General features: G+C 45.2%; 2 protein-coding genes and 3 long non-coding RNA genes across 12 annotated transcripts; 3 read left to right on the top strand and 2 right to left on the bottom strand.

The window, feature by feature from the left end:
* Nucleotides 1–6,860: 6,860 nt before the first annotated feature.
* On the top strand, nt 6,861–11,955 carry LOC123593693. Its single transcript, XR_006710467.1, has 3 exons — nt 6,861–8,943; nt 11,298–11,300; nt 11,387–11,955. It is a non-coding gene; the product is annotated as an uncharacterized LOC123593693 (long non-coding RNA).
* An 11,842-nt stretch (nt 11,956–23,797) lies between these two features.
* LOC123593692 lies at nt 23,798–25,715 on the bottom strand. The gene is made up of 2 exons (XR_006710466.1): nt 24,315–25,715; nt 23,798–24,031 (listed from the first exon to the last, which is right to left on the bottom strand). It is a non-coding gene; the product is annotated as an uncharacterized LOC123593692 (long non-coding RNA).
* A 2,792-nt stretch (nt 25,716–28,507) lies between these two features.
* Nucleotides 28,508–31,614, top strand: LOC123593691. The gene is made up of 3 exons (XR_006710465.1): nt 28,508–29,451; nt 30,036–30,168; nt 31,056–31,614. It is a non-coding gene; the product is annotated as an uncharacterized LOC123593691 (long non-coding RNA).
* Nucleotides 31,615–31,853: 239 nt separating this feature from the next.
* On the bottom strand, nt 31,854–63,772 carry LOC123593690 (serine/arginine repetitive matrix protein 3-like). 8 transcript variants are annotated; one of them, XR_006710463.1, is made up of 6 exons: nt 62,721–62,873; nt 42,008–42,121; nt 36,871–37,203; nt 35,267–35,545; nt 32,325–32,426; nt 31,854–32,055 (listed from the first exon to the last, which is right to left on the bottom strand). XR_006710463.1 is itself a non-coding variant. In XM_045469988.1 (2 exons), the coding sequence occupies exon 1, from the start codon at nt 63,770–63,772 to the stop codon at nt 63,410–63,412; it is 363 nt and encodes a 120-aa protein (XP_045325944.1). In that variant the 3' UTR covers nt 42,051–42,121; nt 62,721–63,409. The 8 variants fall into 8 exon arrangements, 2 of the variants coding, with proteins under 2 accessions (XP_045325944.1, XP_045325945.1); XR_006710459.1 differs by lacking the exon at nt 32,325–32,426; XR_006710461.1 differs by lacking the exons at nt 31,854–32,055; nt 32,325–32,426 and adding an exon at nt 33,021–33,570.
* On the top strand, nt 63,771–88,691 carry KLF9 (Kruppel like factor 9). The gene is made up of 2 exons (XM_045469987.1): nt 63,771–64,275; nt 85,175–88,691. The coding sequence occupies exons 1-2, from the start codon at nt 63,771–63,773 to the stop codon at nt 85,402–85,404; spliced, it is 735 nt and encodes a 244-aa protein (XP_045325943.1). The 3' UTR covers nt 85,405–88,691.
* The last annotated feature ends 26,696 nt before the right edge of the window (nt 88,692–115,387 follow it).

The following is a 115,387-nucleotide window of genomic DNA, read 5'->3' as shown; positions in this document are numbered from 1 at the left end:
CTAGAACCTCTTTTTCCTGTTTGCCTGCTCTCATTTCTTTTTCTACTCATCCTATATTCCCTGTGCCCTGAGCTCCCGTTTGGAGCCATCCTTTTGAAACCCCAAAACTTAAGCTTTTGAACGTCAAACGCTTTTCTTTTTCTTTTCTTCCCCCCCCCCCCCACCCTCGAATTACCATCTCTGCCAGGAGTTTCAAAAGTCTGTTTAGACTCTTAGCTTTCCCTCTGCATTTTTGCTGAGTCATTCGCTCACTAAGAGAATAAAAGCAGTCTTTAGCCTGAATTCAGGGAAGGGCTAGGGGGACAGGAGAATGAGGAAAAAATCTTTGGTGAAATCTCAAAATGTACTTACCCCACAACAGTGAGGCCCCTCCCCCCTTGCCACTTGTGGGTCCACTTTCGTGGTTTCTTATATCCAGTCCTGACAAGGTTTAAATTTTCATTCAGCAGCAGAACTGTGTGTAGGGTTACAAATAGGTTTCATCTCCTTTGCCAAGTTCAATTGATTGGTAACGGCGGCCCGAATCATGTTCAGAGATGTTCTAAAGCCTCATCTGGGCTTGCTAGGCAAAAGTGGGTTAGTTGCATCTGCCTTGGGTGAGGGAGGAAAAATGGGAGAGCAGGAATGCCAAGAACTAGCCATCACTTCTTGTCATCTGCAAACTTGGAGATTCCTCTGGAACCTTCCTCTTCCAGATCGGATAAGCAAATGTTATCAGAAGGCCTGACGGAAAGCCTAGGATAAGAAGGAACCCCAAGTATAAAGGATGTTTGGCGAAGAGGCAGGATCATCCCAGGACCAACGTTCCAAGGGGCATTGCCAGGGCCCAGGACTCAGAGACAGGCAGGTTATAGGACCCCAGCACAGTGATCCTCACTGCTCCCCCAGCTCCCAGGCCTGCCCTCGGGGAGAGTGGCAGACCTTCTGGATCTGCGCCCTCTGGAGTAAGCACACAAAGTCTGATGGCACAAATTGGTTATTTGTTCCATGGTCAGTGGGAGCTACTGATGGTGTTTGAGCGGAGAATGACAACATAGGAGAGGGCCTTTAACAAGACGAATCCGGCAGCCACAGACGGAGACGTCTTTCCAGGGTTGCTGCGGCAGTCCGTGTGAGAAGCCTGCACGAGTGGGCATGAATGCAGGCGTGATACTGAGACAACAGAAGAGAGCCGAAGGCCACCCTCCCCTGACTGCTCGCCACGCCACGGGCCTCGCAGAAGCCCGACTAGGACAAACTTTCTTGATAACTCTCCGTGCCTATAGCCTCTGCCTTCGCTTTGAAGGAAGCAAGAATTTGCAAAAGTCAAGGTGCCTCAAAACAGAGTACCGCCAGTGGGGCCTAGGCTAGGGAAGGCCTGGCTGGGGACCCTAAGAGGAAGAGAGGAATAGCCAGTGGGTCTAGAGCAGCGGGCACTGGGCATATGCCCACTTCCCGGCGCCCGCAAGGCAGAGGGAACCTTGTGGTATCTGGGTGGCTCGAGGCCATCCTGACAAAGGTCAGGCTGCACTGAGGATGCAGCCTGGCTCCATCCCTCTGGGCTTTCCTCCAGGTCTCGGAATCATTCCTCCAAGGCACAAGTCAGCTTCCCCCACTGAAATGAGCTAAACCAGAAACACAAAAACAAAGCTGGGCACAGCACAGAGAGGAGGTTTGCCAAGGAGGCACACGCTCCAGGCTGGGGCTGCTCTTGACTGTTCAGGCAGGTGACTTGAGGATAATGGACCGATGATACATCCTGGGGGGAGGGAACGGGAGGGGGAAGAGTGGGGAGAAGCATAAAAGCAGTAGGAGCCACCGAGCAGGGCTTCCTCGCTCTGGCAAGATCAGAAAGATCCCGCTTCTTCCCGCCAAGGTTTGGGGGTCCTAAATCGATTCCCCTCCCCTCTCCCCCTCCTCCCCAACATTGACTTGCCCTTTCTCTCTGTTTCTGCCTCATCGTCCCTCCCCAATTTGCCTTTCTTGCTGCCTCTCTGCTCTCCCTTTTTCTCATCCCTCCACCTAAACCTGGCCACAACGGCATGTACTTCTGGCTCAACCCGCAAGTACCCCAAGCAGAACATGTATGGCCATCGCCTCCCGATGCCCAGTCCCAGCGTGACCCGGGCAGGTGTCCCTGGAAGATGGCAAAGCTATCCAGAGCCACCTTTCTCACGCATTCCTAACCTCCCACTAGCCAGCCTGGAAAAGGATTGGGTCCCGTGGCCTTGGCCAACCCCCTCCTGTCTGGCTCTGCTAGTTTTCCTTATTGAAGACACATGGGGTGAGGGGATGGGTGCTGCCTGCAATCAGGTGGTCATTCAACTCACCCCGCCCCCAGCACAGAAGGAGACGTAAACGCATAGGAGGTCACTAGCCACACAAGGCAGCAGCACACTCGCCCAGCAGGTGCTGAGCTGCTGAGCAGGTGACGGGAGTTCGGAGAGAAGAGACTGGAGGCCCAGGAGGACCACAAGGAGGCGGTGGCAAAGAGCCTCCCATCCAGGAAGAGAGACAGCACATTCCAGGTGGGACCGGCAGAGTAAAGGGCCCCACCCCAAACCGAGCATGGCCATCCTGGGGGGAGGGGGGGGGCAGTGAGTTGAGCAGGCCAGCCTGAAAGGAACAGAGAGTTTGTGCGGGGCACAGTGAGCAAAAAAGCTACGTTGGAGCTAGTTCGGAGTGGGTTTTGAACGCAAAGTCGAGAGTTTGGAATTTATCCATTCGTGAGCCAGAGACGTGGCAAGTTGCTGGGTGGGGAAGGAACATTATCAAAACGGTGTCTCAGAAGACGTCAAATAGGACCTTTCTTGTGGCAGGTTGGCAGTGGGGCCCGCAGCTGAAAACAACACCAGCTAAATAACACGCATGGTAAAGAATACGGGGGGAAAACGGGACCAGATGCCACACTCCCCCAGGGCTTATTAACTGCGGTTCCACTGCAGTCAGCCCACTTCAAGCCATGTAAGCATTTCTGCCAGGGAGGCGGTGGGAATCAGGAGAGCTGGCCAGGGAAGACAGTGGCTTTTTCTCTGTGCATCAGGGATGCTCCTTCTTCTCCAGCCCACCCCAACCTCGGGGTGGGGGTGGGGGGATTCCCATAGTGATGCACCCACAGAGGCTGAGGAAAGGTGGGCGATCCGTTCCCTGCTTAGACAGCAGGGTGCTTCTCCCTCTCTGAGCCAGGAAGAAGGAAATTGGCCTGACAGCAGGTGGAGAGAGAAGGCATCTGTGGAGCACCTGTTTGGCCAGCGTTTTGTACGACAGTGAGTGAGCCTCCCGTGGGCCACAAGGACACTTCAGACAGTAGATGTGCTCAAAGACCTATATCATATGGTTCCATTTATAGGTAATATCCAGAAGAGGCAGTTTGATAGACTAGTGGTTGCCAGGACCTGAAGAGGGGGGTAGAAATGGGGAGTAACTGCTTACTGGGTCTGGGGTTTCTTTTGGGGGTGATAGGAAATGTTCTGGAACTAGGCAGTGGTGACGGTTGCATGACACTGTGAATGTAATAAGTACCACTAAATTGTACACTTTAAAAGGATTAAATTGGTAAATTTCGTGTTAAGTGCATCTGACCGTAATAATCTTCTTTAAAAAAAAAAAAAATGGCATCTGAGCTTCAAACATCTTGTCAGTTATCATCACACCCAGGGACTCCCTGTGAGGAGTAGGACCCAGAAGCAATGTGCCACGGAGTAGGCTTTCAGTGATAAGAGACAGTGGTGGGGAGTGGGGGAGGAGGGGTGGCGCAGGGCAGGGGGCAGTGGGAGCATCAGTGATTTTCAGGCTGGAGTCTGCTCTCTCCGTCCAAAGAGTAAGGTCATGTGGAATCTTCTGAAGAACTCACACACATGTGCCCTGTCCTGTTCCCAAATATTTCAGGCCATTCCCTCTGGGCACATGGAAAGATTGTACTTCCTGGCCCCTTTCCAACTGAGTGGAGCCAGGTGACTAGTTCTGGCCAATGAAATGCATGCAAGGGTAAGTCTTTCCTGGCTACGACATTTCAGTCCTGATGCGAAATCTTCTGTGAGTGCTCGTCCTCCCAGTAGAGTAGCAATGATGGAGACCGGGGCTGTCCCATCAGCCTGAGTCCCTGACTGACCTGGTGAGCAGAGCTTCTGCTGACCTGCAGTGGATATGTAGCCTAAAGAAAAGTAAGGCTTTGCTGATCCGAGTTATTCAAATCCAGAGGTGGTTTGTTACCGCAGCAGAACCTTGTCCATCCTGGCAGAATTGCCACTGGGACCCCTGCCCCATCACCAGGCCCTCGGTGTCAGCCAGAGACATTTGTGGACAAGAAATACGATACTGTCTCAGTAGCTGGATGGGAAAAGAGACATTTGTCCCTTTCCCTCTTCCCCCAACACACACGAGTTGCCTGATAGAAGGACGAGATGTGAAAGACTAGACCATGCCTTCCTCCTCACATCCCTATCCTTGAGGGGAGAAGAAGAAATGAGAACTCAATCAGGAGATGAAATTTCGAGCCAGGCTGGACTAAGCTGTGATAAACCGGAACGACCAGAACACAGGGCGAGCGCCCTATGGGACAAGAAAGGGAGAATCTACAGAACTTGACTGAAGGCAGTGATTGGGCTCCCAGGACCCGCCAGTCAGGGTCCCAGCAGGAAGCAGAAGGCACCCTCAAATGGAGGTCATCTAGGACAGTTTAATGGGACAGGACTATGTACAAAGTGGTGGACAGGTTAAGGCTAGCAGCCTAGGGAGATGCTATCCTCCCTAAGCCCTAAAGGGAGGATGTATCTGGAACTTAGTGAGGGTCATGTGACAGCAGCTATGGTTTATGTGAGAGATACACAGCCACTGCCAACCCTCTACACATCTGGGAGGCAGTCCGGGAGATAAATACCCCAACCTCGTCTTCCTCCTGCCCTCTGGTCTCCTGCCAGGGCTTTCTAACTGGCTGAACCCAACAGGACACTAGCGGTCAAGGGACCCCTTTGACATATCCGTGACAGATTGTCTCCAGACTCAAAGCAGGAGGGAGCAGGGCGGGGGATTAATCAAAAGGGGAAAACAGAGGCTATCAAGAAGTTCCATATCCTGAGTGAAAGTGCTCGCTAAATTCGTTCTAGGTGTTTGGGAGAGATTTTTTTTTTTTTTTTTTAATATAGCTGTATGTTGGGACGCCTGGGTGGCTCAGTCGGTTAAGCATCCAACTCTTGATTTTGGCTCGGGTCATGATCTCACTGTTAATGAGTTCAAGTCCCACATCAGGCTCTGCACTGACAGCATGGAGCCTGCTTGGGATTCTCCCCCTCTCCCTCTCTCTCTCCCTGTCTCTCTGCTCCTCCCTTGCTTGTACACATGTGCTTGCTCTCTCTCTATCTCAAAATAAATAGACATATATATATGTACATATATATATGTATACATATATGTGTGTGTGTGTGTGTGTGTGTGTGTGTAGTTGTATGTTACTAATGTAACACAATGTTACATTAGTTTCGGGTGTAAGCCAGTGCTGTATATCCAGGTGTCATGCTATGCTCACCACAAGTGTAGCTACGGTCTGTCACCACACAATGGGATCACAATACCATTGTCTGTACTTCCTAAGCTGTACCTTTCACCCCCATGAGTTATTCGCATCATAACTGGAGGCCGGTATCTAGGGAGATTATTTTTTATCACCGATGTTCCAGATGGGGCAGGATGGAATGGACATAAGAGGACCACTTAAGAAACAACTATGATGGTTCTTGTCAGACAGCGAATGGAAAGGTAGAAGGAAAGGAGGGTGGAATAGCATCCAGGAGACCAAAGAAGAGGATCAAGAAGAAGAATTAACCCAAGTACAGGTGGCTGAAGAGAAGGGCTGGGAGTTTTCTTGGTGTCCCTGGTGACCATCCAGGGAGATACCCCAGAAGAGTGGCAAGGATGAAGTCTGAATTGGTTAGCATCCCCGCAGGAAATGGATGGACACTCAAAGGGTTGAATTGTAAAGAATTTATTTTTTTTAATGTTTGTTTTTGAAGGAAAGAGAGCGAGTGCAAGCAGAGGAGAGGCAGAGAACGTTTTGAGGGGGGGGGGGGGTAGGGGGTGGGGAGGAGCCCAGGAGGAGCCCAACATGGGGCTCAAACTCATGAACCATGAGATCATGACTGGAGCCAAAGTCGGACTGACTGAGCCACCCAAGCACCCCTGCACTGTAAAGAATTTAATGAAGGGTGGGAATGCAAGCTGGTGCAGCCACTCTGGAAAACAGTTTGGAGGTTCCTCAAAAAACTAAAAATAGAACTACCCTACGACCCAGCAATTGCACTACTAGGCATTTACTCACAGGATACAGGTGTGCTGTTTCGAAGGGACACATGCACCCCCATGTTTATAGCAGCACTATCAACAATAGCCAAAGTATGGAAAGGGCCCACATGTCCATCGATGGATGAACGGATAAAGAAAATGTGGTATATACATATACAATGGAGTATTACTCGGCAATCAAAAAGAATGAAATCTTGCCATTTGCAACTACATGGATGGAACTGGAGGGTATTATGCTAAGTGAAATTAGTCAGAGAAAGGCAAAAATCATATGACTTCACTCATAAGCGGACTTTAAGAGACAAAACAGATGAACATAAGGGAATGGAAACAAAAATAAAATAAAAACAGGGAGGGGGACAAAACAGAAGAGACTTGTAAATATGGAGAACAAACTGAGGGTTACTGGAGGGGTTGTGGGAGGGCAGATGGGCTAATTGGGTAAGGGGCACTAAGGAATCTACTCCTGAAATCATTGTTGCACTATATGCTAACTAATTTGGATGTAAATTTTTAAAAATAAAAAATAAAATTAAAAAAATAAAGGTACAGTTTTCAAAAAAAAGAATTTAATGAAGGGACTCTGTAAGGTGTAGGCAGGATGAAAGGAGCCAGAAACGCCTGGAGTTAATAAGGCGCCTGGAGACTCACGATTGCTGGAAGCTGTTTGCATCCCTGTGCCTCAAGGGACAGGAGAGCCTGATGCTTCAATGGAGAGGCGGGGCCAGCCAACACCTCATGACACGTCCCTCACACCTTCTAGTCTCCTGCTGTGCCTCCCACTGGGTGAACCAACTAGAAACCTGGGGGTAAAGAGCTCAGCAGGGGCAGGAAAGGGCAGAGAATGCATGTATGGGGAGAGGAGAACAAACAGAAAAGCCGCCATCTTGGAGGAAGGAGGAAGCAAAACAGGGAGGCAGTGAGGAAACTGTAGCTAAGGCGGCAGACTTTTCTCTGGGTCCCAGGAGAGGGATGAGGGAAGAACAGTGGTGTCGATCAAGGGAGCGTTCTAGACAAAAGAGACCTGGGCATGCTTTACGCTGAGACTCAGTTCACCTACACCACACCACTGGTGTCATGGCGATGGGTTAATCCTGGCTCACAACACGTTGAAAAGTCTCTGCCATTTCAGGTGCCCCAGAAGATACCAAGGATGCGGTGAATGGGGCAACACATTCACAACTCAACAACACTGCGAGTTCCTGTTGGCTCCAACTATCCATCTGTCACACAAGAGAAGGATAATCTTTTAAGAAGAGGAAGACTTTCAGTCACAGTAACACAAAGGCTACTGTATTGCATCCCTGGCTCCCTGGAGGCTGGCTGGATCCGGTTCAAATAATTTCTTTCCGGAGTTGCTGTTGCCAGGAGGATTCAGAACAGCAAACAGTGGTGGTCAATCTAGGTGAAGCTGCCTGTGTCTTTCAACCTTCCTTCCTGGGCATTTCGGGGAAATCAGCATCTGACTTTCCAGCAACAGCCCGCTGTGGGCCACCAATGTGTTGTGTTCGTTTTAAAGGGTTAGCCACCGTCTGCAACATCACTCATCAGCGTCGCTAAAAAGGAAGGCTTCTCTTCCTTGCAGTTGGAACGGTGTGCAATGAGCCTCTGAAAAGGCCGGCAGAATCTGGATCACCAGTGGGCAGTTAACTAAAAGAGACAGCACAGGCTGCTGCATTCAGCCTGAGTGAAAATGCTCAGAAGAGAGGAAAAAGATAAATGATCTTAGAGGCTTAAATGAACTTTGCCAGGAAAAGGAGGAGTTGGGCTTCCAGAGTTCATCCTGCTCGGTGGTTCATCATCAAAGTCAGGGCCACAAAGTAAAGCCGTGCAGGTTGTGCACTGCACAGAACCCTCCACCCCTGCCTGCTCCCCTTCCTGCCAAGGGGGCAACAACAGCTGAAATCCAGTATGCTTTCCACTTGCCAAGCCATGTTCCCTGGGAACTGCACCACCCAGAGGAGGCAGGACGGGTCTATTTTTGATTCTCACAAAAAAGCCGTGTATGCTTATGGCCACCTTGGCCAAATTCATTCTAGCTGCTACTGATGCATTTACTCCTCAGATCTTGCCTGAAATAGCACTGAATTATAATCAGAGCATGAGTGGGAGAAATTCAGAAAAGACGATAATAGTAATGACAAACAACAACAGTCCCTCATTTGGGTTTAGCCTTTAACACTTTAAAAAGTGCTTTGCCACACAGGATCGCATTCAGTCTTCAGAACGACACTGGAGTCAAGCCACAGGAAGGTGTTCTTCCCCACTGAACATCTGTGGACTGAGATGAGGCTCAGAGATCCAGGACTGAAATCTCACTCCTTTGATTTCACATTCTCTGCTCTTTGCACAATATAACCCCCCCCAAAAACCTACACATTTGGAAAAGCTTCTAGTTATTGAGTTGGACAGACAGCACCAATTTGCCAGTCTCCTGGGTGACAGAACAGTAATTTTCCTCTGAGGATCTGCTGCCATTCTCAGTAGACATTCTTCTTTCTAGGGAGAGACACGCAGCTCAGGCCCCACCCTTCGGGCCATGGCACAGTGATTGGTGCAGGAATGGCCATGTGATCCACCAGAGCCAATGAGAAGCAAGAAAGACCTTTGCCTTGCCTGACACAGGAAGGACACCCACCTGCTTTCCATTGGTCTTGAGCAGGAAAGGTGTGTCTAGAGTTTCTGGCTGTCAACTTAGCCCAGGTGGAATATAAAAATAAAGTGGGTGATAGGACAGCCAAGAGATGACCAGAGGCAGGGTCCTAGTGATGTCACTTGAGCGTATAGATTGAGTCACACACACCGAAGTACTTTTTATTTACTTGAGAATATACATTTCTTTTATTATTTAGGCAGCTTGAATTGCATCATCTATTTCTTACCACTAAAATATGTTGGCTGGTTTAGGTAGTTTCTTCCTCTTCAGTCTCAACAGCCATGTGCAGATACAGGCAACGTCATTCACAGCAGTGGGGACCAGCCAAGGTTCACCTGCTAAAGACAGAGCCACAGAAATTCTTTCAGTTCCATTCTGTGGCTACTCACCAGCTCTACGCAGCAGCCTGGAAAAGTTAAAAGTGTTCCCGTTGCCCAGATACCCACTGGAGCAGCCTAGCCTACTGGGAATTGTGAGGCAATTGCCTGGTATAATGAGAAGTACACTTCACTTAGTAGAGGCTCAGCTGTGCTCTGTGCTTGGACACCTGCATAGGATAGATCCCTAATGGTGAAAAAATGGCTCCCATTGGTAATGGAGGCTACAGGCAGGAAAGGGAGTCTTCTCCCTCCAGCATGGGACATAAGTCCTCTCCTTCAATCTGCCTGGGCCACCTTTGGTCATGTACCCACCACTGCATCAAAGCAATTACCAGGAGAATGCCATGCATTGATTGGCTTAGACTGACCAGGATCTACCCTAGAGCTGGAAATGGTGTTGCACTGGGCATCCTTGAGTCACTCTGGGAGGGATAGATCCCCAAACTGGAATTCTGTTGAAAAGTAGGAAGCACAGACTAGATGTTTGGGTTAGATCAAGAATGTCATTATAGCCACTACTTGACCTTGTGACCCTGGGCATATGCCTCCAATTCTTTGAGCCTCTGTGTGCTTGTCTGCAAACTGAAGGGAACAGAATCAGGACACTGATTACTCCTCGAATTTTTTGATGTTTGCTTGGTATTTGAAGAATTCCAATATGTCCCCACACTTGAGAGAGCATTGCAAGCTGTCTTATAAATGAGTATGGAAGGGAACTAAGGTGACTTTCAAAGAAAGTGTGGGATCCATGTGTCTACTTCCCAAATGCGTTTTTTGGCACTGAGTGTTCTCAGAATTGAGAGATTTGATATACAAATCTTAACGTATGGCTTTAAAAGAAAAAAAAAAGGATCGGCCCCAGCTGAGTCAATGTCTCACCTTGAGATGAGACTCCTGCCTCACTGCAGGCCTCTCACTCCTCGTGGTCCTATGCCCTGTTCATCTCCTCCAGCATTTCCTGGCCTCACCCATCCCCACCCCACCCCCGGCAGGTGTGCAAATCCTGGTTTACTAAGCACTGCCCCACCCCCCCACACACACACGCGTGTCCCGCTACTACCTAATCTCATTTAGGCTTTGGGACATTCAGTCCCGTGGAGCCCGCAAGGTGGAGACTTACTCCTCCCGACTACTAAAAAAAAAAAAAAAAAAAAAAAAAGCAAAAGGTTTTTCCAAACTTCTTTAGTACAAAGTCATATTCTGTGGCATATAACAATAAGTTCTAAGCAACAATAACCTTTATAAACAAAGGCTGGGTTTTGCCTTTTCTTTTTTCTTCTGGGCCCAGTCAAATCATACAACTATAGCACTATTATAAATAGCTGGCATGATTTTTCAATCCTGATGCCAGGTGTACCCCCGACCACATAACTCAGACCCTGGGGGCGGGGGGGGGGGGGGGAGGGCAGTGGGTAGCACAGCACACATCAACAGTTGTTAAAATCCTCAGGTTTCTTCTCTTTTTTAAGATTTTATTTTTAAATAATCTCTACAACCAAGGTGGGGTTTGAACTTAGAACCCTGAGATCAAGAGTCGCATGCTCTACTGATCGAGCTAGCCAGGCGCCCCTAAAATCCCCAGCTTTCTAACGTGCCCTCAAAGCTGAGAACCACTGCCCAGGAGACACTGCCTTAGCGTCTGCCATTGGTCTTAGCAATGGCCACCCAACTTCAGTGAAGGAAGAAAGGTAAGTTATGTACTTCCCAACTCTTGGCTACAGGGAAAAATAAACTTGTTACAGTCTACTGGTTCCTGAGATATTTGGAGAAGGGGAGTGTTGTTGTCTCTCAGAAAGGGTTCTGAGCTTTCTTAGTAGGAACTAGCTCCATTGAAAGTCTGGCTCCCAACAGGTTCTAATTAAATCATGCTCTGTAGGATTGCCCATGACCCACCATCTCCCACGCAGACCAGAGGCCAGTCTTACTTCTGGATGAACCTCTAACAGGAGCTATTTACTGGGCTCCCTGTAAAAGGCTCCCTGTAGAAGGTCACTTTACAAAGGATTTAACTAAAAGGGGCCAGAGAGGGTACCCGGAATGTTCCAAATATTCAAATATTCCAAATATTTGCCAGGCAGAAGCACGGAAGCAAGAGGGACACCTTCAGCTGGAGAAGCTCCAACTCGGGCCCGAGCCAAGGGTGTGTCCGCATGTGGCCTTGGCCGGAGACTAGACGCAGGCACAGGAAGTCCACTTGGGCAGCCTCAGGACTTTGAAGGTAAGGCAGCGATTTAGTTCAAGGCATAACCTATTCTGTTAAAAGCATTTTCAAATGTTCCGCCGCCTCTGACTTTGGGGAGTGACAGTCTTCCAAGAATCCAGAGCGAAACGTTAGAGGAAAGGAAACTACTTCTGATAACGAGCTCAGGAATATTTGGTCATTGCTTGACCCAGGGTTGGAGATGAGTACTGTATTGGGAACCAAGAATTTGTTCTCTTTGCGTTCAGACTTTGTCTCTAACTAACGTCAAGGGTGTAAAGCGTTATTAGTCACCGAAGGTAACTATTAGGCGGGTACTGGCTTAGGGCTGTGGAACACAACTGAAAGGGTTTGACTTTAATTTCTAGTCGGCACTTATTAAATACATGCCAATTGATTGATAAGAACTTACCAGAGAACGGACAAAGCACACCCTCAGTAGCCACCACTCACCCACAGGCATTACTGTGGTGACTACTCTCTTTCTTGCCCTGTTCTCACTACATCACCACCACTTACAGTTTGATAAGCCCACTGTAGACTTATAAGCTCATTCCTCTAATGCTTACTCAACATGAGGACCCCCTCTCATTTTGAGATATGCCTGTCTTATCAAATGATAGAGGATCGTGTAGACCATTTGCAGAGACACAGAACCAACTGTATGCACCTGTGGGCCGACGTGAGGCAGCACAGAAAGCTTCAGGAACACACTGAGCAGTTAAAGCATAGCAGTGCCGGGCAGGGTGCCACGGGAAGGATTTCATTCAGGGGAAAAGGCAGTGCTCCTCCGTGACCAGAGCCATGAGAAATCAATTGACTCGCTTTAATTGGACCAACCTGAGCTGGATTGGGAACCTAGCTAGGCTACTTAGGGCCGGTGAGCAGTTCCAGGCCGGATGCCAGGGGGTGTGCCTTGAGCTGTTATCCGCTTACAGGTAACCACGGAGCATGGATCGCAACGGATGCACCACAATGGTGAGGGCTCGTTTAGTTGCACGTTACGGAATCTTAACAGAAACCGGCCTGAGCAGGAAAGAATGCAATGGCTTTCTGATACGGTAGAGGCTGGATAAGGGTGCTTAAACGGTGTTCTCCAGAATCCCCCAACTCTGATGTCCCCCATGTTGGCTTCCCCTTCAGACAGACCCCCTCAAAGTGGTGGCAGTAATAATTGCCAGTGGCTCCGGGCTCATGTTCCGCCAGCTGAACACCCCTGCTAGTTCTAGCGGGCACCTGGGACTAATTTCCCACCGGCCTAGCCCATCGCACCCCATCTCTGCAACCAGGGGAGTGCAGTTCTCAGTGGCCAGCCCTCTGTCACATGCCCGCTCCTCTTTTTAAGGTGTGGAGTCTGGCCCTGCTCCTGCAACACAGGCTTAGATTTCAGGGGCTGCCCAGAAGAAAATTGGGGTACTTTCCCAGAAGTAAGAAAAAAAAGCAGCAGCTCTGTGCTGCACCGTGCTGGCCCCTGTCTGCGAATCCTCACGTTTTGAGAGCTCCTCTTACCTTCCTTGTCCTAGAATTTCCCGTGTCTGCATAATAGGCAATTCGATCAATAACTTTAAAATTAATGAATAAGTGTATCTGGCTGAAGGCATAAACATGAACCATTTAAATATTCTATAGTATTTGGGGGCGCCTGGGTGGCTCCGTCGGTTAAGTGCCCGATTTCGGCTCGGGTCATGATCTCACGTCCAGTTCTGGGCTGACAGACAGCTCAGAGCCTGGAGCCTGCTCCCAATTCTGTGTGTGTGTGTGTGTGTGTGTGTGTGTGTGTGTGTCTGCCCCACCCCCACTCATGCTCTGTCTCTCAAAAATAAACATTAAACAAATTTTAAAAAATACATAAATATTCTACAGTATTTGGTAATATCCCTCCGTGGATGCTACAAGAGCAGAGATGCAAAGGTAACAGAAGAATCAGGGGAAGGCATTAAAGAAGAGGCAAGGCCCGAACGGAGTCTTAAAGGATGGGTGGGTATAGACAGGGAGAGAGGAAGCAGGGCATTCCAGGCAAGGGCCCAACATGAGCGCAGGCACTGAGATCAGACAAGCCGCGTGCATTCAGGGACAGGGAAAGCCTGCCAGGCTTCATGTGCAGACGTCGTGAGCGAGTGGGCGAGGATTGGGGATGGTCGGGCAGGGCCAGTTACAAGTCTGGAATGGCCGTCTGAGGAGGAGACACTGAGTTGGCGTTGAAGGGAGAGAAGGAGGCTTTCAGTTCGGGACAGGTGCGTAGGCCATGTCAGCAAGAAGCACGAGGTAGGAAAGTGATGAGGACAGAGCTGTTTTGGAGAGATAAGCCTGGTGGAGACGTGCAGGTGGCTGATCATCAGGGCAAAGACAGAGGCAGGGAGGTCAAGGTGATGAGAACCCGGCCTCTCCCCCTCCAGATCGCCTTTTCCAGCCCAGCCTCAAAAGGGCCTTCCTCGACCTACCCCACCCTTTCTCTTTCTCTCCCGCTCCTTCTCTTTCCGCCTGCGCTTCCAGAACACATTTCAGATCCTCGATTATATTCAAGAAACTTGTAAATGCACAGAGTCTCCGTAAGAGAAGGAATAAAGACTGCTGTGAGTCAAGACCAAGTCTTGCTGAGGGACACTTGCTAGGGGACTAATGGGGATGAGGCACAGTAAAGCCAAGAAGCTGCAGCTCACCGTCACTGTCCTGCAAGCCGACTGAGCGTGGATCTGAGTGTCACTGTTCGCGGGCAGTACGATCATGGGCAAATTCTCTCTTAGCCTTATGTTTCCCCTCTGTAACATGGAGGTAATAATTACATTTCCCTCAGAGGCTTATTATGAGAATTGTTAATAATGTACAGAAAGTGCCTGATTCAATGCCTATCATTATTATTTGCATCTGGAAACAATCAGAGCAACTGCGGGTCAAACCTGCCTAGACTTCCTCCCAAAGCTAAAAATTCCTCCAGGAAAGGGGGTGGGGGGCCTTTGGAGATGGAGTGATGCTCTTCTCCGTGGGTCTCCAGCTTGAGCCTCAAGCTCTGATCTCTCCTGAAAGATGTCAACCACTAGAGGGAGAGTAGACTTCCAGAAACCACAGCCCTGAATCCCACTGTCTTTTGTGATGTCAACTCACTGGGACCCAGCAGTCATGGTTTTGTTTTGTTTTGTTTTGTTTTCCTTACAGGAATAGAATAAAATAGAAAATAGCATTAATTGTAGAAGCTACAGGTAGCTATTGTTTCATAAAGCCTTTTGTCTTTATGCATATATATCTATGCATATATAACTTGAATTTCTCACTGTGGATCACGGTCAACCAGCAAAGAGTTTGCGAAATACTGCCTTTGCAAAGAAGTATCCTTATGCAGGAAAAAGCTACCTATTTTCTTTAATTCTCAGACAGGCACCAAACAGATTCTGTGTTAAAGAAGATGAGTCCCGGCCCTGGGTGGCTCAGTCAATTAAGCGTCTGACTTCGGCTCAGGTCATGATTATGGCTCGTGAGTTGGAGCCCCACATTGGACTCTGTGCTGACAGCTCAGAGTCTGAAACCTGCTTCAGATTCTGTGTCTCCTTCTCTCTCTCTGCCCCTCCCCGCTCACGCTCTGTCTCTCTCTCAAGAATAAACACTTAAAGAATTTTAAAAAACAGATGAGTCATTATTCTTTTTTTTTTTTTTTTTTTTGCGTAAACTCTATCCCCAATGTGAGGCTCGAACTCATGAGCCCAAGGTGAAGAGTCATGTGCTTCACTGAGCCAGCCAGGCGCCCCAGTCATTGTTCTCTATTAAAGAAAAATCAGATACAGGAGTGGAGGACTAGATGGTGCCCCATATTGTTAGGAATTTGAATTATTTCTAGAATGCTCTTCCTCTGGTGTTCACTAATATAAGCACCTCTCAAGGTCTAACTCGGCCCCTTTTTCTCACAGGCCTATGAATGCCCTGCGTAGCTCTTTCTAGGTGATAACATCCACTCTCAGGGCGTTTATTGGTTCCTCCGTGTGGCTGATTCTGAATTACTTTTTTAGCTCTTACCTCCATATCTGTATTTCCAAATGATGGTTGGAATTCTCTCCATTCTCTTTCCCTTAAAATTCAGTCTGTTTGAAACTCGGTGCACAATCTTCCCTTTATAAAGAGAAAAGTTAAAATCTCTTCCTGTGTTCCTTCTCTTGGCCTGTCTTCATCTGTGCAGGCCGCTATAATAAAATATCACAGACTGGGGGCGCCCGGGTGGCACAGTCGGTTAAGCATCCGATTTCGGCTCAGGTCATGATCTCACGGTTTGTGGGTTTGAGCCCCACGTCGGACTTTGCACTGATTGTGCAGAGCCTGCTTCAGATTCCGTGTCTCCCTCTCTCTCTGCCCCTCCCCCGCTCACTCTCTCTCTGTCTCTCAAAAAAAATAAGTATTAAATTTTTTTTTTAAATAGCACAGACTGGGTAGCTAATAAACCATAGAAATATATTTCTCACAGCTCTGGGAGCTGGAAGTCCAAGATCATGGTGCCAGCATGGTTGGATGAGGGACCTCTTCCAGGTCTGAGACTTCTTGCTATATCCTTACAGGTGGAAGGGGTTGGGGGGCTCTGTGGAGTGTCTTATATTATTCCTTATAAGGAAATAATTCCATTGTGAAGGCTCCACCCCCTAAAGGCTCCACCCCCTAATGCCATCATTTTTGAGGGTTAGGATTTCTCAGTATATGAATTTGGGAAGGACACATTCAGACCAGAGCAGCCCTTCTTGCCTCTCGGTAAAACCCAGATGAGAAAACTCAGTTAAGTCAAGTGTCCTTACCCTCCTCTACGATCACGTAACCTACCTCCCCAGTGCCCCATCTGTCCAACACATTTGTCCCTCCTACTCACACTGTTCAGGGTGATTTGTGTAGTCATCTTCTCTCTCTGTCCCCAGTCTCCCACCTTTCCCAGCAACCCCTCTCATGGCCAGCAGCGACCTTACAGAAGCACTGGTTGAATCATAGCATTGACTCACATCATTCCATTCTTAAAAACATGCAATAACTCCCTCCAAGAACATGCAAATGACATTTGTAAGCACGAGGGGCGCCTGGGTGGCTCATTTGGTGAAGCGTCTGATTTCGGCTCAGGTCATGATCTCACAGTTCGTGAGTTTGAGCCCCACATCGGGCTCTGCACCGACAGTGTGCAGCCCGCTTTGGATTCTTTGCCTCCCTCTCTCTCTGCCACTTCCTCGTCCTGCTCTCCTCCCTCCCCGCCCCTCTCTCAAAAATAAATAAATAAACATTAAAAAATTGTAAGCGTGAGACTTAAAGCCCAAGCACAGAATGACAAGTGGCTTTTTGTCTTTTTTTAATCTTTTTTTTTTTAGTTGAAGCATAGTTGACATGTAATATTATATTAGTTTCAGGTGTACAACACAGTGATTCAACAGTTACATACATTACATACGATATACTCACCACAATACATGTAATTACCACGTTACCATACACAGTGATTACAATATTATTGACTGTTCTCTATGCTGTACTTTTCATCTCTGTGACTTAATTGTCAATACCTGGAAGTCTATCCCCCCTAATCCTCTTTACCCATTCTGCCTACTCCTTTGCCCACCTCCCCTCTTGCAACCACCAGTTTGTTCTCTGTATTTTTGAGTGTGTTTCTATTTTGTTGCTGTTTGTTTCTTTTGTTTTTTAGAGGCCACACATAAGTGAGACCATAGGGTATTTGTCGTTCTCTGACTGATTTCAGTTAGCATAATACCCTCACGCTCCATCCATGTTGTCATGAACAGGAAAATCTCGCTTTTTTTTTTCTTTATCCATCCATCTACAGATGGACACGTAGGTTGCTGCCATATCATGGCTATTGTAAACAATGCTGCGGTGAGCATAGGAGCGCAGATATCCTTTCGAGTTAGTGTTTGCATTTTCTTTGGGTAAATACCCAGAAGAAGAATTACTGGAGCATATGGCAGTTCTATTTTTAGTTTTTTGGGGGAACCTCCATACTGTTTTCCACAGTGGCTGCACCAATTTACATTCCCACCAACGGTGCACAAGTGTTCTCTTTTCTCCGCATCCTTACCAACATTTGTTATTTTGTTTGTCTTTTTATTTTTAGCCATTCTGCTGGGGTGAGGTGATACTTCACTGTGATTTTGATTTACATTTCCCGCATGATTGCTGGTGCTGGGCATCTTTTCATGTATCTCCTGGCTATCTGCATGTCTTGTTTGGAAAGATGTCTATTCAGGTCCTCTGCCCATTTTCAATCAGATTATTTGGGGGTTTTTTGGTGTTGAGTTGCATGAGGTTTTTTAAATATATATTTTGGATATGAACCCCTTATTGGATATATCATTTGCAAATATCTTCTCCCATTCACTGGCTGTCTTTTCATTTTGTTGATGGTTTCCTTCACTGTTCAAAAGACTTTTTTTTTTTTTTTTAACATTCTTCTTCTTTTTTTTTAAGTTTATTTATTTGGAGAAAGAGTGCACATGGGAACAGCAGAGAGGGAGAGAGAGAGAGAATCCCAAGCAGGCTCTGTACTGTCAGCACTGAGCCCAATGCAGGGCTCAAACTCACAAGCCTCGAGATCATGACCTGAGCCAAAATCAAGAGCAAGACGCTTAACTGACTGAGCCACCCAGGCGCTCCTCAAAAGCCTTTTATTTTCATGTACTCCCAGTTATTAATTTTGGCTTTTGTTTCCCTTTCTGAAGAGACATAGTCAGAAAAATATTGCTAAGGCCAATGTCCATGAGCTTACTCTCTGTGTTTTCTTTTAGGAGGTTTATGGTTTCAGGTCTCACCATTAGGTCTTTAATCCATTTTGAGGATTATATAATCCATTTTGAGGATTATCATTATTATTATTATTATTTGAGGTTATTTTTGTGTCTGGTGTAAGAAAGTGATCCAATGTCATGCTTTTCCATATAACTGTCCAGTTGTCCCAACATCATTTGTTGAAGAGACTGTCTTTTCCCCATTGTGTGTTCTTGCCTCCTTTGTCAGAGATTAATTGACCAGATAAACACGGGTTTGTTTCTGGGCTCTCAGCTCTGTCCCATTGATCTGTGTGTCTTTTTGCACCCGTACCATGCCGTTTTGATTACCATAGCTTTGTAGTGTGGCTTGAAATCTGGAAGCGTGCAGCCTCCAGCTTTGGTTTTCTTTCTCAAGATTGCATCAGCTATCCAAGCTCTTTTGTGGTTCCATAGAGATTTTAGATGTTTTTTTGTTTGTTTGTTTGTTCTGGTGCAAACCCAACCAGGATTGCACTGAATCTGTAGGTTCCTTTGGGTAGTATGGACATTTTAACAATATTAATTCTTTCAATCCATAAGCATGGTGTATCTTTCCATGTATTTGTGTCATATTTAATGTCTTTCATCACTGCCTTATAGTTTTCAGAGTAGAGATCTTTCACCTCTTTGGTTAAATTTATGTCGAGTATTTTATTCTTTTTGATGCTTGTTTTCTCGTTTCCCTTTCTGCTATTTCATTGCTAGTGCATAGAAACACAACAGGTTTCTGTATATTAATTTTATATCCTATAATTTAATGAATTCATTTATTAGTTCTAATACTTTTTGGTGGAGTCTTTAGGGTTTTCCAAGTATATCTAGAACCATTTGTCGTCTGCAAATAGTGTCAGTTTACTTCTTTCTTACCCATCTGGGTAACTTTTATTTCTCTTTGTTTCATTGCTGTGGCTAGGACCTCCGTACTCTGTTAACTAAAAGTAGCGAGAGTGGACATCTAGGTCTTCTTCCCGATCTTAAAAGAAAAGAGTTCAGCTTTTCACCATTGAGTGTGATGCCAGATGTGGGTTTGACATATACGGCCTTTATTATGTTGAGGCGTGTTCCTTCTGTGCCACTTTGTTGAGAGTTTTTATCATGAATAAAAACTCATGGGGGCGCCTGGGTGGCGCAGTCGGTTAAGCGTCCGACTTCAGCCAGGTCACCATCTCGCGGTCCGTGGGTTCGAGCCCCGCATCGGGCTCTGGGCTGATGGCTCAGAGCCTGGAGCCTGTTTCTGATTCTGTGTCTCCCTCTCTCTCTGCCCCTCCCCCGTTCATGCTCTGTGTCTCTCTGTCCCAAAAATAAATAAAAACGTTGAGAAAAAAAAAAAAATTTAAAAAAATAAAAAAAAAAACTCATGGATGTTGAATTTTTTCAAATGCTTTTTCTGCACCTGTTGAGATTATCATATGATTTTTATCCTTCATTTTGTTAATGTGGTGTATCACATTGATTGGTTTGTGGTACGAACCATCCCTGTTATTCCTGGAATAATCCCATTTGATCATGGTGAATAATCTTTTTAATGTACATTCTAATTTGGCTTGCTAATATTTTGTTGAGGATTTTTGTATATATATTCATCAGGGATGTTGGTCTGTGATTTTCTTTTCTTTTTTTTTTTTTTAATTTTGGAGTGCCTTGGATATCAGTATCAGGGTAATGCTGGCCCCATGGAATGACTTCAAAAGCATTCTTCTACTTCTATTTTTGGAATAGTTTGAGAAAGATAGATGCTAACTTTCCTTTAAATGTTTGGTAGAGGGGTGCCTGGGTGGCTCACTTGGTTAAGTGTCCAACTCTTGACTTCGGCTCAGGTCATGATCTCACAGTTTATGAGTTCAAGACCCACATAGGGTTCTGCACCAATGGTGCAGAGCCTACTTGGGATTTTCTCTCTCCCTCTTTCTCCCTTCCCCTCTACTCCCCACCCTCTCTCTCAAAATAAATAATTAAACATTAAAAACAGAATTTACCCGTGAAACCATTTGGTCCTGGATATCTGTTTGTTGGGGGTTTTTTATTTACTGATTCAATTTTGTCTGTTCAGATTTTGTTTCTTCAAAATTCAGTCTTGGAAGATTATATGCTTTTAGAAATGTCTATTTTTTCAAATTGTCCAATTTTGGGGCATATTATTTTCTGTAGTAGTCTCTTATAATCCTTGTATTATATTATGTTATATTATATATTATATATATTATACAATATATTATATTTGTATTTCTTTGGGTCAGTTGTAACTTCTCTTTCATTCGTGATTTTCTTTATTTGAGCCCTCTCTTATTTTTCTTGATGAATATGTCTGAAGGTTTATCAATTTTATTTATCTTTTCCAGGAACCAGCTGGTTTTTACCCTCTATTTGGTTTATTTCCCCTCTCACCTCTACTTTTCCTTCCTTCTACTAACTTTGGGCTTTGTTTATTCTTTTGTTGTTTTGTTGTTTCTTTAGGTATATTATTAGATTATTTATTTGAGACTTTTCTTGTTTCTTGAGGTAGGCTTCTATCACTATAAACTTCCCTCTTAGAACTGCTTTTGCTGCGTCCCAAAGATTTTGAACTGCAGTGTTTGCATTGTGATTTGTCTCCTGGTATTACTTGTTTCCTCTTTGATTTCGCTGTTGACACACTGGTTGTTTAGTAACTGTGTTGTTGAACACCCACGTGTTTGTGCATTTCCAGTTTTTTTCTTGTAACTGATTTCTAGTTTCATACTGCTGCAGTCAGGAAAGATGCTTGACATGATTTCAGTCTTCTTAATTGTATTGAGACTTGTTCTGTGGCCTGACATGTGATCTATCCGGGAGAATGTTCCAGGATGTACTTGAAAGGAATGTGTATTCTGCTTTGGAGAGGCCATCAGACCCCACTGAGGCTGCCCACCAGATATGGCAAGGTGGGAGCTTCTTTGGAGGGGAGCCTGCCAGGGTGGATCTGCCGGGGAACACCAGGGCTGGGGAAACAATGCTAGTGAGGTAGATGGAGAGTGTCAGGACTGGCTCGTGCAAATTTTCAGCTATCTATACTGAAGGAGGGCAAGAAAATGGCTCTCACCAACACTTGTGTTCCTGTAGAAAGCTCTACAGATCCCTGCCCCTCTGGCACACATCCTTAAATTAGTCAACAAACCTGTTTCATGTATAACCCAGGCACTTTTCAAACTGTTGCTTCCGTGCTGCATCCCAGGCTGAGTGATAAAGCCTGCTGGCTCTTTATGGATAGGGACTCAGTTTCCCATAGCCCTCTGTCTTCCCAGAGTTTAGCCCTACTGATTTTCAAAGCCAGATGTTATGGGTTCTCATCTGGGCTCCAGGACCCCAGAGCTGCGGGTGCCCAGTGTGGGGCTTGGTCCCCTCACTCACTCCTCCATGTTTGTGATCTCGCTCCCACTGATAGGTAGTCATGCTGGGTGTTTGGTTTCCAACTGCATCTTTTCCCTACTGACCTTTTCAATGTGACCTTCTCTTTATATGACTTTAGCTGTAGAAGATGTGTTCTTCTCGTCTTCAGGTGGTTTTTAGAATGAGTTCTTTTTTTTTTTTTTTTTTTAACGTTTATTTATTTTTGGGACAGAGAGAGACAGAGCATGAACGGGGGAGGGGCAGAGAGAGAGGGAGACACAGAATCGGAAGCAGGCTCCAGGCTCTGAGCCATCAGCCCAGAGCCTGACTGACACGGGGCTCAAACTCACGGAGTGTGAGATCGTGACCTGAGCTGAAGTCGGACGCTTTACCGACTGAGCCACCCAGGCGCCCCTAGAGTGAGTTCTAATACGTGTAGTTATTGGCTCAGTGTATCTACAAGAGGTCATAAGCTCAGGATCCTCCTACTCCACCATCTTCCCTGACTCTGGCAAATGGTTTTATGTCAAGGGTCAATACCACCTGATCAGTGGTGGCTCCTTAGAGAATTGTGTTGAGCAGGATTCTGAGACTTCATACAAACTCGGGAAGAAAGGTTAGCAATGGGCATAAGAGGGGGAAGTAGACATCTTCAATCTAGGCTCAATGCACTTTTTTTGCTTTTTCCTACATCCTCTAGCATCAACTGCTCAGTCAAAAAAAACTACTCATTGATACTCAAATACACTATCTAATCCTATTAACCACAAAGACCATCTATTTTCATGATTCCTATCTTCCTGTCTAGACTTCACTTGGCTCAACTTCCACTCATTAGAATCTTCACCTTATTCCTGTAATACTCTACCTTCACATTTTATAACTTATCCCTGCATTGAATATGTATCAACCTCATTTGTATTATAGTAACACATAAGTATTATATGTGTGTCTATGTATGTGTGTATGTGTATGCGTGTATTTCTGCCTTTCCCACTGGACGAGAAACTCTTTGAAGACAATGAACATATCTTACTTATCTCCCAACCCCTAGATCCTGTCCACTAACTTAGACATCGCAAATATTCAATAGCATTTTAGGGGATATAAGAACTGATTAAGAATTAATTAACTAATATTCTGATGGCGTAATAGTCAGAAAGTCACATGGAATATCCAGGGAACTGGAATCCTCTCAGAAATAGACACTCTTGTGGGAATCTCCCAGTTTCCATCAGTGATCCAAAAGACAGCAGCCCCCTGGCTCTGAGGTAGGCGGCACAGCTGCAAATTCAAGAGAAGAATCTCTTTCTGTGGGGTAGCGGCATGGCACTCAACACTTACAAAAGACTGCACGTGCCCACAAGACAAGCTTTGTGCCCCTTTCACCATCTGAGTTGTAGAAGATACGACTTACCCAATATCATATGTGCGCTCACAAGTAGGAGACTCACACTTCAAATCCATGACTCACATAAAGTTGTGCTCTTTTGCCTCACCAATGAGTTTGGGGTAAATTTTAGTATAGAGAGAGGAATCCCCTGCTATTAAAAATAACAATATTTTGGGAAGTACTGCTGCCTGTCCTACAGAGGTCTCATGCTCAGATCCTCCAAGTGGACCCCCTAAACCATTTGTCGGTGTGCCCCACAACTGGAGACTCAGCCCTAAAGACCAGGCAAAGATCGTTTTCAAAGAGAAATTTCAAACCACCTTACTTACCAACCACTGGCAGCTTCTTAAGCTGGTGATTTAATGAAGGCCGTCAACCCAAAGCCTTCGCTATCAATTCTCTCAGGCCATACAACACATTAGGGAGCACTATTTGTGATAACATGATAACTGAACAACTGAAAGAGAAGTCACAGGCATCATGGGGGGGGGGGGGGTTAGAGTCTTCCTTTCCCTTACAGGAAAATGGCTTTTGTTGTCCTTGTCCCTTTAATGCCTTAAAGGGAAGAAAGAAAGGGTAGGGGGGAGATGGTGAGAAGGAGGGAGGGTGCAGAGGGGAAGGGAAGAGAGAGAAGGAAGGAAAAAAGGGAGGGATGGAGGAAGGGAAAAAGAAGGAAAAAAGAAAGAAAAACATCAAGGAGAGATAATGACCGACTTGTTAATTTCCACAGTTGAAGCCCAGAGTCCTGACTTAAGACAAAGGACATCACAGGCATTTTGTTCATCCAAGAGCTGCAATGCTTGGGATTTGTCATTTTGCACAGTGCAAAGCCAACGATGCGAGCCAAAACCAGAGAGAACACAAGGATTTCAACAATTTGGGGGTTATCTTCCCTGCCTTTTCCCCTCTGTGTCTGTGTGATTCCTCAGACAAAGTGGGTTGGAGAAGTTCAAGCTCAGTTCACAGAAGAGAACATTCTGTACTCTGCACAACAGGCTGGGCTGCTCTCTGTAAAACAAAATCAACAGCATGATCTCAGCCGCGGCGGCGGCAGGCACCGCGCCGCCAACCCACGGCCCCGGCGTTTGAATAGAGCGGCTGTCAAAGGCGCCCCGCGGACGGTCCCCGGAGGTGCAGCCGCGCGCACATGCGCACCGCAGGCTCCCCCGCGCGCACATTCACACCCGCCCGGAGCCAGAGGCCGCAGAAACGACTTTCTGGCCCATTGTTACTTCTTCTCCCCAGCGGGTCAAGGAAGTCGTTTGGGTCTTTCTTTGGGGAGAGTAATTACCGCTGAAACATTTCCAAGGAAACCAGCCCCTGCGTGTTCGCTTGTGCTCTGGCGTTGACTGGAGCTTTGCTGTCGGTTTTGATGTTACTGTAATCAAACGACAGCAGCATTAACTCTGAATCTGCCCCCGCTTCTTTACTCAGGCAGGGAGAGGCCGGGAAAGAGGAGAGCTGGCTGCTTGCTGGGCCCCCTCACCCACCCTCTAAGCTTTTCCATTTCCTTCTGGATCCCTGTTTTGTTTTGTTTTTTCTTCTTTTGTCTGGAGGTTAGCGTGCAGTTCGGTAAATATTTATGGAGGGTATGTACGGTGTCAGGCACTGTCCGTAGAATACTATTCATGGCAAGATTTTTTTCCAGTGAAGAGAATACCTGGCCATGAGGCCCATCAGAAGAGGGAAGGTGTCAGGGAGAGGGATAGGATGTTTTCTGGGGAAGGTCTGGAGACTGAGGTACCAGAAGGCCTGAAGACAGGTGGGTGTTTTTCAGTACGAAACACAGACGCCTGGAATGAAACTGCTTCCCAGTGTTCTTTCCTGCCGAATCCAAGCCCAGCTGTTGGAGGAAGGAATGACAAGGAGAATGCGTAGCTGCCCACAGCAGGGCAGGAAAGTGTGGCCTCTGTGCCCCTTGAGGTCCCCTTCTCCTGTGCTGTTACAGGATGCAGAGACCAGCAGGGCTGAGCGGCAGGGTGGAGAGATGGCAAGAAGAAAACCCCGGGCTCCGGTGCTTGCCAGAGGCTTTGAATCCTGGGAAACCTGAGGCAAGATCCCCTGACCTTGTGCCCTGCGCCCTCCTCAGCTATTAACTAGAACCAGGACCACCGGCTTTGTAGAACTACTGCCTGCTGTAGAATTTAAGGAAACCATCTATGCCTTTGCATGGCATAGACTAGATAATAGATAGTAATGATTGTGATTCTTAACGCAAGTCCTGTTGAGAGAAAGCTATTAGCTGGTGTCAGCTGAGAACTTCCACCAGTGTGCCCTCTCGGATTTTCTTGCTCACGCGTTTGCACAGTTATTGACTTAGTAATGTCTGTTGAGCACCAACACCTAGCACTATGCTCTGTGCGAGGCACTGCCCCAGACAATGAGGCAACAAGAGCCTTGGAGATACTTGCCCACCTTTCAATGGAGCACAGTTTACACAGGGCTGTGGCAGAGCCCTGGGGCTCAATGAATGCTTCCTCGTAGCCTCCCTTTTTCATGCTCAAGCGCCTTCCTTGGGTTCCACACCATCTCTCTGGCTGTCCCAAGCCACCCCAGAGAGAAAGAAGCTTCTGGGGAGTAGGGATTGGCCGGGAACAGCCCTGATGCAAGACATTTCTCGGGACTGCCCTTCTAGAATGTAAACAGCCTTTCTCACTTCAGGACTGGAGCTCCTGCCAAGACTTTGAAAAACAAGTTACACAAGCACCTTTGGAGAGGTTGGACATGCTGCATCACGGCGGCTGCTATGTGGGGAGGCCGGGGGGGGGGGGGGGCGAGGAGGGGGGGTGTGGTATAGACAGTGTAGACAGAGGTAGCTCCATGGAACTCAGGGGCAATACATAAACCTAAAAACACAAGGCTCGCCAGGCTAGGAGTTCAGGAAAACACAAGCCCTCAGGTACCACACCAAGCCCCAACCTGTGGAAGGAGTCAGCCATTGATAAATTCACAGACATCCCTGCTACCATCACAGATACGATCCCAGAGTTCAGTGGAAGAATCGTCTGCCTTTAGAGCCAGGGCCCAGGCTGAGGTGGGGCTCTCCTGGAGCTGGTCACCGTGACATCCTGCATTCTTTCTCCCCCATGAAGATCACCTCCCTGACTAGACCCACCACACGGAGGGCCCTGTTTAAAATTTCGGCAGCAGGCAACCTGTCGCAAAAGTGCTACCCCCCTGCCTCCATTGGAGTCCTTTGCCAAAAGCAACTGCCAACTCTCGCCAGTTGCAAATGGAATTTCTCAGAATACCAGAGTGTGCATGGGGCAGTAAAAGCAAAACCCTAGGGATCTGAGGTAGACCAAGCTAAATAAATTCGAGGACTAGGCAATTGACCAAGATCTCAGAGGGAGGAAATGAAGGGAAGTTGTTCCCAGAGAATTAGGCAAGATTTCATACAACCCACACACATTTGATGGGAGAAGAGCCTAAGAGAATGACGTTGGTCGCCCATTCATTATGTGCCAGGCACTTGACATACATTCTCTCATTTAATCCCCACAATAATCCTATACAGCAGCTAGTGATGTTATTTCGGACTCACACAGCTTTAGAAATGAGCCCACCGTCATGCAGCCAAGTACCTGGCAGAGTACTTAAACCCAAGCCTCTCCAGCATAGGAGCCCAGGTTCCTATCATTGCGCTATTCTGCCTCCTCGCATGTAAGGATCTTATTAGAATACTGTTGGAATCATGTTGCACATTTATTTAGGATTTACAGAGGGCAAAGTCTCAAGTAGAAGTCTTGACATCAAGCCCCACCCTCCAGTCTCATGTATTCACCTTCTCTCAGTATGTATACTCAATCAGCAATGGTTATTGAGCTTCCAGGGGACATTGTGCTATGTTCTCTGGGGGATAGAAGGGTCAGTTATGCATGGGTGCTGCCTTCAAGGAACTTACAGTCTGTCTGGATAGGGTGGGTTGTGCTACAATAATACTTTATGTTATTAATTATTCAAATCACCTCTAAAGATAATGTTGTGATACAACACAGCAAAGGTCTACTTCTCACTCACGCCGTGTTTCCATTATGAATCTGCTGGACCTTCCTTACTCAAGAACCCAGGCTGATAAACAGTTCACCAGATATTTCTAACACTGCCAGTCACTATGTCAGGAGAAAGACAGAGTGATTGATCACTCACCAGCTCTTAACGCTTCTTCCTCTGAAAGCTTCCTCCACAAAGGGGGCTCATGTCAATTCTGCTTACATTTCACTGGGCAAAGCAAATTAAATACGCTCACATAACCACATAACTTGAAGGGGTTAGATAAGCACACACCTACCCCAAGCCTGGAACTGGGGGCAGGGGAGGAAACCCTTGAAATTTTAGTAAATCTAATCATTCTGGGACCACATTCTGGGAAGAAGAATGATCTCAAAACCTCCCACTTCCAAATTCCACAATAATGTAAGTCTGGATGGTTAAGTGCCATCAGAGTGGATGCATTCAAGGTTTATATCCTGAGGACTCAAGAGAGTGAATTATACCTGGCCGGGAGACCTCAGTGAAATGTCCTGAGGAAGGCTGGGTATTGAGCCTTTAAGAGTAGGAAGGACTTGAATGGGCCTACAAGACTAGACCAACTGCATTCACCTTGGCCTTCAATATGGTGAAGGTACCCCACCACCAACCACTCTCATCAATGACATAGGCTATTCCAGGCCTCGGAGACACAACCCAAATGAACACCTGAAGGCAAGGTTATTGTGTATGCATGGTGGCCTTGAGGAGAGAGGGCCCATCCAGCTGAGCGGAGTTCTAGAGTCAGAGAGAAGTGACAGTTGGCCAGAGCATGAGTTGAGAAAGTAGAAGAAAGTTTGAGCAGAAGAAAGTCATGATCACAATGGGTCTTGAGGGATTTTAATCTGTGGCTATATTCTTTTATTCTTTCATTCACAAATATTTTAAATACTTTACATGGGAGACACAGAAGTGTATAAGGTTCGATTCCTACCATCGAGTTGTGCCAGGTTTTAGCAGAAAGAGAAGAAATATATATATTTTTTTACCTTTGCCTTTTAAGAGAGATCTCAAAGAGCTAGTCTGTTGAGAGGAACTAAAATTTCAAGGATGCAAAGGATTTTGAAGATTTCTCCTTTATGCGGGAGAAAGGGTTATAAGGGCTAAATTGCTAAATGGAATAGAGGTGACGGTGAGGCATCCAGGGTGGAAGGAGGTCAGAAGACAGTGGAGAATGGAGGAGAGAGAGGAGAGAAGGCCACTGGTAATAAGAGGAAAGGCTTTGGAGGCACCTGATGGTTCAGTGGGTTAAGCATCTGATTCTTGACTTTGACTCAGGTCATGATCTCACTGTTTGTGAGATCGAGCCCTGTGTCGGGCTCTATGCTGACAGCACAAAGACTACTTGGGATTCTCTCTCTCCCTCTCTCTCTGCTCCTCCCCAATGCACGTACGCTCACTCTCTCTCTCAAAAATAAGTAAACATTTAAAAAAAAAAAACGAGAAAGGCTTTGGGAGTGGTGGCGATTTTTATGAAGTTTGGCCTCATGCTGTTCAATGTCTCTCCTTTTCTCCCTTTTGAACATTTGAGTAAAATACACATTACTCAAAATGCTCTGGGAAGAGACTTGAGAGGTCACAAGGGGGCAACTGGATGGCAATGAAGTATTGATTATGGCCTCAAAGAGTACAGAGTGTGAGCAGGGACTTCCCAAGAGAGCCCAGACCTGTTTATGTTAAATAGATATGTGCAGTTGCATTTGTATGGGCCCAAAAATGGCAGTTTTAGGAGAAGGACAATTTGTCGAGAAAAGCTTCATAAAGGAAATTACAAGTTTTCCTAGTACCGGGTATTAAAATAACTGAAAGTGCCCCCAGCCCACCTGGATTAATGGAAAGCATTGCAGGCCAAGCACGAAGGAAAGCACGTGTAAAGGCACTGGGGTATAGAGCAGCCTGGTTTATTTGAGCTCCTCTGAGCAAACACTGATGGGCAGGATTATGAGGGATAAAGTCAAAAGGAGCAAGTTCAGTAATCTAATCCAGTAATCAGGGTTTGTGGAAATAAGGACATGTGTTTACCTTCAGAATTATTTACTCAGCATTTACTGACTCTCAAATACCTGCCAGCTTTTACAAAAGTAACTTGTTCTGATTTGGCAAAAACCTGGGAAACTCGTGATTTCTTATTTTATTGCCTATTGATAAGAAACCTGACAGGTCCGGTGGTGAACTTGTCCAAGGATATCCTGCCTTATTTATACTCATCACTCATGTACAGTATGCCAATATTTACCTTTCTGCTGAACACCACCTCTCCACGCGCACTGGAGAGAACGTGTCAAGATCCTTCAGGTCCTGTGTCCCGGGAGGTGAAGGATTGCCTGAGACAGCAGCCCACAGCAGCAGAAAACTGGCAACTATTAAAACACACTTCTTGACTTACAGTCACCTGTCAGGTAGGAAAATCTATCCCCGCTGATCAGAGCAGAAAGTACCCTGAGCGTGGGTATGAGTGTATGTGTGTGCCCAGGTATATTTTAACTATCCACCTGGGACATCTCTAAATCAGCATTCATTTCAATAATCTCATACGTTCATATAGCACCTTTCTCCACAAATGCTTCCAAAGCAGTTTGTAAATTTTATATAGCTGGCGAATCAGCATTGCTGGAATAGAAGGGAAATGGAACCTTATCAGCTTCCTAATGAGGACTTGGGACTAAGTGTACTTTGGAGGAGAAGTACAGGGATCCAAGAATGTGTATTTAATTCACAATGTGTGTGTATTTAAATGGCATTATAGTTCATTAAAATAGTATTCAAATTTCCTCCTAATAATCCATTCAAATTTTACCTAGGCTTTGAGGCTCACCTCTGGATTCAACTCTACAGTTGATGCTAAATTTTGGTCCCCCGGAGCAAAGTAATGTCACCTTGCCCTGGATATTGTGCTTCCCTAAATACCCAGAAGAACAGATGTGGGTGAGAGGTCTTGTATCACCCCTGGGGGTTATACATTATGCATTTCTTGCCCATGCAGAGGCTGAGATGTATCTGGAAGGCCAGTGAGCGCCTGTGAGAAAATTGAAGGAACTTCAAATCATTCGTTCAGAAAAAAATTTATTGAGCAATTACTATGTTCTAGAAACTTGGTTCGAGTGCTGGGAATACAGGTGAGGGCACTAAGAGATGGGGCCCCTGACCTCCTGGGGGCAGCAGAGGAGATGGTCATTGGTGAAATAGTCAAACAAAGTGACCATGGAGATTTGTACTATATAGGATGATTCTGAGAACATTAGCAGAGGACTTCCCATGGCTGGGGAGTCCGGAAAGGCTGCCTGAGATCGTGAAGTTCAGGTTCTCATCTGAAGGATGAGTAGGAGCTAACTAGAGGTGTGTGTGTGTGTGTGTGTGTGTGTGTGTGTGTGTGTGCGTGTGTGCGTGTGTGTGTGTGTGAGAGAGAGAGAGAGAGAGAGAGAGAGACAGAGAGAGAGAGAAGGGGGGGAGAGAGAGAGAGAGAGAGAAAGAGACACTCAGTTTCCTTGTTTGTAAAACAACTGTAGTAACAGTGCTTTATCTAAGTTTGGGGTCCCCAGAAACAGACTCAGGTGGACATGATGTACTAGGAAGGGGCCCAGAAAGCACACCTCCAGAAGCGGAGGAGTGTGGGACGGCGAAGGGAGGGAGGCCCAGCAACACTGAGTCACGCAAAATACCGTGAACTGGGGAGACAAAGCAGGTGACATGGGAATCTGGGGCGCTTGTCCCTGCCCTGTTTGGTTACCTGGAAGTCCCAGGCACTTCTGCTCTCCGGGCTGGGATGCAAAGTGGTTTGCGTGGCTCGAGGACTATTGCCCAACGTGGAGCCACCGCCACACCGGCTGCTGGGGACACACAGCTTGCAGTGATAAGTGTGCAGGGCTATGGAAAAGGGACGGAATGGATGCGGGCAGAGACTAAAGGCGTTTGCTTCGTAGGATATGGTGGGTATAAGGAACGGAGCTAGGTGCATAGTGAGAGCTCAATAAATATTAACTCTCATTATAATTCGTATTTATAGGCTACGCAACTGACATAGCTTAGTCGTGATTCCACTTTACCCGGTAATCTCTGCCTGACTCCAGTCCTGCCACCTGCCACTCCCTGCTGGGTCTCCTGAGGCAAGCACACATAGAAACACAGCAATAGATGTTTATGTTTCCCGGGATTGTCACATTTTGCTGAGCTCATAACGGAACCGAACAAATAGCCCTGCCATCCTCTGTTAATACGTCTTGTCGTTCACCGAGGGCTTCACTCCCCATTCTCCTGGGCTCCTGCCGCTCAGAAATTCGTGTGCCTGGCTGCTTCTCCAACGTGATCTGGACTAACCTGATGCAGTTCCCAGGCCTACCCTTCCTGGGCACGTTGATAGAATTTTTAGACCAGAGGGACTTCCTCGATCTGCTCATCTCACTGAGTGATATGCCGCACGATTGCTTGCTGCTCCAAAAATCGGCATTTTAAATAAAAAAGGAATGAGCTAAGGACATATGAACAAGAGTGAATCTCAAAAGCATTATCCTGGGTGAAATAGCCAGACACAGAAGAACACTATGGTGTGATTCCATTTATTGGAAATTCTGAAACAGGCAACCTGAATCTCTGGTGACAGAAAGTGGGTCAGTGGTTGCCTGGGGTTGGGGCTGGGGTAACTACAAAAAGCCCTAAGGGAGCTTTGGGGGTTGCAAATGATCGTGTCTTGGATGGGTAGGTAGCGGCATCTGTATACACGGTTGTCAGAACTCGTAGAATGGTACGCTTAAAAAGAGTGCATTTTATCGCGTGTAAATCATTCCTGAAGAAACACATTTTAAAATTAAGTAAATAGGCATTTTATTGCCCAACCAAGAGATCAAAAGCAGATCCAAGACTAATCGCAGGCCACTCCGTCCCTCTGGCGAGACGCACAGAATCCTTTGTACCGTTCCGCATCTCACACACCCTATTTTTTTTTTCTTTTGGCAAGAAGTTGGTCTTTATCATTTGCACGAATGGAGGGGAACAATGGTCTGGATGATCTAAAAAGAGAATATGCACAAGTCATTTATATCCGGGGGCTCTGGAACAGGTTTTGGTTGCCTATCTGGTATTTGAAGAGAGATGTGCCTGCTTGACATCCCTAAAATTCACTACAAATGAAATCATGAAGTTCCCTACAAAGACCTGAATTGTTGGAAGCTTGGGAGCACTTCACTTCCCTCCCCACAACCCCACGCCCGCCCCCTCCTGACCCCACCTCTCCCTTCTCCTTCCAAGCAGGAAATGCAATGCTTCCCCTGTCCCAGACCTTCCCTCCAGCGGGCGGTCTTGGTCCCTGCCTCTGCCGCTAGGAGATTTGGTGCCTCCGTGCTAACACGCAGCGTAAACAGAGGGAGTTGAGATACTCAAGCTATTGAAAAAAAGACTCATAAATAGGGAGAACAAACTGAGGGTCAAGGGAGGGATTGTGGCAGGGGGGATGGGCTAAACGGGTAAGGGGCACTAAGGAATCTACTCCTGAAATCATTGTTGCACCACATGCTAACTAATTTGGATGTAAATTTAAAAAAATAGAAGATAAAACAAGTTAATAAAAAAAAGACTTGAAAAAGTGTTCTTGCAAATCAAGCTGAGTCACCTCCTCGCAGATAAATGAGAAAAGGTTCTATGAAAATTAGTTTCTTGGATTTGGGGTGCAGCCTAGCTGGATTTGACCCCAGGAAGCCTGTGCTGACACACCCACACCCCCAAGCCCTGCCCGTCCCGACCCTGGGTCCGCTGTCTCTGCTCTCTGCACCCCGCCTCTCCTCCCGCACCCTGGACTTTATCCTTCGAGGCTCTCACCACGTGGAGAGGGCAAATGCCTGTTTACCAGACTGTGTCCTGGGCCTGACTGAAAGCTCTTTGAAAGCGGTGTCCCCTGAGGTCACCACTGTATACCCAGCTGCTTGAACAGTGCCCAGGCTCCTAGTAGGTGCTTACTTAATAAATAGTTGTTGAGTGGTTATGATTCTGAACACACCACAACAGAGTTTATTTAAGGTTTTGCAAAGCAACTGCACAAACAGGAAAACCCTGGCACTTCCAAAGGGGACTCCACCCAAACAAAGCTCCAGCAGGAAATACCAAAAAGTCAGTATCTAGCACAGAAATCACTGTGTGCGTTTCAGGGCAAACTCTGGTGAGCTGATGTCTGAGAGGCGACGGAACAGTCTGGAAAATCCAAGGCTTTCGGAACTCTCCAAAAGAGTTGTCCTCCAGGGGCGCCTGGTAAGCTCTATCCGCTAAGCCTGCCTCAGTGGCTAAGCGTCCGACTCTTGATTGCAGCTCAGATCATGATCTCAGAGTTCGTGAGATCGAGCCCCACACTGTGCTCCACGCTGACTGCAGAGCCTGCTTTGGATCCTCTCTCTCCCTCCCCTATTCACACACTTGCTCACTGTCTCTCAAAATAGATAAATAAGCTTAAAAAAGAAAAATTGTCCTCCAAAGCAGGTGACAGCCTGCAGGTGGGGGTGGAGGGAAGGGAGGGGAAGTGCTTGAATGAGTAGGAACTGAAAAGCAGAAAATACAAGGGAACAAGGTAAATACTTAAGCAACCCAGATTAAGCATCTTGAGTCAGATCTTTCTAGCACAGAGTTGTAGCGAACACAAAAGCTTCTCTAAATGTGTCCCTACCTAACCACAACCCAAGCACAGGGTTTTATAAATAATATGTGCCAGTACATTCAATAAATATTTATCAGGCCTTCTGTAGGAGAGGCCAGGTGAGAGAACCAAACATGAATCATGGGGGAGCTCTCCGGATGGAATTCATATGGTAAATACTTGACAACTTAAACAGAAAGGCTCAGATGTCATTTTCTGGTTTATCCAGTTCCATAGCATTTGACCTGTCCCACCCTTAGGCAGCAGTTTCTCTGGAGCTCACAGGTGAATTCTCTTGCCAAAGCTGGCAAGCCATGGAGAAGGGTCCGTGGCTGGTGTACCACTGTGTGTGTCCGTCACATCACCCAATGGGCGTGCCAAGCACGGTTACACCTATAGCTACCTTTCTTTTAAAGGGTGCAAAAATCGACTACAGTTACCGCTCTCATTCTTTTATTTGATGAGGTAGGCAATGCATTCAGTTGAAATGTCTGGATCTCTATCCTTTGCCAGTTGCATAGTTTACCACTCTCCAGGGAGTGGGGGCTACCCTATCTCCTGTGTCTTCAAACGTTCCCACCTTCTCCCTCCCATCATATCTCCCTCTGGCTACCTACACATCATAGGCTGTTTGTTCAGAGCACACACCTATGGATGGACTGAGAGAGCCAGTACAGCACAGCCTCTACCCTACTAGCTGCGGTGAAACTCAGGCAGTGAAGCAGGACCACACCGTTCCAGGTCACACGGCCAGTGATGTGGTCAGAAGAAGGACCAGGTCCTAAACTTCTTGCCATCCACATACTGTCTTTCCAAGGAATTTAAATCCCCAGTTGGAAGAGAGGCGTGATTCAAAGAGCTAACCTTGGGACTCCTGGGTAGCTCAGTCGTTTCAGCGTCCAACTCTGGGTTTGGGCTCCGGTCATGATCTCACGGTTCAGTTCATGAGATCGAGCCCCACCTGGGGCACAGGGCTTATAGCACGGAGCCTGCTTGCCAGCTTGGGATTCTCTCTTTCCATCTTTCTCTGCCCTCCCCCACACCCGCATGAGCACACTCTCTCTCTCTCAAAATAAATAAAAATTTTAAAAAAAGAGCTAACGTTGAGTGAGGACAGCAGAAATATGGAAACAGTCCCTTCCTTGTCTTTACCGACTTTGAATTTAAAGGCTACTGGGGAAAATTTCTTCTATTATATGTAGCAAATGTATGTGTATACACAGTTTTCTATGTGCATATATGTATCCCTCTGTAGCATTAAATCCTAAGGCGAGTATGCACAGCATTATTGTATATTATTATATATATTATATATAGCATTGTTGCATTTATTTATTTGGCATAGATATGCATATATGTGTATATATTTTATATACATATGTATATATTATATATAGACATATATGTATTCAGACATGGCCTAGTGCTTTGGCCTTTCAGCCAAATCAGCCCCACTCCCCCTCCCACCGCCCCCCCCCCCCACACACACACCCAAACACTAGACCTCAGCTGTTGATATTTGAGGGTGTCACTTCCTCACCCAAGTTTGGAACCGACTGAAAGAAAGTCACAGGAGTCAGACAGGAGATGAAGGTACCAACCTTATTGCTTCTGTAAACTGAATGCGTTTCCCCCAAATTCACATGTTGAAACTCTAATCCCCGGCGTGATGGTATTTGGAGATGAGACCTTTGGGAGGTGAGGCAGAGCCCTCATGATGGGTTGGTTGGTGCCTTTGTAAGAAGAGACACAAGAGAGCTCTCTGCCCTCCACTGTGTGAGGACACAGCGAGCAGACGGCCAGCTACAAGCCAGGAAGAGGGCCCCCATCAGAAGCCAACCATGCTGGACCCTGATTTTGGGCTTTCCCAGCCTCCAGACCTATAAGAAGTAAATGTTTGTTGTTTAAGCCATCCAGTTTATGATATTTTTGTTATAGAAGACTTCACTAAGACATCACCCAAAAGGTTGGGTGGGAAGATGTGGCTTAGGGATGTAGCAAAAATGAGCTTTCTAATGCCAGATTCCAGAATTAGGCCAACTTACCCACCCAGTGATGGGCAGCACTGAATGATTACAAGGCCCTCGACAGAGGCAAAGTCTGCCCTATATAGAGGATGCCTTGGGAGAGCAGAACGGGAACTCTCTGCTGGCAGGTCAGTCCCGAAAGAGGGAAAAACTGAGCCAGAACTCAATCCCCTCTTTCAAATTCCTCGTTCTATTATGCAACCACTCCTCTCCCGGAGGCACGGAGCTTCACAAATAAGGATCACTGACTGACTGACTGACTGAATGAATGAATGAATGAATTGACTTCTACGTCAGAGTCAGAATGGTCAAACGTGGGTTAAAATTTTTAAAACATGTTCTGAAATCCAAAATAATTAAACTATCAAAAAATAATAATTATTAAAATATCTAGCCACAGAGAAAATGTAAAGAAAATCAGGGTACATTCTTTTAATTGGAAAAATATGAACGCTAAGGAGCACATGGATGAAGAATTTTTGAAAAGATAGAAAATGTACTATTCAGGTTACACACAAAGTACAGAAATTAGCAAAAATCTTCAGATGTTTTTCTTTTTGCTTCATATCACTCCTCTAGATTCCACGCAGCCTATAATGAAACATGATACTTCTATAGTTCAGAAGTTAACTTTTCTTAAAAATTAGGTCATAAATCTAACCAGAAATTCTGGAAATCAAAGCAAAAGACAGAACTGGTTTGCCAACTTCAATATTTGCTTTGAAATAATGACTAGATAGAAGAATAAAAAATACAATGGAGATAATAAATCTCATTAACCTACCTCAAATAAAATTCTGTTTCTAAAGTTGCTTTGTCTATTTATTCAATTCACTTTAACATGATTCATTATATCGTTTAAAAACTGAGACGTGTATTTTATAAATCACAAAGTGGCTCACAGGCCTGATTTTTTCAGTAACGAAGAAAAGTGAATCTTAGAAAGGTTGCTGTGGCAGGCAGCCTCCAAGGTGACCCTCAGCGATCCCCCACACTCGGTATTCACACCCTTGTGTAATTCCCTCCCCTTGAGTGTAGCCTTGATTCAGGGTGACCGGTCACTGTGGTTTGCCCCGGACTGAGGGGATTCCCAAGACGCAGGACTTTCAGCGTTAACGTAGGAAAGTCCCGGGCAAATGAGGATGAATCGCTCCCCCTCGATGGATTTAGTGACTCACTTAAAAAAAAAAATAGAATACAGCAGAAAGGATGAGTGATTGGTTCCAAGATTATGATATACAAAGACTGTGGTTTCCTTGTCACATGCTCTCTCTCATGCTCTCTCGGTTCACTTGCTCTAGGAGAAGCCGGCCGCCATGTCATGGGGCAGCCTTGCAGACAGGCCCACGGGCGTGAATCTGGAAACAGATTTGAAGTGTGCCGACAGCCACGTGAATGCAATCAGAAGCAGATCCTCCCTTTGGCCTTCAGATGACTATAGCCCCAGACAGTGCCTGACTGCAGATTTGACAGAGAGAGAGACTCTGAGCCAGAACCACCTTGCAAAGAAACTGTAAGATAATAAATGTTAATGGTTTGGGGGGAATTTGTTACACAGCACAGATAACTAATACACGTGTGATGGCATCAGAAATCCAGGTTAAGGTATAAGTTATTTTTGAACCTAGGATGTAGTTTCTTTAAAATGAGCTTTATCACCTAAACCATAACTATTCTCCCTACATACATTTATATGAGTGCCCAAAAGCATAGCCCACATCACCCCACCCCATCATGGCCATTCAGACCAGGTCCTGACTTTGTGGAAGCAAAAAACCAACACTTCCAGGACACCTGGGTGGCTCAGTCGGTTTAAGTGTCCAACTTTGACTTAGGTCCTGATCTCATGATACAGTTCGTGAGTTTGAGCCCCACATCCGGCTCTCAGCTGTTAGCACAGAGCTTGCTTCAGACCCTCTGTCCCCGTCTCCCTCTGTCCCTCCTCCACTCGTGCTCTCTCTCTCTCTCTCTCTCTTAAAAATAAACATTAGGGGCGCCTGGGTGGCGCAGTCGGTTAAGCGTCCGACTTCAGCCAGGTCACGATCTCGCGGTTCGTGAGTTCGAGCCCCGCGTCGGGCTCTGGGCTGATGGCTCAGAGCCTGGAGCCTGTTTCCGATTCTGTGTCTCCCTCTCTCTCTGCCCCTCCCCCGTTCATGCTCTGTCTCTCTCTGTCCCAAAAATAAAATAAACGTTGAAAAAAAAAAAATTAAAAAAAAAAATAAATAAATAAATAAACATTAAAAAAAAAATCAACCACGTCCCAGTGGGAAGCAGTCCCTTTCTTTTCTGCCTCCCCCCAACTCCAGTGGGGGACAGCACTGATGATTGCTGTGACTACTATATAAATTGAACAGAGTTTTACAGAATCATATAATCAAAGATTCATAACATTAGGAAGAGCCCATTGAGATTTCTTTGATTATAAATTTCACAAAAGTAAGAATTCCATGCTGGGTTGGAGATGGGATCCTTAATACCTTTTCCCTCCCCTCCTAAGAAAAGCTAGCAGAGATCAGAGCCATTGAGGGCTTTCATTTTTAACTTTGTATCATGGAAATGTTCATCATAGAAAAGTAGAGAAAATAATATGCAAAACCCATAACTCTTGTAAGCATCTCTTATCTTCAACAATTACCAGTTCAAGGCCAGTTTCTTTTTTTTTCAACTCCTGCCCCCCCTCCCTTGCCATACACTTAACCCCCACCCTGACCCTTTGGGTTATTTTGAAACAATTTTCAGACATTATATCATTTCATCTGTAAATACTTCAGTACATAGCTCCAAAAGATAGGAAGATGAGAACTCTTTTTAAAAAAACATAATCACAATGACATAAAAAAAAAAATACACTCTTAATGTCACCAAATATCCAATCAGTATCTTACCCCCCCTCCCCCCCACCATCATCTCAGGTTTTTTTCAATGTTTATTTATTTTTGAGAGAGAAAGCATGTGTGCGTGAGTGGGGGGGCAGGGCAGAGAAGAGGGGACAGAGGATTTGAAGCCAGCTCTGGGCTAAGAGCAGAAAGCCTGATGCACAGCTCAAACTCAGGAACCATGAACCATGAGATCATGACCTGACCTTAAGTCCAACAGATAACCAACTGAGCCACCCAGGCACCCCTCAGGTTTTGTTTGTTTGTTTGTTTTATAGTTACTCTGTGTGTTCAAGTCAGTATCCAAACAAGGTCTGCACGTAGCTTTTGGTTGATCCAGATCTTAAATTGGTTTTAATTTACTGCTTCCCCTTCTGCCACTGGCCCCCACCTCCCATGCCCTACACTAGCAGTACATTTTGAGACCATCCTGCTGCTTCCTGATTTCCAGTAGGGACTCATCTCTCCTGATAAACAAACAGCAGTGTACTGGAGCCCCTCTTTAGCATGTAACTTTCTGAGGCATGCTTAAACTTGGGTCCATATTAATGTCTCGGAATGTATCAAAGAAAGGCACTCTGATTGCACACTGTACTGGAGGAGATAGAAGTCAATTTCACACTACAGTTGGTATAACAACTTTTCAAAAAAAAAGTCGCTATTGGGGGATGTTCCACGAAAGTCAATAAATATTTTGCTCCACTGACACAGCCCTTGGTATCTCTTTTAAATAATAAATATGAAACGAGAAAGTGTTTGGACGGCAACGCTCATCGGCTGCATCATGGCGACAGTGGCTCTTCTTCCTAAACCTCCTTAAGTTTCTTATTTTCTTTCTATGAAGTGGGATAAAACTAATAGCTTCACAGGGCAGTTCTCCCTAAGGCCTTTTCCCCAGTATTTCCCAAGCTGAGGCGCATCTGTGGAGGGCTGGTGTGAAGTGAAAACACAGGGGGTAACTGATATCTGTGAATTTATTTAGGTCATCATGATGTTATTAACCGCAGGGTTTTGACAGGATGGCTGTGAAATCTCCTCCCCAAGCTGGCGTCACTTAGGACCCAGGAGGAAGCACATTCTTGGGGCCTGTTTACTCTTCAGACCCTCCCATCCCACCCCCCCACCCCCACCCCGGGCTTGCACTTCACCTCTGCACTTAACACCTGACCAGACAGAGTTAGGCACTGTAAACTTGGAGGTGTGAACCTCATTACTGCTTTTCCTATGGTGCATGCCTGGGATTTGTCCGGCATTGGAACAGGCAAGAGTTCAAAGCAGATGGCACCTTTTCATGACTTGAGTCAATTAAGGAGGGATTCCAAGCCGGCTTGGACGGCCAGGCTGCCAGAAGGACCCTGGAGCAGCAGCTGGAATAAAACTAATGAAAACAACTACAGAGCAATTTGTGAAAATGTCAAGGCCAGCACAAACACGCTGACCCTTGTAAACCTTGAGGTGAACCTGGAGAGAGGTTGGCCCACCCTGCCTTCGGAATGGCAAAGGAGGGAGGGAGGCTCTTGCCTCCTTGCCAGTTCTCAGGTCTTTCCAGATGTCCCTAGCGCCTTGCCCCATTGCCCACGCCTGTCCTGAAGGGGCTCACCCCAGTGGATCAAACATCTGGGCCATCCGCTCCTTTCTCTAGGTAGACCTTCCTCCCACACAAAACTCCCTCCTGCCGTGAATGGAAGCGTATATACGTATATACCGAGGTGCCTGGAGCGTGCAAACTTAACAGCCTGTGGAAGAAACAGCAGCTCTAGAAAGGGGGTTGGATATAGCTCCCCGAGCCCATAAAAGACACCCAGAACCTAAAATAAGTAAATGTTAAGATTCCAGGCACACAACAACTCATCCTATTTTCTTCTCCTCCCTTCCTTTAAATGGTGCCGGCTGTATTCACCACTGTTTACACAAGAGCAAATGCCTCTGTCAAGACAAATGGACTTTCTGTAAGCTCACAGCTGTATAAGCTACAAAAAGTTACAGAGGTGATTAATGGATGAAGGCGGCAACTTAGCTTATATAGACACGGAGAAAGGGGCAGCCCAGATTGCAGTTTTGTTACTACTGTAGGTATCGAACCACGTGATGATTTCAGGACCCTTAAAGTCAATCAGGTGCAGATAAAGAAAGATTAACTGAAACTGGAAATAGGAAAATGAGGAAGATTGGCAAGACTGTTCTAGAAACAGAGAGCAGGAGGCCACCAGCCCAACTGATACAGACTTGGAGCAGGAGGGAGTGGGGGCAGGGAGGTGGCATCTCTGGAGCCCTGGACCAAGCCAGGAAACCAAGAAGCGTTCTTTGCACCTTTCTTTCACACACTGCTCACACCCAGACACAACAGGACCCAGTGCCCCACTGTCTTTCTCCCAGCTCCCTTCTGAATATGGCCCCTGGCTCCACCTTGCTCTCCACCCATCCGTCCTCCATATTCTTTTCAATATTTTTAAACACCAGTGCAACTATTTAACAAGAGACTCCCTTTGCTAAAGCCCTTACGCAAACACACACACACACACACACACACACATGCACACGCACACACGCACTAAGCCCAACTCTATAGCTCAGTCCAAAGCTGTACCTCCGCATTCTCCTCTCCCCTGTGTGTCACTATCGCCCCCACACCTCCAACCTGCTCTCGCTTCCCAAGGGCACCATGCTTGTCTTTGCTAATTTTGTCTTCTCTGCCTCGCTGGCCTATCTGCCCCCTTCTCCTGGCAAAGTCCTACTCAGATGTCACCTCACCTGCCTTCCTCTCCTGCTGCCCAAGACCCTGTAAGCCCCTCCCCCACGATGCTGTCACCACTAGAATGACATGATATTTGTTCTGAGGGAGAACTACTTCCCCAGATTATAAACCCCTAAAGAAAGGTACTGTGCCTTGCTTGTCTTGGAATTCCTAAAGCCCTGTACAGTTTCTGACACACGGGAGGTACTCAATAAATGTCCCTCCGTTGAATTTCCTTGACTCTAACAAAAGCCCAATAAAACCTACTACTTGGCTCCTCAGCTTTGGCTCTCTCACCAAAACTGTTCTCCTTTGGTTCCTTTCCAGTCGTGGTGAACACTTGATCATTTCTGGCCTGCAAGACGCTGCTGCTTCCACAGCCTTCCTTGCTGAGCTTCTGCAGTTGGCCAGACTTGAGCCTGAGGAGCCAATGCTGGTGCCAGCTACTATAACCGTTACGCGCATCTCCTGCCAACAGCGGCCATGACCCGGGGCAAGGTGAGCATGGTCACTGGAGAACATTCAGTCGTTGCCAGATGATGGAGCCTTCTCTGGTCACCTTCTGAAGCAGCACACAGCAGGTAGAATTACCCTCACCTGCCGCAGAGGTGTCTGCTAGGATACTTACCTCCCTGCAGACCAAATCATATTTTCTTCCATATACCTTTGCAATCTAGATTTCTGTCTCCCTTCTCTAGATATCACCTTCTTGGAGGTCGCTTTTCCAGCCGAAGAGGGCAAAGAAACATCTTGGAATGCTTGAGTCGCACTGTCTCAGGGACCGGGCACGGCATTCATACTGTTCAGGGGAGCCTGTGACTGAAAACAGATTCAGTGGGACAAGCGCTGGGTCCATAAGGCATTCTATTAAAAAATTAAGATAATGGAGAGCTTTTAGAATCATAGGATAGTAGGTTACTGTCAAAAAGGATATCATCAAAAAGGATAGTAGGTTACTGTCAAAGTGTCCTAGGAGCAACTTAGAGATCAATAAGCCCACACTCCCATTTTACAGACAGGAAACCAGGGCCCAGAGATGGGGAGTGGCTTGTCCAAGGTCACACAGCTGCATAATGCCGAGGCTGGCTCCATTCAGGGATTTTACCAGCTTCCATATTTAAGCTCAAGGATTTAGTGGCAAAAGCAGAGTCCAGGGTTCCCCAACACCTCCTCTCATCCAACTCATCTCCCATCCCCTCTTGGTCCCCTTGCTTTTAAGGGGGTTGGATTCTGATCCCGTGGCCTACATATTTAAAGTGCACATCTCACCCCTTACCAGAGCTAAGGAGCATGTGTCCTGCCCCCATGCCCATGGAGTGGTTCCACTTAAGCCATGATTTCTAAACCTGCACCAGAATACCTGGAGTGATTCTTTTTTTTTTAAATGTTTATATTTGAGACAGAGAGAGACAGAATATGAGCAGGGGAGGGGCAGAGAGAGAGGGAGACACAGAATCGGAAGCAGGCTCCAGGCTCTGAGCTGTCAGCACAGAGCCTGATGTGGGGCTCGAACACACGAATCTTGAGATCATGACCTGAGTCTAAGTCGGACGCTCAACCGACTGAGCCACCCAGGCGCCCCTGGAGTGATTTTTTTAAAACACAGAATCCTGGTCCTCATATTGAGGTTTTCCATTTCAGTAGGATGGGCCTTGAGAAACTGTAGTTTTTAAACTCTTTCACTATTTCTCGTAAGGCAAATTTTTAGGACCCCTACGCCAGGTGCCCTTTCTAGGTCCTTTCTAACCTGGAGACTCTCTGCTTATGTATAATATGAAATCCCTCATGTGTGATCCCATCATTCCTAGTTAAAATTAAAAAAAAAAAAAAAAGATACAATCAGAAGTGTGGGTGTGTTATCTAGACTTCCAGCAAGAAAACAAGCATCCAGAGAGAACATGAAAGTCACTCAAGGTCACCAACAGACTGCCTCCATCAGTAGGAGAGCAGGACTTTTAACTTGCTGACCACGAGGTGATGCTGTCCTATAGAATAAGCAGCAAAAAGGAGACCTGTGACCCTGAATGACTCAGCCATTGCCCTGCAAGGTGAAAGTCGATTAATGTCTGTGCATCATCTCTTCGCCCATGACATGAGAGCGATAATGCTTTGCCTCCATTTCAGGTGACAGAGATGCTTATAAAACACTGAAAGTATAAAAGTGTTAAGAGAAGACAGACTGCCTTTTTAAAATAACTCAGACACGATATTCCCCCTTAAGTGGTTGTGTCGAGTAAAATTTCCATCTAGATCCAGCATGGTAATATGAACTATGAGAGCACTGACATCTTAAACCCCTGTTCATATAACTTGGGCTGAATGGGTGGCCTCACTCAGTGTGGCCACTTCAATTTATAATTTATTGAAATCAGCCTAACACCAAGATATGACTTTCTCATGTCAGTTCATTTCTCTCCATCTCCGGTCAAAGCCAAAACTCCATTATAGACCTTCCAATATGGCAGGTGCCTCCGTGGGAAAAGTCACAAACCTTTTCGACTATAAACACCAGATGCAAGAAGCTGGAAACTGAGAGTTGGCTGAAGACAATTGCTTAGTGATGGAAAGAAGGTTCCTGTAATTATTGCAGACCCCTTGCAGAACCACCACATTAGCTTTCTACACCACCTTTGTCCCAAACCCCTGCTCATCTATGAGCTAATGGGAAACACAGGCTTGTTTAGTAGAATGCCTTGCAGTAGAACTGAAAGCTTAAGAAAACCTTGGATAAAACTTAACATAGATGTACAGGATTTCAATGGCTACCATCTCCTGAGACTTAAGATCCAATCATGTTGAAGTTGTTTTTGCAATGTAGTATGTTCTTCCACTTCTATCCACGTAATGCTCACACTCGGAGCTCTCTCCAGTTTTTCCATTGGTCTGGGGGATGAAAAGCTCTCACTGATCTTCACATACATTAGTGTGAAGCCACAGACAGAGCAAGTATGCAGAAATATAGGGGAAAGAAAGAGAGATCAGGAAAAAATGAAGCACTGGGACAGAGCAGAAGGAGCAAAGTGGACACACAGTAAAACAATAAAGTCGTGTATGGAAACCAGAGAAACAAATGCAAAAATAGACAATGGGGATGGGGAAGGGAAGGGGAAAAAGATACCTACATTTCAAAGAATGCATATGCCAGGTAGATGGTAAATGCAAGAAACAGTTCCCCATTCCAGATTGTTTTAAGTTGAGGCAGTAGGAGTAGAGGTGAGGGGTGACACTTTTGCTGACTGGGAGGAAGAGTAAAGTCATGACTGCCATGTGCTAACTGCCCAACACAACCCTGGACTAACAAGGCTGTAGCGCTCTAGGCCCAGGTGAAGTCAGGCCAACCTGACAGACTAGCGTCAACATGGCGGCCCAGCTGCACACAAAGTATCTGACATCCTAGTTTCCAAGTCCATAGGGAATACAGGTGATGGCAGAACCCAGGCCAGTTTGTAGGAGGAGAGAGAATTCCCACTGGGCAAAACAAGTGAGGGTCTTTCCACCGAGTGGACTAGAAACTTGAAGGAGCCACCCTCAAGTTTGCAACCCAGACGAAATGAAGGCCTTCAGGGCTGGTATGCAGGGCAAGGTCCTCAGGGTGGGAAAATTAGACTGTATGCTTGGCTCCCTGCAGAGCCCAAGTGTCCAGCAGAGATAATTTCGTCATTACACATAGCACATACTGAATGATCACGAAGGGGTAGCTAAAATTCTTCCATATTCTGTTTTCTGCCTTGGCTCCTCCTTGGGTTTCTCATCACTTTCTCCATCATTGTATGCTCCTCAGTGTTCTTAGACCTCTGTCATACAACAAGGGTTCCTTCTGACCTTACCAGAGGGCCTTGCTAGGTGTCCATTCGTTCATTCATTCATCCATCCATCCGTTTTTCATTCATCTCTCTTTTATGCATTAGCAACTTTGGACCATTACACCTCTTGAAAGTTATACCACTTTGTGACTTCTTTCTTTATAGATATAAATATAAATATAAATGACAACTCTTAGACTCAAAAATAGACCACAGAGATAATAAACAAGAAGTCGTATTTCATCAGGGTTTCAAACAAAGACCATTCACCAACTTTCTTGACACAGCAGTTTATTGTAGGGAATATTATTTGGAACAAATTTAAATCATAAGCCATGTTTGTGTAAACCCAAAACATTTTGTTTTGTATACATATGCCCCATGAGAGGATTGAAAAACAACAGCATCTGTGACTCTGTGACCTGTTGTGTGCCTGAACTATTTCCAAGCACTCCCATGTTTAAATTTATTTTACCCTAGAAATATTGTTCTGGGCTATGAATTTATTTTTAACCCTGTGTGGATACAGAAGTCATCAAAAGATTAAAATACTAGGCAAGAAGAAAAATGAGTAAGTACAATAAAGTTTTAATACATTACCTTTTCTGTATATACTGTATTGATTTCACTTTGAAATTGTGCTTATTCTTTTTTTTTTTAATTAGGTAATCTCTATGCCCAACATGGGGCTCGAACTCACGACCCCGAGATCAAGAGTCACATGCTCTATGGACTGAGGCAGCCAGGTGCCCCAAATTGTGCTTATTCTTTAACTTCATTTGTTGCCATTATTCAAGTGATACAGTGTTCTATCTGTGAAAATTGTTTGGTATCTTGGGATGGCATACAACATGGTTTTTCCCACTAAAATGAATAGAGGTTTGTTTGGGTTTTTTCCATGTAACAGCTATTCACTTAGTTGCAGAATTTTCAGTACATTTTAAAGTCACTCATTGGGAGACGAGTATACTATGTTCAGGGCATTCTAGAAGGCACTGGAAAGCCAAAGATGAATTGAACCCACATCCTGCCACCAGCTCATAATCTAGTAAGAGATACTGATGGGTAAGCAGGCAACTGAGCAGTAAGAGGAATGTTCTAGCAGAAGTGCAGGATATTTAGTGCAACCAGGAGGAGAGGGGGATCTCTCAGTGGATCTATGATTTCAAGGTGGGAGACAGTTCAGGGCTTTTGCTTAGTCTTCCTTCCTTCAGCAAAACAAAGATTGTTGTGTCTTATCCCCTTAGTACTTTGCAAGTTTGGTTATTAATCTATAATAAAGTAATTCAAGGTAAGGAGCCATCCATCCAACTAACTGTCTGCTAGGCAGCTCCACGGACACCTCAGCTCAGCTCACCCAAAAGCCAATTCTCTGTCCTCGCCTACAGATCTGTCCCACGGTTGTCTGAGCCAGAAACCTAAGAGACCTGCTTAGCCCCTCCCTTGCCCTTCTCCACCCAATCTGATTCCCAAGCCCTGTCAGTTTTTCATCTTAAACTTTTCAGAATCTGCCTACTTCTCTCCATCCTTTTACCACCATCCTATTCCAAGCTACTTTCTTCCCTTCTTCCCCTGGGCTCTTCTCCTCTTCCTCTAAGCATGACTCCCTTCTGTTCATTCTTCAGAAAGCAGACAGAGGGGTATCCTAAAGTATAAATCTCTGTCTCCTTCCAGGCTAAAAATCTGAAGGGCTTGCCACTGCCCTCAGGATCAAGGCCATGTGGATATCCACAGCCCTTTCCGACACGACCTCAGCTCTCCCCCAAGCTGCTCTTCTTTCGGTTTCTTACAGGAGCTTATTCTCGCACCTCTGGACTTGGTACTTGCTATCCCCCCTTCCTGGAACATCCCTCCACCCTTTTCCCCTCCTTGCTTACCTCACTTCTCCTCAGCTTTGTTCTATCTCTCCCTGATGCTCCGACAGGGTGAGGGACCCCTGTTTCATTTGCTTTTGAAGCACCTTTTAATTCTCCTGTCAGAGCTTAGATCACAGGGTGTTGCAACTGATTAGTTTCCTCCCCTTTTAGACCATAGGGCTGGGGAGGCAGGTGTCATGGGTGTCCCACTCATCACTATAACCCTGATGCCAAGTCCAGTGCTAGCGTAGGGTGGAGGCCCAGCCTATTGAAGAATGAATGAGTGAATGAATGACTTCCTTTATGAGTAACTATAGGAAATTACCTACGGGCTTTAACTCAGGAAATGGATCCTTAAGAAGGACATTGTAGACAACAGTGGCAGGCAGGTGGGGAGGTATATCTGAAAGTGCCTCATCCGAAAGTGGGCCCTTCTTGGTCCCTAAAGGGCTGGAGCACAAGTCTGGGCTCCCTCTGAGGTCCCTCTGCTTCCTCTCCACATGGCCTCCCTAACTCCTGCAATGACAGGGCCACATTCTGATCCTGGCTATAATATAACTACCCTCCCCAAATCTGAAGGCCCTTCTCTGAACATCTTCTCCATTCCCTTTGTGTTGCTGGGCTCTTCAGGGCCAATGTGAGGACCGGTGTCTGCTTCCAGGAGCAGATAGATCCAGGAGCCTGACCCACCTAATGCTGAGTAAATTTCCCCTGCACCAGTAAGTTCTAGAAAGAACAATAGAAGATTAATTTAATGATGGATAGGCCAGATGTACAAAAGCAAAGCAATAATATGTCAATTTTATGACAACCAATACACTCACCGGTCAGATCTGTTTCCCCCTTTAGGAGTGAGGTAGGGACATTACAAATCCGAGCTCAGGGGCAGGCGGGGGTGGGGGGTCTCTAATCAGACTCCCTGAGTTGGGAGAGCAGAACACCAATTTGTTGATTTCTCTGCTCTTGCTTTTGGAACCACTGGACTGTTTAGGGGAACTCTTAAGAACTTCCCTATCAGCACCATAACTAATTTGTGGTTTCCCAGGCAACTCCCTCATTGGTAAGTAATTCAAACTGTTGTAAACTTTGTGGTAGAGCATTCTGGCAACATAGCGGCCCTGGCATTTTCCTCTTCGCTCTCAGCTCCATTCTCCTCCCTCCAAGCTCGGCTGGACAGGCCCAACCACATAATTTGCAGGGCCGATGCAAAAATAAAAATGCAAGACCCCTTGCTCGGAAAGTATGAAGAATTTCAAGACAGTGACAGCACGGGGTTTTTCGAGGGATGGAGCTTTGTGCAACCATACAGATCCAGTGTCCCTGATACTGGCCTTGCTTCTCTCAGTTGGAGCTGGATTCTGCAAACGACTTTTCCAGACTTCTTTGGCATCTTAGTTCTGATTAGGTTCAGTCTGGGAGGCATTGGTGGATGGGAGGGGCGACTGGAAGGCAGGAAGGAAGAACGCATTTGTATACTTCTCTTGCTTCCAGCTACATCTGCTGAAGCAGTGGGGCACCCTTTGGTGTCTCCAGAAGTTGCAACAGCAGGGTGACTATGGTTCCACCATTCTGCAGGGACTCTGGCAGTGACATCAGTGGTCTCAAGCGCAAGCACAGTTATCAGCACTGTCAGCAGTGAATGTGTCCTGGGCTCTGGCAACACCACCACCTTCTCCTCTTTGCTCCACAATCCGAAGGTTGGTAGTGGCTTCCTACAGTTACTAATCTAGGGGTTATCTCAACTTCCCCTTTCTGTTCCTTTAGCCCTTCCAACAATAATAATCATTCCCTAAATTAGGTCCCCTGATTGAAACAATTAGCATGGTTTCTATTCTCCTGATGGGATACCAGTTAACAGAGTAGCCAAATTCTAAAAATTATGTCTACCCATTGACCCAGTTATTCAACTCCTAAGGATTTATACTCAGGGTATAACCAAGGAGTTGGAAAAGATCTAGCCAAAATACTGTTTATTACAGTGTTGTCTGTGGTGGCAGGAAGCCGGAAATAACCTAATTCTGAAATAGCCAACAATGCGCCCATTAACAATAATGAGATAAGAAAGACAAATATTAATGGAGCAGAATGTAATATAAAATCCAAAAAAGGACTCAAATATAAACAGAAATTTCGTGTATGGCTAAAGTGGTATCTCAAACCAATACATAGCAAGGACAGTGCAAGAAAGATAGTTACAGACCAAGATCCCTCATGAACATAATGTAAAATGTCTTAACGAATTATTAGCAAATAGAATCAAGAGATATATAAAAACGATAATAAATCACGACCAAGGGTGGTGGACTCCAGAAATGCAAGGTTGATTTCACGTTCAAAAATAAATTAATGTAATTCACTACATTAATAGAATAAAGGCCCTAAAGAAGCATATGACCATCCCCGTAGATATAGAAAAAGCATTTGTCAAAATTTAGGATAAAAAGTCTCACCCCACTAGGAATAGAAGGGTACTTTCCAAATGTGATAATGGGCATCTACAACCTACAGCTAATATCAGACTTAATGGTTATGGTTTCCTAGGCAACTCCATGCACTACAGAGTAGTTCAAATTGGCATCAACTTTGTGGAGAGGAACGTGGCAAGGCACAGCCGGCTGATTGTTTACCCATTTGCTGGTGGGTAAGATTAAGAACAAGGCAAAGAGACGCCCACAGCCCCTACTTTAAATCTTTTTTAATGTTTACTTATTTTGAGAGAGAGACGGAGCACGAGCAGGGGAGGGGCGGAGAGAGAGGGAGACACAGAATCTGTCAGAATCAGGCTCCAGGCGCTGAGCTGTCAGCGCAGAGCCCCATGCGGGCTCAAACTCACAAACCGCGAGATCATGACCTGAGCCAAAGTCAGACACTTAACCAGCTGAGCCACCAGGCACCCCCCATGACCACTCCTACTTTAGACAACATTTTACTAGAACTTTTGCTTAGTACAGTGAGGTAAGAAGAAGAAAGAGAAGGCATAAAGCTCAGAAAAGAAGAAAAAAAAACTGTCATTATTCAGAGATAACATGACTACACATGTAAAAAAATGAGATCAACACCTGGGGTGGGAATAACTGAATATCACTTGAAGAAAAGTTAAATGGGGTACACACTTCACAAATTACACCAGGAAAAAATTTTAAATAGATCAATAAAATCATAAAGGGCTCTAGAGAAAGCCGTGAGATAATTAATAATAAGAATATGGAAGGCCTTTCTAATTATGAAAATGACATCTAGAAGTATAGAAAACTGAAAAATACAACAACCGCAAAAAAAAATTTCTGCATAGCACAAACAATAAGCAAAGTTAAAAAACAGATGATGGGTTGGGGAAAATATTTGGATCCTTACTCACAGATAAAAGGCTAATGTCCTAATATAGAAAGACTCTATAGGGGAAAAGCTTACAGTCTGAATGAAAAAGGGTAATGGCTATGGATTAAAAATAGAAATAGCAAAAGCTATCAAACATATGAAAAGATATTCAACCTTGCCTATAATGAGAGAGGTTGAAAATTAAAAGCACCCTGAAAGGGACTCATGGGTGGCTCAGTCAGTTGAGTGTCTGACTCTAAATTTCGGCTCAGGTCATGATCTCACAGTTTCATGGGTTTGAGCCCCTCGTTGGGCTCTGCACTGATGGCATAGAACCTGCTTGAGATTCTCTCTCCCCTTCTCTCTCTGCCCCTCCCCCACTCACACTCTCTCTTTCTCAAAAGAATAATAAAAAAAGCACCCTGAAGTATTATTTTTATCAATCAGATTGATTGATAAAGATCAGAGACGTTTTTAACCCACTCATTGATGAGAATGTGGGGAAACGGGTACTTCTGTGCACTCACTCACAGGCATGTAGAAATTGGTACACACGTTGGGGACAGCAATTTGACATCTTTCAGAATTACAAACACAGGTTATCTTTTAATCCGGCATTTCATTTCAAGAACCTCATCCCACAGCCGCATTGCCCCAATGCGAAAGAGGGTTATTTATGGTAATAAGTTTTTGAATTCCAAAAGACTCCAAGTAACCAAAAAACTGAGCAGCAGGGAACTTGTTAAATAAATTAAGGTACATTTATATCAGAATTCTATGGCAGCCCTTAAACATGAAGAACTTATATGTATTGATTTGTAGTGATCCTCCAGATATATTAAGTTAATAAGGTACAGAGCACTGTTAGGATATTAACCATTTGTGTACAATGTGAGCAAGATACATGTATTTGCTTGGATATACATAAAATAGGAAGGATTTACCCCCCCCCCCCACCAAAAAGGTGGGGAGTAATACATAGTTGCTTCTGATAGCTAAGGGACAGGGTTGGGAAAGAGATTTTTCATTATATAGCCTTTTATATTTTTTTAATTGAACCACGTGAATGCTTACTTATTCAAAAGATATATTCTCGTTTTCAATACCGTAGAAGAACATAATGAGGAATATGGAAAACATCCACAGAAAATTGCTAGCTGAAAATGAGATTTAAAAAGTACAACCTGATCTCACTTTTATTTGTTTAAAATGTAGAGATGTGTGGAGGTGCCTGGTGGCTCAGTCGGTGAAGCATCCAACCGGTTCAGTTCATGATCTAATGGTTCATGGGTTTGAGCCCCACATCGGACTCTGTGTGGACAGCTTGAAGCCTGGAGCCTGCTGGGGATTCTATGTCTGTCTGTCTGTCTGTCTTTCTCTCTCTCTGCCCCTCCCTCCCTCACACTCCATCTATCTCTGTCAAAAATAAATAAAACATTAAAAACATAAATAGACAAAATAAAATGTAGAGATATGTGTACTTGAGTTCACTTATGCCGTCTTAGGCATCCATTTGGGATCCGCCTGAGATGTGGACAGACTTTACTCCCAGAATTTGGGACTTTTCCTCCCGCGCTCTTTTCTCGAGTTTCTTCCCTTACTTTCCAGCCCTTGTGGTCACTCTAAAACGTATCCTGTGGCTCTTCAAGCCAATAATGCTGTCGGCTTTCTATGAATATTTTTAACTATTTTAAATGGCACAAATTAGGACGTCAAATTAGGACCCCCACATCAAAATCCATAATAGACAGGAAATTCTCAGGTCATTCCCATCTTCCAAATGCCAACTATCTGTGTGCTTTGGTTCAGCCTTCAGGGGCCTCAGGTGATTGTTGTTTATATTTTGTCCAGAGTCTGTTGCTGCCATCTACAAGGATTGCTGCAGGAAGAGCTTCCTCAAGCTTCCCACTGGACGTGGGCCCAAGAAAGATCGCTGGCTCTCTACTTTCTGGGTGCCTGGGAAGAGCGTGCTTCCGGCTCCCCTTACAGCTGGGATGGTGACATGAGATGTAAGTAGAAATTATGACTTGAGTGTTCCAAAGGGTGGCTGTGCCATCAACCTGGGTCCCAAATTAATAGAGACCCCAGCCAATCCTTGTTTAAAATGCATTGAATTTAAAATGCAAGAAACAAATCTATCGCACCATGCTACCTCTTTTATACAAATATGCCCAGCATCTTCACAAGTGGCCAAAATACCCCGGGGCAAGCCTTGACTATGTCCTTGCCTATCACCCTCACCCTTTCTTCAGCACCAGTCTAGAGTAGGGGAAGGGACCTATGTGTCCCCTCTTACTCCCACACACAAACTCAGGTGGCATCTGGAGATGTCACAAGCCACTGTGCATCTCCACAGCTTACCTGCCGCCACAGCAGAAAGAAGTCACTCTTGGCCTCACAGCTTATTTACAGGGACACAGTAATGGAGAGAGTAGGAACACGAGGTCTGGACTCAAGAGTCCTGAGCTCAAATCCTAGCTTTGCCACGGTGGGAGCTTGGCTTTTCCACTTACCCTCTCTGAACCTTAACTTCCTCACCTATAAACCAGGAGTGCTAAGACCACACAGCGCATTTTGGGGTGCCTGACATATAGTTAGCCAGAGTTCAAAACAAATTTTTTTTGGCTGCTTATCCTCTGTTTAGTCAACGCTCAGCAAATTTTACTGAAAGCGTATTAACTGCCAGGCACTGTTCTAGACACTAAGAATACTCCAGCCAAAAAATAAAAAAGAATAAAAATTTAAAACAGAATACATCAGCCAGCAAAACAGTTTGTATTTAGCAGGAGACAGGGAAGAAACAGCAAATATAATAAATAAGCAAAATGTGTAGCAGATCAGCATATGATAAGTGACACAGAAAAAAAGAAAATGTAGACAAAGGCAATCACAGGAATAGTAGAAGAGCCAGGGCAGGTCACTTTTTTTTTTTAATGTTTATTTATTTATTTTGAGAGAGAGTGTGTGTACGCACAAGTCGGGGAGGATCAGAGAAAGAGAGAGAGAAAATCACAAGCAGGCTCACCACTGTCAGCACAGAGACCCCTCATGAGGCTCGAACCCATGAAGCATGAGCTCATGGCTGGAGCCGAAATCAAGAGTCGCTCGCTCAACTGAGTGAGCCACCCAGGTGCCCAGTGCGGACCACTTTTAGAGGGGGAGAGCTGAGCAAAGGCTTGGAGCAGGTGAGGGAGTGAACCATGCAGACCCCTCTTGGAGAAGAGGTTCCAGGGAGAAGAAAGAACCGTGACAAATAAAGTGGAAGTGTGGCTCGTAAGTTCCCTAATAAGCAAGGTGGGCAGAGTGGCCGCAGCAGAGCGGGGGTGGGGTGCAAACAAGAGAGGAAATCAGAGAGTCACTTTTCAGGCAGATGGAATGGGCCTCGTCCCCATCCCCATTGCAAGCACTTGGACAGTTACTCCTAGGGAGATGGGGGTCTCTGGGGAGTTTTGAGCAAAGCAGTGATGTGACTTGATATGTACAGCAGGAAGAGCACTCTAGCAATTGTGTTGAGAAAAGAAGGAGGGCAAGGTGGGAGCTAGAAGGCTACTGCAGTTAGCAACACAAGAGAGGAAGGTGGTAGAGGAAGTGATGACAGGGGCCAGATTCTGGATACGTCTGGAAAATATAGCTGACGGGAGTTCCTGATAGATTAGCTGTGGGGTATACATAAAGAGCATAATTAAGGATAACTCCTCGGTTTTTGGCCTGAGCAAGCAGAAGCACAGGAATGCCCTTCTCTAAGATAGGAGGGCTTTGTTATGGAGCCCTTGAGGGGAGAAATAATCAATAGTCCAATCCTAATATGTTAAGTTTGAAATGCCTGTTAGATAACTCAAGTGGAAACGATGAGTAGACGGCTGGAGAGTCAAGTGTGGGATTCAAGAGCGAGGTTTGGACAGAAGATAAAAATTTGAAGTCATGGAGGCCTGGGTGGCTCAGTCAGTTAAGCCTCCAACTCTTGATCTCAGCTCAGGCCTTGATCTCAGGGTCATGAGCTCGAGCCCCGTGCAGGGTGTGAAGCCTACTTAAGCAAACAAAAATGGAAGTTATTGGCAGACAGAAGTTAAGGATTCCATCATCAAGAGAATGAGCATGGGCGGAGACAAGAGCCAAAGAACAGGGCCGTGGGGCACCCCAATGTTTAGAGAGCCAGGAGAAGAACTGAAAACAGCAAAGGAGATGAAGAGAGAATTAAACTCCTTTCCCCTCCTTAAACAGTTTCTTCTCTTTGCTTCTCAGATGCCATATTTTTCTGTTTTCCTCGTACTTTCCTGGCCACTCCTTAGACTTCTTTGCTTCCAGCTGCATGAAGGGAAATACCTAATAGATGCAGTAGGATAGGGGTCATTTGAGACCTTGCCAAGAGCGATTTTGGTGGCCCAAGGACAGTGAAAGTTGGATTGGCATGAGATCAAGAGAGAATAAGAAGCATAGACATACAGGCAACTTTGAGATGTTTGTTGCCAAGAAAAAAATGGCAAAAGGGTAATATTGGAGGGGAACTGGGGGCTAAGGAGATACATATATTTACATACTTCTACATATAAAGGAAGGAAGGAGTATATCATGTTTCTGTATCAACGTGAATTATTTAGGAGAGGGGGACAGCCAATGAGGAGAAGATGAGGAGATAATTTCAGGAGAGACCACTTAAATAGTCAAGAGGGGAAGGGATCATGGTGCCAAGTAGAAGGGCAGGGACACTACTCCCATGTGACAGGAAGGAAGGTAGAGTCAGAGGCAGGTAGGGTGGAAGCCATGGCCGTGGGAAGATGAGGCAGTTCTTGTGAAATTGCTTGTATTTTTTATTTTCCCAGTGATTAAGAAGCAAGGTTTTCAGCTCCGGGTGAGGAAGGGGAGAGGTGGTGGGGGGGGGTGGGTGTTTGAGGATAGAAGGTGTCATTTCAGAGTGCGGGAGAGGAAGCCGACTAGGGAAATGCAGAAGGGCAGTGTTGAGAGCCCACCTGAGATTTAGGATCAGAGAGCTAGTGACAACAGACAGCACAGTTGTCTTTCTCCAGTGTGTTAAGCCGGATAGACTCAGGGTTTTGCCGGGTGGGTGGCCCCAGGAAGAAGAAAGTGAGGGGTGTGGATGATACAGTGATAGAGGATAGACCATGAGATCTAAGCTGGATAGGAGGGATGTGAGAATCTAAGGGCAATGAAGAACGGTGAACAAGTAGGTTGAAGGTCAAACTAAGGTGAAAGAATGGCTTAAATGGGGTTATTAGACTAAATAAGGTGGCAAGGAAAGACGTGTTGGTCAGGGAACATGATGCGTGAAATGAAAATAGCAGTGGTGTTGCTGTTATTTAGAGGTGAAAAAGGTCCAGGGTACCCATAGGACAAAGGTCCGAGGCAGGGTGGAGGGGGCAAATGGTTACAGTGTATGTACTGGGGTCTCAGGTCCTTATTCCACGAGGCTGCTAAATTCCCCAAAAATGTTAACAGGGGTGGGTGGAGGGGGACTGCCCTGAGTCAGGTACAGAATAAGCAGCAGATGGTGTCGTCTGATGGGTGGGACAGTCCCAGCAGCTGGGGGTTGAGGCTGTGTGGACAGGGGAGAGCTAGTCTGCCTTGAGTAAGATTCGCCAGCGTGGGTGCACCTGTTCTGTTGTGAATTCCACTCTCTAGTATCTCAATAAGCCTCTTTCCCTCCTTGAGCAGCTGAGAGGCCAGTCAGGGTGAGAGATTTATTCAGGGTCATGGGGTCAGAAGGAAACCATGAAACCTCCAGGGCGTGCATTCCCCCTTCCCTTCTACCAAAATACCAAAGCTGTGTTTTGGATATTTAAAAGAACATTTAAAATGCCCATGTTTGTTTCTGCCTCTGTACAACGTTGGTGCTGCGGAGGACAGGGAGCTGGTAACCATGGCAGTGAAGCAGAGAGCTGTGGTGAAGAGGTGGCTTTTAAACGGGGGTGAACTTCAGGCAGGCGGCACCCACAGCTCACCCTCATGGCCTCCTGGAGCTCTTTGTTCACTCAGCTCACTTAGGAAGACAGGATGAATTCTTCGCTGCTGGGAAACAAGCTTTGAAAGAGAAGGTTTTGTTGGCCTGGACTCCATAAAGAGAGGGTGTGTCCCTGGGAGCGGGTTTTAGGGGCTCTGCCTGAAAACCTTGGTCAGCAGGGAACTTTGGGCGCCCCGTTCTGACCAGGACAGGCTGTGATGGCAGATAAGACAGCCCCGCAGCCCCGCAGCATCCTGGATGCCGGATTCTTACACACTGTCAGTTCTCTCACTAGCCATCTCTGGACAGGTGGCCACTCATGGGGGTGGCCCAGAGCCCTAGCCAAAAGGGCAGCCAGGCAGGGCCCCCACAGGATGATATCTGGTGCCAAGAGGGGAGAGGAAAAGGGCGGCAAGGATGGAGGCTGTCACCTCTTCCACATTCCCGGATGGGGAGCCCCAAAAGCCTTTCTTTCCAGGACCAAGTGCCCCAAGTGGACCCAGGTCAAGGCAAGGCAAGGCAGGGCCAGGCAGGGCAAACCCAGGCCACAGCTCGGCGGGTCCAGGGAAGTCTCATGACTGCAGTGTTTTCCTGCAGGTTTCCCAGCTGCTCCGGGGCGGGAGGCAGCGTGGGGCGGTGGGGGCGAGGAGGAGGGAGGGCGAAGAGGAGCAGGGAAGTAAACAGGCGACCAGAGAGAGAGCCAGTTCCCTGCGTTCAGAGAACACCAGCCGCCTCCGGTCCCCGGTGGGTGGTTGTATGTGTGGAAATGAAACCGGGAGGGGAAGGGAGAGAGGGAAGGGTAAGCTGTTATCCACCCACCTCGCTTTTTCCCGCCCCTCCAGCCCACTCCCCTTTGGGGTGAGAGGGTGGGAGGGGGACGTTCACGGAGCGCCCACCCCCAAGTGCGCGTCGCTGGTTCAGCATTCTGTGAATCAGACACTGTCTCAGCAGCTCGTCACCTGCGCTCAGGAGGGGAACAGGGGGCGGCCTTGGGACTTGGGAGAGGGGAGGTTGGCTAAATGGAAGAGCCACTACTGGCCAGAGCGCCGGGTGACGCCCGGGGCTGGGAAGAAGGGCTACCTCCCCCAGCACCTGCACACACCCCGACCCGGCCCCCGGGACACCGGGCCAGAGGGGGTGGGACGGTGGCTTGGGGGCACAACTTGAGCTGGAGTTGGCAGCAGGGGAGGGGACAGGAGTGTACGGCCGCGGGAAGCGAGGGGGTGCAGAGCCGGCGCGGGGCGAGCTGCTGCCCGCCTCCTGCCCGCGCGGGGTTACACGAGGTAACTGCGAGCCGGGAGGAGGAGGGAGGCGGCGGGGGCCGCGGGCCGGGGTGTCTGGCGCTCGTTGGACAAAGAGATGATGAAACGTGAGCGCTATATTTACCAAGGGGGTGGAGACCGGGCGGGGGGGGGGGGGGTTGGTAAAAAGGACAAACTGTTCCACAACAACCACAGGAAACACAGCCCATCTGACTCACCGGGAGGGCCGCTCCGACCCCCTCGCGGGCTTAGCCCCGAGGCAGGCGGGAGGCTGGAGGGCGTGGATGCCCCCGGGCAAATCCACCCGGGGCGCTAAGGCTGGGGGTTTGGGTTGATTTACATAAAAAAGACACCTTAGATCCCAGGGTTGCGTGCGTGCGTGCGCACGTGTGTGTGTGTGTGGCTTTTGTGAGGCAGGAGAGAGCGCGGAATGGCAGGAATGCTTCCTAACCCCGTGGCCCGACCGTCGCGGGAGAGACTGCCTGCAAACTCTGCGAACACGATTCCTGCAAAGTCATCTCCTCCCGCACAGCCGGGCGGGCCGGCCCGCCCCGCCCGCGGACAGCAGCACCCGCCTCCCTGCTCTCCCCTCGCTCCCGCCCCAGCCCTGCTCGCGGCGCGCAGAGTTGGGGTGCGGTGCGGGCTATGTTTAGAAGCTTATGTCATCCCGACACCCTACTCTGCAGTGCTCCCAGGGGAGCCCGCAGGGCAGGTTTTCCTCTTCTTCGCGGGCGTGGGGGATGGGGAAGGTGCCTCTACCCGCCCCACCCCCGCCAACACACACACATACGCACCTACCCAACCCCGAAGAGTTAAAAAGAAAAAATGCAACCCCATAAGTTATGAAACAGGGTGGTGGGGGCGGTGCGCGCCAGCGGAGGGCGCAAACCCAAGGGCTTGGGCCTCGAGGGGCCGACAGCCGGCCCCCGCCCCCTCCAGCCTTCGCCACCTCCCGCCTGGGTGCGGGGGCTAATTTCAAGGTTAGCTCACGTGGGCGCGGGCGCCCGGAGCTCCTTGCACGAGTTTGGGGCGGGTTCCTCATCCCCCAATCTAGGGCAGTTTGTTCAACTGCAGTAAAGGGAGCTTGATGTTCCAGCAGGGAAGGGATTTCTGAGAACTGGGGCTGTCCTCAGATGAACTCGGCTCCTCCGGCTGCCGCTGCGGCGGCCGCCTGCGGAAGACTTTTTAAAAGGGCGATGCCAGGCCGGGGCGCGCAGCCCGCAAGTGGCTGAGCCGCCCGCCAGTCTGCGGCCGGAGCCGAGAGCCCGCCCCCGAGCGCGGGTGATGCACGGTGCGCCGCTCAGGGCCTCTCGGCGCGCGGGGGGCTGCAAGCTAAACTTATCCTCCTGCATATGTATGAACGTGTGGCCTTTCTGCTCGGCAAAGGAGAGGCCTGGAGTTTTGCGGAAGGCTGCTAAGTGGAGCGAGAGCAAAGTAGGACGTCGTGCAAGTTTTCGCGCGGGCCTGAGCCCCCTCCACCCCCCACCCCCGCCTCCCTCTCCAGCCCCTGGGAGTTAACCCACGTTAGGGCCTCAGGCGTCTGGGCAGACAGGTCGTCACCTAATTGTATTTCAATTTCAGAACACTGCCTTTGCTCGAAGCCAGATCTCTTCAGCCCCGCCTCCCCCTCCCCAAACCTTCAGCCGCCTTCCCCTGATTCCCCAGCTTTCACCAAAATGAACACGGCTTTGCCCCAGACACGTGCCGTGTGCCTAGGTGGAGTCGCTGAAAAGCCTAAGGGCCTGGGTCCTGAAAGATGTCTGGATCCAGCCCAGCGTGAGGTCCGACACGTGATCCCCCTACCCCCAGCGGGCCATCTGTTCTCCTTCCTCCCCGCCTGGAGGCAGGCAGCTCTGCCCAGCACCGTCCACGCCTCCCAGCAGGAAAGAGTGAGAAAAGCCAGAGTTGGCGGAACCCACTACATACCGAGTACAGTTCTTTAACCTAAACCTCCCTGGGCCTTGGACAGAGATGAGACTAGGCAGAATGAATTTTAGATTAAGCCCCAGGTGATTAGCTCCACCCGGTGAGCGGGGGAAACTCTGCCCAGGGCTCAGTTTGGATTAAAAATCTCCTGGGGAGGTGATGGAATGGGCTGTGTTCCCCCTGGAAATACCTCAGTTGGGGCTAGGGTGGAAAATTTGCACAAACCAGCTTGCAGAAAGAAAAGGCGAGACTATGCAATTAAGGAATAAAGAATATAAGGGAATCGGACAAATTTATATTTGTGCCTGCTATCCTATTAAATATTGATTTAATTTTAATATTGATTGCCATAAAGGCCTGTTTGTAGATGCACAGCAGAAACGCTGTTTAAAGAACCCAAGTCTTGCCCAGCTTTTCTCATTATTTGGGGGGGGGGGGTGTCCCTACAGAATTTGGAGTTTGTAAGGGACTATGGAGATGTATGCATCTAATCCCGTGAATTCACAGATGAGAAAAGAGCTCTAAGAGGTTGCCTGGGGTCACACAGCTCATCTCAGGCCCTGGGAGGTGGGTTCTCTGCCCCAAGCTGGCCTAAACACATGCTCAAATAATCAGTTCTCTGTAGGCACTATCTCTTCTAGAAGTGATAATGATAATTATTTCAGGATGCACAGAAAATAAAGACTTTGAGCTACAGGCCCATAAACCACTGTTCTCAAGAACTTGAATAATAAATCCAAGCCTTAGATAGAATATAGAGAGGAAAACACATACTTATAAACTAGAAGCACACTTACAGTCTTTGAATTCCCGTGCTCCTCCCCATTGGTTTGTGTGGATTTGAAATGTGTATTTACAAAGACTAAATTGGGGGAAAACAGACCTCTCATATTTATGTGGCATAATATATATTTTACTGGTAAATTATTCATTGTAATTAGGAATGATTCATATTAATTTGGGATAATTTACTTTCCCAGAATTTAATTGGGACAACCACATGCTGGCAAAACCGTGTAAGCTGATTTTAATCATAAAACTATTACAATACACATCCCAATACGGCAAGGAGAACTTGTTGTTAAATTACACACACACACATCCTGATGTTGGAATTATTACCTGTAATCTATATTATTTTGTGATATATATGTGTTTGTTTTTAACATATAAGCCTCAGTGAGGCTAGGCTGTCTTTCCATTTCTGTATTCCTCCATACCTAGCTCCCTGAAAGAAACACAGGGATCTGGAGAAGGAATGAGTGGGAAAAGAGATAAAGGGGAAAGTATTCTAGAATTCTAGAATTTCTGGGTTAAAAAAGCTAATCTAAAGCAAAGCAGCAGATACACTTATAAATATCTGAGAGAAAGTCATGTGTGCGAAATCTCGATTTTCTTTCATTACTTTCTTTTATAACTCTGAAATGACTGAGTTGGAAGAATTCAGGGGTTATGTCCAGTCCAAACAAAATTAAATTAAAGATAATTAATTAAAGAGAAGAACACCAGAAGTAAGGGAGGGGAAAGTTTGTATTTTTAAAAAAACTATGATGGTTGATTCATTCAAGTTCCTTGATTACAATGTCCAAGGAAAGATGCAGGTTTTCCTTCGTATCTAGAATAATCCCAGTGTTAACTCTAGGGCTATCTGAAGGTGCCCAGTGCAATGTCAGTTCATGCAAATCCAAGAGACTGTACAGGCAGTCATCATGGAGACCGTGGAGAGATCCCACTGGTATTTGTGCCGGACCTTAAAGAAGCAAGCAAAGGTGCAATTACTAAATGATCATGTATCCTTGGGGACAGAGTTTGTCCCAGAAAAAATTATGAAGTAGGCAAACTCCCCTGTGCTTCAGTGAATTCTTTTCTAAAATTAAGGGAATTGGAATTCAAGAACTCTAAGACGGCTTCACTTTTACACACCATGATGCACCTACTTTACCAAGATGGTGATGATGATAGTCTTGGTTGACCGCCACCCCCTTTCCATACTTCCTTTTCCATATAGTCAACCAATATCTTCCTGTACCGCTTCAAAAGCAAAGTCAAAGTAAACTACAGCGGCCTTCAAGCTGGGAGGGTTAATTTGGGATTCTGCCTTTAGAGACCACAAAACTGGTGTTAGTTTTTCCCAACCCTTCACCAAGGCTACCAGACAGTGGGGCCATGGTTGGACTTCAGTGGATCTGCATCACAGAGAGGCAGGCACCTTTCACACCCAGTGAGGACAATCAATGTGTTTTTAACCAGTTGTGCTGATGGCGAGCCTCCTGAAGAGCCATGAGTCCTAGATTCTTTTCTCAGCTATCAAGATGGAAAACAACTGTCAACCATTCAGAGGGAGAGGCAAACTGAGTTAATCAGACTCCAAGACTCATGCTAATCATTGATCAAGTAATGCCACAGTTTTCAATGGCTAAGGATCTCTGGCTTGTTCCAGTTCTTAAGAATCTGTTTAGCACAGTTAATATTTCACAAAATCGAAGAGCTCAGATGTTGGAAAGCCCAAAGGGCTTGGAATCATTAGATTTATTGTTTCAGTTGAGCTCTGTCACTATCTACCTGATAAGGTAGACAGGTCACTTCTCTGTGTTTCGGTCTCCACATTTGTAAAGTGAGGGAAGAGAGAGAAGCCCCGAAAACCGTTCAGGGGTCTGAGGAAAGAAAATGAGCTAAGAATGATGTTTTTAAAAATTATACAAATGAAGGATTTTTTTGTTTTGTTTTGGTCTCCATTTAATTGAAGGTGGGTTACACTAGCTTCAAAACAAACCAAAATAGCTCACCTAGAATAAATTGCGCTAGGGAAGGAGAGGAATGGTAGGTATCACAAAAGCAAAGTTGGGGGTGTTTCAGTGTAAGAATAGTGAGACGGAAAAAGACTGGTTTAAACGGAACTTTTGTCAGCTCAGCATTTTAAAAATGAATTAGTCATCATTAATGCACTGGATAGAAGGATTATTAAAAAATCTGCCCAAAAGTATGCTGCATCCCAAAACCGAAAAAAAAAGAAAGAAAGAAAAGAAAAAAGAAAAGAAATGATCCTTTCTCATTTGTGTTTCTTCTTGGGCAACTTGTCCTGACATACTTAGATTTAAAAAAATATATTGATTCACATTGCATTTATTCGTCACCCCTGCCTTCCCATACATATCACACTTTTACTACCAGCAGCACAAAATAACAGGGATGTTGTCCACTTCCACTACGGCTCCCGCGTTCACAAGTGTGGAGCGCTAGCTTTCGGAACGCCCTTCTGATTGGCTGGGCCCATGTCAGTGACATCAACCAACTTACTTTTGATTGGAAGGCTGGTTGCTGGGACTGTAGCGTTTGCAGGAAGTCACTTAACTGTTTGCGAGCTGGAAAACCGAGCCTGAAGTTTTCTTTTGTCACGAGGACGCGCGCCAGTGACTAGGGAAGGTGTGAGCCACGGCCCCGGCCCCGCCAGCTGGACCTCGAGCCGGGAGGCCCGGAGAGGCCACCGGGACCGAGAGGCGCTCCCGAGGAGGAGCGGCGGCCCCCTTCCAGCCTCCCGGCTGTTACCCTTTTAAATGTCAGCGTTCGAAGCTGGAGGGGTAGCACGAGGCAGCGGAACGGAACAGTCGGATTGGCCGCACGCCTCAGTTCTAGACGCACCTCTCCACCGAAAGGCCGTTCTGACTGGCAGGGGGAGAAAGTAAACAGAGTTGAATCACCCTCCCCGCTGGCCAATTGGAGGGGGTTTGGATTGTGACGTGATGGGATTCTGCGAAATTGTTACTGAGCAAGAGAATGCCGGAACGGTGCGGACCGGCCAGAGCAGGGGCTCAGAAGGCGTCCGCGGACTGGGGGAAAAGTGTCTCTTAGACCCCGCGCTCGGTCCGGCCCTCGCCGCGCGCGCCCGGGTGGTCGGCTGAATGTCCCGCGGCTTCGGCTCGACGGAGAGGCGGCCGAGGGCGTGTACCTCTCTTGCAGTTTCCTCTCCCAGCGCCTCGGGGGCGTTTTCAAGCGCATAAACTTGCGGCCGCCACGTGTGGCACCTTTCCAAGGGAGCCGGCTCGGAGCGGCCGGCGCGCCCGTCGGGGGGATCGCGCCGGGCGCGGGGCGCGGGCGGCGGCGAGCGAGCGGCGGCAGCGCGGCGGAGCCCGGGGCCGTGGATGCTGCGTGCGGAGGCGCTGCCGGTTACGTAAAGATGAGGGGCTGAGGTCGCCTCGCGCTCCTGCGAGTCGGAAGCGCCCCGCGCCCCCGCCCCCTTGGCCGCCGCGCCGCGCCGCGCTCGTCGTCCGAGGCCAGGGCAGGGCGAGCCGAACCTCCGCAGCCACCGCCAAGTTCGGCCGCGCCGCCGGGGCTGCTGTCGCCCGCACCATGTCCGCGGCCGCCTACATGGACTTCGTGGCTGCCCAGTGTCTGGTTTCCATTTCGAACCGCGCTGCGGTGCCGGAGCATGGGGGCGCTCCGGACGCCGAGCGACTGCGACTACCTGAGCGCGAGGTGACCAAGGAGCACGGTGACCCGGGGGACACCTGGAAGGATTACTGCACGCTGGTCACCATCGCCAAGAGCTTGTTGGACCTGAACAAGTACCGACCCATCCAGACCCCCTCGGTGTGCAGCGACAGTCTGGAGAGTCCGGATGAGGATATGGGATCCGACAGCGACGTGACCACCGAATCTGGGTCGAGTCCTTCTCACAGCCCGGAGGAGAGACAGGATCCTGGCAGCGCGCCCAGCCCGCTCTCCCTCCTCCACCCTGGAGTGGCTGCGAAGGGGAAACACGCCTCCGAAAAGAGGCACAAGTGCCCCTACAGTGGCTGTGGGAAAGTCTATGGAAAATCCTCCCATCTCAAAGCCCATTACAGAGTGCATACAGGTTAGCGGCGTCTCCCTCTCTCTCCCACCCAGCTCTGGGGTTAGTTAACCTTTGGCCGGGCGGCCTTCCTGGGCGTTAAGGACACCACGCTCGGCCTCAAGGGTGCCAACATTTTGGATGAGATGCTGTTTAACTCTTTAAATAATTGAACCGTGTAGAAAGACGGAAAGCTCGCTCTCTCCTTAATTGTCTCCAGCCTTTGGAAGCCATGGAGAGCATTAACCTGGCGGGCAGAGTGAGTGTCGAGGGCCAGCCCCTGTGCGTGGCTTCGCGGGGAGTGTGGTGCCGCCCTTCCCGCCCCGCCCCCCAGGACTCCCGCACCCCGCGACGGTGGGGCCACCCCCACCCGGGCAGACGCTGGCATTGGGGAGGTCAAGTGGCGTATCTCTTATTTGGTTCTGTGGAGGGATTGCAGCGGAATGGCCAAAACCTGGGGAGAAGGGCACACTTTACATGGAGCCTTTTAGGGATGACTAAGGACTCATTTAGCCGTATGCTTGCTACTTTTCAGGGCTTGCCAAGGTGGTTTTAAATTTGGCCAAGAGTCCCCGGGGAGGTTTAAAATAACACCGCTTCAGGCAGCACCGGAGTTTGATCAAGTGATGGGTCGGTGGGTTAACTTCATGATTAGTTGGCCTTTGTAATGAGGTTTCCGAGCTGATTTTTCGTTTCCACATGATTGGTGGCACCCTTCCCCTGAATAGTTAGGGAGGAGGTGTGGCCCTTGTCTGAGGTCAAGGCTCTGTAAAGAACACGCCTGGAGGCCTCGTGCAAGGGTGTCTCCCAGGGACAGCAGAAGGCAAGGGCTGACCCAAGGAATGTGGCCAGAAAGCCATATGCAGTACGGAACGGGGCTTGGAGGCTTAAGGGGGGAACCTCGGGCAGCTGATTTCTGCTGGTGCTGTTTAACACACTCGGAAAAAGTTGGGAAGGGTTGGGCCTTGCTATCTCACCATCTTTAGTAAGGTTCTTTTTACAACTGCTGTTCTGATAAGGAAGCACAGGGCTTCATTCGTTCCGTGGAACTTCTTTTCCTTCTATCCTAGGACACCATATTTAAGAGGCTGTTGGAGTTATTTAGAAAAGTATTGTCATTTTGGGGTGTAATTGTTGGTACTTTTAAGATGAGGCCCTGGGCCTGTGGTTTTAAAATGATCCTTGGTTGGTCTGCTTTGGTTTTGCTTCTTAAAAGAAAGGCCACGTAACTGCATTTCAGATTTTATTTCCTCTGGATGTGTTTCTTGTGGAGGTGGCTGCTGGCAAAGGAGTAAAGCTGAATTTCCTCCATGGTTAATGCAAAATCAGGCTCTGTTTGGGGTTGTCATCCCCAAGTTGCCACAAAACAGCAGTTTCAAGTTTGTATCTGTAAGGTTGTTGAGAGGCAGATGTGTGCCTGAGCTGGGGGATGCGACCTTTAGCGTGACTTCCCCGGGGTCAAGTAGGGGTATATTAACCCGAGGGTGTTACTCACCAACAGCTGTTGGGCGGGCCTGGCCTCGTCAGCCATGTTCCCGGAGTTCAGTTGTTCACAGGGACACTCACTGCCTGCCACCTTGAGCAAAGGCACTTTCTCCTTCAGGGAGCTGCCCAGGCGGGTAGCTGGGGAACCTGCAGTGTTTCTGTGTGAGCTACCCGAGTCTTTGCGACTTAGAAAAAAGAATCCCGGAGTTCTGAACCATTCAGCTGAGTGATCTTGTCAGGCATTTATAGAAATGGCTGCTTATGTGTGCGTGCATGCGTGGTGCTCTTTAATTCTCCATAAGGCACGTCGGCTCAGCTGTTCCAGGAGAACCTTTTACACAGTTAGGAGTGGAAAACCAAGTGAAATGTTAATCCCATTTTAAATGCTACAGTCAGTCCTTTGGAACTAGTGATATGGTGATAGCAGGTGTCTTATTTATGTTTTGGGGGCTCTGTAATACCAGGACACGGTCGAACAAAAACCTCGGCCTCTGTAAATATGGTGGGAAGCATACTCCCACGAAAGAAGGCATGTGGAAAGGATACTCTAACTAAGAGATGTGTAGGTCTTGCGCATTTGGAAGTTTCTGATACAGCTTCGAGTTAGATTGTCTCGGGGAGGGGGGAGAAATGAGGGAAGGACCTTCCTGGTTTGCTTTGGCTGGTATTCAGTCCAGGAGGTGGACAGGAGGTAGCCCTTGGAAAGTCTGCATTCTGTGAAGGTTTTAACAGCTAAAATTCCGGCCACACCCCCCTGCTCAGCGTGGCCCAGTAAGAGTCCTTCCTGCTTGCTGCTTGCTCCCCTCCCAGGGCCACGACTTCCATAGAACCAGGGGCTTGAGAAGTTGAATCATTTAAAGGAAATTGCATATGGTCCAGGGCTGCTACCTCCGTAGGGTCCTAAAGAGGAACTCGATTTGGAGTTGGGTTCTCACTTGTCCGATTGGTTCCCAGGTGTGAGAAACTTCAGCAAGTTACCAAAAAAGTAAGAAAGAGAGAGAAAGAAAGAAAGAAAGAAAGAAAGAAAGAAAGAAAGAAAGAAAGAAAGAAAGATGAAACTTCAGTAGGTTACTGGAATTCAAAATTTTTCAAACTAGAGGCCTGCTGCCGAATTTGCTTTGCAGATCTGTTTGGCTTGGCCAACACAGAGTTAATAAAAATGGAATCAGTTACTAACATCTAAAAATCAGAAGATTCGGCACAAATCCAGAGTTCTGGCTTCTCTGGAAAAATGGATCAATCTGGCAAAACTAGGCCTGAATTCCTACCCAGCAACAACTGGCTTGAACTGATCATTCTTTAGAGGGCAGTGACCTTTATTTTAATCATTTACATCATCTCTGTTGGCATTCGAGTTTACTACCCCTTCTGTGACCCTCAGTTTCTTAATCCACTGGCTAGGGTATTACCTCTGAACCCAGAGGTTCTTGAACAAAGATTAAATAACATAGACAAAGCAGCTAATAGGATTCCATGTACAGAAAGCCCTCAAGAAATTCTGGATCTTATAGTTTGTAACAGAGAGGGCATCCTCAAAAATCAGGAACCCAGAATAAACATAGTTTTAAGTAGTATGTCAGTCAGTTCACATTTCAGTTCCCGTTTTATGATACTCTGCTCAATTTGCTTTTCTTTCAGTCTTTAGGTCTGATATCCTCACGCAGTGTGCCTCCAAAGTGTAAGCAGTACCCCCATGGTTAATCTGGAAAATGCCACAAATACATTCCTTTTGGTTTCAAGACTTTTGGGTCTAAATACACTTTAGAAGGTATTTATGGTCATGTTTCAGCTTAACAATTAGATCCATTAGAGTTCTTGGCCTGAAAATGTATGGAGCATTTTTTTTTTAATGCAACCAATTTTAAGTTTGTCCTGGCACACCCCCCACAGACCCACAGCCACATCACTGCCCTCCCCTACGTGCACAGGCACACACACGAACGTCCCCTTACAGTCCTCACACCAACCCTCCCACCACCTCTGAGCACGCACCCCCAACTGGCTCCACAAATACCCACTGACCCCCCAGACACTCTTGCCACACCCACGTGTCCCCAACCCTTCCGTGAACACTAAAAACAAACAAGTTTATCCTAAGTTTCCTGACTTTTCAGTCACCTTGAACAGTTATGGACGGTGGGATATCTTTGGGGGAAGGAAACAACCACATACAAATTCCAGATCAAAGTCTTTAGAACCAGCTGATGTAGACTCATGCTCGGTTGACATCTCAGTGATAGAAACCTTGGTTCTATTTACTTCACACCAAGCACAATTTTACTTTCTTTTTGGAAAGACTTAAGTCGACTCTCCCCAAATGGTGACAGTGGGTTGACTTGAGGACACTGTTTATGGGATTCTGAAAACCAGAAGGGCCAAAGTTCCAATCATCACACTTCGGTTCTACAGAAAGAGTTTTAAAAACAATACTTTTTTTTTTTTTTTTTTTAATAGAGCATAACGACATTCATGTAGAACAACGAGACACGAGACTTACAAAACTTTTCCCAAGAGTGGTTGCTTCTCTTTCTCCTTATCCCGTTTGAACGTCTTCCCAGGATACTTGAGAATATCTGGCAGAAGGCATCTGAAGAGCCCCACTGTAGAAGGTCTCCTCCAACACTGGAAATAGATTTTCTGGCCTCTTTAGGAATGTCCCTTCCCTGAGCCAGGGTGTTCCTTCCCTGAGACCAAAGTTTTAAAATTGTGCTTATACAGGTGCCCTGGCCTGTTCTGAGCCCCCTTGGAGTCTTCTCTTATAATTACTGAAAAGGTTTAGAGTCAACTGTTTGGTTCAGGAGAGTCTAATGCCATCAGAGGTATGAGAAAGGACCTATTTCCGTGACCCAGGAGACAGGCAGGCGTTCAGGGACAGGGCAAGGTCTCGCTTTGGCCCCAGGCCCCACAGGCCCTAGACTAGGGGCCTTAGCTCAGAAGTGGCCTCTGGGCAGGGCCGGCCCGGCTGTTAATTTGAGCCCCTGTCCAGTCTTTGCCACTCGCTCTTCTCTTCATAAATAGAAGGGAGGCCCTGTGTGTGTTGGTCCTTGAGGGGACATTCTCTCGGTCAAGTTCTTCTTTCCACTGGGCTCCCCCAGTGATGTGGATTGTTGGTATTTCACAACCTGACATGCTGCATCCAAAATACTTTCACAGCTTCGCCAGAGTGGGAGCTTGCAGGTCATTGTTTTTCTACCCGCCCCCCCCCCCCCACCATTTTCTCTCTCCTAAGGAGCTTTAGACATTTTTCCCCCATAACTGTCCTCCCCTCCCGTGACATTTTAGCACCTCAGGTGTACTACAGAGCTGTCCGCGTACCGTGCCCCTTTAGAAGGCCACAAACCACTGTCATAGCTAAGACTTTTTTCACCTGCCAAAGATCCAATTTTTGCCCCCTTGGGGCGATATCCACCCTGCTCCCCAGTGAGACTGTCTAGACACAATCTCATGTATCCTGTGGGGGAAAAAGTGACAGTCCACATTCGATAAGCGGGCAAAAAGCTGCAAATGGCCTCTAGCTGTAGAGGATGATAGATTTCTGAGGATTCCTAGGAGGCAGTAGAGACTTTGCTTCTGGGTTTTGCAGATGAGAGGCTGAAACTTCCTCGATTCCAAGGAAGGATGGCCCGGAAGGCTGCCCACTGCTGAGACCTCACCCTGGGGACTGAGGCCTTTCGGGGGACCCAACAGCTCTTCCTTGCCAGTCCCCGAGCTGGGAAGGACCAGAGGCTCCCCCGTGTCCTCAGGCACCCCCCTCTAGCTGTCCTAACCACAGCAAAGTGGGGTTGCCTTAAAAACCTGCTGCTGCTGGCAGGGTTACTGTTTCATGACAGCACATACACATGGAGTACAATTACAGGGTGAAAACCCCATTCCCCTGTTTTCCTATTTTCCTGTGGGATCTTCCATGAGCAGGGAGGAGAGGGGAGGGGACAAGCGGCTGGGCTGGTCGGGGGAAGACTGCAGAGCAAGCCCAGAGACGTTTGGATGGCCACACCCCATTACCTTCAGATGTAAAGACCTGAGGGAAGTGAATCCTTGGATTCTGAACTTATGGGTCAGATTTAACATTCTTGTCTCAATTGTTGCCGCGTATCCCAGGAACTACTCATTCTGCCAACATCTGTGGGAAATTCCCAGATGCAACTTCCCAGGGACAACCATCTATGACACTGGGAAAGTGGCTGACCGTGGTCTTCCTTAATAAGTCCATGGAGAAGAAAAGTGGGCGGGTGGGTTCCAGTATTCACGTTTCCAAGAGCCCCTGAAGCAAGCTGTGTGCCCTGCTTAGAGTCGGCTCTCTAGCCCCTCTATTTGGACTTCTGAATGCCTTATGATCACTAGCGTCCTTGATTTAAAAAACAACAACAACAAAAACCCACAAAAAACCAGCTTTATCATTTTCGTTAGTCCTGACTTCCAAATTTTCAGGGTTTTGTTTTTTTTTTCCCCCTCCCCTTGCCGGTTCTCCAGCTTGGAGGGAAAGCTAGCAACATTCCAGGCCTCTGCTGCTTCCGTCCTCCCCCACATCCGACCCTCCCACCTTATCCTAGTGTTTCTCCAGCAAGCCCAGCGCCCACTGAACAACGTAAATTAGTGCCTAGTAATTGGTACAAAGGCACTTTCTGTTTCCATGCAACACACGCAAAAAGGAGGGGCAACAGGAAGGGGAAATTAAAAAAAAAAAAAAAACCCACAGATGGTTAAAAGAAAAGAAATGGGATCTTCTGCAGTGGTCTCTGAGCAGTCCTTTCTCTGGCTCCGCCCCACTCTTTGCTGGGAAGTTAGTCACAGGCCCAGGCCTAGCTCAGAGCACTTGACGGCAGCAGTTGTCTGTATCAAAAGAATAGAATTTGGAGGTTGGAAGTGACCTTGAGAGGTCATCACATCCATCGTGTGGCCTGTGTAAGAGGGTATGGCCACCCTCTCAGATACGGGGATTGTTCCATGCCAGCATGTTGGGGCCCTTGAGGGAGTTGGAAGCTCAGCCCACGGTTGTTGGGAGGCTGGCCGGCTGCCTTGACAGGCACGTGACTTTGGGCTCACGGCCGGGTCTCCGGGAACCTCGGTTTCCTCAGCAACACAAGAGGGCGCCATGTACTCTGAAGGGCTGTTTAAGACGAGTGCGGAAGGCCCGAGCGTGGCCCACGTGGAGACCTTCCCTCGCTGTGAATTCTTTGCAGTTCTTTGATTTGATTCTTCCCCGCCCCCCCCCCACCCCCACCCCCACCACGGTCTCCTGAGAATTTCAATCTGCGGTTAACATTTTTTAAATCTTGGTTTAAAGAGCTGCTTTGCATTAGCCAAATTAACCCAGCGAAAGGGCAGAGGTGGAGTCAGCCGGGGGACCTCTGCCCTTTTATTACGGGAGCCGCACAGTGTGAATCAGCTCAAGGCCAAGTGCCAGTGAGATTTCCTACTCCGCCCTTCCCGGAGCCCTCCTGAAACTTTAATACCTTTTTGGTGCATTAAGGCCAAGAGTAAACATTTGTCTTATCCTGGCCTCAAGCAGTCCCCTCAGCAAATAATAGGACTCACATTATTATTCATAGAGAATGTTTTCCCCTCTAAGGGAGCCAGGTGCATCCATTTTTTAGGCGTGGGATCTTACCAGCCGTTCATTTCCATTTGTGCTCAGAACCCAAGTCCACCAGGGTCTACCTACAGGCTTCCCTTTGAGTCTCGGTTCATCGTGAGGTATGTGAACCTCTGGGATCCTGGAAATGAACGTCTGAATCTGAAATCTAAAGATTCTAGAACTGCAAGACCCAGCTAGCTCAAGAGCTATCTATGCCTGGGGCCAGTGGGTCTTTGCTTGTTTTTCTTTTTTTTTAAATATAAAATTGAGAATGATCACAGATTTGAACAGGAGAATGGAATTCATCCCTGATTGAGCCTTTTTAAAAAGTGAGGACATTCTTTACATAGATGAAAATAAAGAGACAGGAGCTTAAGCCATGCAAAATTAATGACAGGGATTTGAAATGCAGGCAGCAGTGTTTTGTTTGAAACAAAGTGTGAACGTTTTTCCAAGGCAAGTCTCTGTTGTTTTGGAAGTGAGTGCCTCCCAGAGTCCCAGGGGCAGGCAATGGCCAAAAAAAAAAAAAAAGCTTTATGGACATTTCAGAACTAGAAAGAACTGTATGGATCATCTTGGTTCAAAGAAAGAGAAAAGAAGGTTTCACCCCCTCCCTTCAGGGGGCCAGCTCTGATGGGATGGAGGTAGTCAGAAGAGTAGGTGGGAGACCAGCCCATCCTAGAGAGTTAGCATGCAGGGCAGCTCCAGGAGGGGGCTCTCCTGCAGTAGGGAGAGCAGAGCATGGGCTTCCGGGCCTTTAGACCTGGGTTTGAGTCCTACCTCTGCCACTCTGGTACAGCGAAAACCCTCTGAACTTCAGTTTTCCCATCTGTAAAATGGGTTTCAGTGATTCTCTACTCATGAAATTGCTCTGCAAGTTAAATCACATGAGGTATTTAAAACATTTCAGACACTGTCTCCACACATCAAGAATTATAATTAAACAATAATTTAGGGGGCACCTGGGTTGCTCAGTCAGTTAAGTGTCTGACCTTTGGTTTCAGCTCTGGCCATAATATTGTGGTTTGTGAGATCTAACCCCGTGGGAGGCTCCGTGCTGACTGCACAGATTCTTTGGGATTCTTTGGCATTCTCTCTCTCTCTTTCTCTCTCTCTCTCTCCCCCTCTCTCAAAATAAACTTAATAAAAATAAAATGTATTGAAAAAGTAAAAAAATAAGTTACAGGTATTGCCCAGAAGCCCTGGATGTTCCTAGAATTTTTGTTTACAATTCCAGATCTGTCCAGCAGCAGGTCATTTATTTGAATAATACTTACTTCTCGAGCGACCGCTCCACCCATAAAGCTGGGCTACATGCAGAAAGCAGGCACTGCCAACGTTGTGAATAACAGCAATAGTAGAAAATTATTAATATTAGTAGTAGTCCTATTAGTAATAATATCAGTAATAGCAGTAACATCCAGCATTTATTATATACCAACTTCTAAGCCAAATAGTTTACATGCATTGTCCTGTATAAACTCACAGAAGTCCTATGAGATAGGAAAGTTCTCTTACTCTCATTTTATAGGAGGAATTAGACTTGGAGTTAGTTACCTTAGCCCCAAGGTTACTCTGGAATTTTCCTAGCATGTTTCTAGCTGCTGGAGTCACGCCCGAATTGTTCACTTGGACCCCTGGGGCTTCCTTCCACTGGTGGGAAGCGACCCTGTGTTTTGCATGGCTCTCCTGAACTTGGCTCCAAAGCTACCAGTGGTTAGCTCTCTACTCTTGTGTTCTGACTCTGGCTCTTGGATGATTTTTGTGAACGTTGGTTAGAAATATCTGTAGAAATCTTGGACTCTGACCAGACCTATCCTATACTTTCCAGTAGTTATTCAGAGCCTTCTCCCTTCCAATGGAAAAAGAACCTGGTCCTGGGTCTGCAGCTGTCTTAGGACTCTTGGTCACAAACAACAGAATCCAATCTTGGTCTGGCTCGATAAAAAATAAAACTCGACGGGTTCAAATTGCCAACACATCTGGGGTAGCCCTAGTTTCTGGTATCTCCGGATTCGACTACTCAGTGTCTGGCTCCCTCCCTGGCTCAGCCCTGCTGTCCTCTGCTTTGGCTTCATCCGTGTGCAGCCTGTCTCTGGACGGCGGTAAGGTGGCCATCAGCAGACTCCCATCCTGCCAGTTCCGCAAGCCCTGTGGAAGGAAAGTTCTCCTTCCCGAATGATTCCAGCAAAAGTCACAGGCCTCAGTCTTCACAGTGGAGTCAGAACCTTGTGTCTGTCCCTGAACTCAATCAAGCTTTGGGGTGTGGGGTTACTCCCCACCCCAAAATCACATAGGCTTAGAGTGGGGAAGGGGTGGTTTCCAAAAGGAAATTCAAGGTGTGCTATTTAGTACCCAAAAGAGGCAATGCATGCCGGACAGGCAAAACCAACAGATACCCACTCTGTCTGCCCACGTAGAACTATAAACAGGATGGTCCAAAGAGCAGAAGTTTGACAAAATGAGGGACAGATTAGTATGACAGCACTTTTTTTCCCTCCTCTTTGAACAGAAAGGACTCTGAGCTATCTCTGGAATTCATCCTAAAAGATAGGCCACCAGTAGCATGTACTAAATGGTCTTTGCAGGAAATAGGTTATTTCAACATGTTATTTCACGTGCTCAGGCTCATACCTGTATGTCCTCTTCTCTGGATATTCTAGAAGCCAGTACCCAAAGCCTCTCGTGGAATAAGGTTAACAGCAGCAGTGTGATAAGCAGAGCCATTTGCTTGGTCTGAATTCCAGCCGTCTGTCTGTTTTAATGCCCAGAGAAATGAGTTGTGCTTACGTGAACGTTTGTCACCCTGTGTGTTAATAGATAAAGGCCCCATCTTTACAAAGATGGGCTGTTTATACGACAGTTCCCGTTGGGATTCAGGAGTCTATTCGGCGTGTGATGCCCAACAAAAACACCATAATAAATTGTAAGAGGCAAAAATTAGCTCTTAAAAATAACTTACAAAAAACACATAAAAATGACTTAAATCCCTATGCTGCCATAATTCTACGGTAGTTTTTGTACCACTGCTGTTTTAACGAAAATAAGCAGAAAGAGCTGGCTTCCTCTCTTTCGTGTCATAAATCTTACCAGTGGCCAGCCACCAGAGGCTTGTCTGGTGTGCATTATCCCTTTGAAGGCAGGGCGGCGGTGGGGAGGAGGGGGTCCCCAGCATACAGAAACGTGGGCTCTCCCCCTCTAACCTGAGTTATTTCTTCCCGAGGAAGTTGTGGGGGGAGCCGGGCAGGGGGACTCCTTGGGGAAGTTCGGATGGCTGAGTCCCGCTAAGCTTCGTGGTCACCAAACACCAGGCAAAATGAATTTTTTTTTTTATTTTGAGAGAGAGAGAGAGAGCATGAGCAGGGGAGGGGCAGAGAGAGAGGGAGAGAGAGAGAATCTCAGGCAGGCTTCATGCTGTCAGCACAGAGCCTAGTGGAGGGCTCGAACCCACAGAACCGTGAGATTATGACCTGAGCCACATTCAAGCATCAGACTCTTAACTGACTGAGCCACCCAGGGGCCCAGGCAATATGAATCAACGGCTCACTCCATTAAAGCTTGAAAAATGATTTGACAGTGGCCCACATGGCCTGCGGTCATCGCAGCCCTCCTGTGGGGCCGGCAGTGTCCTACAGTGGTTGAGCCCAGGGACAAGAGGCTGACAACAGTGCCACAGCATCACTAGGCCCCCTGAGTCGTGGCGATTGCCACAGCCTGGCTGGCAGCTAGACCAGACAGTTTTCTAACAAGACGGCAGTCTCATCTCCTGTATTTTTTGTCGCCGACCCGTGGTATTCTCAGAGATCCGGCCCTCTGGATAGCGGCCACTCCAGACGGGAAGCTGTGGATGCCACATGATTTCACCTAAGTGCCCAAACGGAAAGGTTATCTTTGTGTCTGCTAAGGATGCCGAAAGTCTCAGGGGGCCTTCCAAAGCGCCTGTATGCACTGGGCACGAATTTCCCACTAAAACCTGGGGTGTGCACAGTGTCACTCACTGTCCACAGTCAGAACTGGGTTCTCGAGCCCCACCCTCAACCCCACCCATCTGTGCTGTTGGTTGAGAAATTTCCTCTTGATCCTATTCAGCGTGTCTCCATCACTTCTCTATTGAATGGTGTTCTTCTTTGGGTAAGTGTTTGCAAAATCAGAGTTGTCTCTCCCTCTCCCTTTGCCTTTCTTTCTCCTGGGAGTGATCTAGCATTTGGTCGCTAAGAGGCCCACCTCTTGTTTTGGCATCTTGGCATCAGGAAAGGGCTGTCGATGTTGCACACTGTCCGCTGAGCACCGTCCTTTGACCTTGGTGGTCTCCCCTGGGGTGTCATGCTCTAGCTTGGGTCTTGGTCCTCATGCACTGGCATCCTCTGCTGAAGAGGATCGCTGTACAATGGCTGCAGGTGATAGATCCTTGCATTCTGTGACTGAGGACCCCTGTGGCCTTCTCCCAACGGTGTGGTCGTGGGCCTGATCCCTCAGGTGTCCTGGCCTGTGGGGACCTTCCAGAGGGGCTGGTGCGGGCAGCAGTGGTCGGCCCCCTTGGGACTGCCCACCCCTGTTATTAGCAGAATAGAGAATGCAGGGCACTTCTTAGGGACCTCTGCGTCTGTTCTCCAAACTCAGCCCCTCCAGCCTCTCTGTATAGCTCAGGTCTTGGTAGGAAGCACTGGCCAATCAAGAGACTTTAAATTTAAGGACTTCAGGGTCTGCTTTCCATTTTTCAGACCCTATTTTGAAACTTAAAGCTCAGTAGCACTTATCTGTTTTAAACCGTAAATGCCTGCCCCCACCCCCACCCCTGTCCCTCAAGCCAATCCAGCTGGAAGGAAGAGCCCGGGAATAAGAGAATGAGAGAATCACGTACTAGAAGGCGCTCTCTGCCTTGAGTTAGTGCCTTTGCTCTTGTGTTGCATCCAATCTTGTCTTGTGCTCCAAACCGAAGGAGGAATTTGAAAACCGGTTCTCAGGGCGCCTGAGTGGCTCAGTCATTTGAGCGTCCGACTTCGGCTCGGGTCATGATCTCGAGGTCTGTGAGTTCGAGCCCCACCTCATGCTCTGTGCTGACAGCTCAGAGCCTGGAGCCTGCTTTGGATTCTGTGTCTCCATCTCTCTCTGCCCCTCCCCTGCTCATGCTCTGTCTCTCTCTCTGTCAAAAATAAAAATAAACATTAAAAAAAAAAAAAAAAAAAAAAAAAAAACAAAAAAAAAACGAAAGAAAGAAAAAGAAAACCAGTTCTCATCTCTGGGCAAGTAATCTGCCCTGAGTCAGTGTGATCTGAAACACGGCAGGTTTGAATTCGATGGTTACAAAAGTCACCCAGAATGCAAAGATTCAAGGATCTGTGTTCTCAGGATAGTTTTGCCATTAAACACTTACATCCTGTTCGATGTTTAGTGGGTTCATTTATTAGTTCTCTTTCCCACAAACAACTGGGCAGAAGCAGTGTGATCTGGGATGGCAGGAAGGATGTGGGCATGGGAACCAGCGGATCTGGGCCTGGACCTCGGTGTGTGTGGTTGTGGGGAGGTCACTCCACCTGTGCCGATGCAGAGTTGCTGAGATCGGGACTGTATCACCGAGAGGTCAGGACATACCTTTTGCCTAGAGTCCCGAATCTGTTGTCTGCGTCTCCACGTCTGAGGTCCCAGCGCGTGAGCTGTCTGACAGATCAGTTGAGGCTGGGGACACACACACAATATTCGGACGGGCTGGCTTCCTGGACGCCAACACGTTGCATTGAAGAAGTGCCTTGTGACAGATGTTACAGACACACTTCCCAGTTCCGAACCGAAAGAATGAGGCAAGCTTCCCTCCACAGAAGAACACAGGGGCCAGGAAGTGAAATCTCCCATTCAGACTCTAAAATGACTCTGTGGTAGCAACAAATAAAATATAAAAAGAAACCAGATCACGAGAGGGATTCAAAGAGGGGCCGAGAGCAAATGGCAGTATGATGGGATGGCATTCGGGCAGGATCATGCTTCCAGGCCTGTCAAGTGCTTTTATGTTTTCAGAACGTCTACATATGCATATGTAGGTAGCAATATTTTCCGGAGCAAACAAGAGGCTTTTGGCTTCTTGATTTTTGAGGTCATAATTAATTGGAACGATTTACGCAGGGAAGCATAGAATTGTCTTCTCCCAAAGATGGCCTACGTACCTCCTCTGTCAAGTCCATGGGCACTTCCACCCTTGGTGGTAGCACACAAGAAAAACAATAGAGCAAAGGCTCCCATCTTGTACCCACCAGTCAACTTGACTCTCCCGTGGGGAATGAGGACAGATGATAGTGGACAACCGGATGGGGGTGCGGAAGGCCTGGGATCTGGGCAGGTCTGTGTGGGTATGCGGCCAGCCAGTCTCACCCATGAACCCTGTATTGGACCCCGGGCTCTGTACCTCTGCACACGCTCACTGCCCTGCTTCCCAACAAACTCACCCCTCCGTGGGGCAGCCTTACCATTACTGTCCTATTAACACTGCGTCTGGAGGGGGCTTCTCGTCTGTCCTTGGAGGGCAGTTTTCCTATCGTATATAGAAAAGGGAGGAGAGGAGGGGGTGAAGGAAGAGTGAGAAAAAAACACACGAAGTACGTTCTGAAAGTTTCTCCCTTTCTAACAATTTGAGAAGGAAACAGAATGATCCTTCTTACTTTGGTCTCGGACACGGGAGTGTTAATTTCTCAATAGAAAATAAATACCCGGCCCCCACTTCTCCAGGTAGAATATATTCTTGATCAAAGATCCACCCATTTGTGGAAACATTTAAACTCAAATGCATGCTTCCTTTGTTTTCTGTTGACTTTTTTCTGACTTTGTCTCATAAATTTGTACTTAACTGTTTACAAAAATAATCAGAAAATACGGGAAAATTACAGAAAGAAAATGTTATTCTTTATCCTCCCCTCCCCCCACCCCGCCCCACCTGTAGATAGCTACTGCTCCTATTTTGTATATAGTCTTCCAGGATTTTTTCTCTCCATAGATGTTCCATATACATATACAGCAGATAATACTCTGTCCTTTTCACTTAGTGGTGTATTGCTAACATTTTTCCATTTCATTCTGTAACGATCTAGTATCTTTGTAACAAGTACATATTATTCCACCTTATGGATACACTATAATGTATCAAACCCGTTCTTTATTGTCAGACATTTAAGTTGTTGCCAAGTTTTACTTTTATGAACAATGCTGGTATCCCTGTATACTTCCGTGTTCTTTATTATTACCAAAAATAATTCCTAGATGAATACATTGCCAGATAGCACTAGATCAGTTATAAGTCCCACTCATGCAGTAAAAGGTCGGTTTCCTGATGCCTCCATCAGCAATAGGTCTGTGAACACACTTCTTTACATTTTCACCAGCCTGATGTATATTACATTGGAGTCTTAATTGGCATGTTTTGGTTACTTGTGAGATTGAATATATTGCTATATATTTATTTATTGGCCATTAGTAGTTCTTATTTTATTAATTACTTATTTGCATCTTTGCCCAATTTTATTAAATTGGGTTATTAATTTTGATTTCTCATTGTCCATTTCATATTACAGATTTTAACTTTTTGTCTTATGCTGGAATTTCCTTTACTAGTTCACTGTTCTGGCTCTTAAAATTTTTCACCTATATATATTTTTACTATGCAGAAGTTTGAAATTTTTTATTGTATCTCAAAACTATGCTTCAAATAGGATTTTGCCTTTGGTTTCGTATTTAGACAGTCTTCTCCCCACTTCAGGATGCTAAAAATAGTCGCCTATATTTTCTCTCACCTCTGCGGTTTTATTTTTTACATTTGTGTATAGAGCTCGTTTAGAATTTATTGAAGGGAAAGGTATGAGGCAGGGATCCAGATTTAATGTTTTTAACCAGATGTCTATTCCATTTATTGAATTAAACATTCATTTCTTCACTAATTTGAAAGACCCCCATCCCTGTCGAGCCTTGGGTTTATTTTCAGACTTGACTCTGTTCCACTGATTCGTCTTTTCCTGTGCTGGTCTCGTGCTATCTCAATTATTGCAGCTTTAATCATACATTTTAATCACCGGTATTGCAAGTGCTCACTTATTGTTGTTCTATTGCAAAATTTTCTTGGCGAGTTGAGTGTATTTAGTCTTCCAAATTAACTTTAGAATAATTTTGTCAGGTTCACGAAAAAAGAATTTCTATGGTACGTGTTACATTCATAGATGAATCTGCACAGAATTGCCACATTCACGCCATTGAGTCCTACCGTCGAAGAACATGAGAAATGTTCCAATATTCATTTTCCTTTATATCAGAGTTTTATGATTTTCTTCATGCAGGTACCTGAACTTTTAGCGTAGGCTTATCCTGATTGGCTATGGTTAGCATGTAAGAAAACCATTGTTCTTTTGTATACTTACACCTGTGAATGCATTTTTAATTTATATTAGTTTTTTGGTTATTGTTCTGAGACTTCCCAGATAGAAAGTTGTATCAGCTGTAAATAATTCTGATTCGACCTTCTCCTTCCAGTGATTTACGTCTTATTTTGTTATCTAATTGTGCTCACTCTCTTTTCCTAAACAACATTAAGTAGCTATAATGATGGGGGCAGTGTCCATCCATGCCTTGAGCTTGACTTTAATAGAATGCTACCTTTATTTTACTATTGACCTTGCTAGGTAAAGGTTTCAGATCTATATTTTTTATCCTGTTAAGGAATCATTCTATTTTCCTAAAAGCTTTTTATTAGGGATGAATGTTGAATTTTATCAAACGCCATTTTGCATTTTTCAAGAGATTCTGTGTGTGAGGGTAGGAGCGGATGTATTAGTCCGTTAAAACAGGGAACCATATCAATATGATTTTCTAATATCAAATTATCCTTCTATCTCTGGAATCCTACTTGCTTTTCTCGATCAAAAAACACTACTTTTTCCTGAAGAAGTGGCCCTGATTTTGTATATCCGCGAGAAGCTGTGTTTCTTCACTGGCATTTTTAGAGATCCCTTCTGGTTTTACTAGATGGGGTTACGTTTGTCAGAAGCAATGGGAGGTTCAGAGTTTGTACTTTTAACCTTCCTGCTTTAGCCCATTTTAGGTCCTTCTGTGGCATTGTGGAAGGGAAGGAGAACCAGGTGGGAAAGCAGTGCATTGAGAGCAGGGGTCTCCCGGACCCCAGGCCAGTACCCCAGGCGCAGCCTGGCTGAACTCAGGGGAGCCTGGAGGGGGGTTGAGTATAGCCAGTTAGCAGTCCTCCCACTGTAGTCTTTCTCCCTCTGTATGGAGAACTCCCCACTTGGCTTGTCGACTAATCACCGAGCAGGGTGGAGGCCACGTAGCCAGCAGGCTCTACTCCACTTCTCTGGAACCCATTGGAGGCCCAGGAGCCTTCTGGAGGCCTGACCTGCCTCTGCAAAGGAAGTCTTTTACACACCAGGTGCAGTATTCAGTAGCCGTTCTGATCAAGTTTATTTTATACTCTGAGCGGAGTCTGTCAGCGAGAGGTGTTTAGCGCGTTGCTCAAAGGGGAGGGGAGTGGTGTATAAATAATGAGAACGCAGAGGAACTTGTGCTGTTAACAGCTCTGCTCCAGTAAAGCAAGAGTTTATTGTGTCACTGCCTCTGGCTATGTTTTCCTGTAAAGGCCAGAAATAAAACACTAGTACATGTCTGTTCCTTTTCCCCAACCCCCCTGGAGGATGGTAGCTCGCTCATTAATACTAAAGACAAGTTTAAAGATTCTTTAATTGATAGTTGCTTTGCCATATGATTAGTTCTGTGTGAAGAAGGCTACCTGTTCTTTGTGGGCCTTAGCGCTGAGCTGAAAGAAAGGCCTGATTTGATTTCCTCTTGGCTGCAAGATGATGGGCAGGCCTCTCTTCTCTGCCCACCATCTCTGGTCCCATGCAGCCTTAAATTCTGTTCCTTCTCTACCTACGATTTCTCCATTCCATACTTTCTTAGGTACAAAACATGTATCATTTTCTGGATGATACCTTATTATGTGTCTATTCTTAGCTAACAGGCTGAAATGTATCCCAAAGTAGGTTGTGTGCAAACTCTTCACTGGGTTAAAGAGGTAGATGGTTTCAAAGGGATACAAATTGTAAGTCTCCAAGAAGAATCCAGGCTTCCTGCACACATGCATTGTTGGACTGGCACAATGTTTTATAAAGTGTTGAATGTGAATGCCTTTGAGGGGACAAAGAGCCGTCCAGTCGGCCATGGATTCCACTACAATCCATGATCTAATACACCTGGCATTTCACCCATTTTTATTTTTTTTATTTTTTAAAAATGTTTATTTATTCTTGAGAGAGACAGAGTATGAGCAGAGGAGGGGTAGAGAGAGAGGGAGATACAGAATCCAAAGCAGGCTCCAGGCTCTGAGCTGTCAGCACAGAGCCCGACGCAGAACTCAAACTCATGAACCATGAGATCATGCCCTGAGCTGAAGTCAGATGCTTAACTGACTGAGCCACCCAGGCGCGCCACACCCATTTTTATTATGTGTCTGACTCCTGAAGATGTTAGGATTTGCAAACTCCGGTGCACACCAGCTACAAGTTCGGATTTTCAGACTGAGATCATGTGTCCGCCCACTGTCTACGAGTGACCAGATAGCAAATATTTTAGACTTCATGGGCCCTACAGTGTCGGTTGCAACCATGTGAGACTGCTGTTATAGTGAAAAAGCAGCCGGAGATAATAATACAGAAACAAATGAGCATGGTTCTGGCCCAATAAACTTTGTATATGGACGCGAAAATTTGAATCCCATCAAAGTTTCTCCTATCCCAGAATATTATTATTCTTTTGATTTTTCCTCCCAACTATTTGGTAAAAACCAAATAGAAGAATGGTGTTTATACCATTTTTAGCTCATGGAATTTTACAAAAATAGATGGCAGGTCAGATTTGGCCTGTGGGCTGTAGTTTGCTAAACCCCTGATTTAGATCACTGACCAAAAATCTCCTAACGTTTTTCCAAGGGCTCCAAGAAGAATCAAAATGATCCTGGAGCCTTTACACTAGGAAGTCACTGACAAGTAGATCTTTTTTTAAATGCTTAGAAACTGTAAGGTTGAATCATACAAGTAATATGAGTCTAACAAATGCTACTGTTGGCTCTGATTTGCTCTGGGCTCACTAGGTGGTCCTCTCTTCTCTGCAACAGGGATAAAGATGCTAGGTCAATGGCAGCATCTGGGTTAGAAGGAAGAGAGCAGTCACGTGGTGACAACCATGGAGGGCAGTGAAGACAGGGTAGGCATAAGCTAGACCAAAGGTGAATTCAATGGGAAGGGACTCTGATTACACTTGAAACATACGTGAATTGTGAATTGTAAGCATAAATGCTTGTAAGTTCTGTACTTACAGCTGATTCAGGCTTCATGACAATTTTCCGTTGAGTATCACTTCCACAAAGCCATCTTCCTAAAACAGAAGGAGTGCCTTCTTTCTTTTCCAATCCAGCCCACAGCAGAGAGGTCTTCTGATCCATTTTTCCCCACAGTGGACACAGATCCTTTCCAATAAATTAACCTCCTCTCCTGACTCACTTGAAACAAACATGTGCCAGTGAGTAAGCTAACCCACATTACCACTCCTCCGAGAAAATCCCTCCAATGAGTTTTTGTCCTAACAAGCACTGAGAAAACACTGAGCTTTTCCTTTCGGTCGCTTCCCTCACCACCAAATCATAAAGCAGTGGAGAGAACGGCTCCGGGACGGAGAGATAAGAGAGGGTTGTTCACTTCGGTCTCGGTTGGTTTGCTTTTATAGTTATAAAATTCATTGCTGTGTGAATTCTGACCCTTTGTTGTATATGTTAACAGAACATATTTAAGAGAACATCTCTCCCATAGACCCCTCACAGGATTAAGAGGACTTGGTGGCCGTCTCGTTCTGGAACAGGCAGAAGTTGTCTCCCCCCCAGCAATCCGGGAGCTTCTGAGCAGGCTTTGGTCATGTGAGCGATCTGGAGGATGAACAGACTCAGCTCTGCACACACACATGCACACACATACGTAGCATGTGCGTGGGCAGTTACTCAATGCACAGCAGTATAAACAGCACACGACCACACATGATGTTGTCCTTGTCCTAGGAGGCTCAACCTTGCTGGGCTGTGGCAAACTGCATTCCACCTTTTGTTCCAAAGTTCTGAACCGGGTTAGGGTGCCGTTGGGTCCAGCAGAAGACGCAAAAGTATAGTTTTCGATTCCACGTCGTTGAGTGTTTCAGAGGGTTTGGGTTTGAAGCGAGGTTTCTTTTTGTTTTGTTTTGGGGGGTTGGGGGCCCTTCCTGGAGACTTCGAGCATCCTCGTGCCTCATTAACCCCAGCACCCGTGTCCACCTTGGTTCGGCATTCGCTGGTTTGCTCTTGCCTTGTGCTGCTGTGGCTTTTCAGCCCCCGGCTCCGTGGGGATTTACACACAGACCCACATATAACGAATCTATTTACACAGATTCGTTGTGCCCATGCCGGGCTTCCCATAAGAACAAGGAGGTCGTACGGGGTGTGAGGACCATTGTTCTGCGGAGAGACTAGCAAATAAAACCTTAACCATGTGGAAATTGTCACGAAGCTGACAAAGGTTTGGTTTTGTCCTTATTATCAGTATGTCTACATCTCTGGCACCGGGTAGGAGAAGCTGGCCTGGGGGGAGGGGACGGATGAATAATATTTGGATGACTCAGATGCACCACTCTGGACAGCTCTCAGCCAGGAAGGTGGGGACGGGAGTGAGAAAACATGTACTCTTCTGGAGAGTTCTGTGGAGGGCAGGAGCCTGTAGCCCTGGGTCTGTGAAGCATCCACTTTGGGCTCTGCTAGAAGGAGGTGAGAAGCAGGCAGGCAGGCAGGCGGTCACAAGAGGAGCACACAACACTCTCGTCTTAAACAGCTCATTCCGCCTTTGTGCTTGCGCAGGACCCGGGCAAACGTGGGCACAGGCCCTCTCCTGCCATTCCGGGGCCAGGAGGTGGCCTGCTCACGTCTGGAGGGTGAGGCTTAGCTGCATTTTCAGTGCCACGTGCAGACAATATGCTGAATCTGAGGAAAGTGACCACAAGGGGGGTGGGAGGGGCGCCCCGGAAACACCTGGCAGGTGTTAAACGCCTGTTTCCCCATCTGTGAAATGGGCCACCTCCGCGGGGAGTCCTGTGAGCATTCAGTGAGTTAACTCACGCGGAGCCCTTCCCTCTTAACAGTTTAGAATGAGGTTCATTGTTCTATGGAAGAAACTGGGATTGTTGAGTCTGAACAAGAGATCAGAGAAAGACACGATAGCTGTCTTCGGACACCCAAAGGAGGGAACACACAGCTGTTTTGTGTTAAGGCAATAGGAGTTAAAGCGAGGCCTTTTGCACGGAAGCAGATTTCATGTCCCTGAAAGTGTTCCTGGCCGAGGTGCTCAGGAGCAAGCCAGCTTTCCTGTCGGAGGCGGGGAGGGGGCTGTCACCAGGCTTGGGGACATAGACGCTGGGCGGCCAGGGCAGTCAGCAGCTGGAGGGGGGTCGCAGCTCCGGCTGGGGGGCTGCTTGGACGTGCGGCCTGAGGTCCACAGTGCCGGGAAATCAGCCAAGGGCTGAGGGTTTTGATTCTGGGAGAGAACCTGAGCAACCCAATAAGAATGTCCAAGGCTCTCAGGGATCCCTGCGGCATAAAATAGCAAGTTCACGTGCTCGGAGAAGACGCTTCTCTGAACCGGCTGCTCGGTGCCCCCCGGGGCGGGCGGCTTAATGCCGGTCCCAAGGCAGTCACTGTCTGAGGTCCCGGGGGTCCCCCCTGCCCGTCCCGGGGGTGGGGGGTGGGGCGGCTGGGAGAGCGCACTCCTGGGATGTGCTGTGTCACCGCGCCCTGTCTTGCCTCCCTTCTCGCAGGTGAGCGGCCCTTCCCCTGCACGTGGCCAGACTGCCTTAAAAAGTTCTCGCGCTCGGACGAGCTGACGCGCCACTACCGGACGCACACGGGCGAGAAGCAGTTCCGCTGTCCCCTGTGCGAGAAGCGCTTCATGAGGAGCGACCACCTCACCAAGCACGCCCGGCGCCACACCGAGTTCCACCCCAGTATGATCAAGCGCTCCAAAAAGGCGCTGGCCAACCCCTTGTGAGGGCCGGGCGCGCCCGCCGGACAGGACTGTCACCTCCCCTGCCCCCAGCACCCTCCCAACCCCGCCACCACCCCCCCTTCCACCCCGGGAGGGGCGCGCCCGCCCGCCGCCCCCACCCCCCAGTCACCGCCCCGCGGTCACACCCTCCGCCCCCTGTCCCCCGCCTGGTTTTCTAAAAAGCACAGCGTAGCCTGAGATCAAAGTCCACACTTGGTCCCCAAGCAGAGGCACTCTGACCGTCTCTGACTATTGGAGGGAAGGCAAATGCTTTTTTTTTTTCTTTCTCTCTCTCTCTCTCTCTCTCTCTCCTTTATTTTTTGGGGGGGGTGGGGTGGGGGGCGGAGGGGGGCGGGGGGGAGGGGGGGATAAGGCCAGGAGCGGGGTAGACTTTTAAAGATTCAACACTGGTGTACATATGTCGGACTGGGTGAGCTGACCTGTGGCATCACACAGTGATCCTGGGCCCTTCCTGCTTGCTGTCTCTCAGAGTTGTTTTCTTACCCTCTTCGATGTAATGACGAGTGTGCTTCGGTTTCTTTAGCAAAACCACTCTCTTGAATCACGTTAACCTTTGAGACAAAGAACAACCAGCCGCCCACCCACCCACCCACCCACCACGCCATAGCACAGCTGTCTTTACGCAAGCAAGAGCGCACCTTTTCCAGCATGATCTGTCATCTAAAGACTCGAAAACAAAACAAAACAAAAAAAAGTTACTTATAGTCAATGGGTAAGCAGTCTGAATTTATACTAATCAAGACAAACCTTCAAAAGGTTACACTAAGTACAGAACTTTGAAACCTTGCTTTGTATGACTCGTACTTTTTGAACATAAGCTGCACTTTTATTTTCTTAATGCAGAGGATGAAGAAGTTCAGTACATGCTTTAAGGATAGAAGCAGACATTCTGTTTGGAACCACGTTATAATCTGCTTTTTTTTTATTTTTTATTATTATTTTTTTTTTACAGTATACACATTTCCCTATGAAATCATGGCAGAGATGTGAGGGCAGAATATATACAACAGATGCTGAAGGAGAAGGAGGGTAGTATTTTTGTTTTTTTAATTTCAAAAAGAACAAACAGAATTTTAACTCTATTAACTTTTCCAAATTTTCCGATCCTTTTAGTTAACGTCATCTTATTGTTCTAATGCCACGAAGGGAGAGGGTTTTGACTCTGTTGGGTTTTATTTGAATGGGTGCATGACCTTAAGTTGCTCTGGAAACACCTATTTTGTGGAGAAAAGATTTGTTGGTCTCCTTCCCATGTTCCCACAAACTCCCATTAACAGGTGCAAGAGTTGTGTGAAAGGAAAAGGGAGCTGACCTGTGAAAAGAAAAGCACATCCCTGTGAGGAGTGAGTCCCGAGGGAAAATACCCTGACGATTTCCAAGGTGACTTCAAAACTGTCCCTTTTGGAGAACGAAAGGCACACTTCCATACGTACGAAGGAAAACACATCACTGTATCTTTTCCATCAGAAGCCTCACCACTATATATGTCTTGTAACCAAGTGTCTACAATGGCCTAAACCACTGCATCCGTAATCCGCCATTTACCTGCAAACTTAATTTTGGCCGTCACGTGGCCAGAAAAATGAACTGTTTTCATAGCTAAGAAGAAACCTCAAGTAGGGGAGTCAGCTGTGATCGTGGGAGAAATGTTTACATTTTCTTTTGTCAGAAATCGTGCTTTTCTGGCAATTTTATCTGATATTTCAAACAGGGAGCTCCGGTGCACTCTCGTGGATACGTGTGCTATGAGATGTGTCACGCAAACGCAGGGTGCCTCCCTGCCCGCGAACTTGTTGCTTCACCTGACAGTTTAGAACCAGTGTGGGTTCCTACAGCCGGCGTGGGTCACGGCTGACTCCGACGTCCAATCCAATAGCCATCACTAGCATGGTGTGTTTTATTTTTGTTTGTTTCACCAATGTAGTCGTATTAGTAGTTCTGTAAAGAGAACTGCTTTTAACATTAGGGACTGGGAACGGTCCATTGAGATAAAAAGGAAAGTGTTTTCTCACGGGAAAACATGTCAGGAAAAATAAAGAACACTTTCTACCTCTGTTTCAGATTTTTGAAACGCTTATTTTAAACCAAATTTTAATTTCTGTGTCCAAAATGAGTTTTAAGGACATCTGTTCTCCCATATGAAATAGGTTAGGCTGTCTCTTTCTTAACTGAGCTCATGGAATGTTTCTGCCTGTGACCCTCTACAGGCTGCCTTTTAGTGAGTGAGGAGTTTGGGGTTGCCTAGCAACCCGCTAACTTGGACAAACTCATCTTCCCCCTCGCAGAAAGAAATGAAGGAAAACCAAGCAAAGTCAGTGAAAGACAATCTTTGTAGTTTCAGGAGTAAATCTATATGTGGCTTTCGTCCAGCACTTACTTAGGCGGATATAAATGCAGCAACTTGTTTAAAAAAAAAAAAAAATGCACAATTTACTTCCCAAAAAAAGTTGTTACTTGCCTTTTCAAGTTGTTGAAGAACACACATTTGATATTCTCTTACATGTTATAGTAACGTAACGTATAAACTCAAGGCTTTTTATTCTTCGTGATAAATCCTGTTTTAACGTGCCACAAAACAGGAACCAGCATTCTAATTAGATTTACTATATCAAGATATGGTTCAAATAGGACTACTACAGTTCATTGAACACTCAAACTATGAAGGAATTACTTTTTATATTAAAAAGACCATGGATTTAACGTATAAAAATCCAAATGCAGGATAGTAATTTTTGTTTACTTTTTTAACCAAACTGAATTTTTCGAAAGACTGTTGCAGGTGTTTAAAAAGAAAGAAACGTCGTTTTATCTAATACTGTAAGTAATTGTCATATTTTGGAAAATTTAATAGTTTTAGAGTTACGATAACTCCTCTCCTTGGTTAGAAAAGAAGAAAGCCCTTCACCACTGTGGAATGATGCCCCAGCTTTAAGGTCTAACTCTACATCATGCTTCTTTTGAGAATTACATTTGGTAGTCATATTACAGGAATTGATTAGTTGTCAGTTTGCAGGTAGATTTCGCACAGCGCCCATCACTCTGGATAGATTGAGATGTTCTTTCACAACAGATGAATGATCTGTAACACTGTAAGATACTGATCTTTACAACTGTTTAATCAGTTTTATTTTTGTACAGTATTAGTGACCTAAGTTATTTTGCTGTCCCGTTTTTGTAAATCAAATGAAATTATAAAAGAGGATTCTGACAGTTGGTATTTTGTACATATGTATATATGTTGTCCAAATAAAAGTAATAAATGACAAAGACTGAATTGTCCCGGCCAGTACCTATTGTAAAAGGGGCATATCTTGTTCTAATACAGGTTACCCCTTTAACGTGCACTCACAGGATTTTTATGGTAAGTGCAAAGATGATTTTACTCTATGTCTTTCAACTTGCGTGATATTTATATAGACCTGGGTATATTTACTATTCACGGACCTCTGAGGAAGTACACAGAACGTAGGCTGCTTGAACTCGCTGTATTATACTGGAGGGAGAATGTTTATGTTTTTAGGTAAATCACTTAAAGAGGCTTATAAAAGCTCACAGCCATGCTGGGGTGGGCTAGGAACTGGTCAGAGAATGTTAGTGACTCAGATTCTGCTCCTGAGAGGTAATATTGATGAGAACACACAAGACGGGGTCTCAAAGGCGGGACAGTAGAACCATTAAGGCAAACGAAGATGAACACCAAAGTGTGTGTGTGTGTGTGTGTGTGTGAGAGAGAGAGAGAGAGAGAGTTATTTATAAACATATACTAGCTCACTATAATTTATTAAGCTCTTCTTATCTGATGGTCATAGTGCCAAGTGCTTAGGTGTTTTTTCTCATTTAATCCAGGTAGTAGCTCTGTACAGCTCCTTACAGTCAATACTGTTGTTGTCCACATATTTCAGATGAAGAAATTGAGGGTCAGATAACTTGCTAAAAGACACACGTAGTAAGTGGTATAGACAGTATTGGATCTGCTGAATCCAATTCTCTATCATTCTATGCCTGCATCAGGGTAGTGGGATTTACTGAGAGTCATTTTCATTTGACCCATTTTATTGAGCACCTATTTAATGCCAGGCATGATCATCACTGAGGACACAAAGGTGGAAAAATAAAAGCGTTCAAGGGGTTTATATGTCCATGGATGGAAACACAGAAATAACATTTGTGTATAATTTGAGATAGTGATAAGCACGATGAAAATAGAGTCACGTGACTTGGGTGTGGAGGAAAGGCTACATCAGAATGAGTCTCTTGGAGGGGACTTAAACCTTTGAGCTGGGACCTGGATGACAGGGATGAGCCAGGCCTGCAAAAGTGTGGAAGGAGTGAGGAGAGCCCATGGAACGAGTTCATTTTGGAGGAACCCAAGGAAGGGGAGGCGGCTGGAATATAAACAGAAGGAGAAGGGATGAGAAGCTGGGGTGGTTGGCATTGGTCGGATCATGGGGGTGGGGAGCTTGTACTGCAGTGTAGTACAGGGTTTGACTTTGATTCGGAGACCAAAGGAATCTTTGGGAAGGTTTAAAGTGGAAGAATGCTCTTTTCAGATAGGTATTTCAGCAAGCTGTTTCTGGTGCCGGGTGGAAAATGGGTTTTAGAGAGGCTCGCACGGAGCTGGGCGAGTAGCAAGAAGACTGTGGTATGGTCCGGGCAGGAGGTGACGGTCATTTGGATCAGGTTGTTAGCAGTGGAGGTAGGAAGAAGCAAATAATTCCAAAAAACACATTGGAGGCAGAATCATTTGGACTTAGTGATGTGAGGGGTCAGGGGTAGAGGATAAAAAGGTCCAGTAACGACACTCGGGTTATGGCGTGGGCAACAAGCAGGTTACTGTCACTGCATTTGAGAAGATGGAGGGAAGGAGAGCGTTGTCACGAGGGAAAAGTCCTGCACTCGTGTCTGGACATGTCAGGGTTGATATGCCTGTCAGACATCACGTGGAAATGTCAAGAGAGCGATGGTATGAGTTTAGAGCTCAGAAAGGACTGGAGATTTGGAAGTCAGTCATGGTAAGCGAAGCCACAAGTGGATGAGATCACAGACAGGAGGGGGAGGGAGGGAAGAGAGAGACGAGAGAGACAGAAAGATAACAAAATCAAGACAAAATCTAGAGAAGTCCTGGGGCGCCGGAGTGGATGTTTGTTGAGCAACCGACTCTTAATTTTTGGCTCAGGTCATGATCCCAGGGTCATGGGATGGAGCCCTGCATCAGGCTCCACACTGAGTGCAGAGCCTGCTTAAGACTCTCTCTGCCCCACTTCCCTGCTCATGCTCTCTCTCTCTCTCTAAAATAAAAAATTAACAAAATCTAGAAAAGTGCAGGGTCATAGAATAAGGGGCAGTGAGGGAGGCAGAATAATCGGTCGTGTTGAATGTCACCGGAGGGCTTAGTAAGACTGGTGCTTGGTGAAGAGTAACATGTCCGCTGTATTTAGGAATCTGAAGTTCTTGGTGGCTTATTGGAGCCTTTACATTAGAATGGCAAAAATAGCCAGCTGGTTGGGGAGGGGAGGAGCAATCAGGAAGTAGAAAACAAAAGGGAAGTATAATCAATTCTTGCACGGTTTGTAGAAAGTGAAGACAAATTAGCAAAACAGCCTTGATCAATCAATGTACAGCCAAAGAAGGGAGACACAAGAAACAGACCCAATAAGAAGGAAAATAGAATCCACGTGTCACCTAAACATCCTTATTTAAAGTTAGATTTGTGGGGCACCTGGGGGGCTCAGTCGGTTGAGTTTCTGACCTCAGCTCAGGTCATGATCTCACAGGTCCTGAGTTCAAACCCTGCATGGGGCTCCCTGCTGTCTAGCAGCCACTTGGAATCCTCTTTTGACATCTCTCGGCCCCTCCCCCCTTGCACTCTCTCAAAAATAAAACATGAAAAAGAATGTTTAAAGCTCGGTTTTCAATTTGGATCAAAGAAATGAAGTCATTAAGTCATTACTTAAGATGACTTAAAGTAATCTCTACACCCAATATGGGGCTTGAACTCGCAACCCTGAGATCAAGAGGGTCTACCCCCTCTTGATCAGTTTGGTCTACCAACTGAGCCAGCTAGACTCCCCAAAAGCATGCATGCATTTCACTAGAGGCTCACCTGAAATGAAATGACACAGGTTAAACAGAGTGGTAAAGACAAGGCAAAGCGTTAACTCCAAAACAATTCAGGAGTAATCATATTGATATCAGAAGAAAATAGAATATAAGGGAAAAATTGCTTTGTATGGGCACATTCTATATTGAAAAGGTAACAGTACCTAGTAATAGTCCATCAAAATATGCAAAGCAAAAATGCAAAAAATGCAATTTCATGAAAACCCCAGTCTTAAAAAAAATATTTTAATAATATGCATCTTCTTTTCAAACATCCATGGAATCTGGACAAAAATATAGGATATAGTAAGACTATAAGTAACATATTGTAGACCACTTTTTCTGACCACCAGGCAGTAGAGTGAGCAATTCATAACAAAAGGATAATTTTTTTAAATACTAGAAATTAAAATACTGTCAAATAATTCATAGATCACAGAAAATACAAATTAGAGTCAGAGCTGATGACACTAGGAAAAATTATATAACCAAAATAAACCCCAAAGCTGTACCTTGAGTAAAACTTAGAGCCTTGCATGCTTATATCCATGAACAAATAAAAATAAACCAAGCAATCAATTCAAGAAGCCAAAAACTGAAGAAAAAAAAAATCTAGGAAAAGCATGAGGAAAGAATAAAAGTGGGATTGATATTTAACCCAAGAGGTGGATCTTTGAAAAGACCAATAAAACAATTTTGACACAGCCAGACAAGAAAAAGAAAATCTGAATGTATATTATGAATAAAAATAAATTAACTGTAGGTAGAATACATTAATATTTTGGACATTTTGATTAAATGCTCTTTTAGTAAAAGAACAGGGTTGTTTTTTGTTTTGTTTGTTTTTTTTTTAAGATTTTATTTCTAAGTACTCTCTACACCCACTTTGGGACTCAAACTCACAACCCTGAGATCACGGGTCACATGGTCTACCGACTGAGCCAGCCAGGCTCCCCAGAGAACAGTTCTTATGGGTGGTACAGTTATATGGACCAAAAACTATAAAAGAAGTTGACAAATGTCAGACAACTTCAGTACCCGGAAAATTTTCTAAGCAAAGTCTCTCAAACTTTTAAGGAACCAATATCTCCTTTAGATTTTAAACTGTAAGAATATAGAGCAGGGCGCCTGGGTGGCTCAGTCAGTTGAGTGACCGACTTCGACTCAGGTCATGATCTCACGGTTTGTGAGCTCCAGCCCTGCGTCGGGATCTGACAGCTCAGAGCCTGGAGCCTGCTTCGGATTCTGTGTCTCCCTCTCTCTCTGCCTCTCCCCTGCTCATGCTCTGTCTCTCTCTGTCTCAAAAATAAATAAAACATTTTTAAAAATTTAAAAACAAAAGAATATAGAGCATAGAAAAGAATGGGAAACATTTCAATTCACTCTTGAGAAGCTAATTTAACCCTTACTTTCAAGAATAGTTGAGAATATTTTGTAAAAGAAAATTAGTGTAGGGGAATTTGGCCTACCACGAATTACAGCCTGTTTTGAAGACATGAGAATTTAATATATTTTATGAGTGGCATTCCAAACTAATAGGGAAAGAATGAATTATCCATTTGGTTTAGCCAACTGATTATCTGGAAAAACATTAAGATACAGAATACTATATACCAAAATAAATGCTATGTTAAAGATTTTTTTAAGTTTATTTCTTTTTGGGGAGGAAGGGCAGGGAGAGAGGGAGAGAGAATCCCAAGCGCATCCCACACTGTCAGCACAGAGCCCAATGTGGGGCTCGAACTCACTAACCGGGAGGTCATGACCTGAGCTGAAGCCAAGAGTTAGACACTCAACCAACTTAGCCACCCGGGAGCCCCTGTCAATTAAAGATTTAAACAAAATCAGTAAAGCACCCAAAGAAAATATAGGCAAATATTCACAAATCATGATTAGAGAAGAACACTAAATGCATTAACTCTAAAGGTAGAAACAAATAATAGATTAATAGATTTAATTATTTAAAATTTTTTAGGGGCGCCTGGGTGGCTCAGTCGGTTAAGCGTCCGACTTCAGCTCAGGTCACGATCTCACGGTCCGTCAGTTCGAGCCCCGCGTCGGGCTCTGGGCTGATGGCTCAGAGCCTGGAGCCTGTTTCCGATTCTGTGTCTCCCTCTCTCTCTGCCCCTCCCCCATTCATGCTCTGTCTCTCTCTGTCCCAAAAATAAATAAACGTTAAAAAAAAATTTTTTTTAATTTTTAATGTTTCATTCTTTTTTTTCTTTTGACAGAGAGAAAGAGCGAGAGAGAACACAAGTGGGGAAGGGGCAGAGACAGAGGGAGACATGAAATCTGAAGCAGTCTCCAGGCTCTGAGCTGTCAGCACAGAGCCCCATGTGGGATTTGAACTCACAATCCACGAGATCATGACCTGAGACAAAGTTGGATGCTTAACTGACTGAGCACCCAGGCGCCCCAGTGGATTTAACTATTCAATAATGTGAAACTGTTATCAATGAAAAATTAGACTAAACAAAATTAAAAGGTGTGGCTACAGAAAAATGCATATCAAAAGGGTTAGCATCTTTCATACATAACTTCTTACAAGTCAGTATGAAGAAATGAACACATTTAGAAAAATCTGGCAAACAATATGAATTGACACTTTACAAAATGACAATCAGTGAACATTTTAAAAATGTTAATGCTTTCAGTCAGAAATACAATGTAAAATAATGAGGTACAGTTATTTGCCTATACAGAAAATGTCTAAAAAGCTCCCATTCTAGCAGGACTTGAGGGGCGGTGGGCATATTGCTGGTGGAAATCCAGACTGGATTCCAGACACACCTTCTGAGAGCTAATAGGATTCAAAACTACAAAAACGTTGGTAGGGCTTTAAGAGGGGATTTGGGGAAGGGCGGTGGATACAGGGCATCCAGGCTTCTAAAATTGTCCCTTCCCCTCTTCCCTCCAGCTAAGTCAGGTTCCCATCAGCTCTCACCTGGGCTCCTTAAACAACCTCCTAACTAATCCGGTGTCCTCATTTTCCTCTTGAAATTTCACCTTCCACTTTGCAGTATCACTGATCCCCACTATAAATATGTCCACGCCCTTCCCCTTGCAAGGACCTCTTCTGTCACCATCACCCGCAGGATTAAGGTCAGTCTTCTCAGTATGGCCTGCAAAGTTCTCCAACCTTCTGATCCTCATCCAGTTCTCTAGGCACCCCATTTTCCACCCGCCTCCATTTCCACCTGCCCCCATTTTGCCATCCATTCATAATACCCAGCTGCTTATAATTTTTACAGTATGTTTCTTCCGTTCCCATTAATCCTTCAATAGAAAAATCAGTCCTGCCCTCCCTTCGCTCATCATTCGCTCTAATTCGTTGCAGTAAAAGTTGTACCTTCCCCAGAAAGCTTTCTGTGACTTTCTAGGCTGGGTTCGGTTCCCCCCAACTTGGTCCTGTAAAACACTGGCCTCATGACTCTGCATTGTGTGCGTGAGGTTCATTTGTGTAAGTAAGTAGCTGTGGTCTGTTCATTCTCGTTTCTGTATACAATTATAAAAATATACCATTATTGTCGTTAAATACTTTGTCCAGCTTTTGGCTACTGAGTCGTGTTTCTATTAGGATTCGATGCATGTATTTTGGAAAACGTTATGCATGCATTTCTGTTGGGTATACATCGAGGACTGGAGTTGAGTCAAAGGAGGCGGCAGGCAAAATACAAAATACGAAAAGAGCTTCCATGCCCTGATGACAGAGATGTTATCCAGGTGGCCTTCATGATAGGGAGCTATCCAGGTGGGCCTAATCCAATCACACCAGCCACTTTAAAAAGCAGAGTTCCTCTCCAGCCAGGAGCAGAAGAGGAAGTCAGAGAAGTTTGAAGCGTCAGGGGTTCTAGCCATATCATTGGTGGCTTGATCATCCTGGGGTCCACATGCAAGGACTGGGGGGTGGCTTCCAGGAGCTAAGGGTGGCTCTCAGCTGGCAGCCAGCAAGGAAATAGGATTTGCCAACACCCTGACGGAGCTAGAACGTGGATTTCTCCCCAAAGGCTCCAGATGAGGATTCAGTCCTCCTACCAACCTGATTTCAGCCCTGTGCCTGAGCAGATAACCCAGCCATCCCGTGTCAGACTGCAGCTCTACAGAACTGTGAGTTAACAATGGTTTTGTTTTAAGTCACTAAGTTTGTGGTAATTTGTTATACAGCGATAGAAAACTAATACACAGAGTGTGCGTGCGTTCATTTTTTGTAGATGCTGCCCACCATTTTTCCAAGTACCAAGTATCATTTTCACCAGCAGTATAGGAATTTCAGTTGCTTTTTCATGTTGCTCTTAGTGTAGACGCGGAATATTAAGCGTCTAGTAGAGACTTGCCTGATGAAGTGTCCAAGTGTTAATTATTAACGAAATAAATTTAAAAGTGAGATGTCACATTCAAGTTCTCTTGTAAAACAAAATTTTAATTATAATATCCATTTCTAGAAAAAATAAATAATGGTCACATCCCTGACAAAGCAATTGAGTGTCCAGGGAGTTACCATGAATGTTTCATAAAGATTTAGCTGCAAATATGTACATGGTATTGTTTATAATAGGTTACAATGGATCATTTAAATAACAGTGGAATATTATGCACCTGTTACAAATGATGTAGAAGCTTTTGACCAAGGACATTCTGTAGAACAGTAGTTTTCCAAATGTTACATTACGGAAGGATCCCATGACTAAGTAAGTTTGAGATAGGCTGGCAGGGTGCTCTTTGCAAACCTCGCTCTTATGTGATAGGTATGAACGCCTGAGGCACTGACACAATGCAAGCCTCCACCAGCCTTTCTGATGATGGCCGCTTTGCTTTGTCTCGGGGGGACATTTGATAAATGTGACTTTGGGAAATGATACAGAAACACGTCTGTGATCTGTTTGGTGCAGAAAGCAGTATTAATAGCGTAGTCCCTGCTCGAAAAAAGACCAGGAAGATTTAAAGAACATTACACAAAAGTATTAACTGTGATTATTTTGATGGATAATTTTTAGTTCCTATTATCTATATTTCTCTAAAGTCTCTACAAAGTGGCTATGTATTACATTTGTTAAAAGGGGAGAAAAAGAAACACCAGAAGTCGATCTAAATACCCGTCTCTTAGAACAGCAACGGTAAACCCCCAGCTCTCGTGTGGGAGTTGACTTGCTATAAAGTCTGGCGTTAATTAAATTAAGTGTTTTAACCGTGCACTTCTGGGCTGCTTGTCCCACACAACAGGCCAGTCTGAGGGGCACACTGTCCGGTCAGTTTGGATTGGTGTGGGGTGGCCTCTGGGTCTGCTCTGTTAGCAGAACAGCAAACTCTCACTCTCTGATCTGTGCTCCAGCTCAAGCCACCTGTTCCCTGAAGCTCTGAAGTTCCTGCTTTTTTTTTTTTTTTTAAGTTTATTTACTTTTGAGAGAAAGTGTACGTGTGCCCACATGGGAGAGGGGCAGAGACATAAGGAGAGAGAATCCCAGGCAGGCTCCCCTCTGTCCATGCAGAGCCCGAGGTGAGGCTAGAGCCCATGAACCTCGAGATCATGACCTCAGCTGAAATCAAGAGTCGGACACTTAACCGACTGAGCCACCCAGGTGCCCCTAAGCTCCTGCTTCTTGAGTTTCTTCTCAGTGCAGCTAATGCTCCTCCTGGTTTTACTATGAACTCTGCTCTTCCCTCATCGAGATACCACATTAAAAATTACAGGTTTTCTGAAGACTGACCCGTGTTCAGATCCTCCCTGGGAACCAGGTCTAGGCAAAGCTGTTTATTCTGAGTCTCTTTTCTCATCTGGGAAAAGTGTGCATGCATAACATCTCCTAGTATTGTTTGAATGAAATCAGCAACCCTTCAGGATAGTACCTGGCACAGTACTAGGTTTTCAACAAATACTTGTTCCTTCCACCCCCCCACCCCTAGAGTTAAAATAGCTTTCAATTAATAAAAGGAGTTCCAGCCCCATTTCTCCCTCATGGGCAGGTACAGTTTTCTTATGTTAGCCTTTGTTTATAGAAAGAGCCTGAAGAGTGTGTGTGTGTGTGTGTGTGTGTGTGTGTGTGTGTGTGTGTATGTGTATGTTGGGGGGTGAGGGCAAACTGTGGTCCCTGGTCAAACCTGACCCACCGCCTGTTTTTTATAGATCCAGCAAGGTAAGAATGGTTACTATAATTTTAAATGGTTGAACAAATCAAAAAGGATGTTACACCAGTCACATGAAACTTACCTGAAATTCACATTTCAGTGGTTATAAATAAAACTTTATTGGGACACAGCCACTCACTTACTTACATACTATCTATGGCTGCTCTCACACAATGACAGATAAGTATTTGTGGCAGAGACTACAGCCTAAAAAGCCTGAAATATTTGCTATCTGGCTCTCTATGTTAAGTGTTTGCTGCCCTCTGCTCCAGGCTTCTTCCTATCTACATATTTCTTGAAGGCAAGCATTAAATATGAGAGGTGTTGCTCATTGGACTGCATTTGTAAAAATTAAAATAAATGTAATTTGAAGGCTTAATTTTTTAAATGTCCATCCATTTTCTTAACCCCAATAAAGTCTGTGATAGATTTGGGTTTGCCAGCCTGGCACAGCTAAGACTGCAAGTTTCTTTCTAGATACTCAACCTGTTGGTTAGAAGCTACCAGCTTAGTGGTCTAGACAAGCTTTTAGGGTAAACTTTTAGGTTGTAGATCTATTTTAAAATATTATCTTAGATTTGTGTTTATCATACATTCTAATTGATACTTGACCAGCAATGCCTTCCTTCGTCATCAACCTCCCTTGTTATTTAATTTATAAACAAGCATCTGAGGAGATGCTACTTGAAAGGGACCCTGAAATCCCTTTTTAAATTTTTTTTTTCCGTTTATTTATTTTTGGGACAGAGAGAGACAGAGCATGAACGGGGGAGGGGCAGAGAGAGAGGCAGACACAGAATTGGAAACAGGCTTCAGGCTCTGAGCCATCAGCGCAGAGCCTGACGCGGGGCTCGAACTCACGGACCGCGAGATGGTGACCTGGCTGAAGTCGGACGCTTAACCGACTGCGCCACCCAGGCGCCCCCTGAAATCCCTTTTTAATGGGAAGATTCATGTGCAGTGTGATGCCTCTGACCTTCTCATTTCTGTGTAGGTGAGATGAGAGATGATCAGACACGAATGGTAAACAATCTGTTTTATCCTGCAAAAGGCAATTCCCTGAGCCGGACAGTAGCGTGTCTCTGGTAGAGCCTCTGCAGAAAGATAGGGTGTTTTTGTTTTTTGCTTTTTGGGTTTTTTTTTCCCCTCCTTTCCTCTCGGATAATGGGTATTTTAGTGGAGATGATCAGTATGCAGTCAAAACTGGCAGCATTAAATTATGGCTACACTGTAATAAGTAACTGGAGGGTGATCTAGCACACCATCCATTCTTCTACAGGTTTTCTGTAAAAGTAACAATCTTTATTAAGCAAAACTCAGACTAAAAGCCGTACGTGCAAGAGCAGGGATTTAAAGGTCCACAGCCCTTAGAATGTGGATAAACACACCAAACCAAACTCGGTTCTGCTTATTCTAAAAAATACCTTGATGTTGTTCTCAGGCAGAAACCCCACACCCTCTGGAGACCCATAGCACGCAGGTTTTATTCTGATACCAGCTCAAAACAATCCTATTTACCCAAGGAACTATGCTTGCTTTCTGTTAATCCTAGGAAAAACCTTAGGGTCTTAGGCCTCCTTTGCATTTTTAAGCTGTGAACTGTCAAATGTTTGCAGAGTTTCTCCATTTTCCTAAAGCAGCAGGATACCAGCCCTCCTATACTGCCTCCTGCTCAGTCTCCCAAAGGGTTTGGAGCCTCGATTCCGTTGGGGTCTTTCCCGAGCTGTTCGGGCAGATTTTAGACCACTGCCTAGGTCAATCTCTTTACCCTTCTGCATATTTAAACACCCGTTTGACAAACCAAGACAACTCAAAAACCGACAGGGGTCTCTTCTAGAGGAAGTGCCAAGTTTTACAGCTTTTCTAAGCTTGTAGTATGTTCTAGGATGTGTTCATTATATAATTTCATTATATTGTGTTTACGTTGGCCAAGCTGTCAGCTAAGTTCCTCCGTTTTTGTTTTTTGTTTTTTGTTTCTTGTTTTTTTTTTTTTTTTTTTTTTTTTTTTTTCCTGAGACTAATGAGTAAATGGATTCTTTCAGGGTTATTTATTTCAATTGAATGATAGCTGACATAGTACTCTGCTGTTCAGGTGTGCAAGTAGTGATTTGACATTTGTATACATGGCGAAATGCTCACCACGATGTGTGGTTACCATCTATCCCCACACACAGTTATTACAATATTATTGACTATATTCCCTGTGCTATACTTTACATTCCCATGACTTATTTTATAACTGGAAGTTTGTACCTCGAAACCTCCATCTATTTTGCCCATTCTCTCACCACTGCCTCCTCCAGCAACCACCAGTTTTTTCTCTGTATTTATGAGTCTGTTTATTTTTTGTTGTGTTTGTGCATTGGTTTTGTTTTGTTAGATTCCACACAGAAGTGAAATCGTATGGTATTTATATTCCTGTACCTGACTTAGTTTACTTAGCGTAATCCCCTCTAGGTCCATCTATGTAGTCACAAATAACAAGATTTCATTTTTTTATGGCCAAGTAGTATTCCATTCGTCAACCGATGGACACCTAGTTTGCTCTCATACCTTGACTATTGTAAATAATGCTGCCGTGGACATAGGGGTGCATACATCCTTTCAAATGAATGTGTTTTCATTTTCTTCGAGTAAATAACCAGAATTAGAATTGCTGAATCATAGGGTATTTCTATTTGTAATTTTTTGAGAAAACCTCATGCTGTTTTCCATACTGGCTGCACCAATTTACATTCCCACTAACTGTGTACAAGGATTCCCTTTTCTCCACATCTTAACCAACACTTGTTACTTCCTGTCTTTTTGACACTAGCCTCTGGCAGGTGTGAGGTAATATCTTGCTATGGGTTTGATTTGCGTTTTCCTGATGATCAGTGATGTTGAGCATCTTTTTGTGTGTCTCTTGGCCATCTGTATCTCTTCCCTGAGAAAATATTTCCAATTCCAGTCATCTGCCCATTTTTAATCAAATTCTAATTGATTTGCGTTTCCCTGATGATCAGTGATGTTGAGCATCTTTTTGTGTGTCTCTTGGCCATCTGTATCTCTTTCCTGAGAAAATATTTCCGATTCCAGTCATCTGCCCATTTTTAATCAAATTCTAATTTGAGTTGTAGGATTTCTTTCTATAGTTTGAATATTAACCCTCATCAGGTATGTCATTTGCAAATATATTCTCCTATTCAGGGGTCACCTTTCAGTTTGTTGGTTTCCTTCACTGCGCAAAAGCTTTTGAGTTTGATGCAGTCCCAATTGTTTATTTTGGCTTTTGTTGTCCTTGCCTATGGAGACGGATCAAAATACATACGTTGCTAAGATGGTTGTCCAAGAGTTTTCTGCCTATGTCTTCTTTTAGGAGTTTTATGGCTTCAAGTCTCACATTTAGGTCTTTAAATTTTGGGTTTATTTTTGTGTACAGTGTGAGAAAGGGGTCCAGATTCATTCTTTGGCATGTACTGTCCAGTTTTCTCATCATCATTTATTAAAAAGATGGTCTTTTCCCCATTGTATCTTCTTGCCTCCTTTGGTCCTAGATTAATTGACCATGTAAGGATGGGTTTATTTCTGAACTCTCAATTCTGTCCCATTGATCTATGTTGTCTATTTTTGTGCCAGTACCATACTGTTTTGTGGTATGGTTGGAACTCTGGGTATGTGATACCTCCAGTTTTCTTCTTGTTTCTCAAGATTGCTTTGGCTATTACAGGTCTTCTATAATTGCACACAAATTTTAGGATTAGTCTAGTTTTGTGAAAAATGCTATTAGTATTTCAATAGAGATTGCACTGGACCTGTTGATTACTTTAGATAACACTCCATTTTAACAATATTTTTCAAACCTACAAGCATGGGATATCTTTCTATTTACGTCATCTTTATATTTTTTTAAGTTTATGTATTTATTTTGAGGGAGAGCAAGAGTGAATGAGGGGCAGAGAGAGAAGGAAAGGGAAAATCCCATGCAGCCTCCGCACCATCAGCACAGAGCCCAATGTGGCGCTGGAACTCACAAACCGTGACCTGAGCCAAAAGGTCACTCACTGAGCACCCAGGCACTCCTGTTTATGTCATATTTAATTTCTTTCATAATTGTCTTAGAATTTTCAGAATACAAGTCTTTGACTTCCTTGATTAAAGGTCTTCCTAGGTATTTGATTCTTTTTGATGCAATTATAAATGGGATTGTTTTCTTAATTTCCCTTTTATTATTAGTGTATAGAAATGCAACAACTTTCTGTAGATTAATTTTGTATCCTGCAAGTTTACGCAGTTCATTTATTCTAATAAATTTTTTTTTTTTTGGTGGAGTCTTTACAATTTACTATGTAAAGTATCATGTTAAATGCAAATGGTTAAAATTGTAATACTTTCTTAACAATTTGGAAGCTTTTTCTTCTTGCTGTCTGACTGTTGTGGTTAGGGCTTCCAGCACTATGTTGAATAAAAGTGGTGAGAATGAACATCCTTGTCTTGTTCCTGATCTAAGAGGAAAAGGTTTCAGCTTTTCCCCATTGAGTATGATGTTAGCTATGGGTTTGTCATGATGGTCTTTCTTATATTGAGGTATACTTCCTCTATACCCACTTGGTTGAGAGTTTTTGTCATAAATGAGTGTTGAATTGTGTCAAATGTTTTTTCTGAACCTACTGAGATGACAGCATAATTTTGATTCTTCATTTTGTGAATGTGATGTATCACCTTGATTAATGGGCAAATATTGAATCATTCTTGCATCCCTGAAATAAACTCCACTGAATTGTAGTGAATGAATCTTTCAGTGTAATGTTGAATTTTGTTTGCTGTTGCTTTGTTTAGGATTTTTGCATCTATGCTCATCAGGGATGTTGGTATGTAATTATTTTGTAGTGCTTTTGTCTGGTTTTAGTATCAGGGTAATGAAATTTGGAAGTGTTCCTTCAATATTTTGGAATAGTTGGAGAAGTCTAGATGATAATAACTCTTTAAATGTTTGGTAGAATCTAACTGTGAAGACTTCTGGTCTTTGGCTTTTATTTGTTGGATTTTGTTTTTGTTTTCTTATTGATACAATTTCATTACTGCTGATTAGTCTGTTCAGATTTTCTATTTTTCTTTTTTTTTTTTTAGGTTTATTTATTTTTAGAGCGAGAAAAAGAGAAAGAGGGAGGGGCAGAGAGAGAGGAGAGAGAATCCCAAACAGGCTCTGCACTGTCAGTGAGGAGCCCAATGTGGGACTTGAGGTCACTGACCATGAGATTGTAACTTGAGCCAAAATCCAGAGTCTGTTACTTAACTGACTGAGCCACCAATGTGCCTTCTATTTCTTTCTGATTAAGCGTTGGAAAATTAAGTTTCTAGGGATTTATCCATTTCTTCTAGGTTGTCCAGTTTGTTGGTGTATAATTTTTCATAGTAGTCTCATGTGATCCTTTGTATTTCTATAGTTTGTACTTCTTAGGCTGTAACTCCTCTTTCATTTCTGGTTTTGAGTTCTCTTTATTTGTGTGAGGTTTTTGGGGGGTTTTGATGCATTTAACTAAAGGTTGGTTTCAGAGAACCAACTTTTAGTTTCATTGATCGTTTGATTGTTTTTTAGTCTCCATTTCTTTAATTTCTGCTCTGATATTTTTCATTTCTCTTTACTAATTTTGGGCTTGTCCTTTTTCTAGCTCCTGCATGTGTAAAATCAAGTTGTTTGAGATTTTTCTTGTTTCTTGAGGTAGGTGTATATTGCCATAAACTTCCCTCTTTGAACTGCTTTTGTTCTGTCCCAAAGCTTTTGGAACCTTGTGTTTACATTTTCGTTTGTCTTCAGGTATTTTTAATATTGCCTCTTTGATTTCTTCATAGACCCATTGGTTGTTTAGTAGCATGTTGTTTAGCTTTGTGTGTTGGTATTTTTTGTAGTATTTTCCCCTATTTCTAGTTTCATAGCATTGTGGTTAAAGAAGATGACTGATATGATATCAGCATCTTAATTTGTTGAGACTTGTTTTATAGCCTAACATGTTAACTGTTTTAGAGAATCCCATGTGCACCTGGAAAGAAAGCATATTCTGTATTGAGGTGCTCCTCTGTTGAGTGCATACAAATTCGCTCTAGTTGGATTGATCAGTTGGTCGTTATGCAATGCCCTTTTCTGCTTGTTGTTACAATCTTTATTTTAAAGTCCATTTTGTCTGATAAAAGTGTTGCTACCCCTTTTCCCCCATTTTCATTTGCTTGGAATATCTTTTCCATTCCTTCACTTTCAGTCTATATGTGTGTTTGGGTCTGAAGTGAGTCTCTATCAGGTAGCATAGAGATGAGTTATTGCTGGTTTTGGGTGCATGTGTTTGTTTTTATCCATTCAGCCAACCTCTATCTTTTGGTTGAAGAATTTAGTCCAATTACATTAAAGTAATTGTTGATAGATATGTACTTATAGCCATTTTCTTAATTATTTCCTGGCCATTTTTGTAGTTCTCTGTACTAACCTCGCTTTTTTCTTTTGTTCTTCTGGAGTGTCGTGCTTGGATTCCTTTCTCTTTATTTTTTATGTATCTATTACAGGTTTTTGGTTTGTGGTTACCATGAGATTAATATATAGTATGAATATAATAGTCTTGAAGTTGATTTCAAAATGTTCCAAAAGCACTACACTTTGACATCCCCACCCCCATGATTTATGGATTTACCGTCCTATTTTACATCCGCATTTTACATATTTTGTGTGTCCCTTACCTAATTATCATATATCTAGTTGACCTACTGCTTACTAGATTTATACGTGATTGCCCATTAATATACGTTTGTTTTTATAGTGAAATTTTTTCTTACATAATTTTGTTACTTCTACTTATGGCCTTTTTTCCTTTTTTTTCTTAAGGAAGTTCCCTTAACATTTCTTGTAAGGCCGATTTAGTGGTGATGAATTTAATTTTTCTTGGTCTGGGAAACTCTCTCCTTCAATTTCAAGTGATAACTTTGCTGGGTAGAATATAGGTTGTAGGTTTTCTCCTCTCAGCACTTTGAATATATCCTGCCAGTCCCTTCTGGCTGCAAGTTTCTGCTGAAAAATCAGCTGATAGACTTAAAGGTGTTAATTTGTATGTAACTAGTGACTTTTCTCTTGCTTCTTTTAAGATTCTCCATCTTTAACTTGACATTGTTGTTAGGTGTCTTGGTGTGAATTTTTTGGGTTTCTCCTTTTTTGAGCTCTGTTTGTGGACCTTGATGTGTGCTTCTTTCTCAAAGTTAAGAAATAGTAGCTGAAAGCTTCCCTAAAATAAGTTTTCTTCCCCTTTCTGTCTTCTCCTTCCAGTATCCCTATGTAATGCATGTGTTGGTATGCTTGATGTTGTCCCTAAGGTCTCTTAACCTATCCTCATTTAAAAAAAAAATTTGGGGGGTGGGTGCCTGGGTAGCTATGTTGGTTAAACGTCTGACTTCAGCTCAGGTCATGATCTCACGGTTTATGAGTTCAAGTCCCACGTCAGGCTCTGTGCTGACAGCTCAGAGCCTGGAGCCTGCTTTGGATTCTGTGTCTCCTCTCTCTGCCCCTCCCCATCTTGTTCGTTCTCTCTCTCTCTCTCTCTCTCTCTCTCTCTCTCTCTCTCTAATAAAAATAAATAAACATTAAAAATTTTTTTTTTTAATTTTTGTTTTCAGTTCAGCTTGGATGATTTCCACACTCTGTCTTCCAGATCATCGGTCTGTTCTGAGTTCTTTAATCTGCTAGAGAGTCCAGAGAGTTTATTTTTTGTTATTCTTCAGTTATGATTGGTTCTTCTCAATATTTTCTATCTCCGTAGAATTTCTCCCTGAGTTCATGCACTGTTCTCTCAAGTTGGGTGAGCATCCTTAATGGCCATTTTTTAAAACTCATTACTGCTCATCTCCACTTGATTCCATTCTTTTTCTGAGGTTTTGTCTTGTTTTTTCATTTGGAGCATATTTCTCTCTCCTCATTTTGTCTGATTCTCTCTGTTGCTATCTATTAAGTCAATTATATCTCCTGGTCTTGAAGGCAGTGGTCTTAGGAGAAATCCTATGGGTCCCAAAACATGCAATCTCCCCAGTTACCAGAACCAGATGTTCCAGGAGTGTCCACTGTAGAGGCTGCATGTGCTCTCCTGTTGTGACTGGGCCATGACTGCTGTGGGTGCACTGGTGGCTGGGGCTGACCCCCATCACAGCTGGCTGAGAGGCTTAGCTACAGCTGCTGCAGCCATACTGGTGGGTGGGGTTAGCCCCTGGTGTGCCTGGCTGCAAAACTTGGCTGCAGCTGCTGTGGACATGCTGGTGGTGGGGCTGGACAGGTGATAGTTTGGAGGGGTACTGGCCCCAACTGAGGGTGTTGGCTGGTTGGGGTGGGGTGGGAGCTGCTTCGGAGGGGCCTTGCTGGGGCGGATGGGTTGGTGTGGCAGGTCAGCAGGGGAACACTGGGGCTGAGTGAACAGTGATAGCAATGTAGACGGAGAATGTCAAAACTGGTACCTGCCAGCATTAGATCGAGCTAGGCTGAAGGGGGACAAGAAAAATGGCACTTGGCAGTGCTTCCATTCCTAGAGAAAGCTTCTATGTATCCCTACCCCTCCCAGCCCACAACCTAGAGAGAGTCAACAAATCTTTTTCATAGATGTTATGAGAGCTCATCTTCCTGGTGCAGATTCCCAAGGCATTGGGTGCCAATGTGGGGCTTAAAGCCCTCCTTCCTCAGTATCTTCCCCCATTTTTAAGGGAGCCATGAATAAGTGCATTGTAAATGATGTATTTCTCTTTCTGAGTTGAGATCAGCATTGATGTGCAATCTACTGTTCCTAAATACTTCTGATAATGACTAAAAATAGGTTTTCTTTAGAAACCAAAGTCCCTTTTGAAAAGCGTATGTTCACCTTCTATGCTTTGGTGCTGGTCATAGGTAATCAGCTTTGGGCATCCTCAAGAATAGTTTTTGGGTTTTTTGTTTGTTTATTTTATAATTTATTTTTTAATTTACATCCAAGCTAGTTAGCATATAGTACAACAATGATTTCAGGAGTAGATTGCTTAAACCCCCTAAATGGGTATTTAGCCCATCCCCCTTCCCACAACCCCTCCAGCAACCCTGTTTGTTCTGTATATTTAAGAGTCTGTTATGTTTTGTCCCCCTCACTGTTTTCATATTATTTTTTCTTCCTTCCTTGGGTTCATCTATTTTGTATCTTAAAGTCCTCATATGATTGAAGTCATAGGATATTTGTCTTTGACTAATTTCACTTAACATTATACCCTCTAGTTCCATCCACATAGTTGCAAATGGCAAGATTTCAATTTTTTGATTGCTGAGTAATACTCCATTGTATATATGTAGCACATCTTCTTTATCCTTTCATCTGTTGATGGACATTTGAACTCTTTCCATACTTTGACTATTGTTGATAGTGCTGCTATAAACATTGGGGTGCACGTGCCCCTTAGAAACAGCACATCTGTTTTGGATAAATACCTAGGATTGGTATTGGATAAATACCTAGTAATACAATTGCTGGGTTGTAAAGTAGTTGAATTTTTAATATTTTGAGGAACCTCCATACTGTTTTCCAGAGTGGCTGCCCCAGTTTGCATTCCCAGCAGCAGTGGAAAGAAGATCCTTTTTCTCCACATCCTTGCCAATGTCTGTTGTTGCCTGAGTTGCTAATGTTAGCCATTCTGACAGGTGTAAGATGGCATCTCATTGTGGTTTTGATTTGTATTTCCCTGATGATGAGTGATGTTGAGCATCTTTTCATGTGCAGTTGGCCATCTGTATGTCTTCTTTGGAGAAGCATCTATTCATGTCTTTTGCCCATTTCTTCACTGGATTATTTGTTTTTTGGGTGTTGAGTTTGATAAGTTCTTTATAGATTTTGGATACTAACCCTTTATCTGATAGGTCATTTGCAAATATCTTCTCCCATTCCATTGGTTGCCTTTTAATTTTGCTGATTGTTTCCTTTACTGTGCAGAAGCTTTTTATTTTGATGAGGTCCCAATAGTTCATTTTTGCTTTTGTTTCCTGTGCCTCCAGAGATCTGTTGAGTAGGAAGTTGCTGTGGCTGAGGTAAAAGAGGTTTTGGCCTGCTTTCTCCTCGAGGATTTTGATGGCTTCCTGCCTTATTACATTGAGGTCTTTAATCCATTTTGAGTTTAGTTTTGTGTATGGTGTAAGAAAGTGGTCCAGGTTCGTTTTGCACATCGCTGTCCAGTTTTCCCAGCACCATTTCCTGAAGAGACTGTCTTTATTCCATTGGATATTCTTTCCTGCTTTGTCAAAGATTAGTTGGCCATACATTTGTGGGTCCATTAATGGGTTCTCTATTCTGTTTCATTCATCTGAGTGTCTGTTCTTATGCCAGTACCATACTGTCTGGACGATTGCCGCTTTGTAATACAGCTTGAAGTCCAGGATTGTGATGCCTCCAGCTTTGGTTGTCTTTTTCAAGATTGCTTTGGCTATTCCGGGTCTTTTCTGGTTCCATACAAATTTTAGGATTGTTCTAGCGCTGTGAAGAATGCTGGTGTTACTTTGATAGGAATTGCAAAATAGTTTTTTCTCTGTTATCCCTACCCATGGAAATGCCAATTGGCCTCTGGGGAATTTACCTGAATGAGTCAACACTTATGCATGTTTCAGTTATGTTTATTTTTAATATCAGGGCTTATCACTTACATTTTTTCCTCTTAAGGATTCAATGAAGGAACGTCTCAACATTCAAATATTTTTAAGTATCCTCCAATTTAAGTATCTGAAATTTTATATGTACTCTAAAAGGCATTTCAGAATGAGGATGCCTGAAGTTTACTTTTGAAACTGGCATTTAATTTTCCAGGTTCTTCTCACCTGCCCCACCTCACTCCCATTTGAAATCTTAATGATGATAATGCATCTAAGAACACAATTGAAAAATAAGCTCAACGTATTCGGGGAAAATATTGTAAGTAAAAAGTGTTGCTCATTTTAAAGTTGGAATAAGTCACTCTTCTCAAGATGGAGTGGCTATTGGGAGTGAAGCAGGAGTAGGCTATTGATGAGGAAATGCTGCACTGAAGACAAATGAGACACAAAGGTCAAAGGATTCTGTGCATTTACTAGGAAGATGCAACACTGATATTAATCATGGAAGGTTGGTTGTCTTTTTTAAAAGAAAGATTGGGTCACTCATTCTTTGGGGCTCCAATAGCATACAACATTGTGAAATTATGCCAATGGATTCACGCTTAACTTTTCTACTAGACTCTTAGTTTTTTGTTTTTGTTTTTGTTTTTTTGTTTTTTTTTACTGTGTTCCTTACCTTGGGGTAGCATGCTCACACTCCATCCTCTGGGGACTCCGACACCCTGTCTCTCCCATTGGCCAAACCAATGTTGGGAAGAGAAGTGCTTTTGTCTGCTACATTTGCCAAGTTGGACTGCATGAGTCTGGCACCACAAAAGACCATTTTCTCCTGGCTACATGAAAGAAGTATGTGTACAGGAGGGGAAACGTAACGGGGAGGCAAGTTGAGCTTTGGAACCAGTGAGTCCTGAAAATCAGTATTTGGAGACCTGAATCCTAGTTCCATGCCTGTACTTCCCAGTTATGTGTATAAGTGAATTTTGTATTTTGTTGAAGCTATTTTGAATTTGACTTCTATTACTTCATCACCCTCCATAAAGAGGTGCACTGAGGCAAGCTCAAATTAACAGAAATTGAGTTTTTTCAGAAGAGCAGAGGAATTGCTACTTGAGAAATGCATGCTGTAGAAAGCTACAGGCTAATCCACTGAGAGTAGGGCATGCTGTATTTCTGGGCAAGGAGTGCAAAGAGGGGCAAGTCCAGCCACACTCTAAGCAAGAAGCTCATTGGTTGAGGGGAGAGTTTTTGGTGGCTGTTCATTGGTCAGGAGATAAGTCTTGGTCTTCTATTAATGAGGAATAGACAGGAAATCAGTCTCTCAGTTCTTAAGCTTCATACTTAAGAGGTTACATGTGTGATATTACTCATTTCATATCTTCTGGTTCCATTTTAGATTGAAATCCTTTCATGTTTACCTCTCTCATTCAAGATCTTCCACAGAAAGCATGACTGATCAACCATGTCATGTGGGCATTGTTTTCCTTTTTTATTTTCCTCAATCAAAAACATTGTTAGATGGAGTGCATGTCCCTTGGAGCTGAGGATAACCATCCTCAAGCAGGAGTCTTGTCACATGTGGGAGGGAAAGGGCAAGTGGCTATCATTGTTTTCATTTGAACAACACAAGGAATAAGAAATGAAAAAATCTCAGTCGTATTCTTCCAGGATGGTTAGCTCAATTTCCATGGTCAATTCATAAGCCTAAAAACCATATTCTTTTTTTTTTTTTTTTTTTTTTTTTTCCCAATAGAGGGAGAGTGTGAGCCAGGAGGACAAAGGGAGAGGGAGAGAGAATCTTAAGACTCCACACCCTGTGTGGAGCCTGATGCAGGGCTCAATCTCACAACCAAGAAATCATGACTTGAGCTGAAATCAAGAGTTGGATGCTTAACTGAGCCACAAGGAGCTCCTAAAAACCGTATTGTTAATACAGCTCACCAAGATAATCCCTACTGTCTAGAGTGTACTTTGGGACCATGGTCTCCAAGACCCAAACCAATCAGAATCAAACAAGTGAAAGAAAGCTCCTCATTGAAGGAGTCATTTTAACAACTGGTTTGTTCAGTGATCTTGTGCAGCTGAGTCTCAACTTTGCCAAAAGTATCCATCTAAGTGCATCAAGTTGTATTGGCAGGGCCATACATCTCCTTGCTTTGCTAAAAGATAATCAAAATCTATCGAATTACAACAGCTGGGACACCTGGGTAGCTCAGTCTGTTCAGCATTCGGCTTCAGCTCGGGTCATGATCTCATGGTTTGTGAGTTTGAGCCCCATGTCAGGCTCTGTGCTGACAGTTCAAAGCCTGGAGCCTGCTACATACTCTGTGCTCCTTCTCTCTCTGCCCCTCTCCTGCTTGTTCTTGGTCTTTCTCCATCTCAAAAAAACAAGTTAAAAATTTTTTTTTAAAAAGAAAAACTTTGGCCAGAGTGTAGGAATTTTTGTTGGGCAGCTATTTCTTGAGAAGCAGATTCTTCAGTATCTTCAAGAGTTGAGGAAAGATTCCTAATTATAGCATCATTTGTTCATACTCCTAGGCAAAGGAGTAGGGGTCTGCCAAAGGAAGTGAGTTTTGAATAATGAATGCGTCCTGGTAATTCATTTGAGTCTGTGGCTCAGGACTTGGGAGATCAATAAAATGTACAAGTCTGTGGACCACACAGGTGGTTTCATTTCTGTTACCCTTCCCTTGTGTCCCTCCCTATCTTTGTACAGAGTCTGGATGCAAGTTTCTTCAGATGAGAGGTTATTAACTGAGGACAGGGAAATGGACCCCTAGTGTTAGGGAGTCAGACATGATCAAGATGGGGCTGAGTTTGCTCCAGAGAAACTGAGGCTTTGGAAATGAGGGAAAAGTTTGTGACAGACAGAACCACAGGATCACCAGCATTGGGGCAGATCCAACAGTCATTTGGAGGTTGGATTACCCCTTTTTTCAATGGCCTGAGATTTGTGAACAATGGCATTTCCAGTCCAGAGCAAGATGACAGACACACAAAAGAATCATAAAGATCTTCATGGTGTAAGAATCAGGAAAAGCGTGGTCAAAGAGGAAAGGAGAAATGGAGAGAAAGGCCCTTGGTCCATTGACTTGGAAGGAAGCAGTCTAGTTTGATGTTTTATTAGTCACTTCGATGTTGAGATCTCAGAGATTTGCACAGAACTAGATGTGTGTTGGAGGCTTCTACATTTGTGAAATAGGCACCCAAGGTTTGATACCTTTGTGATTTACCAGTAGAGTCAGTGGTCAAGAGTACTTGGAAAGGTCCTTTCTATGAATCTCACCTTTGCAAAAACCATAAACAGTGCCTGTAATGACAAAAGATCTTGAAATGTCTTTGGTTATGGATCTGATGAGAGTCTGTTGAAATGGAATTAACAAGGAAATTTGGTTATTTCTGTGACACATCACTGAGGGAGAGGGAACATTATTTGCCCTTTACCCTTCTAGGATCTTTTCTGAGATTACCCTATGGTAAGAGACAGATGGGCAGCCTGGGTGGCTCAGTCAGTTAGGTGTCCAACTCTTGGTTTCAGCTCAGGTCATGATCTCATGGTTTGAGTTTAAGTCCCGCATCAGATCTGTGCTGATAGTGTGGAGCCTTCTTGGGATTCTCTGTCTCTCCCTCTCTCTGCCCCTCCCCTGTTTGTGTTCTCTCTCTCTCTCTCTCTCTCTCTCTCAAAATAAATAAACTTAAAAAAATTTTTTTTAAAGAGACAGATTGACAGAAGAAAAAACAATTTTAATAACCACTTTGTATACCTCCCTTCTACATGGAAGACAGGAAAACCGACTAACTCCCTGAAGTGGCATACACGACCGCCTTAAATAGCATCTCCAGCTAAAGACAAGAGAAAATGCTGGGGAGGGTCCAGTTGTGGGAGGTTACCAGGAAAAGCACGGAAACAAGGGTAGGTAGTTAGGCAGATTTAACTTTGCCTTCTCCATTGATGAGAGTTTGTAGAGATTTAGAGACCTCCTATTCTTCTGCTACAAAATGGGAGACCCCTTACAAATGGAGATGTTCCCTATAAATGTAAATGTTTCTTAGAAAAGGAGAAGGTCTACTCAGTTTTCAAAGATTTTTCTAGGTCTGTTACTTCTTTTTCTTTTTAATTTTTTTTAACGTTTGTTCATTTTTGAGAGAGAGCGAGCGTGAGCGGGGAGGGGCAGAGAGAAAGCGAGAAATAGGATCTGAAGCAAGCTTCAGGCTCTGAGCTGTCAGCACAGGGCTTGAACCCATGAACTGCAAGATCATGACCTGAGCCAAAGTCAGACTCTTAACTGACTGAGCCACCCAAGTGCCCCTAGGTCTGTTACTTCTTAAAAATAACTAGCCTAAAACAATATTTTACCAAAGACTTAACTTTGGGTGGCAAATTCTCCCCACATTTTAAGATAACTGGAATTATGACTGATAAAATTATACCAGAACATAGCAAGCAGGTTTCTAGGAATTCCATAAATTTCTAAAAGACTTGTATTAATAACATGCATCCATATAAATATAAACTAAGAAGGTTTAGCATCACTTCTTACTTGAGAACACTTACTGTATACCTTAACATGTCCAATAAACCTAATTAATTTAACCTTTTACCAAATGAGACACAGTCCTTTGAGACTTTGTGTGTGTGTGTGTGTGTGTGTGTGTGTGTGTGTGTGTGTGTGACCCTGTGGGAAATTTCAAAGTTACTCTGAGATTTAAAAAAAAAAAAAAAAAAAAAAAAAAAGACTCCATTTAGAATTTGACCTTGAAGTTACCAAAATGTCAAAAGGTTTGAACATTTGACTAAATAGGATCACAGATGATTGTGAAATAATACTTCGTTATTTAACCGAAGTAAAATACAAAATCGTAAAGGCAAACATGGAAGCTGATATAACTGTGAACAAAATTTAGCTCTTTTAATATTGAGAAGGATGGCTTTCCTGGAGTAAACGAAGACCTCATAAGGACAACGTAAAGCACGCTTACTTACTTTAAGATACAAAATCTTCGCTGTCCAGGCAGGTAACCTAAAAGGTAAAGAAAAACCCTTCACAATCTCTTCCCAGGAACAGACCGGTAGCCCAAGAAAAATTTTCTTTTCAGCAGATGAAAGAAAATTAAGGTTGAGTTTTACATAAGTGTACTATTCATATTAGAGCTTTTCGGGGTTTTTTTTTAATTAAAAGAAATTCACTCAATAAGAAATTCACTACCCTGCCCATTCCCCTCTCTTTCTTCCCAACTTGCTAAATCCTTTTAGTTTGCCCTGTATTCATCTTTTCCCTGTTCTGAAATAACCAAATTTACTCTGGGACAAAATTACTTTGTTTTCCCTTAACAGAAATGTACCTCCATTCCTGACACTTTTTTTCTTGCTGAAAATATAAGTTCTACTTTCCTGGCATACATAGATGTTTACCTAATTTTTGCTAGAAATTCAGGTTTTTTAAATGTTAATTTCCAGCAAAACTTAGGTAAACAATTGTGAACTGTGTATCACTTGGAAATGTATAAAAATATCTCATAATCCCTAGAAGTATACGCTTCTTGAAATGTATAGCATATTGACCAACATGGGACAAGTATCATTAGTTCCTCTGTAAATAGGAAGCCTGAAGGAGAAAAACCCACGTTCAACAATTGTTTCCAATATCTTATTTCATTTGGAAATCATTTAAATATTCAATGAATACCCATCATTTAACTTCTCTCAATGTAACTTTAAGGTTTCAAGTAACAGAAAAGATTTTGGAAACTATTAAGTTTATTTATTTTTGAGAGAGAGGGACAGGGGGAGGGAGGGGGAGGGGGAGGGGGAGAGGGGGCACACAAGCAGGAATGGGACAGAGAGAGAGAGAGAGAGGGAAACATGGATCCCCAAGCATGCTCCAGGCTCTGCTCAGAGCCCCATGCAGGGCTTGAGCCCGCAAACCATGAGATCATGACCTGAGCTGATGTCTGACACTTAACTGAGCCACCCAGGCACCCCTAGGAAACTATTTTGAAATGCACCTACCATTAAATGAAATTATTGTTGAAAAGTTTATTTATCAAATTTTACTTACATCTGTCTTATTCACTTGTTCTTAACAATTAGGCTTAGATTACTCCTGAAAATTTCATGAGACCTTAAACAGGTGGCCATCATCCCAAATACTCTTTCTTGCTGAGAAATTCTGTAATAGGGATAACATGAGGGCATGCGACTTTCAGTAATCCCAGGAAGAACAAAATTTTAACATTTAATGCTGACAACTCTGAAGACAGGTCTGTTTTAATTTAACCAACACCCTAAACTAGCTTTTATTCACTAAAGATTTATCTTAGATCACGTGAACTTGAAAAATGTTTGGGTTCATTTTCATACTTCTGAGAGTTTTAGGAATACTTAATTTGGTGTTTATTTTTCTTTAAGCCAAATAAATAGAGCTCTTTTAAAGATTAATTTTAGGGACGCACAGGTGGCTCAGTGGGTTGAGCATCTGACTTTGGCTCAGGTCATGATCTCACGGCTTGTGAGTTCGAGCCCCACATTGGGCTCTGTGCTGACAGCTCAGCCTGGAGTCTGTGTCCCTCTCTCTCTCTCTGCCCCTCCCCAGCTCTTGTGCTCTCTCTCTCTCTCTCTCTCTCTCTCTCTCTCTCTCACGAATAAATAAAACATTTAAAAAATTTTTTAAAAAGATTAATTTTAGCAATACCATCCAGAGGTAGAAAAAGTTCACACATTTATCTGCTACATAGATACATGCATAGATGTATATAAAAATATAGGCAGACACAACAGAGATTTTCCAGTGTTGTTAAAATTTTAGCCATGAATCAGATACAATATAAAACTCACTAGTTTATGAAAGGACAGTTGAATCCAAATTGTGTTTCTGGACATTGGAATAAATTTTAACTGCTCAGGAGGCTAAAGCTTTTTACTGATACTTGTGGACAAGACACTTGAGAAAATTCACCAAAGTTCCAAATAGACTTTCCGCTACACCCGCCCCCCGCCATTTTTTCTTTGGGTAAGAATGACACCCCTGAAATTTGAACTTGAAAGAGATAAGCCTCATAGTTTCTAGGGGAAAACTGGACACTGAAATCTCAGACGCACAGGGAAGTGATGCAAGTTCCCCCAAGAGGGTCCTTTGTTTCCTAAGT

This window comes from Leopardus geoffroyi, chromosome D4 (assembly GCF_018350155.1).
Source record: "Leopardus geoffroyi isolate Oge1 chromosome D4, O.geoffroyi_Oge1_pat1.0, whole genome shotgun sequence".
Lineage (NCBI taxonomy): Eukaryota > Metazoa > Chordata > Mammalia > Carnivora > Felidae > Leopardus > Leopardus geoffroyi.
The sequence above is the reverse complement of the archived record's forward strand: the minus strand, read 5'-3'. Positions and strand labels throughout refer to the sequence as shown.

Coding starts and splice junctions, on each gene's coding strand:
- KLF9 (XM_045469987.1), top strand. CDS start 63,771: ATGTCCGCGGCCGCCTACATGGACTTCGTGGCTGCCCAGTGTCTGGTT. Junction 64,276..85,174: donor CCATTACAGAGTGCATACAG/GTTAGCGGCGTC, acceptor CCCTTCTCGCAG/GTGAGCGGCCCTTCCCCTGC.
- LOC123593690 (XM_045469988.1), bottom strand. CDS start 63,772: ATGGTGCGGGCGACAGCAGCCCCGGCGGCGCGGCCGAACTTGGCGGTG.